Below are 115,278 nucleotides of genomic sequence, written 5' to 3'. Positions count from 1 at the left end.
CAAAGTGGTGACCTCGATGTCCAGGCCGCGAAGCTGCCGCGCCACCGCGCCGAGCACCGCGCTCGCCCAGCGAAGGCTTCGAAGAGAGCCAGTGATGGTGCTGCTGGATAGAGGGGCTCTTGGAGGGGCTCTCGGAGGGGCTGAGACAAAACCGCCCCATCGCTCCAAAAACACTGCGTGATTTCTCATAGCGTGCTTACATTGTTCTCATACCGCATTCGATGGTGTGACCCCCTGGCTCTGGGCTAGACGACTAGACGCCCCCCCCCCTTTCCCCATAAAGAGTCGTGGGAGTTTGGTGGCCGCCATGCGAGCCGCCATGCGGCGCCCCGCGCGGCCCTGCCGCCCTGGCCGGGGCCGCCGTCTGGGAGTGGAGTGTCTTCGGTCGCCTTAATTTGTAACCCTCGCGGCCGGCCCGCCTGCCGCGCCCGCGGGTGCCCATCCGGTTTTGCAGCGCAGTGCCCGAGGCAGTGCCACAGTGCCGTGGCACGGTGCAAGTTGACTGTCGGGTCGCTACAACACGTTGTGCTTGCACCGGCCGGACTAATTGCCACACCTTGCAGTGCTTCGCACTGTCCGACGATGAAGTTGCAAACTGTACCCCAGGAGTTCCTCAACACTCGGGTGTCCTTTTAAGGGGGCTCATACATGTTAAAAGCACTTTTTTTAAAAAAAAAATTTGATGTAGACGGATTAAGATTTACAATTTCTGTGTTAAATCCTTTTAGATAATTGAGTAAGCTTCATTTTGGCTTAGGGAAATGACTTTGGACATTTTTTGAGATTTATCGAAACGTTAAAATTTTGCTTCTCGTAAGATTGTTTCATACTTGCTCAGATCTGTGGGAAAATCAGGGACTCACCCCAGTAGTGTCATAGAATTGACTAGAATGGCTTATATCTGCAATAGTTTTCAAGAAAAAAAAAAAAACAATTTTGTTGAAAAATTGTTTAAAAATTGATAAAAATGTTTTTATTTTTTTTTTTGAAAACTATTGCAGATATAAAGCCATTCTAGTCAATTCTATGACACTACTGGGATGAGTCTCCCTGATTTTTTCCCCACACGATCGCCGCAGGTCCCCGCAAACAGGAGTGTCTTCGGTCGCCCAAATTTTAAACCCCCCTTCGACTAACTCCCCAAAAGTGTCCCATCCTTTCACCAATGCCCCACAGTGAAGCTGCACTCAATTATTTCCCAAAAGGCTTGCAACGCCGAAATTGCCAAACCTTCAGTCCGCACTGTCCCAATTTTTTTTTAAAAAGGAGTTTAACATGTTGGTCCCTTTTAAACCCCGTCGGTGTGGTGCCCGGTCCACGGTGGTGTCCCTGTCCCTCGTTGGGACTTCCCCGGCCTCTCTCCTCGTCTCTCTCATCGTTTAAGTGATTATTTCCGAGCGCCGTATAAGCTAATATTTTTTGCCTTGAACGATGGCGGGTCCCTTCACTTTGGCAGTGCGCGGAGTGCAAGTTGGTGCCAGTGGGGAAAAGGGAGGGGGGCCGCAAAAGCTGCTCGGAACACTTGCAGCAAGAGGAGTTGAGTTTGTTTCAGTCCGCGCACACATTGTTTCCGAATGGGGGGAGCGGGGCTGACCCCGCCGAGTCAAGTCGATTCGGGTGTGCTGGCGGCCCGGCCCGGCCCCGGCCCGGCGGACTGATTCCGAGACACGGCGCCCCGTCCCTCACGCACCCGCGGACCGCCCCGCGCCTCCTGCAGGGGTGCGAGCGAGACGGAGCGACGAGCACCAGACCACGCGACAGCGCGGGGATAGTGTGGAAAATTCGAAGCGGGCCTACGTGCCGTGCTTTCGGATGCTTCCGGCGGGGCGCGGCCGTAAGCTGCATGCAGCCCATCGAGTTGTTGCTGCTGCTCCTGTTGTTGTTGTTGTTTGCTGCTGCTGCTGCGGTTGAATGTAGCGGGTAATTCCGCCATTCCGCGCGGACCGGCTAAACGGTCGCGGAAACCAACCTAGTGTAGCGACCGTGGAGGCTATGCCTTGGCTATGCCTCACTACTTCGCGTGCTCGGCGTGCTGCGCGTCGGACTTCGGGGTACTTATTAAGCGAGGGTCAAGCAGGGGACGACGCAGACACCGACGGCCGGACGACGGGCGGCAGACGGCGAGCGTGTGACACGCGGCACGCCGGCACGCGGTGTGCCTCTCACCGGATCTCGAGCAGTCAGTCACGCGTCGCGTTGCGCGCCGTGGTTTCAATCCCACTTCTGCACACTGATTCCGCGAGTCGGTTTCGTCTCTCTCTCTCTCTCTCTCTCTCTCTCTCTCTCTCTCTCTCTCTCTCTCTCTCTCTCTCTCTCTCTCTCTCTCTCTCTCTCTCTCTCTCTCTCTCTCCGCACCTAGACGCGACGCCCCACAGTGGGCCAGAAGACCGGTGGAGGCGGCCAAAACTCCAGACGCGTTTCGAGCTCCAGAGTCGCTAAATGGGACTCGAATCGAACGTGTGACTCCACCAATGGATTCCTCGTTCGAAGAGCAATCCATTGGTAGGGTCACACGTTCAGTTCGAGTCCCATTTAGCGCCTCTGGAGCTCAAAACGCGTCTGGAGTTTTGGCCGCCTCCACCGGTCTTCTGGCCCACTGTGCGCCCCGTGAGCGCGACAGAGACGGAGCGACGAAAACGACTCTGCTGATTGGCAGATCGCTGGAGCCGTGTGGCTGCCTGGCGGTCCTGGCGGCTGCATGCTGTGCGTACTGCGAGGCGTGGGGTGCGATGGCTGTGCGGCGCCGTGCGGCGGTCGCGGCTCCGAGACTTCGAGGCCATCGGCGCGCGGCCCGGCGGCCCGGCCGTGGGCACTGGGCAGGCGGGGCGGCTCGAGGTGCACGCACTTGACAGTAGTTCGGAGAATAAACTGGTTTGCCCGCTATGATTTTATACGCGTCAGGAGTTTTACTTGGAGCGCGCGATCGGTGGGCAGGGTGCCCGCGTGGCCACGCCCCCCTGCGGGCCCTGCGGGACGCCCCTCGAGTGCGACAGAGACAGAGCGACGAGGCGACCCTGGCACCGGGCGCCACACTGCAAGGACACGGGGTCGGTGGCGGCTAGTCGAGGCTCGCGGCGCGCCTGCAGGCAGGCAACCCAGAAACTGGTTCGCGTGCTGGCCGTGCTGGCCGTGCTAGCCATGATCTACATGCACACGGGGAGCGGTAATACGGTAATACGACCGGCCGGTGGCCGTGGGACGCACCAGTCGCCCGAGTAAGAAGAGTTGTTTATTTGCGCTAAATGAGGCGCGCTTTTTCATTTATTTATTTTTACTTGCCTAAAATCTAATGAGTACATATTTTAGTCGGGGTGGCCAAGTTCTGCCGAGCCCAAACCCCCCTTCTGCTTGATGCAAACTGCACTCTCAAAACCTTACAAACTATTTTCAGCCTGGCAAAGAAACGTACCTTGCCACTCATAATAAAGTATTTTGAGCTTACAAAGAAAATTATTCGTAATTTATGAACTATTCTTTGTAGAGCAAACTAAAAAGTATGCAACTTGCGTGGGCTCAAAATACTTTGTAAGGTTTTAAGCGAGTTGAGATGAAACTGTCAGTCCGAAAGTCTCTTATTTTTTACTTCCTTTTTTTTCGCACCGAAGGGTTCGGTCGGTTAATCTCTTTGGGCACGTGCATGGTGACACAGACCGGAAATCACAGACTCGGGCGAAGAGAGGGGCGATGACGGTGACGATGACTGCGATCTTGATGACGCGGGTGGCGGCGGCCGGCGCGGCTAGGAAAGCAGCGACCTGGCCAGCTTGAAGGCGCCGAACGACAGGGCGACGACGTAGTACACCAACGTCATGTAGAACAGGGCGACGCAGGTCCGGTGGATCACGTGTTGCCTGACGCACACAAAGAAAACAGGTCAGCCGGCTCGCGACTGATTTGCCGGACGGAGACACTTGCGCGTGTGTGAGTGAGTGAGTGTGAGACTGTGTGAGGATGAGTGGGAGAACCTTCGCGTCAACCTTCCGTGGAAGTGAACGTTCAATTTTCTGAACTGTTGGCGGTGAAAGTTTAGTCTGTTGGGTCGAGTCTCAGTCTCTTTCCCCCCTCACACACACTCACTTAAAAAATAACCTTGCACACTCTAAATGTCGCACGGTGCACGGCTGCACCAACATTTCATGGTGGAAATTTTCTCCAAGATACCAAAAATTCGACAAAATGTCTAAAAGGTACAAAGAATTTTCAAAGTTAAGTTACAGAGTCAACTGCCATAATATATGTATAATGTTCAGCATAATATGGAGAATCTGCACGTAAGACTTTCACACACTAAATGTCTTATGTACTTTATTGTCCATAGCTATGGCCGTTTTGGTGCATACAGAACTTATGTACAAATTTGTACATAACTTCAGTTTGCACAAATACGGCCATAGTTATGGACATATAGTCCATAAGCATTTAGTGCGCAGAGTGTACAACGACAAATATCTAAAACAAAACTTTCTTTCTGTAAATTAGGGAATCAGATGTCAGAAAACCGAGAGCTAATTGCCGTTTCCCATTGGGTCGTGACGAAACTGCAAATTTGCAATTCGCTCGTCCCGTGCAAAGATTGGGCCGCGTGGCGGGCGATCCATTAGGCGGCACAATCTCCATACGACACTACTACTACTGCAACACTGCGAGGCCAGCTGTCTGAATCCGAGAGTCGTTGTGGTCGCTCTGTCCCCCACGGGTGCGAGAGAGACAGAGCGACTCTCAGTCTGCTGTCCGCACCGACTGCCTCACTCTGATTTGCTTACACCTTGAGGCGGCTTCGGCAGTACCTGAGGGATCCGGGCGACTTTGAGGCAGTGCGGTGCGTCCCAGTGCCCATGACGGCAGTCTCTACGTACACTGATACACTACTGAAGCGTAACTGTGCGCTTCGTTCAAGCAAACAACAAACTCTTAAAGAGTTTACGCTTGAAATCAAGCTAGAAGTAATCTCCCATGAACTTAGATAAGCAGGAGCGGCGAGGGGGCAACCACTCGAGAAATCATGTGTCCCCTGGCCTGTCACCGTAGACTCGGGAAATCCGAAATCTTTCCCCTAAAAGGCCAAAACCAGGCAGATTTTAGGCTTAAAAATGGACGAAATCCTTAGAAATCTCTTGTCTTCAGAAATCTTGTGTCCCCAAACATCCTACGTGGTTGCCCCTTCGAGGAGAGGAGCGGAACGGAGAACTTCCCTTTGAAACCGAGCGTAACAACCACTAGAAAGGCGTACGAGTACGCTTCAGTTCCACCGTCTTCGCTTCGATTGACTTACACGGCGAGGCGCCTTCGGCAGTACTTGAGGGTGCCGGGCGACTCCTTCAGGCAGTACGTCCTGGTGCCCATGATGGCCTTCTCGATGTAGGCCTCCTTGTCGACGGGCAGCACGTTGTTGAGGAAGAAGGTCTGCTTGTCCTCGTCGTTGAGGCTCGGCCACAGGTTGATGTAGCCATTCTTGTTCTCGAACTTCCACTCGCGCATCGTGAAGAAGGCCAGCAGGTCGTGGCCGGAGCGGATCTTCTTCTGGACGCGCACCATGCTGCAACCGGGAGGAAGCCTTCAAGTGTATGCGGAGCTATGCGGAGGGGCGGCCGACCGGAAAGCTCCGGCCGGCAAGCGCGGCCAAGCGCCGGCCAGAAACTTGCACATTTTAAGTGATTTCGGTGCCCCGGTCTAGGCCGGGGCCTTGGCCTTGGAAAGGCCCGCACATTCGCGGCAAAAAACCAACAAAAGAACAGATGTGCTAATCTAGCCGACGCGAGCGTTGCACAACGGCACTCACAATCGCTTCTGGCCGAGCAGGAAGAGCAGGGCGTCGATGAAGTAGGCGGGGATGACCTGGAAGAAGAGCACGATGAGCTGGTGCGACCACCAGCTGGTGCGGATGGCGCCGTCCGGGTACCACAGCGCCCACTCGAAGGGGCACTTGTGCAGCACGCGCTTGCCGATCTCCAGGATCTCGCCCCAGGTCGTCTCCATGACGGGGCCGCAGCAGGCGTTGAACACCGGCACTTCGGGGAGGATGCGGGGCCTGGGGCGTGGAGGCACCGTCAGACCAGGCTCACGCACAGTGGGCCAGAAGACCGGTGGAGGCGGCCAAAACTCTAGACGCGTTTTGAGCTCCAGAGTCGCTGAATGGGACTCGAACCGAACGTGTGACCCCACCAATGGAGTCCTCGTTCGGAGAGCAATCCATTGGTGGGGTCACACGATCGGTTCGAGTCCTGCTTAGCGACTCTGGGGCTCAAAACGCGTCTGGAGTTTTGGCCGCCTCCACCGGTCTTCTGGCTCACTGTGGCACACTGATAGAAAAGATGCTGTTAATTAACAGCATATATCCTGTTAAGTTTTTTAGCAACACTTGTTGTCGAAGAACGGCATATTGTTGGACACTGAGTCGTTATTCAACAGCAGTGTTGTAAAAAGGGATGATGGCTCTCTGTATCTCATCTCTGACAATAAGTTGTTGTGTAACAGAATTACCATTTCCAAATGGCACCAACCTGTTCATAAACAACACTTTTCTGTTTTCAAACAAAGAAGTTGTTATACATTTACAAAAAAAATGTCGAGGGTCCTAATTGTCTTATCCAATACTAGCAGTCATTCAGAAACGCTCTTTTCTGTTTACAAACAGCACTGTTCTTCAACGCGGTCTCTCTGTTATTCACAAAAAGGAAATAGGAGTTTCCTGACGGCTCAAACAAGACATTTGTTTTGTAACAGTTCGTGCAGTTCTTGGACAGTTCACCGCTGTTTAAAAATTGGAAGTGTTGCTAAAAAACTTTACAACACAAATGCTGTTCAGAAACAACAGAATTTATTTTGACATAGTTGGAGTTTGATTTGAGCCGTGAGCTGCAAAATGCTCCGGCAAATCTTCAATTGAATGGTGTTGTTTTTAAATGACAGGATACCGTTCCAAAACAGCATATATCATTAATTTTACAAACAAGATGTTCTGTTTTTTCCAGCATTGGAAATCGACTATATCTGTTGTTTTCTCCAATGATGAAACTTGCTGTTTCCTAACAGCATTTGTGCTGTTTTAAGTTCCGATGACACGTGCTGCTTAAAAGCAAGTCACTCGTTGGTAAATGTGCTGTTTTCCTACAGTTTCTTGGCCGGTACTCACTGCTGGCTGCGGAGGTAGGTGGCGGCCATGATGGCGTTGATGCAGACGTCGGCGGGGAAGACCTCGGCGTTGATGGAGCCGTTGCACATCATGGAGCGCAGCACGCCCTTGCCCGCCGCCGCCAAGACCCCCATGGGCCCGTTGAGCGTATCCACCCAGCCGGGGATCGGGTCCTTGTACGTGGGGATCACTGCGGACGGGAAACGAAACGGGGGCCTTCAGGCACCAGTGCGCAGGGTGGCAACACTAGAAAAAAAGGGACAGAAAAAACAACGATTGACTCACCGATGGCGGGCCTGATGACGAGCAGGGGCAGCTCGTTCTTGTACTCGTCCACCATGGACTCGGCCAGCGCCTTGGTGTACGTGTAGCAGTTGGGGTGCGGCCCGTACAGGCTGATGCAAAAATAAGGAGGAACGTGAGAGACGCGCGCCGAGCGATGCAGCGGCTTGCCAACTTTTGGCGAGGCGTTGCACAGTGGGCCAGAAGACCGGTCGAGGCGGACAAAACTCTAGACGCGTTTTGAGCTGCAGAGTCGCTAAATGGGACTCGAACCGAACGTGTGACCCCACCAATGGATTGCTCTCCGAACGAGGAATCCATTGGCGGGGTCACACGTCCGGTTCGAGTCCTGTTTAGCGACTCGGCAGCTCAAAACGCGTCTGGAGTTTTGGCCGCCTCCACCGGTCTTCTGGCCCACTGTGCTACGGTGCACTACGTACGTCTTGGCCATGGACTCCACCACCTCGTCGTCCATGATCTCGCAGATCTCCAGCAGGCGGTGCGGGTTGTAGGGCGCGGGGTACAGCCGCTCGTGCAGGACCTCCTCGCCGCACTGGCAGAACGTGGTGGACGTGTACTCCAGCGCCTGCAAACAGGGGCAAACAAGGGCCGCGCCGGTGAGACTCGAACCCGGGACCAGCGGCCCCGCGTGCCGCGGCTATACCCATTGCGCTACGCTCGGCGCTACGTACGACGAGGTTGTTGATGCGCTTGCAGAACTCGAGCATGTTCTTGGTGCCGCCCACGTTCTCGCGCACGGCCGTCCGCAGCGGCACGGTCCAGTTGAGCGCGGCCGCCAGGTGGAAGACGACGGACACCTTGTCCTGCACCAGGCGCTGGTCCGCCTCGCTCAGGCCCATGTTGACCTGCGTCGTCTCGCCGGCCAGGGCGTGGATCTTGTCGAAGGCGTTGGGGTTGGCCTTGAGCAGGGGCCCAAACACCTGCACGTATGGGCGCGTGGAATAAGCCAGGTCACTTTTTAAAAAAAGACTCGTTAAAGTGCGCCATGCAGACTTCCTCACGCGACGTTGGAAAAGTACACAGGATCGGGAAGCTGCGAGTGTGCATGTGTGTGTTTGCACACGTGTGTATGTTTACGTGTGTGTGCGAGGGGGCAGCCCAGCTGGAGGGCCTGGAGGGGGAGATGGCTATCTGGAGGGAGTCCTGGACCCAGGAGTCCCAGGAGTCCATTTAGAGGCTTGATTGGCACCGAGCCGAAGCGCGCGCGCCTTTGCGTATCTTTCACCGAGATTCACATAGGCTAGTTACTACACGCGATGTTACGCCAGTCATAGCGGAGGCAGCGCGCCGCGGCGTGGAGCGGCGTGGAGCGCAGGAATCTTAGTTTAAAGGTGGCCAACTCGTGGGCCGCTCGATAGGCCTACTTTTACACACGGATTACTCGCTTTCGCTGCATTGCGCACCTCGAGCGTTTATCCCCGACGGCCGACCGTGACCCGACGACGCCACACTTACAAAAATTAAATAATTTTCACAAAATAATAAAAAAAAAAGTTGATCAAGAACGATGCCCCCTTTCTCTTTCCCTCTGGCTGGTGCCCCGTGACAGTCCCTTCGGACGGAGACATCAGTGAGTCCGACTGCAAGGCGTGGAGAATGGCTAATGACAGATGGACACATTCTCCACGAGTTTCATGGTTCGAATACTACCCGCCCAAACTTTTTGTTCGCGATCTTGTTTTTTTTTTCGCGCTTTTTACGTATTTGCACAACAGTTACATTGTGTGTGTGCGCGCGCGTGCGTGCGTGCGTGTGCGTGTGTTTTTTTTTGTTTTTTTGTTTTTAAGGGCGGCTTACCGGCAGGTGGCGCAGGTCCTTGATGCGGTCGTTGGGCTCCTGGCCGCGCTTGGGCCGCACCACCACGAAGACGGTGGCGACGTCGGGGCAGCTGCGCAGGATCTTCTCGACGAGGACCTTCCCCATGAAGCCCGTGGCCCCCGTCACCAGGACGTGGCGCCCGGCGAAGAAGGCGGGGATGCCCGGCATGCCCTGGCCCGACCTGGAGCCAAGACCTACCTGGTGAGGCGCTGTCTCTCTCTCTCTCTCTCTCTCTCTCTCTCTCTCTCTCTCTCTCTCTCTCTCTCTCTCTCTCTCTCTCTCTCTCTCTCTCTCCGTATTTTGGCAACGTCAGACTGTGATCCGCTTCGCGTCAGCAAAAGATAAAAAGACAACAATGATCCGCCCATTCAGGGATACTAAATCGATCGAGAATCCAAGCTACGTGGCTGCTAAAAAACAACAAAAACCGCCAAACCAGTACGATACGCTACAGGTTAGTGTGCCGAAACTCGGCCAGCTGAAAGTACACAGCCACTTGGCTTTTAAATACATTGTCATAATTATAGCTTTCCCACGATGTAATTAAAATATAGTAAATTTTTTTGAAACAGTGAATACAAAATGCAGTGAGTGGCAATAAATACTAATCTGACTGTGTTTTCTTCTTTACTTTGGAAGACGCCTCCGAAAACGGAACTTGTGTGCGTTCCTCTCGATCGGTTCGACTCTTCGAGAGCGGTAAGCGCGTCTCGTTTGCTAGTACAGTTCCTAGTCTCGTTCGAGGCCTCGTTCACCGAACCAGCCCGAGTCTAAAGAGTGTGGCAGAGAGGCGGACTGTCGAACGCAAACTTCAAAATACAAACATCATTTAACATCTCGCGGCGCTCTAATGTATTGAGCGGCCTTGAGACTGCCCGCGCGCGGTGCGCCGCGGTGCGCGGGCGCCAACCCGGTTCATGCCGAGCGTCGAGTCACTGGCACCCGCTCCAGGACCTCCAGGACCTCCAGGACCCCCAGGGAATCCAGGCACTCCAGGACCTCCAGGACCTCCAGGACCTCCAGGACCTCCAGGACCTCCAGGACCTCCAGGACCTCCAGGCACTCCAGGCACTCCAGGACCTCCAGGACCTTCAGGACCTCCAGGACCTCCAGGACCTCCAAGACCTCCACCAGGACCTCCAGGACCTCCAGGACCTCCACCAGGACCTCCAGGACCTCCAGGACCTCCACCAGGACCTCCAGGACCTCCAGGACCTCCAGGACCTCCAGGACCTCCAGGACCTCCAAGACCTCCAAGACCTCCACCAGGACCTCCAGGACCTCCAGGACCTCCAGGACCTCCAGGACCTTCAGGACCTTCAGGACTTCCAGGACCTCCGGGACCTCCAGGGAATCCAGGCACTCCAGCACTCCAGGCATCACCGGCCAGCGAATGTGCGTACGATACCTCTGTGAGTCACACCGGGCCGGGCGGTCACCTTCACTGACCGCGCTGAACACTCCCTCCTCACCAGATTAATTATTGTTTACTTGGGGCACTCTTTTGGTCAAGCGTATTCAAGCTTGAGCTTGGAAGCTGCGAAGCCACGGGCTTAGGGCAACGTACCCCGTTTAAAAATATGTAGAAAATAAATAGAGCAGGTTGGGGGGCTCGTCGCCGAGGCCGTCACTGTTCACGAGTTTTCGGCTGGCTGCAATCAGAGGATGCCGACCGTGCCTTTTGGCGCAGCTAGCCCGAGTTGGCCTCCAAAAATGCAAAAATGCCTTCCTACCGCGGGGAAATAGACCGGACCCGCCCACGCAAAGTGTGGCTCGGCACGGCGCGTCCTCCCCGTCTAGTTCCAGAGCACGTTTAAAACTTTATAAAGTATTTAGAGCATTTTTGTAATATACAGTAAATTTAGTTTTTTTTACGAAGAATTCGTTCGTAAACAGTTATGCTCAAAATACGGCCCGCCTTCCTCTTTCACGCAGTCCGGACTGACTACATAGTTGACCGACCGCCCCACAGTGTGCCAGAAGACCGGTGAAGCGGCCAAAACTCTTGACGCGTTTTGAGCCGTTTTGAGCTCCAGAGTCGCTGAATGGGACTCGAACCGACCGCGTGACCCCACCAATGGATTCCTCGTTCGGAGAGCAATCCATTGGTGGGGTCACACGCTCGGTTCGAGTCCTTTTCAGCGACTCTGAAGCTCAAAACGCGTCTAGAGTTTTGGCCGCTCCACCGGTCTCCTGGCTTCTGTCCCACTGTGCGCCCCACATCTCCGAAGTGACAAGGTATCCTCCGATCCGGCGGGAATTCCCCGAAGCAAGTCGCCACGCACTACGGCACCGCCGCGGTCTTGGGATCGTCGCGGTGCTGGAGCACAGCGAGACCCACCTGCTGTCCATTTCGATCGCGAGGGTTCGACGGCGGGGCGCTCGGCGGGGCGCGGCTGGCGAGAGTGAGAGACTGAGACTGAGCGCCGACGCGGGCTGCCCGCGCTCCAAACCTCCGGGCGCTGGGCGCCTGGGCGCTTGCTCCAGGACGGACGGACGGCCGACGGCGGGGACGGCGGGGACGGCGGTGCGCCCCTACTCGCCGCCGTCAGACCGACGCGCCGTCAGACCGACGCGCCGCCACGCGCCGCACGCCACGCCAGCCACCGCCCATCACCAGACTCCTGTCTCTCCCGCACCTGGGGACGCCCCGTGAGTGCGAGAGAGACAGAGCGACGCGAAAGACTCTCGGAATGAGTCTAGGCCGCACACTCCAAACCTGTTCCCGCCAAAAATTAGGCCTCGCGGGGCCGGCGCCGCGACGCGCTAACCCCGTGGCCGCGGCCGCGACGGCCAAGGACGCGGACGGCCGGGACGCGGGGCATCCTTCCGCCAGGGCGGCCCGGCCTTGGCCGCCGCCACCGTCATCCACCTCCTCCTCGCGGCGGTGCGCCCAGATTGATTGCGTAGGATCGCTTCGCCGCTCTGGGGCGCCCCGTTTCGGTGCGAGAGAGACAGAGCGGCGAAACCGACCCGCGGGGCTTGTCCTCGGCGCGGACGGCCAAGTTCGCCGCTTGCCGCTCGCCAAACAAATCGCGACAAACGACCCAAATAACGCCATGCAAACGAGGGCCAATGGATTCACGGCAGCGCGCCGTCTCCGTCTCTGTCTCTCTTCATCGCGGCCCGCGACGCCGACGAGCGTTTCCGAGTCGGGTGAAACCGATAATGGGGATCGGGGACTAGTAGGGTTCGGGCGGCAACAACGGGATGGCCACACCGTCGAGGCGCGTGGAGTGGAGGCGGTGGACACACTGTACAGGGCACAACAAACTCTCACTTGCTTGCAAAAGCTTTCACAAAATGGAACAGGAAATGGGCAACCGAGTACGTCCACCGGTTTCCGCCCGACGACGAAGCCTCTGTTGTTGTTTACTCCGAAGTCCTTCTGGCAGAGTACCCAGCCCGGGCCGGGCCATGCCATGCCCGGGCCATAGGGGCTTTTGGGCGCGCGTTCGGCCAGGTCGTTCACTCCAGGGCAGAGCCGCCGACTGGTGACCTGATGGAGGAGGGGGAGGGGGGGGGGCGTTTTTCCGCTGCCGGGTGGAGGACTACGTCGCGCCTTTGCTGGAAATGCTCGCCGGCGGCGCCCCAGAGGTCAACTTTCAAGGGACTACGCGTGAACACCCGCCCCGCCCCGCCCCGCCCCGCCACTCGGTGTTACGTCACGTTTACATTAGCAGACGACAAGCTGGCAAACAACTACTACCAACCTTCGAAAACAATAGACCCATGCCATACGGTTTTTTTGGACTTTTTTCGGCGAAATTTATTAGCCGGAGCAATGCATGATGGCACTCCGAGACACTGAGCATGACGCGAAGCGTTAGACGGAGTAATGAGAAGAGATAGAGAGAGGGGGACCGCTTTGAAGCGAGGCTGTCTGGCGACGTGCGCCATACGTGACGTCATTTTCGGTTTTCGGCACGCAGAATACCGCACAGGAGTAAACGGACTGTTTTCTTTCTAAAATCTCCGTTATTTTTTCTAATTTTTGTTTATTTTTGTAAATTTTTGCACAGGAAATGTCTTACGGTGAAAGGCTGCACCAACATATTATGGTGGAGATTTTCTCCATAATACCAACGAAATTCGTCAAAATATCTGTGAGGTACAGTGAATTCTCCATGGTATGTTACGAAGTCAGCTGCACCACCATAATATGGAACATTTTCACCATAACATGGAGAATCTTCACTGTAGAACATTTAGAGTGTGTTGGTTAGGTGAACGGGTCTGGGTCAGGAAAACTATGCCGGGTTCGCACAGCATGCTGCCTGGGTCTTGCGCTCGCGCGCCCTCGCCGTCACCGCAGAGCTCCGCGGCTCCGCGGCCGCCGAAGCAGGTTTGAAACCGAGTCGTTGACACCGAGTCCACGCCTCCACGCCGCGCCGTCAGACGGGCCATATCATATTCCTGTGCTAATAACCCGGCTCGAATACCAGAGTCTTGCCATAATTCTTGCTGGTATCTTTTTTTTTACATTTTATATTTTTTTGGTGTGTGTGTGTGTGTAGGTGTGAGAGCGCGCGCGCGCGCGTGTGTGTGTGTGTGTGTGTGTGAGCGTGTGTGTGTGTGTGTGTGTGTGTGTGTGTGTGTGTGGAGCGTGTGTGTGTGAGCGTGTGTGTGTGTGAGCGTGTGTGTGTGTGAGCGTGTGTGTGTGTGTAAGTGAGTGTGCGTGTGTGTGTTTGTTTCCTTTTGTTTACATATTGAGTATTGGCCACTACATTCTACGCCGCTACCCACGCGACCCCGTCCACGTGCGCGGCTGCGCCATGGGCTGCGCCATGGGCTGCGCCATGGGCTGCGCGCGCCACTCCCGCCGCGCGGCCGAAGCGGTAACGTGTGTGACGAGTTGGGATTCCATTCACAAACTGGGTGCAGAACAATGCAAATTAAAGTGCAGTTTCGAACCCATGCAAGGGAGATCGCGCGCGTGTACCCACGCGGCCACCGGCAAAAAACAAAGAAACGACGTGTGGAACTGCGTCGTTGTCGGGCTGTTTGTGTTTTTTTGCAGTTTTTGTGACGTTGCGCGCGGTGCGAGTCCGGTGCGAGTGCAGTGCGATACGAGCTGGAGCGCCTGCCTTTTGCAGTGCAGGCGAGCATGTGTCGGGCCCGAAATGGCATACGATCATGTGTGGTCTAGCCCTTAACGGTAATGGTAATGTGAGGTAGGCAGCCGCCCATGGTCAGCGCGGTGGTGCCCAGCCGGCGGCCTACTCCGCGCTCGGCGGGCGCTCGGCCGGGAGAGCGCTTGCTTGCCTTGCTTGCCTTGCTTGCCTTGCTTGCTCGCGTCCTGCTGTCGCGGCGTCGCGCGATGGCACCGTGGACAGTGCACCGGCAGGCGGCAGGCCAGCGCCCCCGGGGCGACGCGGACGCAAATCGAAGCGCATCCGTTCTTGAGTTGTTGCCCGCTGGACGGGCAGGCGGCAGACTGATTCCGAGAGTCGCTTTCGTCGCTTTGTCTCTCTCGCGCTTATACGGGACGTCCCATGAGTGCGAGAGAGACAAAGCGACGAAACCGACTCTCGGGATCAGTCCGCTGGGCAGGCCGGCAAGAAAGGCGGGTGTGCGGCCCGTGGCGGCCTGTGGCCTGCGGGCCGTTGCAGTGCAGGTGAACGGTCTCCGTGTCACCGAACTGCATCCCAGGATGAGTCGCGTGGCGCGTGGCGCGCGGTGGGGCCTGGTCCGCGGGGCGGGGCGGGCGGGCGGGGCGGGGGGCGGCCGTTGGCAGCAATGACTCCCACGCGGAAGGGGCATCGACGCCGTGGTCCACGCCCGCGGGGACGCCGACCGCACCGCGCCAGGAAAGGGCCGCCCTTGGATCGGCGGGGGCGTGGCGGGGCGTGGCGGGGCGTGGCGGGACACGGCGGGGCACGGCTCGGTGACAGTTTCCATAAGAATGGTTGGGCCCCGCCCCACCAAGCAGTGCAACCAGTGCAGCCTCCGGAGCACCGCGACGACGACCAGGACTGCGCGTCCGCCGGGAAGTGCGACGAAAGTGAATAGCAGTGCGATCAGTGAACAGTGTGTCCGCGAGCTGTGCGACGGCGTCCACGGATACAATGGATACAGTGCACCTCCTCATCGCGGTGCTCCTGGCCGCCAGGAGCGCGGCCGCCTTCCAGAACTGTGAGTCCGACAGTCCGACGCGGATGCCGAGGGGCGCACAGTGGGCCAGAAGACCGGTGGAGGCGGCCAAAACTCCTGACGCGTTTTGAGCTCCAGAGTCGCTAAATAGGACTCGAACCGAACGTGTGACCCCACCAATGGATTGCTCTCCGAACGAGGAATCCATTGGTGGGGTCACACGTTCGGTCCGAGTCCCGTTCAGGGACTCTCGAGCTCAAAACGCGTCTAGAGTTTTGGCCGCCTCCACCGGTCTTCTGGCCCACTGTGGGGCGGCCGCGACGGCGTTGCAGGGCGGCGCGGGCGGCGCGCTAACTCTCGACGGCGTGCTTGCAGACGCGGACGTTGCCTGCGGCTACCAGTGGGGCCGCGTGTCGGGCAGGGTGTCCAGGGCCCGGGCGGCCACCAGGATCGTCGGCGGCAGCACCGCCCTACGCGGCGAGTTCCCCTGGCTCGTCTCCATCACCAGGGGCGGCGGCCACTTCTGCGGCGGCAGCCTCGTCAGCAAGCGCTGGGTGCTCACGGCGGCGCACTGCCTGTGCAGGTGAGCGTAACTGGGGCGAGCGTGACGTCAACGGCCGGGGTTCGAATACGGCCAGCAGCGTCGCTTTTCCAGAACTATTATTTTAATGTTTTCGCTGAACGGAAGGGGGGTTTGCCCGCGGGTTTTGAGTGGGCCGCCAACCAGTCATGGGTATTTGGCTGTGTTCGGCGTGGTTCCGGCAGCTCGCTGGGCGCGCGGTCGTCTCTGCTTGTCTTCCTTTGTCTCTCCTTGTCTTTCCTTGCCCAACGGCGCCGCGTGGGGCGCAGGGCGCCTGCCCGCATGGCAGTGGCAGCCGCAGCGACGGCGTAGACGGGCAAGGTCGGGGACGGGGCGTGAGGGGCGGGGAGAGGGGGCACCTGCGCAGCAATCTGGCGGCTATTTCCTACTGAAAGACGCACTTGTCGGCGTTCCCCAGCGGCAGCAGCGAGCCCCTGCGCCCCGAGCAGGTCCGCGTGTCCGTGGGCCAGCACGACCTGCGCGAGCGCGAGGCGAGCACGGTGGGCGTCGCCAGGCTGCTGATGCACCCGGGCTACGAGTGCTCGCACTTCGTCCACGACGTGGCCCTCATGAAGCTGTCCGAGGACGTGCAGTGGGGCGACACGGCCTGGCCGGCCTGCCTGCCGTCCGCCACCGGCACCAAGGACCACTCCAGCTTCTCGGACCGCGAGGCCACGGCGGCGGGCTGGGGCTGGACCAACGAGAACTCCAACAAGGGTGGGTGAGGTGCAGGCCGGGCGCCGCCAGCGGGATGTGTCTGTGAAAATGCGTGAGTAGTGCTTCCCTCGGCCGCAGGCGGCCGCGCCGACGTCCTGCAGAAGGTGCAGCTGCGCGTGCTGGACAACGGCCAGTGCCGCGACTGGTACAAGTCCCAGGGCAAGAAGACCAAGATCCGCGACACGCAGATCTGCGCCGGCTTCGAGTCCGGCGGCCGCGACTCCTGCTGGGTGAGCCATGCGGTCCCGGACGGCGGCCCCGTGCGCCCCGCGCCCCTCGCGACGGCTTTCCAGCGTCTGGCCCTCGTCGTGCTTGTCCTGTTGCAGGCGGACAGCGGCGGGCCCCTCATGGTGTCGGACGCGACGGACGGCGGCCGCGTCACCGTGGTGGGCGTCGTGTCCACGGGCATCGGCTGCGCGCGCCCCAAGCTGCCCGGCCTCTACACGCGCCTCAGCGACTACGTGCCCTGGATCGAGGACCAGATCCGGGACTCCGCCCACTAGTGCCTCGGACTAGCCCTTCGGTCCGCCCTCGCTCATCGCAACCCATCTAGTCCGACTAGTCACTTTGTTTTTCTACTTTTGGAACGTACCTGACTGCGGGAGCGCGTCTCCCGGCCTTTATTTTGTTTCCTGTTTTGAATAAGAATATTGTTGATTATTTATGTAAAATGTTGTTGTAACGACGAGCTGTTTTTAAGGCGTTAAGTATTAAATATAGAGCATTTTTGAATGTTTTAAGAAGTAGTAAAAGACATCCAATCATTTTAAATTTGCAGGATTGTTTAATTCACATTTAAGTAACAGAACAAGTATGAGGAAAACATGTGATGAAACGATGGGTGGTCTATGACCATCTAGCATCCCAGTCCGTAGCATCAATGGATGCTGAGAGAACATGACAAGAACTATTCCTCACATTGAGTTTCCCTTCCTGCTCACAACAAAGTAAAATGACTGAAACAATGATGCACAGCATCTTGTTACTTGAACAACAAAAACACTGGGAAATCTTGGCAGCACCACACATACGCATATAAATAATTATGAATGAACATTTAACAAACCAAGGGTCTGGTTTAATTACAGCTTTGGCAGATAAGATCAAAATCCCCTTCTCCCTCAAAACGGGAGTTGCCTCTTTTTTTACATATAATGAGAAGGGGCTGCTCAAAGACCTCATTTCGTTAAGCTGCCTTACAGGCAAAACTGAACAGCATACTAAATACAATAATTGTTCTGGCACTAATATTAAAATTGCCCTCATTGATTCAGAATAAGTAAAGTACGCAACACAACTATAACTATGCACCAGAGAAATTAGAACACAGCAACATAATTGGACACCTCACATGTCAATGCTCCGCAAAAATGCAAAATTCAGGCACCTTAAGAAAAATTATTTTTAACAAATTCTGAACAATAAATCGTTTTTTTTAACATCTAAGTGAAAATACCACAGTGAATACAATATTTAATAATGGCACAGGAATTGAAGCCTCTTCTTTAAAAATAAATATTGTTACAACATTGGAACCTAATAAAGAGATCCAGAATACACTACTAATTATTTCAGAAAGTGGTAAACACAAATCAAAAAGATCAAAACTTTATAAGATCTGATCATTCTTAGAGGATTTACACTACAATCACATACAATGATATGGTATAAAAGAAAATAGAGTCACGCAGTTGTAGAACATGGTTAAATTATTTTATAGAAAGCAGTAAAGACATATCAAAGTCTTTCATGAGCAAAGCTGATAAATTTATGAAACAACCATCTGGTTTGTCAGTGAAAACTAAATGAGCTGCATCTTGAGCAACACAGAATACCCTCATAGTCAATTTTGGGATAACATTTACTTATACAGTACATTCTTCAAAAGAAGTTAAAAAAATAGCACATTTCCTCACTGATAAAATAGTTGCCCAGTAAAAACACTTTGAGAGATCCATTCATCCACAGGCTATACCTGTCAGGTAAAAGTAAAATTCTTAGACAGATTAGAAAAATAATAATAGAGATTGACTTCCTAATTAGATTTTAGGATAGCAGTGTGGCATTCAAATTTGAACATGGTAGCAGATTGAAGGTTTAAATACTAAATGGTTTACAGAACAAACCTCTAGAGGTGGAACACTAAAGGTGAAACAGAAGAGATGAGAATCTTAGACACTTAACTGTCTCAAAAAAATCTTTGGTTACATATTCTATGTAAAAACAGGTAACACCTAAATCAGGTCAGCTGAATGCATTATTCATAACCCTATAGAACAATCTTTGGTAAGCAATGTGAAATGCATTCCCTGAAAGTAAGTTGACCAATTCTCATTGACTAAGTAATTGCAAAACGACTGAGCACCATGTGCTTCCATAGCAAGTTTCTCACAGCAAAACCAACAAAGTAACCACAGTCCATATGAAGCTGAAAATAGGTAAGTCAAACTCAGCTACCTATGTTAATCCTGGTCCTATTCATCACATCACAAGCCTCTTTTATGCTTTAAGGTACTTCACAACTGCATCACAATGCACCTTTCCCACTAACCAAAAGAATAATACCACAGGAACATAACGAGGGGTCTCTTCAAAGAGACCTCAATCATACTCCTGGTAAGCCTCTGCTCCTGTGAAGATGACGTCGACCCATATCCGCATGGCTTCAGGGGATGGAGCCATCAGATGATAGGACCGCTGCAGCGTTTTCACCACAAATACGCAGTTGGGATTGGTTTGCTTGTGACCATTTAAATGGTCTACGTACACCTCAGCAATGGACTGAAAAGAAAAAAACGAGTCATGAAAACAAAACAAAAAATTTAAATCAAAACTCACAAAACCCAAGGGTAGTAAAATTTCCACACTCGAGGGCGGTATTCGTTTTATCGCCTTTCCAAAAGAGGTACATATTCGTTTTACCGCCGATTGAAGGCGGTAAATTACCACCTTCCACAGTTTTATCGCCTTGAATGTTCCGTTTGGAGGGAAATTTAAGGCGGTACAGCGGTGAAAGGTGGTAATTTTACCGCCTTCAATGGGCTGTAATTTTTGTACCACACTTGGAAGACGGTAAAACGAATACCGCCTTCGTAAGACCATGAGTACCGCCTTTGGATTTTGGGTGAAGGGGCACAATCGAGGGCACAATTGATAACGCACGAAAGTCTCACCTGGAAGTGGATGCCTCCTCTGGCTCGGGTGTCCCGCCTGCTCTTGTAGTAGGACAGCGTGCGGGAGCTGCGGTCGAAGACGAACCACCTCTTCTGCCAGTTCTTGAAGCGCGAGGAGGCCTTGTGCAGCACGCCGCGGCAGGAGGTGCGGTCGATGGTCAGGAAGTGGCAGACGTCGACGGCGTGGCCCGCGGACTCGACGTGGTGCCGCAGGTCCAGGTCCTCGGTGCGGATGGGCAGGTAGCGCGTCAGGGGCCGTTGTTGCTGAGCACAGGCATGGCGTCGTTAGGCTCTCCGGCCGGTGAGTTGAAACAAGGCGAAGCAAGCAAGCAGGGGGTGGCACAGTGGGCCAGAAGACCGGTGGAGGCGGCCAAAACTCTAGACGCCTTTTGAGCTCCAGAGTCGCTAAATGGGACGCGAACCGAACGTGTGACCCCACCAATGGATTGCTCTTCGAACGAGGAATCCAATGGTGGGGTCACACGTTCGGTTCGAGTCCCATTTAGCGACTCTGGAGCTCAAAACGCGTCTGGAGTTTTGGCCGCCTCCACCGGCTTCTGGCCCACTGGGCAACGGCCTAGGGAGCGCGTGAAGCCATGCTCGAGCGAGGTGCAGGAGTTACTTATTTTGCTTTGATTGTAAGATCTAGGTCGTTGATTGCAAAACGCTTTGCACAGATCAAAAAAGAGCGCAAAATTTGGGGTGCATTGGGCCTAGAAGACTGCCCGGTACTTCCAATTCAACCGAACACAAAGGCGGAAACCTTTACATCAACATGGCACATACGAGGTTTTTTCCAAAATTTTATGATTTTTCGTGTTTTTTGGTGTTTTCACAGCACCTTAATATTAGGTAAGGTGGGAGTATTGAGAAGGGCAATTAGCCTAATGTACCCTAAATTTCAAGCCCTTTCTATCGGTGCAAAGGGTTTTGAAAAAACAGTCTAGTTTTCATAATCTCGAAGAAGTGCGCAACCTCTTCACTGACGGCGCGAGCATCGCTTCACGCTCTCCCTAGGCCGTTGCACACTCCCAATATCCTACTGAGCTTTTTCTTCGTAATATGAACAAAAAGCCTAGTATTATGACAGCGCAGCGAAGGTAGTAATTTATGGTGAAGAGTTCTCAGTAACTAATGACCACTTTCTTCATATTACGAACAAATTTCTATGTATTATGACAAATTTGTGTCGTAAAGTACTGAGAATTTGCTTAGTATTATGACTGCACGGCATTTCTCAGTAGGAAATTGGGGGTGCACAGTGGGCCAGAAGACCGGTGGAGGCGGCCAAAACTCTAGACACGTTTTGAGGTCCAGAGTCGCTAAACAGGACTCGGACCGAACGTGTGACCCCACCAATGGATTGCCCTTCGAACGAGGAATCCATTGGTGGGATCACACGTTCGGTCCGAGTCCCATTTAGCGACTTCAGAGCTCAAAACGCGTCTAGAGTTTGGGCAGCCTCCACCGGTCTTCTGGCCCACTGTGCGTTGCCACCCTCTGAAGCAAGGCAACCGCACTCACCCTCGGGGCGGAGCCTCGCTGGCGGCTGCGGTGCCCGCCGAGCTCTCGAAGCTCGTCCTCGCCGTGCAGGTCGGGCACCCGGCCGTCCTCCGAGCCGGACTTGGACGCGATGGTGGAGGGCGGCCCGCCGCGGAAGGACACGTGGGCCGCCACCGAGCCGGGGCAGCCAGGGCCAGCCCCGCCGGCCACTCCCTGCGAGAGAAAGAGAGAGAAGACGCCTTAGTACAGCCGTGCGCAACCTTGGGATCGCGGAAAAGTACTTGGTGCCTGGGGTCTTGTTGGTCACGTTTTATTTTCTTTTGGATAAAATTATTCATCGGCCTGTCACAAAGCGGGGGCACTAGACATGGAGGCATTGACATGGGCGATCCCTAAGGCCCGGGTCAATTTCTTCGGGCCACGTTTTTCGCGTCTCTGTTTGTGGCTTTAATTGAGAAATGCTGGAGACTAGCGGAAAGCCAGAAATTCGGCACCTTGGAGCCTCTAGCGCCTGCGAGGTAGGCCAGCCAGCGGGTCCGCAACGCAACGCAGCGCAGACGGTGGCCTACCTCGCCCCTGTGAAGACGACAGGGGCAACGTAGGCCACCGTCTCCACGGCGGTGTGTTGCGGGCCGGGTGGGTGGCCTACCTGGCAGGCGCTACATGCCCGGGACCGGGCTGTGTGCGCACTGTTAGAGGCTTGCGAGGGGTTTGCCTTGCCGTGCCACCCGAAGCGGGAGTCATCGACTGTCAAATGTAGACACACGCAAGGCGCCAGGCACGAGAAAAGACAACTCTGCGGTGGCCGGCAAAGTCAACTGTTGCCGCGTTGCGACGCGTTGACGGGGAGGAGCAGGTGGACTTGCAGGGTGGGGGGAAGTGGCGTGCATTTCCCCATTCCCCTGTCACCATTCACCAACTCGCGCGTCGTCCGGTCCGCGTCGCCGCAGCGCCGCGCAGCGCCGCGGAGGGACAGGCGGACGGGCACGGCCGTGCCAAACTGGGTGCAAACAGCAACCAGCAGTCTGCCGTCTGATTCCGAACACTGCTTCGTCGCTCTGTCTCTCTCGCACCCCGACGGACCGCCCCATGAGTGCGAGAGCGACGAAAGCAGTGCTCGGAATCAGACGGCTGGCTCCGAGAGTCTCTCGCTCAGGGGGCGTCCTGTATAGTGCGAGAGAGACAGCGCGACGAAAAGTGTCTGCAGCGCGCGTCATCCGGCGGGGCCACGCGCGAAGCCTGCCGAGCGAGCAAGCGAAGCAAGGCACCCCGGCGGACGTGCTGCGAGAGTCGTCCGCAGCACTTGCGGCTCAGTGCAAGACCAAGGAGGAGCAGACAGCTTGCACGACCACGCGGTGACGCTTGCACCTTGCAGTGCGGCGGGCAGCGCACAGTGGGCCAGAAGACCGGTGGAGGCGGCCAAAACTCTAGACGCGTTTTGAGCTCCAGAGTCGCTAAATGGTACTCGAACCGAACGTGTGACCCCACCAATGGATTCCTCGTTCGGAGAGCAATCCGTTGGTGGGGTCACACGTTCGGTTTGAGTCTCATTTAGCGACTCTGGAGCTCAAAACGCGTCTAGAGTTTTGGCCGCCTCCACCGGTCTTCTGGCCCACTGTGCAGCGTGTCCGAGGGCAGTTGCAGGCTGACTCGTCGCGGTCTCTCTCGCTCTCACGGGCGTCCGGCATGGCACCGCAGGGGTGCGAGAGAGACAGAGCGACGAGGCGCGGCGCGGAGTCGCCCCGCAGGCCATCAAGTACGCGGGATTGCTCCTGTCAGACCGGGAGCCGGGCGCGAACTGTAAACCAGTGGCCCACAATAGCGGAGGTGCATACAGCATACAGCGGAGTCGGCGGAGTCGGAGGCCAGACAACAGATATATATCCGTTGAAGCGAGAGGACAAGGGATGGAAATAGTCGCAAGCCGCGAGCCCCACCCCCTCGTATGTCACCACGAAGCGTTCAATGAAACGGACACACACACACGCGCCTTCTTTTGATGCTTATAAGACAGAAAGCCCCCGCCCACTCCCCCGTAATTAAGCCTTAAACACCGGCTAGATCTACTGACGTAAATAAACCCGACGAGCAAAGTCGGACCACCTGCCGTACTACTGCGGACGCCAAGAAACAGGCGGAACGTCAAAGTGAGCGCCTTTTCTTGTCCAAGGGGACGGCCTGGTCTGGACTCGGGACGCAGGACTCACATCGAGCTGCGGCATGGAGCGCGGACGCTGCTCGGCGGCCCTGGTGCCGCCCCTGGACCGCACCAGGTTCATCCACAGGGACATGGCGGCGGCCCGGCCCGCCAGTCGCGGTCCGCGACGTCCGCGACGACGCGGTCGCGACGCCGTCGAGCACCTGACTCCTGACTTACGGCGCCGGCTGCCGCCACCGCTTCCTGGCCGCGGCGCCGCGTCGCCGCCGCCCTCGCCGGCTGGGCCGGGGGCAGCCGGGGGTCGTATTGGCACCGAACGCGAGAGGGACGCCGACGACGACGCTCGAATAACTAATGAGCAGGCGCGTCTGGACGAGCCGACGCGCCGGGGCGGCGGCGCCCTTTGCGAGGCTTTCGCCAAGCTTTATTCGAGCTAAGCCCAGCTTACACCGAGCTTAAGCCAACTTCTGGGCGCGACCGGCGGCGGCGGCCGACGCGGTACCGTCGCGGTGCTGCCTCGGCGGACCCGCGGCACGGCGGCACGGCTCACTGACGCGGTCTACGGCCAGCAGGGGGACGGACGCCGCGACGCAGGACGCCGCGGACAGGTGGACGGGGCGGACGGACGGACAGACAGACAGACAGACAGACAGACAGACAGGCGAGCAGCGGGGAAGGACCGACCGGCGAGGCGGAGGGTCCGCCTAGAGATGCCAAAGTTTGAGCGGGAAAAATAAACCGAATCGAATCGGCCGCCAGTATGTTTAGTTTCAAGGACGTCGCCTCGGCGGAAACGCGAGAGAGAAATGGGAACGGCGACCCCACGAGCACGTCAAGTGGGCTGCCGTCGAGAGGACGGCGACGCCGGCGGCGACGCCGGCGGCGACGCGGACTAATGCAGTTCGAGACATCGAAGATCGAAGCACGACGAGGGGGGCGGTGCGGGGCTGCGGTCAAAGCAACACTCGGGGCACAAAGAAGCCTTGTCTAGCCGAGCGGAGAACGCCTCTCGCGAAAGCAGGATACACTGCCAATTAGAGGCGCCTGAATTCAAAGTTCAAAGCAGTGCTGCAGTGCACCCAGTCAGTCTAGATTGGCGAGTGATTAGTGAGGAAGTTTCTCTGGTCGCGGTGCCGCGGTGGTGCCCCCGTACAGTGGGCCAGAAGACCGGTGGAGGCGGCCAAAACTCGAGACGCGTTTTGAGCTCCAGAGTCGCTAAATGGGACTCGAACCGAACATGTGACCCCACCACCAATGGATTGCTCTCCGAACGAGGAATCCATTGGTGGGGTCACACGTACGTTTCGAGTCCCATTTAGAGACTCTGGAGCTCAAAACGCGTCTATTGTTTTGACCGCCTTCACCGGTCTTCCGGCCCACTGTGCCCCGCCCCGCGAGCCCCGCCCGCACACGCGGAGGCAGGCAACCCAACTGCCACCAGCACCGCACGGCGCGCGCTAGGCGCCATCTCTCGGCGGCGGACTCAAGCTCAGGGCCTGGCCGGGCATACGCCCCGCTCGGAGTCACTCCCACTCAATTCGGTCGGGGGACTCGCTTCGCGTAGCTTCGCGGGCCGCTGTGTCGGCCATTAGCAGGCAGACTCACCCGCGCCTCGATGGCGGAAGGCAGCGTGTCAGCGGGGAAGTACCTGCAACAAGCACGGCGTTGGTGAGGGGCTCGACGGAGCACAAAGGATTTGCCAGAAGGCCGGTGGAGGCGGCCAAAATTCTAGACGCGTTTTGAGCTCCAGAGTCGCTAAATGGGACTAAAAGAGAACGTGTGACCCCAGCAATGGATTGCTCTCCGAACGAGGAATCCGTTGGTGGGGTCACACGTACGTTCGGTTCGAGTCCCATTTAGCGACTCTGGAGCTCAAAACGCGTCTAGAATTTTGGCCACCTGCGCTGTTCTTCTGGCCCATTGGGCGCGGGTTCGCGGTCCGGCGGGTACTCACTGGAAGCCGTCCTGGTGGCCGTCGTTGCCGTGGAGCTGGTACCGAGAGTCGCCCGCCAGCGCCTGCGTGGAGGCCCCCTCGGCGCCCCGCGACGAACTCTCGCCGCCGTAGGACGGCTGGTGGTGGCCGCTGTAGAAGGACGACTCGAGCGAGGTGAGGCCGGGCGTGGAGGACATGCGCTCGCTGGACGCGTCCGTCAGGGTGAGGTCCAGGTCGCACAGCGAGGCGGACAGCAGCTTGGCCTGCGGCTCGCCGTCGTTGGCGCCCAGCGAGGTGGCGCCCTGCCTCTTCAGCTCCTCGATGCGCGCGTCCAGGACGTCCAGCTGGGACTGGCCCTGGAGAAGAATTAATTCAAAAAAAGTTATGAATTAATTTCAAAGTGCAAAGCTGGGAACTGGAAGTGCCGCGGCCTGCCCCACCTCCTCGAGCCGCTGCAGGTACGCCAGCTTCTGCTCGGTGAAGCCCTCGGCCTGCACGGCGTCGGCGCCCTCGTTGTCGACCCAGGACTCGAGCTGGCACATCTGGGCGTCGTACTCGTCGTACTTCTTGACGGCCTCGGCCAGCTCCTTGCTGAGCTCCTCCTTCTTGGCCAGCCACACCGACTCCTCCTCCAGGTACTTGAACTCGAGGTCCTCGTAGAGCTTCTTCTCCGAGTCCAGGACGTCGGCCTGCTGGTAGATCTTGTCGCGGAGCTCGTTGCGCTCGGCGTCGTCCTGGCAGCGCCGCAGTTGGTCGCGCAGCTCCTCGAGCGCGGCCTCGGCGGCCTCCACGGACAGCGAGAAGACGCGCTGCTGCTGGTTGCGGTCGTCCTGCCACAGGTTGATCTCGCGCTGGCACTTGTCGGCGCGCTCGCGGAGGCTGGCGATGCGCGCCTGCAGTGTGCGCGCCTTGTCGCGCTTGGACTGCAGCTCGGCGCGGATGAAGGCCTGCTCCATGGACGCGTCGCGCTCCGCGTCCTCCTGCTGCGTCTCGATCTCGCTGAGGCGCGTCTTGAGCACCGTCATGGCGGACATGATCTTGAGGCGCTCCTTCTGCACGAACTCGAGCTCCAGGCTCAGGGCCACCACCTTCTCGCCGGCCGCGTCCGCGCGGGCCTCGGGCTTGCCGGCCTCGGGCTTGGCGGCCTCGGGCTTGGCGGCGGTGCTGACGGGCTGCTCGCGGGGCGTGGACGTGGTCATGCCCGGCCGCGGCCGGGTCTTGGGCGTGTGCTGGCTCTGCTTGTACAGCTCCGGGTGCTTCTCGATCACCTCGTTGGTGATGTCCCTGAGACGCCGGAAACGATTCGTCACTTACACAAACTCCTGACAGAAACACTCACTTTGGTTTAAAGTTTTGAACGTACTGGGGGAAGGAGAAGGCCTCCTTGGCGGGCAGCACGGTGCGGATGCCGCGCCGCGGGCTGGACGGCGAGATGGGGCTGCCGTTGAGCAGGTGCGCCGCCAGGTCGCCGGGGTTCACGTTCTCGTAGCCGAGTACCGCGCCGTGCACCGCGCCGTGGTGGACGGCGTTATCGGGCCTGCGGACCAGAATCCAGTTTCAGCCTAACGCAAACTGCACTACAGGCAAACTCTTAAGAAACACACCTGGTCCTGAAATTTTGGATGGGGAAGGAGAAGGATCGGACGGCATGCAGGTCGGATGCCGAGCGCGCTGAATGGATGGATGGATGGATGGGGATGGATGGATGGATGGATGGATGGATGGATGGATGGATGGATGGATGGATGGATGGATGGATGGATGGATGGATGGATGGATGGATGGATGGATGGATGGATGGATGGATGGATGAGATGATGATGGAGGATGGATGGATGGATGGATGGATGATGGATGGATGGATGGATGGATGGATGGATGGATGGATGGATGGATGGATGGATGGATGGATGGATGGATGGATGGATGGATGGAGGATGGATGGATGGATGGATGGATGGATGGATGGATGGATGGATGGATGGATGGATGGATGGATGGATGGATGGGGAGATGGATGGATGGATGGATGGATGGATGGATGGATGGATGGATGGATGGATGGATGGGATGGATGGATGGATGGATGGATGGATGATGGATGGATGATGGATGGATGGATGGATGGATGGATGGATGGATGGATGGATGGATGGATGGATGGATGGGATGGATGGATGGATGGATGGATGGATGGATGGATGGATGGATGGATGGATGGATGGATGGATGGATGGATGGATGGATGGATGGATGGATGGATGGATGGATGGATGGATGGATGGATGGATGGATGGATGGATGGATGGATGGATGGATGGATGGATGGATGGATGGATGGATGGATGGATGGATGGATGGATGGATGGATGGATGGATGGATGGATGGATGGATGGATGGATGGATGGATGGATGGATGGATGGATGGATGGATGGATGGATGGATGGATGGATGGATGGATGGATGGATGGATGGATGGATGGATGGATGGATGGATGGATGGATGGATGGATGGATGGATGGATGATGGATGGATGGATGGATGGGAGGATGATGGATGGATGGATGGATGGATGGATGGATGGATGGTGGATGGATGGATGGATGGATGGATGGATGGATGGATGGATGGATGGATGAGGATGGATGGATGGATGGAGGATGGATGGATGGATGGATGGATGGATGGATGGATGGATGGATGGATGGATGGATGGATGGATGGATGGATGGATGGATGGATGGATGGATGGATGGATGGATGGATGGATGAAACGGGTGGATGGGATGGGATGAGTGGGATCGGATGTAGAGCTAGAAGCGGTAGCAAGACCGCTTAAAAATCCGAATAAAGTTACCTTGAGTTTCCTGACGAGTGTAAATCGTCGGAGGACGAATGCAGCCTCCTCGGCGACAGGACGGGAGACTCCAGGCCGCACTTGTCTCTGGGCAGCGAGCCGTTTGTTTTGATCCTAGAACTGAACGGTGTCCTTGTCAGTATACACACAACGACCACTCCAGTCCGCGAGGTGCAGGAACAAACTACGAGTGTGGCGTACCTCTTCTGGTGTGGCTTCGGCGCGGCCACCTCGGCGGACTGCAGTCTGTCGCACAGCTGGAAGATGTCGTTGCGCCTCTTCTGCTCGGAGAGGTTCTCGTGCTGCTCCAGCACGCGCTCGATGAACGCCTGCGACAAAATCAGTCGTGAATCGTCCACACTGCCAAGCAACGTTGGCATAGGAGATGGCAAAATTTGCGCACGACGCTCCAGTATCGATAGGGTTGCCCGGCGCATCGTAGACAATTTTCGCCTGCTTTATATGGCAACACTGCTGTCGGGGCTTCCCGGCGGCCGAGTCCCCTTCAGGCCTACCACAGTGGGCCAGATGACCGTGCAGGCGGCCAAAATTCTAGACGCGTTTTGAGCTCCAGAGTCGCTAAATGGGACTCGAACCGACCGTGTGACCCCACCAATGGCTTGCTCTCCGCACGAGGAATCCATTGGTGGGGTCACACGTTCGGTTCGAGTCCTGTTTAGCGACTCTGGAGCTCAAAACGCGTCTAGAATTTTGGCCGCCTCCGCCGGTTTCTGGCCCACTGTGCCTACCTTCTTCCTCTTGAGGTGCAGCTCGCTCTGCCTCAGGTCGTCGAGGACGGACGCGCTGCTCAGGCTGCCGTTGGAGCAGTACAAGTTCTGCTGCGAGGGGAAGGCCTCGGTGGGGCTCTCGGGCGAGGTGTCCGAGAGCGGGGCCGTCACTGCGGGGGCACGGGGAAACTTCGTTAGTACATCGACACATTTCGCTCCAATTTTGTGGGTGATTAGGTTATGGTTCTACACGCGCGGCGACCGGGCGGGGCGGGCCCATGAGTCGGCGCGCCGGCTGATTATTCACAATCCGCGCTGACGAGGACGAGGAGCACGTAACATGTGCACGGCGAGTCACACGCGCCGTCGCACAGTGGGCCAGAAGACCGGTGGAGGCGGCCAAAACTCCAGACGCGTTTTGACCTCCAGAGTCGCTAAACAGGCCTCGAATCGAACGTGTGATCCCACCAATGGATTCCTCGGTCGGAGAGCAATCCATTGGTGGGGTCACACGTTCGGTTCGAGGCCTGTTTAGCCACTCTGGAGCTCGAAACGCGTCTAGAGTTTTGGCCGCCTGCACGGTCATCTGGCCCACTGTGCGTCGGCCGCGTCGGGACGGCGACCGACGTGACGGCATCTCTGTCTGTCCTGTCCGCCCTGTCGGCCGATCCGAAAAACGTGTCCGCCTCACCTGGCGACGCGTAGCTGGGGGCGCCGTTGAGCTGCAGCGAGTTGGGCGGCGTGGGGCGCGGCCCGGGCCGCTCCGAGGACGGCGGGCTGAAGCTGGGTGCGGGGTAGTTGACGCCGCCGTTGAGGCCGCCGTTGAGGCCGCCGTTGACGCCGCCGTTGAGGCCGCCGTTGAGGCCGCCGTTGACGCCGCCGTTGACGCCGCCGTTGAGGCCGCCGTTGAGGCCGCCGTTGAGGCCGCCGTTGAGGCCGCCGTTGAGGCCGCCGTTGAGGCCGCCGTTGAGGCCGCCGTTGAGGCCACCGTTGAGGCCGCCGTTGAGGCCGCCGTTGAGGCCGCCGTTGAGGCCGCGGGCCCCGGTCGCCAGAGAACCGTCCCGCCGCAGCGAAGACGCGCACTGCCACGCCGAGAGGGGCGTCTCCTGCGGCCAAAAACTCGCATCAGACAAGCCTGACAAGCCGGCTCGCTTCTCGGAAGCGGCAGAGAATAGCGCGGCGCGGAGCAAGCGCGGATCGCGGATCCAAACCTGACCCCTAGATACTCTACAAACTGAAGTGTGTACTCACTCAGTATGCATCTACAGATGCATACCCGCAAGTGCACACCTACAGATGCATACTTAGCTGAGTACACATCTACAGATGCGTACTTGGCTGAGTACACACCTACAGATGCATACCTAAGCTCTCCAAGTATGCATCTGTAGACGTGTACTCAGCTGAGTATGCATCTGTAGACGTGTACTCAGCTGAGTATGCATCTGTAGATGCATACTGAGTATCTGTAGATGCATACTGAGTATCTGTAGATGCATACTGAGTATCTGTAGATGCATACTGAGTATCTGTAGATGCATACTGAGTATCTGTAGATGCATACTGAGTATCTGTAGATGCATACTGAGTATCTGTAGATGCATACTGCGTACACACTTCAGTTTGTAGAGTACAGCCGCCTGAAAGGTGGGCCGAAAGCAGCACTTCGCCCCAGAGCGAAGGTGCAAAGTGCTGCTTTGCCCCCCTCAGGCCCCCCTCAGGCCGCCTCTGGACCCGCCTCTGGATTGTGCACGCACCTTGGGCGCCTTGGGGCGACGCAGCGACCGGTAGTCCGCCACGTTGAGGCTGCTGGTCCTGCTGGCCGGCGCGGGGTGCTCGTTGAGGAAGTTCATGGACTCGACGGCCTCGAAGGCGCGCTGCAGCACGCCGTCGGCGTCGTCCCTCCAGCTGGCCGCGCGCAGGGCGTCGTGCTGGGCGGCGGGGCCCAGGGCGGGGCCCAGCGCAGGGCCCAGGGCCAGGCCCCAGCTAGCGTCCCGCTCGGCCATCTGAAATCGGGCAGACCAATCCATGAGTACTTGGCGCTGGCGGAGGACGGCGTCTCGGCGTCCGTCGGACGGGCTGCCGAAAGCCAAAGCCCAGCCGAATACAAACAGACACCGGAAGTGACCGGCCGGCTGCGCCTGCCGGCCACAACAACGACGGCGCACAGTGGGCCAGAAGACCGGTGGAGGCGGCCAAAACTCTAGACGCGTTTTGAGCTCACCACGTTTTGAGCTCACGTGTGACCCCACCAATGGATTCCTCGTTCGGAGAGCAATCCATTGGTGGGGTCACACGTTCGGTTCGAGTCCCATTTAGCGACTCTGGAGCTCAAAACGCGTCTTGAGTTTTGGCCGCCGCCACCGGTCTTCTGGCCCACTGTGCGGGGCCGCCTTGCCGTGCCGTGCGCCGCGCCGAGCGCCCGAGGGAAGCGGGGTAGGCAAACCCGCTCGCCAGCCGCGCGCCCCGGCTGCCTACCTGCGTGTCGTCAGGCGGCAGCTGTCGCCTTGCCGCCAGCTCTGCCCAGCCTCTCCAAGCAGGCCGTCGGGAGCAACGACGTTACCAGTGTACCCTCGGCGTACCCTGCGCACGTGTTAGTGTGTGTGTGTGTGTGTGTGTGTGCGTGCGCGTGTGTGTACCTGCGGCCTGATAGCGGCTTATCGCTGATAAGCACCGCAGCCGCATTCTCCGCGATGACGGCCTGGTCGGCCTGGACGGCCGACGCGACACGGCCAGCCACGGCCACCCACGAGCCGCACAGTGCACAGTCTAGTAGAGCACTTACAGTATACAAGCCGCGGCACACGCACACACTCGAGTGCCGGCCTTCATTTCGCAATACTTTCACGCTCTGAGAATTTTTGCGATAACACTGCGCTAATTAACGCATTCAAATTTCGCTATAACCTTTTTTCATTTCATTTTTATAGCAGGGATAACGCGAAACATCGCAAAAACTGTTTTCATTACGCAAAACGCAAACAGTGGAAATTGCAACAGTCTGAATGACAAGTGAGGCGAAGGAGATTTCGGCCAGCGCGCAATGCAATGTGTTGCATCTCGCCGCGTCCCGCCGTCTGGCGGCCGAGTCCAGGGCGGCGGCGGCAGCGGCACCAAGGCGTGGTGGTGGAGGAGGTGGACGCACGCAGCGCGCGGCGCGAGGCGTCCAGCGAGCCGTGTATGGTGTAAGGCTCCCGATAAAGGTCATCGTCTGTGTGTGTGTGTGTGTGTGTGTCTGAGAGTGTGTGTGTGTGTGTGTGTCTGTGTGTGTGTATGTGTGTGTGTGAGTGTGTAAGTCCGTGTCGTTGCGGGTCGCGCGCGCCAGAGCCAACTGAAGTAGCCGCCGTGCCCTAGTGGGCCCCCAGTGGGCAGTGGGCCGCCCCTGCCACATCTGCCACATGAACGACGCTGCCCGCAGATTGATTCCGAGAGTCGTTTTCGTCGCTCTGACTCTCTCGCACCCATAGGGAACGCCCCATGAGTGCGAGAGAGACAGGGCGACGAAAACGACGCTCGGAATCAATCTGCCGTAATCGTTCTGCTGCAACGCGGCGCACAGTGGGCCAGAAGACCGGCGGAGGCGGCCAGAACTCTAGACGCGTTGTGAGCTCCAGAGTCACTAAATGGGACTCGAAGCGAGCGTGTGACCCCACCAATGGATTCCTCGTTTGGAGAGCAATCCATTGGTGGGGTCACACGTTCGGTTCGAGTCCCATTTAGCGACTCTGGAGCTCAAAACGCGTCTAGGGTTTTGTCCGCCTTCACCGGTCTTCTGGCCCACTGTGCGGCGCGATGCTGCAGTTGCAGTGGCTGGCGGTGCTGGCGGTGGTGGCGGTGCTACGGCGCGTGCTCCATTCACAGCTTCACAGCGATCGGCGCAGCAAAGCAAAGCGGCGAGCAGCTGGTGCCGGCCGCCCCTGGCTGCCCTCGGCTGCCCCACCGTCCCGTGCGGACACACAAAGGCAGCGGCCGAGTTTGCCAGTTTTACACCGGCGAGACGCACACATCGCACACAGGACGCCGGCAGCAGGACGCCGGGGCGGCCGGGGCGTGGCGGTCAGTCACTACTATGCGCAGAGTTGGCGAGCGAGCAGCGGGCCCCGCCCCGCCCCGCCTCGCCTCAGCCCGCCCCGCCTCACCCCACCCCGCTCCCACGCGAATCATCGACACCGACGTGGGCTAGCTAATAACTAGACGACGCAACGCCAACAAGCCGCTGACTCGGACTGCAGCCTGGTGGCTCTCGGTCGACGGCTAAGACGCGCGGCGGCCCGCCAAAAATCGAATCGAAATAAACAGAAACCGGGAAAACAGCATGAAAACAACAACAACAACAACAACAACAAGCGCGTGGTGTCATTGCGTCGTCGTCGTCGTCCGCGGCGGCGCACCGCGTGGCGGCCAACGGAAGCGTTCCCCGAAACGCGACCGCGCGACCCGCACCGCGCGAATCGAGGTGACGCCAACAAGGAGGAGGAGGAGGAGGGGGAGGAGAGGGGGAGGAGGAGGGGGAGGTGAGGGAGGAGAGGGAGGAGAGGAAGGAGAGGGAGGAGAGGGAGGAGAGGAGGAGGAGAGGGAGGAGAGGGAGGAGGAGAGGGAGGAGGAGAGGGAAGGAGAGGGAGGAGAGGGAGGAGAGGGAGGAGGAGAGGGAGGAGAGGGAGGAGGAGAGAGGGAGGAGGAGAGGGAAGGAGAGGGAGGAGAGGGAGGAGGAGAGGGAGGAGAGGGAGGAGGAGAGGGAGGAGGAGAGGGAAGGAGAGGGAGGAGAGGGAGGAGGAGAGGGAGGAGAGGGAGGAGAGGGAGGCGGAGAGGGAGGGAGGAGAGGGAGAAGGAGAGGGAGGAGGAGAGGGAAGGAGAGGGAGGAGAGGGAGGAGAGGGAGGAGAGGGAGGAGAGGGAGGAGAGGGAGGAGAGGGAGGAGAGGGAGGAGGGGGAGGAGGGGGAGGAGGGGGAGGAGGGGGAGGAGGAGGGGGAGGAGGAGGAAGAGGAGACCGCCCACAGCCACACACGCGGTGCAGCGCGACTAGCGCGACCGGACAAAGGAGAAAGTCGAAAGAGACGAATAGAAAGACGAAAGAATGCAGACAAAAGAGCAAAGGCCAATGAAAGGACGGGGCATATTTGGAGCGGCACGCTGCTGGCGTGCTGGCTTGCGGGTCGCGCGAGCGATACTACGCCCCGCCGGGGAATGACCAGAGCCTATAGGTGGGGAAGGTCCTCGCCGAAAAAACAATATAAATCCATTTTTCTGGTCGATTTTTAACATTTCGGGACCGTCAACGGACTGGCTTGTTAGAGCCTCGCTCGCAGCCAAGCGTGTCCAGCCCACGGGAACAAACAACAACAACAACACGGCGCGGGCGAACAAAAACAAAAACATTTAAAAAGGGTCAACCTGACGGTCAGCCTGGCCGGGCCCATCAAATCCATCGACGTATCGGCATCACATTCACATCGGGCGCGGCGCGTGGGCCGGACACGCACAACTAGACGCACACACTCACACACACACGCACACACATACACACACACACACACACACACACAGAGACACGCCCAAACATCTCCGGCGCGCCACAACGCCACTGTGGCGCGGCGGATGGGCGGTGCTCGCGGTGCTGCACTGCACTGCGCACACAGTGTGCCGATCGGTCCGGGGAAGTCCCTGGGACGTCCTCGGCCTGCTTCACGCCCTCCACGCCCTGCCGGCCCTGCCGGCCCTGCCCCGCCCCGTGCCCGGCACCGCGCCATGTGGCAGCAGGGTCCCTTCCAGTCCCTTCCCCGAGGCCCGAGGTCCCCGTCAACGAGCCAAATAAGCCGCGCAGCCTCTCAAGAATGGAATAGGGAAAGAGGGGAGGGGGCAGAGGGAGTGCATGCGGGTGGCTGCGGCCCCGCGCCGCCCCGCGCCGCGCCTGCGCACGTTTAGCGTTCCGACCGGCCCGGCCGGCCCGGCTGGCCCGGCCTCTCCGTACTCCAACACGTATGCGGCACGTCCTTGGGCACGAAGGGCCGGCGCACGCAGCGCACGCTTGGCGCGCCCTGCAGCAAGGGCCCCTGGTGCCGAAGGGCTCAAGGGCCACGAGATTCCTCGGCGCGTCGGACCACCGTGCGCGGCGCGGGTCGGCAAGCGTCGGAAATTGAACATTTCTTACGCCTGCACTGCAACTCCGACTGCAGCGGCCGAGAGCGGCGTGGACGTGCATCAGCCCGTCATCGCCACGGCCGCGTCCGGCCGCCCCGCGTGGACTCGGCAGCGCCGGCCGGCGGCCTCGCGCGAAGCACGTGCGAGTTCGAGCAAGCCGACGACGCCGAGTCGCCCAAACAGACCGCCACCTTGGATCAGGGGGTCGCGCACAGTGGGCCAGAAGACCGGTGGAGGCGGCCAAAACTCCAGACGCGTTTTGAGCTCCAGAGTCGCTGAGCAGGCCTCGAACCGAACGTGTAACCCCACCAATGGATTCCTCATTCGGAGAGCAATCCATTGGTGGGGTCACACGTTCGGTTCGAGTCCCATTTAGCGACTCTGGAGCTCAAAACGCGTCTGGAGTTTTGGCCGCCTCCACCGGTCTTCTGGCCCACTGTGTCACGCCGCGCTGGCCGCGATGGCCGCCTCGCGTGTAGCGCACGTCCTCGTCGAGCACCACGCCGTCGGCACGCCGTCGGCGACCCGAGAACCGCGGCACCGCCGCACCGCCGCAACTCTGTTGAATGAATACGCGCCGCGTGTCACACGAACGGCCGGCACGCCGATTCCGAACGAAGTGGCGCTGTCTCCCTCGCACTCACGGGGCGCGGGGCGTCCCGTACGGGTGGGAGCGAGACAGAGCGCCGCTAACGCTCGGCTTTAATTCCGCCGGCAGTGTACAGGCAATCGTATTGCGATGCAGCACTGCGTGTGGACACAACGGGTCGCTCGGCGCTCGCCGAGTACACCGTCAAGAAGAAGGCGCTTAATTAGATAACCCTCGCCGCCGTGGCCGACCGGAAATACTTGGAAGCGACGCGACGAGGCCGTTGAGACCGCCGAAGAAGAAGTGCACACGTAGCAGACTTTAAAAACGCCTGACTTCACAAGACGCGTCGCCGCGAGATCGTCTCGTCTCCCGAGAGGATGGCGACGAGGAGCTTCGCCGCGCCGCCGCCGCCCAGTGGGCCAGAAGGCCGGTGGAGGCGGCCAAAACTCTAGACGCGTTTTGAGCTCTAAAGTCGCTAAATGGGACTCGATCTGAGCGTCTGACCCCACCAATGGATTGCTCTCCGAACGAGGAATCCATTGGTGGGGTCACACGCTCAGTTCGAGTCCCATTTAGCGACTCTGGAGCTCAAAACGCGTCTAGAGTTTTGGCCGCCTCCACCGGCTTCTGGCCCACTGTGCGCTGATGGGAAAGACAGAGACCGTCACGACCCCTTGACGGCGCTCGCGGCGCTGCTGCCGTCGCTCAGTCGCTCATGGCGGCCTGGCGACCCCATGTGTTGCCGCACTCATGGCCGTCGCATGTGGGAACCTTGCGATAGGTCGGGAAGGGTCGCCGGGCCGTCGCCCGGGACGGGGTGGGGCTTGACTTGCCGGCGGGGTGAGGCAGTACGAACGCCCTTACGGTGCGCCTTCCTCGTCGCTCTGTCTCTCTCGCGCCTATACGGCACGCCCCATGAGTCTGAGAGAGACGGAGCGACGAAAACGACTCTCTGCATCAGTCTGCAGCAACCGTCTGATTCCGAACACTGGTTCGTCGCTCTGTCTCTCTCGCACCCCTACGGACCGCCCCACGAGTGCGAGAGAGACAGCGACGAAAGCAGTGCTCGGAATCAGACGGCAGCCAGCGCGGGGCTGGAGCCGGGCGCACTGCACTAAAAATAGTCCCCGGGGCAGCCGGGGGCACTGCGGAGCGTCTAAACAGAAAAGGGGCGGCCTGGAGGACGCGACGACGGCGTCCTCGACGTCCTCGGCGTCGGCGCGGTCCGCGTCGTGCATTAGTGGCGCGGTGGCGCGTGCCGAGCCGGCAAACATTGGAGCCGCGAGCCGCGCCTTGTCACACCTCTCGGGGAACAGCTCGCCCCGCTCGCCGAGGAGAAGCGAGAAAAAGCGGGGCGGCCTTGGAGGAGAGCGACTGAGTGACGTGACGTCACGGACGTCGCCACGCGCCGGCACACCGGGAAATGCGCTCATTGGCTGGACGGCCAGGCTCTACATTGGACCAGGTTTCGTCGTTTATTTGTGGCTGAGCTTGATCCTTGATTCCCAGTCGGCGGCGCGATGCGGGCGCGAAAAGGAGGTGGAAAGCTAAAAGGCGGGCGGGAGGCGGCGGGGATCGAACCCGCGCCCTGACTGGCAGACGCCGAGATCCTAATTACAGGCACAGGCCGCTCGGCCCGCCAACACCCCGGGGCGCTGGGGCGGCCGAGGCAGTCCACAGACAGGCAGGCATTCCCCTTCGCGCCCCTTCGCCCCCCGCCGCCCCACTCCACCCTTCAACTCTCCGCCTCCGCCGGCACCTCCACGCCCCACCCCGCCACTTGACACCTCGGCCACTAAATCGGCAATTGTCAAGCACTCGCCACCTCACCCCTGTCTAATTGGCTCTTCACACCTGACCTCACACTCGTCCAATTAAAACAATCTCACACTTTGCGCGCTGCGCGCGCCTACACCCTCGGTCTCACACCTTGGCACGCGCCGCCCCGCGCCGCCCTTGCCGCCGTGCCACCCCCGGCACGGCACCCCTTGCCCGCTGCCTGCCGCTGCCCGGGCCCGCCCCACAGTGGGCCAGAAGCCGGTGGAGGCGGCCAAAACTCTAGACGCATTTTGAGATCCAGAGTCGCTAAATGGGACTCGAACCGAACGTGTGACCCCACCAATGGATTCCTCGTTCGGAGAGCAATCCATTGGTGGGGTCACACGTTCGGTTCGAGTCCCATTTAGCGACTCTGGAGCTCAAAACGCGTTTAGAGTTTTGGCCGCCTCCACCGGCTTCTGGCCCACTGTGCGCCCTCCTCCCTCCCGCCCCTCTACGCCTCCTTGGCACCTGGGCGCGGTGCGCGGCGAGTGCGCAGTGCAGCACAGAACACAAGGGGCACTGTTCTAAGCCTTCCCCGCACGTCGCACATCGCGTCACACGGGCCGCCTTGTCTGTCACTTACCTCGCGATTCGGCTGACTGTCGCGTCCTTTTCACTCCATCCACGGCGGGACACGCCACTGGCGGCACTTCCCCGAAGACGGCGAGGGGCGTACCGTGGGGCGTGCCGTGGGGCGTGCCGTGGGGCGTACCGTGGGGCGTACCGTGGGGCGTACCGTGGGGCGTGCCGTGGGGCGTACCGTGGGGCGTACCGTGGGGCGTACCGTGGGGCGTGCCGTGGGGCGTACCGTCGCGCTGCCCCGCGGGGGGCCCTGCGCGGTCCGCGGCCCGCGACAGCCGCGACGCTGTCTCTGTTTCGGTTTCACTGGGGGCCGTTGGCTCTAGCGCCGACGTGCCTGGGCTGCGCCCCGGGGACTCCTGAAGCCGCAGCTGCTGCTCCCAGCCCGCACATCCTGGCTGCGGGCTGGCTGCCGGACTGCCAGCTCGGGCCGGGCGGCGCGCGGTGCGGCTGGCTCGGCTCCCACTATACTCGTCCCAGCGTAACCTTTCCGAAAGTAGCCCCTCGTCCGTCTTTTCCCCAAATCGGCGCATTTTATTTCACAATCCTCAGGAAATAAGTATTGATTCTAAAAATAAAGGCGATTCCGGCAGACAAAAATGTGTGGGGCTTTCACTGATATAAGCAGTTATTATTGAATCTCTTTCAGTTGCTCAAAGATAATCTAAAAAGTCGGGAGCTCGGTCGGGAGGAGAAGCCGCCCTCGCGCACACAATCCGGGATATCTAAAGAAGAAGGCAAAGTTTCGCAAAATAAGGCGATTCCGGCAGACAAAAATGGTGGGGCTTTCACTGATATAGCAGTTATTTTTGAATCTCTTTCACTTGCTCAAGATAATCAAATTTGGGAGCTCGGTCTAGGGGGAGAAGCCAGCCTTGTGCACTCAAATCAAATTCTGAATAATAAGGCACAATTTCGAAAGACAAGGGCCAGCTGGGCATACAACAACGTCTTAGGTTTAGAGAAATGCAAGCTGTCATTATGATATCTCTTTCAGTACTCTCTTAGTGCAAAAGAGGGTCCGAGAGACCGGTGTTTTGAGGGGCTCGGACCGGCGCGTCGTCTGCCCGCGGAAATGCAGAACCCGGAATGCTTAGTGATTACGTCTGAGATTGTTCGTATTTTTTCAACGTTGTTTACTTATACGATTTATTACGATCGCAACGGTCTAGAATTGATTATTAGTTTTTAAAAATCCTATTACCTGCGGGACTATTTTCTGTTCTCTGGCTACTGGCGGAGTGATTTGGAAAGGTTACGCTGGGACGAGTATAGTTGGCCTCGGCCAGGCGCGCCCTGCCTGCTGCTCCGCTCGTCGCGGTCCGGCTCGGCTCGGCCCGTGAGGCCGTGACCGGTCCTGGCTGCGTCCTGCTCGTCGGCCCGGCTCGGCTCGGCGGGCTGCCGCGGTGCGGCTGGCGCGGCTGCTCGACTCGTCACTCGCTCCCCCCAGCAGCTGCCTTACCGGGCCGCCATGGCCGACACCAAGACCCCCGCGAGCCACAATCACTTGACAGCCGACGCCGATTTCAGCGCGCGAGTCGCGGATGCAGGCGCCGGCCAGTGGAGCCTTCGATCAAGGCGCAGGCCTTAATCGCCGTTCAAATTTGGACGCATGCAACACGGTGTAAACAAAGCGCGAGCGCACGGACAACTGACTGGCGCTCTCCGCCTTCTCGCAAGCTTTGCGGACCCGCGGACCGCGCGCTTTCGCGCCGAGATGACTCCCGGAAGTGAAGAATAGCGGCAAAAATTCAAAAGGAACATTTTGATTTGATACAATTTCATGGACTCTTTTTCTAGCTCCCAGACAGTTCCACTTTTCTGAAATTTAAAAAAAAACTGTTTGCTTTCATTCTTAAAATTGTTTTTTCTAAATTTTTGTACGTTTGCCTAATTTTTTTGCCATTTTACATTAAATAAAGTGTAAGGAAGTGGGTATGACCAATCATAGGCATTAAGGTGTTGTGGATGGATTTATTGTTTGTGCATCGAGAAAATACATTTTTTCCAAAATATTGGTTAACCACCTCCACCACCCAGTTCATCCTCATACTGTTTGCGGAAGCAGTCACCAACAGGGAAGAAGTCCCAACACCTTTGCTGATACATGTTCCACACATACGTTTCTTGACCTGTATACTCAGTATCCGGTTTGTTGATCAAGTGCATAAGGAAGAACCTGGAAATCATAGAGCAATATAATAAGTACACCTTAAAAACAAAAAGAAACTACTTATTTTTAATGAGCGATGCTTACATGTAATTAGCCAAGTTGTGTTCTTGTTGAACGTGTGTGTCAAACCCATGAGGTACTTTATCAAAGTAATCTTTGCCAATACCACAAATAAAGCAGTTTGACTCCATGTTTTCTTTGACGCTGTCCAGCTGATCACGCAGCTCACCAAAGGCATCAATGATCAAACCTGAAGATGAACATTTGTTCAGTTTTAGGCTCTTTATATTTTTAAATCAAAGCGCACAAGAAGCCAAAATATTTAATTACCCTGAATGATAGCCAGCAAAATAACAATGACAAAGAAGAAGAAGGTGATATCAAACATAATTCTGTAAACTTCATAATCATCGCCATCTGGCTCCTCAATTTCATCACCAATACCACCACCAGCTCTGACACCTTTGTACAGATGGAATACGAAACACTGAAACAAAGAAGATGAAATTTTAGGGTGAGAATTACCTAAGCAAGAAAAGAAAGAGAAATGTATATTATGTATTTACCGTAGCCATGTCATGACATTTTTTATCAACTTCGTCATCTTCTTCTTGAACATAGAATTTTCTGAAGAAGTTGAAAGCTATCACAGTATAAATGTATACAATAATTGTAAGAAGCATGACAGTGAGCACCAATTGTTTTCCATTGTGTGTGACGGATTGCAAAATGGTGCGGAGGGTCTTGAATCCAACAGCCACATCCAGCAAGTGAGCAGCAAAGAAGAAATTGTTGAAGTTGCCCAGGATGGAGAAAGTAAAATACCACAAGCTGTAAAGGAATGACTGAAAAAGAGAGAAAGAATTAATTTCTAATTTAAATGAACTTAACCGTATAAAACATAGTCTTTAAAATACACACATTGTCGGTGATGGTGACACCTGCTTTCCAAACTTGGTACCGCCAATCAAAATTAAAGAGGCTGGAAAAAAATTATGTTAATTATTTTTGGGTTCTCTTTTAACAACAACAAATAAAAGCACATACAGTAATTTATACTTACAAATGAATTATGCCACTTCCAGTTTCATCTTCCTGAGCACTAAATGAAGTTTTCTCCATTCCAAGCAAATTGCTGATGGAATCAAAGTCATAAGTTTCACTGTACTTTTGCCTTACTTTCTTCTTTACAAACTTGTCCCAGTAATTCACAGGGAAGGACCTGAAAACAAATTATTCTATAGTATAAAACAAAACTTAATTAACAACCAGATGTACTGAAACCAAACAACTTACTTTGCGGATATGACTAGTTTGTCCCAATGAGACTTGATGTCATCGTCATCAGGCTGTTCCGCAATGAACAAGCCATCAAACTCCAATCGTCTTGCAATTTCCTTTTCACGCTTGAATATGGCCAAAGGAACCTTAAGACAGACAACAGGTGCAGAAAATATTTACAAACCGTTCAAATAATTAATTTTCATGAAAAAAATTTTTTTTGATCAAAGTTGTTCTTACCTTGAGGTGGTAGTACGCAATGAGCATGGCAAGGGACACCAATGAATGCAGAGCAGCGGCGAGCCTCATTACATGGGCCATGTAGAAGAAGTCCTCACTGACGTGCACAAACTCGAGAGGGTCATCTTCCTCCTCTCCGCTTCCCCCATCTTCCTCAGATCCTTCTCCGCCTCCACCTCCGCCTCCGCCTCCAATCACAGCGGCAATGCCTCCTCCAGAGCCTGAGCCAGAGCCAGAACCGGACAGTTCAGAAATGAGACTGTCCATTCCGCTACCACTGCCATCGTCTGCCCCACTACCAGAGCCATCCTCATCCTCTCCCATTGTTGTCACCTTTAAAGCATAAAAACCATGGCTTTTAATTCATATTATTGACTTCTTGTGGGCACATAAAGAAACACTTTCCTTACCTTGTAGAACAGCAACATAAAATTGATGCAGAAGGCCAGAACAAGAGCAACATATTTCAAATTGTAGAAGTTTCGAGCCAGGAAGCTGACAATTCTGTTAGTGTAGCTGTTAAAGTCCATCTGGGAAAGAGCGGATGGCTCAACCACTGCCTCCTGTTTGTTCTCCGCTTCCACAGCAGCCATGACAGCCTGTTGTTGTGCAGCCACTTCTGCAGTTGCTGCTGCCTCTTTCCTTGCCGCATCACCACTGAACACAAACAAGATTTTTCATTGACAGAACACTCAATAGAACCGATAAATCAGTAAGAAACTAACACTTACCCCAGCAGATCAGCCAATGTCATTGCCACTTCCTCAGGATTTTCTGCTGTGCTCATGCGATGTTCTCCGTCCGTCTCAGTCGGACCAGAATCCTCTCCAGAGGGCGGAATGCTGTCAGCCTTGGCTCCAGCCTCACCGTCGTGTGTTATGGCAAGCTGGCCATGAATGGGTAGGGGCGGTGCTGGAGACTCCTCCTTGGAAGGCAGTGCTGGCAGGACTCGCAAAGGACCAAGTTTCTCCTCTTCCTTCACTTCAACGACCACCTCCTCCGTTTGGGGTCCTCGCATCAATGCCATCAACATACGAGCAAAGTACCTGTTTAAAAAAAAGCAAATTTGTTTGAATAAAAAGTCTAAGAATAAAGTGCTGAAGCTATTTCATTCACTTTACCTGAGAACGCAATATACACCGTATCCAGAATAGTAGAAAGCATAGTAGATGGACTTGAAGAAACCAATGACCACCTCCGAGAAACTCATGTGACTCAAATGGCTGATCTGAGTCTTGATATTTGTCGGAGACAACATGGCAAAGAAGAGATAGATACCGTCACGCACCACGCCAAAACCGCGCCGGAAAGGATCCTTAGCGTTCCTGAGGGTCATCAAAAGACGTTTTTTCACAAACATGTACACAAACATTAATTAGAAGTGGAAAATCTCTATGATTACAACTCACCGTTCTTCATCTTCATCTGCCATGTAACTATAAGCGGCCTTGCGAGCTTTACCACTGCCTGGGCCACCGCCATCATCCACAGCCATCAATCCACTAGCATGCTGCATTTCAAAAATAGCATCCTCACAAAAATTAACAAACGCCTCCAGCTTCTCCTTGTCACCTCCCTCAGTGACGATTGAGTAGAAGAAAGCTCGTTTGGATTCCTTGATCTGAGGCTTCTCCCATTGCTCTATATTTGATTCCTTGATTTCAAAGTAAACTCTTTCAATTCTCTTGCTTCCACCCATAATTTCAATACGGCCCAAGAAAGGTTCAAAGTAGTTCAGTACACTGCCTGCAGTTTCCAAGAAACGGGCAAGTCTGCAAGAAAAGGACAGTTTCCATTCATTTCAGTGAGCTATTTTTATTTTTTTAAGCAAGACTGTGTTTAAAATATATTGTGCCTACCTTGGTTCATTAGGCATGTGTTCAGATAAGTTGGTGAGAAGAACAGCAAGGTTGAAACCAATTTCTTTAGCAGGCTCATGGAAGCGGTCGGTAAATGCTACATAGTCAATTTTACCATCATGGTTGGTATCACAACAGGCCAGTAAAAAGTCGATCTCCTCCCTAAAAAAACACAAACAATTTTTTTTTTAAATTATTAACAAGGCGCATTGTGTGACCAGATTAGAGAATTCCCTGATACCTACGGAGTGTAACTTTTGCCTTGTTCCATTTTCTCCTTGAAATCCTTTGGTAAAACCCAGCCTTCATTGTTGGGATCTATTTCCTAAGGGATTCAAAAGTTTCAAAAGTCAGAAAATGGCATATTAAAAAAACAATGCAGCAAATATAAGAACCCTATAAATATAAAAGTTCTTAGTGAACTCCTTACCATAAAGCTAGCTGAGGATGTCAGATCTTTCAATTTAAGGAACATGTCAAAGTATTTCAGGATAAGCTGGAAAAAAGGAGACAAATAAATGGAAGTGTCCCACAAGGGGAAACAAATAATGCAAATAACACAAGTACACCACGCACCTCAACATTTGATGCTGATTCTACTAGGGTGTCCACCATCTGTTTACCGATAGTACCATTCACAACATTTCCTTCAAGCATAGATAACATCATAGTAATCATGTCTTTCTGAAGGTTCAACAATTCTTTCAACAGGTCAACCTGACTTGAATGTTTGGAAAGCTTGTCTTGCATGTGAGAGAAGAGGAAAAGGAAACCACCAACTGCATCCCACAATCTGCAAAAATAATCGCCCCCAGAGACAGTGAAATTTAATGAACAGGAAAGGTACACTGAAGTGTATTTGTTTGTCAAAGGAAAAATAAAAATCACCTTGAATGTGCCAGAGCTTGCTGATTCTGAGGGCAGGGACCTTGAATAACTTCAGATAATGTGTTGAAAACTTGACTGGCAACTCCTATTGCTTTGAAGAAGTTTGCTTTGCCCGCTGTATCAATAAGCTCTTTACTAGAGTAGTGCCAGTAGAAGTCCATGATGGATTCTTGAAGACGCAGTAGATAATCGACAGTGCAAATGACAACGTTGACAGTTGTCGTATTACCAGCTTGAGTACGCAGGTAGTTTTGCCACTCCAAGTTGTGACCTTCACAAGTCAGTTGAATGAAACGGAAAAGTGTGCAAGTGAATTCAGCATCATGCATGTTCTTCTCTCCCGCAGCTCCCTCAGATCCAACACCAAGACCTTCTGCCTTTGTGTTTCTTTCAAATGCATCAAGGTCCAGAACACTACAAGAGTTCATTAGTCCAGCAATGGAGGTGAAGAAACCAACATCCTTCTTTTCCTTCAAGTGGTTCAACATTCCCATCTGAATCTCAATGTTACCTCCTCTTAGCACAGAAATTCCAAGTTGAAGCGTAATGTGCACCATTTCACTGGGCACACCTTTTGAGGCCGAAATATGAAGCAGCACCATCTCAGCCACTCCTCGGTTGGCCAGCCGAGCCTGGTGGAAGAGCAACTTCTGCTTCTCCATTTCTTGTTCGTGGATGGATGCTCCACCTTCCTCGCCTTCACCACCACCACCACCCTCCTCCTCCTCGTCACCACCACCCTCTTCCTCTTCTTCACCGCAGGACTTGGCCACAATGTTAGCATACGACATGTACAAGGGATCTTCTTGGAGCGCTCCGCTCCTCTCTGTCATTGCACCACGACAGAAATTCATCACCAGCTGGGTGAGTGGATCAGGTTTGCCCTGGTCCTCTTCCTTGTCCAGCTTCTTCATTTCCGCATCTTCAAATGACTGAGTCAAATCCTCAATCATGATCTCCTGGCCCACATTCTCATCCTGCAGCCACAGCTCACAGAACGAACGAATGAAGATGTTAATGGACCGATGCCTGGGCAGGGAATGCAGAGAGGTTTGCCTGAAACAGGCTATGACAGCCCTTTTCCTTGATGCTGACACCATGGAGCGGTATGTGCCCTTGCTCTGCTGTTGTGGATGATCAATCATGTGCAGCCCAAAGAGAACTTTAGCCATTGCCACAATTCTATCTACAAGTTCATCGGCTTGCGTACCCTTTATTTCGCTTGCAACATTATCTCTCTTTTGGCCCAGCTGGGAGTATAGGTAATGTTGCCAAGACATTTCATCACCTGGATCAATTTTGTCAGGTAAGGTCAATTGCATCTTGGCAAACTCCTGTATGTCATACTCGGGCAACCTCTTAAGGTAACGATCTTTACAATGTTGCACCAGCTCCTGTTCTCTGCCAGCAAACAAGTTGAGACCAACAGGTAGGAGCCTCTTCAAGCAAGCCACCATCAAGCTGGCTGCGATTTCCTTGTCTTTGTCTCTCTTCTTGTCCCTGTGTTTCTTTTTCTTCTTTCCTCCGCCTCCTCCACCACCTGACAGGGCAGTTGAATCTGGTACAACAGCATTTCTGCGAGTGGCTGCAGGCATAATAAGGACCATATTATCAATTTCATTGACAGAGATGAAGTTCTGTTCTTCACGAAGGAAGTATTGAGACTTGGACCAAATGTTGAAGATATCAGCAACATAGTTGTACAATTCCTCAGCTTCTGGAATGTTGTGCTTCATCCAATGATTACGTTGTAAATCTACGTATTTTATGAGAAGAGGGTAAAAGGCATAAATATCACGAACTAAAAGTTGCCAATCTTCCTGGATCTGAGCCTCAATTTGTGAGGTGTCATCAGTAGATGACTTAATAAAACCTCGCAATGATTCCTCTTTGTGGAACATTGTGTCTGTTCGCTTCTTGACAGCTGCAGCCAATGGTAAGAAGGGGTCTTTGAGAAGCTCTTCTGAAGAATTAATGATGATTTGTTGAGTGTAAGCAGCTATTCCTATCATCCATGGAGCATGTTCATTTCCAACGTTTTTCTTAATGAGCTTTAAAACATTCTTGAGAAGCTGATTCATATGTTCACTTGTCACCATAGTGACATGATTCCCTTCAGCAGGACTCACATTATCAGGCCCCTGAGACCACCAAACTGGCAGGTATGAACACAGCATGGGCAGAATGACATCGATGACATGTGGAGCATCATTGTATGTCTTTTCAGAGTCCGCAAATGCATCTACTTCACCAAGAATGGTCTCTAGTGTTGGCATGCTATTTTCCATCCGGGCCATGATGTCTTGAGCTTCAAGGGAGTGATCTGCTATACGATTCAGAAGAGAAAATTGATTATGCTTGTTCAAATGTGGTTCGAGGAAAGCAACTGGGAACGTAGATGAGAATGCTCCTAGGCAAGTTCCAATCGCAGGTCGGTGCCTTTCAATCTCAGTCTTCAAATATTTACGGTCATGTGTAAGATTGGCATCGATTCCAAGTGTGTACAAACTGCTCAGAACTTTGTATGATGCAACCATAATTTCATCCACTGAAATAGAAATATATAGATCAGATACATATTAAAATATATTTTGTTTAGTTTCGTCTAAGTTAAAATATATGAACCTACATAAAAGATCACTGCCGTATTCATTTGCCGCAAGGTGATCAAACATTGAAGTAAGGATTGGCAAAACTACATCATTCACATAGAATAGTGATGTGGACGTCTTTAGGTGAGTACCTCTCAAATGACTGTAGCGTCCCTGAAACAGAAAGTATCCTATTAAATTAATGTTCAACAAGAATTAGCAATAAATACTATAAAGGTGTCTCACCTCTTGAAGATTAGTAATTGTATGGCTTAAATCATCAGCAACGCTATTGAAGAAGGTGAGCATTGAGGTACGAATAAACTCTGGACAGTTCTTGACCAGGGACCTGAAAAAAATGGAAATACATGAAGATGTTTCCATAACAGATACAATCAAATGAAATCCACTCCAGGGAAAGGGTATATAGCTTTTACTAACTTGGCATCAATACCCTTCACGAGGACTTGTAAACAGCGCACTGCAATCCTCACATCAGGCCCAAACGCTGCCAGACGAACTCTCAGAAGACTGGCTAATTTACAGAAGAGGCTGGAAAAAAAAAAGCAAACTCTATTACTATACATCAAGACGCAAAACATAGCTGTGGTATTCAGGAATTTGTGTTGCTGCACATAATGAGAATTACTCATACATACCTAGCTACCATTTCCTTCTCTTTTAGGGATGCTGCCCCAATGTTGTTGGAGGCAGTTGGAACTGCAATAAAATAGTTGCGGTTTGTGCTGAAGTATTTCTCAACTAATGGTAGTACAACCTGGTAATTAGAAAAATGACATGCATTTTAAAACAAAATTAAAGTTTGCAATGACAAACAAATAAATACAGTATAAGCTCGATTTAGCGTTGCCCGATATAACGTTATCCCGCTTATAGCGGCCCAAATGCGTTGCCCCAATGCGGAAAACTCCATTAAGCGGCCGCCGCATATAACGTATCCCGCATATAGCGTTGGAAATTTTAAGCATCTGTCACAAACGCTATATCAAGCTTATACTGTAAGAAAAAAAAAAGACACCTTAGAGAAAAATTTAATATCACGGCCAGTTGTTTTGAAAGAGCATCTTCGGCTAAAGATTGAAGAGGGCTTGAGCAGTTTCATATTGATTGTGGCACGGTCCATGTATGCAACAAGTTTCTCCAGAAGGTTGTAAGCAAACCGCAGCTCTCCTGTGGAAACAGCAGCTGCCTGTTCTTGTTGCTCTTGCGCTGTTCCTCTTGACGGTCTACAAGAGAAAAAAAAGAAAACAAAGAAACAGTTGACTTTATCATTTTCATTGACTATTATTTAGCAAATGCTTCTCAGAAAAAGTTCCTGACCTGTGCAATTTGTACCCTTGGTACTGAAGATATTTCAAAAACTCCTGGGACCTTTCACGGTCCTTTTTCTTCTCCTTATCAGTGAGAAGATCATATGGAACCAGCTGAGAATGTATGGCTCCACCTGTCATTGAGAGATGAAATTAAAATTTATCCTACCAAGCTAACTTTACAACAGACTCTCTATGCCCTAAAAAAGAATTAAAAACACATACCACATGTAACAAGTTCCTCTTTCTTCTTTTTGGCCCAAATATCATGGGCATTCTCTGCAAGGCGCTCAGCCATGTTTTGCATCTCTCTGCTGAGTGTAAGATTTGTCATGTCAACGGGGTGTGGGTGGTAGTTGAAAGGTGTAGCCGAGTCCATCATCTGTAAAAGTGAAAGAAGGAACGACGCAGGAATACTTAGAAGCTCAAATGAAAGTCACATATGAAGCAAGCACTTAATTGCTCTGGAGAAAGAGACTTGAAAAAGCGGTTTTGTAAAAATTTGCAAATTGGGGTAAAAAATGAAACTCACATCACCACCTACCGGATTACCCTTGCTATGCCGTCTTACTGAGTTTCGAGTATTCATAGGCATGTCCACTTCAGAATGTTCAACATTCCAACCAATTGCAAGAAGTGCTTTCAGGGATTCCCTCACTGGCTCTTTGTAACGTTCTTTTTCCTAAAATACACGCACCAAGTTAAAATTGACAACTGCCCTTGTAAATCTGACGCACACATAAATCACATGGCTTGCAGACATTATTATTTAAATTTTTGCTTTTAAATATGTACTTACATAATCATTTAGCATATTGTATGGCTTCAGCCGAGGGTGAGATTTATTGCTGTCAGAGCGTTGCTCACCATACACCCAGCCCCCTTCAAGCTTTCGACTGGCCCAGGCATCATGGTAGTGTTCAGAAAATTTCTGAACAATAGTGTTAAGATCGTTGTTAAGGGCAACACTGTGAGACAAAAACATTTTAAAGGCACAAGCTACTACAGTAAACAGTTTGTAATGCAGTAACAGAAAATGAACCTTGAGGTGTTGATAGGCTGTGGGTTGTAGGGCCCATCAGTTGGGCTGGAGGCTGGAGAGTTTTTGCCATAGAACTCATCATCATAGTTCTTTGACAGAGAATAATCAGGAGGTAGAGAACAACCAATTGCAGTTAAACATGGTAAGGCTTTCCCAAACAACTCAGGATCATAATCCTGCAATGGACCAAAAAAACATATGTAAAAAAGAAGAAAATAATTTAAATTATGTGCATTGTAAAGCAAGATTTATAACCATCTTGGAAAGAGAATCAAAGATGTTGCTGAAAAGCATCATAGTCAATCTTTTTTCTTCATCACTGGAGGCACCCATGGATGTGGACCCATAATACTTTGCACATCGATCAAAGTGGAGGGTCAAAAGCTGCAACCAAATTTTATTATAATTAATAATTTGAAGTTGGTGAAAAACTATCACATTGACAATAAATCTTAAAATGCATATAAATTACCCTGAGAGCTACAGTTGTGTACTCTGAAAGATTTGCAACATCAACAGTTAGTTTTCTGAGAAGTTTCAGAAGCATACTTGGTTGCATTTGGCTGCGGATAATAATAATAGTTTAGAGAGACCAGTATTTTCAATTGTATCAGATCGAAAATAAAAAAAATACTATAAAATTTACCTTGTCAATGCCACAAGGAAATCTGACACAGCTTCACGCTGTCCTTTTGTAAGCATACGGTTCTTAGACAACCTGTACACTGTATGCAAAGTAGCATCCAACAGACTGGCATAATTGTCAGCTTCAGCATAGAACGCAGAATGTTTAATAAGCAAGGGCAACACAGAATTTCCAATGTAACGGTTCATAGCCAAGGCCATATCAGATTCCAAATTATCACTCTGTTGAATACAAAAATCTCTTATTAATGATGATGTTTAGAAGGGTCACTTCTTTCAATTTATAGGAAAGAAATTTTCATACCCTGTCAAGCATGGTGGCACAGCGTAAATCTGGTAAAAATGCCTCCTCTAACAGTCGGAAGAACAATTCCTGAGTTTCAATTCCATACACACGTTCCAAAAAGAGAACAATACTTTGCTTGTTTCCAGGAATAAGGCCACTGGGCATATCACTCTTTGGCCGTTCTTCACCCTGAGCAGGGCTTTGCAGGGTGAAGCGCAAAGATAGAACACCCTGAAGGTCCTCCAATGGCACCAGAGATCTCAGGATAGCTCGAGCTCGAAGTGATTCATTCTTACCCTGAAAATGAACAAAGTGGGTGCTGTTCAATTTCAAGACAGTAGCTACAATTTACAGAGCATTGCACAATACAAACCAAAGCAATGACAGATGTATCTGGAGCACATCTTCCCAAAAGATCCACCAAAGTACAATAAAAGTTGAGGATAGCAGAGCCAGTATCAATATAGTCCTCATCTTCCTCACTTTCTGGCATTGGGTGATCCAATTCACCGTTTGCATCCCCAGCATTGTTTACACCACCTCCACTTTCCAAATGCTTGCGTCTTTCTGCTATACGCTCTGACATCTGAAATAAAAATTAGTGTCAAAGCTACCACATTACTATCAATCAAAATAGGAACATAGAGAGAATGAAATTTTTATCACCTTGTTTGCATCCACAATAGCCCTCAGGAGGCCTTCGCCCTCTCCACGCAAAGCTGGACCCAAGCATTCAGGACGGCGAATAAGAAGACGAATTACCAGGTTGGCATTCTCCTCCACACTTTCACCTGTCATAACAAAATTAAAAATAAATAATGGCATGTAATGCATTTATGACATAATGTCACAAAACTGGATTAAATCAGTCAATCACCTACCATTAACCCAAACACAAAACCGAAGGAAATCCAAGTATCTCTCCCCCTCTACCGGGTCCCATCCAAGGTCAGGGTAGCCTTTTTCAACCAATTCAGAGTTTGATTGCAAACCGCAACGAGACAAGTAAACCGCTATTTTTTCCAAATAATGTTCTCTGTGATGACAAGAAAATTTTCTATGAAGCATTTTTTGAACTAAAATGCGGTCACAAAAATACCACTAACGTAATTCACTAGATACCTCAATGCCAAAGCTAACTCAGTGTTTTCCATCAATGATGAGTATGCTACGTCAAGAGGTGTAGACCCTCTCAATGATGGTCTGGAGAGAAGAATATTGGAGTTTTCAAGGAGGAAGTTGAGATGATCAAACATTGCCTTTTGATTTTGACGAGATGTGCGACAGAAATAGCAGAGGAATCGACAGCATGCTACAACCATTTCATGAGATGTGTCCTGAAAAATTATTATTATTAGATATAGATAAAAGCATTGGAGGGGGGGGGAGTTATCTTTTCTCTACTTACCTTTTCTTTTACAGGAGCTTCTCCTTCTGCTTGACCTTGACCAACAGCCTGAGGCGCATCTGACTGCGCCTGAGCTCGCCGGCCAAGAGTATTTATCATTACAGCCATTACGTTTTCGTGAATTCGAAGCACTCTGATCAAATCTGGATGCTGGAAGAAGGTGGCATTGTTAACTAGTTTCCTGCAAACAGAGAGAACACACTCAAGAATTATTGAAACAGCTGAAAATGCATGCAGTTTGCAGGGAGCTAAACTCACCACAAGCGTTCTCGCATGAGTTCTTCCTCTTCCTGTGACATCTGCACAGGGAGAAGGGCCCGAACTTGTCCTAGACAAACCCACATGTCTGCTACATCGTCTCTGGTTTTAGTATTGATGACATAGGTCTTCTGCAGAGCACGTATAAGCTCACCAACAGTATCATACTGTCTCACTAGCAAGCTGAAAATAAACATTCAAAGTAATATATAGTTCTACATTTCCTGATCATTCATAATTTTTACCTCTTTTAGTCACATACCTAAACATTTCTCTGACAAGCTTCGGTGTTTCAATTTGTGATTCCTCTGCCCATGATACAATAGTTTTAATTAAAACCTTACGGAATATTTCTGAAAACATTTTAAAAATAAATGAGCTCTTCTCACTTGAAATGAACTACCATATTTGATCAACATGCAAGAAGACAAACCTTCTGGGGTCTTTTTCTCAGGTTCAGGTTCTGGTGGCTTCTCTTCTTCTAGTTCTTTGACAGCATTGATCAAATTGTAAAGCTTCTTTATGGGACCAGTCTTCTGTGCATCTGGATTTTCTTCCTGAAAAATATGACATAATAATAATATAATAAAAGTTGAGTCTTCCTCACTAAACAATCACTCAGAACCCAAAACACTCACCTCCACAACCTCAGGCTCTTGTAAAGCTTTCAAAGATACATGGTTCATCAAATTAGCATGGAAGTCATTCAAACGTACTCGTAACTCATCACCACATGAGCAATTTTCTTGGTCACCCTCTTCTAAGGTTTTGAAACACAAAATAGCATTCATCTGTAAAAGACATTTCAAATTATGTTCGAACTTTGCATGTATACACTTTTGGTATGAAGCTGAGGCATTACCTGTTCTTTAGGAGGACAGCGGAACTCTCTTGTCTTTTTAGCAGCAACAGCGGAGGGAAGATCTGATTGCTTAATCTCATTGTAACGGCGCAGTTGATCCTGTCAATTTCAATAATACTAAGTAAGATTGATTTAAATATCTCAAAGGAAGACCCAAAATTTACTTACACCCTGCAAGTCCCCAACAAAGTCATGACTGAATGCTATGATAGATTCAACCCTGTGACGAAGCTGAATATCACAGAGATGATGCAACAGGTAGCACATCTGAAGCTTTGCTCCCTCAGCCATCTTCATATGAAGTAGACCTTTGCGATGTTCATCTTTTCCCTCTATAGAGATAAAGCAAATCAGGAATTACACCAAGTTGCACACAGAAAAATACAGAAAAGAGGAACGACAACATACCTTTATCAAAGGCTGGATCCCAAGTTTCAGGATTCACCATGATCAAAAGTTTTTCTACATCAACATCAGTCAAAACACCAACAAGAAGAAGACGATCTACCAGTTTCAAAATGGGTCTGATAAACAAACAAACAAAAAATGAGATTTAGACCAATTTAACTGATGTGAATGAATATAAATAAAATTTGATAACTATCAAAATGATAACAGGAAGAACGTTATACATACAGAAACAAATTCTCGTTGCTGCCTCCAACAGGATCCCGATTATGTACCTGATTTATTTCCACAGCTTCATGTAAAGCCAGCATAATATAATTGCGAACCACATCCAGAGGGAAATAGGGACTGTACAAAGTACGAATGTTGTCCAATGACTCTGACGCTTCCCTGCAGAAGAAAGCATCCATTTCAATAAAATCCTCATGACTCTTAAAATGCTAGATGTGATACTGCACTAACTAAATTAAAAAATAAAGATTTGTATTTTCTGTAAAGTGAAAGCTAATTAAATCAGGCACACAATTTTATTGTTTTTAATGCAGCACACTCCAAAAATGCACATGATCATCCACAGAATGCACCAATCATTAAAGTGTATTTTTTAAATTCATTCTTGAATTTGTATGTAAGAACATAGTGTTTCCAGTGTAAGAGGTGTAAAAAAAAAATAAAAAGACTAATGTTGTCTCTGTCAGTGTTACCAGCTTGCATGAATTAGTTTGATAAATGTTTGAATGGCAAAAGGCGAGCAATTACTTTGTTGTGACATGAACTTGCTTCAAAACCCACAGAAAATAGCATAAACAAGATTGGAATCCAGAAAGTACAAACACTCAGCAAAAATACCCCCAGACAAACTGATAAGAGTTTTCTGGGACAGATTTAACTCGTAATTAAAGGTAGATGAGAAAAAAGAACCAATTATTACAAAAAAAGAAAAAAAGATAGGAAAACTTTGTGTCCCACTCACACTACAGGGATAGGGTTATTCTTCGGATCAAAACCGTTGCCAGGAGCACTGCTGTCCATTCCCCTGAAAAGACATTGGAGACAGAAGAATACATAATCTATGAACTAAAAGCAAAGCTGTCATGCATAGCCATGACAATAAAGCATCTTCTAAGTTACACAAAATTTGCAAAGGGAACAAGAGGCTTTGAAAAATTGGACAGAAAAAGGGAGCAGCCTGCTATTTAAAAAGAAATCCATAAAAGTTCAAGTTATGTGGATAATGAACAAGAAACAATAACTGAAATAGAAGGTGCGAATGGGTTTACTTACGCTATGTCAGTCATCTTCATCTGTGGTTGAATCGATTGTGTGTCAAGAGATCTCAAAGAATGGCACATATCCGGATCCTCATACAGGGTCTTAAGCTCTGGTCCCAGAGGAATAACATATTCATTCTTGCAAACTTCCCTGCAGGAAACAAATGACAAAGCTACAGGAAAGATAAGGAAACAGAGGAAAAATGTAATGGACAAGAACTTACATTGTTGTAGCATGACTCTCCAGATGCAGTGCAATTAGGAGGTCATAGAAGCCCTGTCTCAAAGGACCAGACATAAACTCGGAACGTATTGCGTATAGGAGCTGTTTCTGGTCAACGTGCTGACACAATGTGTGTGCTGCTCGGTAATTTGATTGATAGCATAGTGCAGCATACAAGGTCAAAGTATGAGCATGGAAACTGAAAATTATGAAAGACAATTATCACACTGAATTTTAACGAGCAGGACAAAGATATGGTATTTCACACAAACCTAAGAAGTCTATCCATTTCAATTAGCTCCAAAACATCAATGCATCGATCTTCTTCGGGTATATGCAATGCTAACATAGAAATGGGATCTTCACACAACATAGACCACCCACGAACATCTGACAGTTTTAGAGCATGTACTTGCAAAGACTGATTAGGAACACGAGCCCACTGGTGGGGCTTCAAACATTGGACTTTCAATCTAGGAGGGAACTGGAAAATGAAACAGACAAACACCATTGCAAAGTTGCCTGAAGAACAGAATGTGAGAGATAAGATTGTAAATCAGTACCTGTGGGATCACATGTCTATCAGAGTTCTGAAGAACAGCTGCAGACAATGGAAGAGTGGTAGATGTTCTTCCCAGCTCAATTTGCAAGATTTCTTTACTTGTTGCTTCAACAAATATTGCGGGGAATAATTTGGTCTCTGGTTCCATCTGTTACAAGAAAAAGAACATTACTAAAAATTATAAGAATATTAATATTAGGTGATGAAATAATACTAGGTACCTTGTAGCGATATGAAGTTTCCTTGCCCTCACAAGTGAATGTTATGTAACCTGTAGCAGTATCCACTGAACATCCAACAACCATTCCTTGAGAGGCCCCTTTGCCTGAAGCATCTTGAGTTACCTCATTGTACAACTCATCAGCCCGGACCATGTAACAACTCTGACGCTCAACTCTGAAAGCAAGATGGAGGCATGCTATTAAAACCGCAGGTAAAGGGTGTAATTGAATCAAATAAAAATTATGTATATTAGTCTTACTTTTCAAGAAGTCTGTCATAATCATCACAGACATGAACTTCAGCCTTGCGAACACGGCTTTGGTTAAAGTCCTTGCTATGCAAATGAAATTGGGTGGTCACCCACCCAACAAACACATGAGTGGGATCCTGACCAGGAAAGATCCTAATACCATAGTAATATTCATTGATAAGTTTGAGGCAATCTGCATCATAGATCTCATTTCCAATAGCCTCTATCCCTGTAGCAGGAGTAACTGACATGATTTTGGGTCCACGCTCTTGAACAGGAGGAACCACCTTCAGATCAGTCTGTGAAGAAAAATCCACGATAAATAAACTAATCAATTTTCAGAAGTTCAAGAGAATTTCCTGCAAGCTTACTGTAGACACTCTAACTTGGGGATTGGTGCGAGCCAAGTTCGTGGCCGGTCCACTTCGGCCAGGGGGCTGCAGTCGGTCTCCTGAGGACAGAGGCTCAGGAGTTTTGGCTTTCTTCAGACGGTCCCCACTCTTGTCTCGTTTCTTGAACAATCTAATCAGATTTTGTAGCAAAAAAATTAACTCGTCTCATTTCATAAAAATCATTGCCATGCCTCAAAATTGATACTCACCTGAAGGGAGAGCGTCCTCTTTTTTTCTTATCCGCATCAGCGTCCTTACCATCAAATCTATTAAGATCTATTTCACTTGTTGAGTGTTGCATTTTGCCTGATCAAATTGGTTATGAATAGATTAATTGCAGAAAATAATGTCCAGAATAAATTAACTTAACAAAATGACTTACTACCAGTCTCCAATGTGTCAAAGCCGTTGGTACGAGACAGAGAGCCCTTCCTTGGTGGCCTAGTAGGCAACCGTTTTAACTTGCTTGTTGTTGGTGGAGAGTTGTCAGGTCTTCCCATTTCATCATGTTCTGCAGCATCCTCTGAATACCCTCTTTGTAAACCTAAAGAGAGTAAAAAATTGACAACACAAGGTAAGTTATGAAGTCAAAGGAATGCATGAAACAAAATAATAGTACTACCTTTGATGTCACTCAGAGAGAATCCAGATTTCATAATTTGTTCAAGATGTGCTGGGGTTGTCTGCTCTGTTTCAGTTAGGAGACGGTGTTGTCTTACTTTGATTTCCTGCCAGCGTCTTATTTTCTCACTCTCACTGGAAGAAAAGGAGAATGGAGATTATTTACTACATTGTCACAAGATACAGTTTTATTAATATTAAAGGACAATTCTTACTCAATAAAAGAGCTCTGACAAATAACAGGCAGACACAAGCGAAGAAATTCCCAGTTTGCCTTTTCCATTGTTTCAAAAGTATTGTGACTTATTTTGAGGCAAGGTGGTGTGTCAGATCCTGCAGGTATTCTGGTGACGTCAATCTTTGAATCTACTATATCATCAGTATTTTCAAAGATAGGCTGGTCTTTTGTGTACCAATATGTTACAGGTCTAGTCATATTTCTAAACAAACCAAAAAAACAAAACAGAAATTATACATTTAGATGATGACACATAATTACATTAGCTGAGTAATATACAACATCCTTAAATTTCTACTTACACACAGAAAGGTTCATATCCCTCTTGAAGTCCACAAGTTGTGAAGAATTTTAAAGAGTCCACATCCTGGCCATATATGAGTTTTGCCTTCTGCCCTACACCCAGTGTGCATGCAGGAACAAATCCATCTCCTTGCACATCGCCAAATGTTGTTTCTCCTCCCAGAGCATCCATCAAAAGCTCACCGTTCAAAGAGAAGCCTAAAGTGAGTGGTACAAGAAATGTTTTAGCTCCTTTCCTTAAGTATAGGAATAAAATTAAGAGGGTAAGTCGGACAAAATACCACAAAAAAGATAAATTAGAAGTACCTAGATAAATTAATTGGAACCACACTTGTTATTTTCCATTCAGTCATCTTATCTAAAAAGCGACAAAGAAATTGTTAAATGTTAAACAAAGCACACAAACACAATGTTTTAAACAGGAGCAAAAAAGCCTTACACTAGTTAAAAAGACACAATCTTTAATAAAATGTTCAAGTTTGGACAGCTGCAAAATATTTCATGAGACCATGAGTCACATGGTAAAACGAAAGCATCTAAACAATTCCTAGATATGGGAAATATCCAGAAGGAAGAAAAGAAATATGTTACAGATGTTCAGATGGAAAAGTCAAGGACAATACAGGAAAACATGGGAGTCTAATCCCATGTTGAGGAAAGCAAGCAGCAAGCAAGTCACAGAGACAGCGACAGCACTTACTGATGGTACGATCAATGAGATCAAGGAACACCCCAACCACGTCCCCAACTTGCCACTGGCGGCCAAACGACTCTGCCATTCCACTATAAACTTTCTCCTCCTTCAAGCAGAAGAATCAAGCAAGAATTTTTAGTGGGGAGTTATCACCATCATTGCTGTCGAGGTAAGCAAGGTCTGCCCATCAGTCTGTATGGGTGGGCTCCTAGCAAAGCCTTCGCTTCGACTGTCAGGTGGAGTACTATTTGTCTAGTAACTACAAATAAATTACCAAACCCACTTTGTGTGATCAAATTGAAGTACCTTAATTAATTTAAACAAAACCCTGATCTTTCTGATGGAACATCAATGCCTACGATTGTTAATCAGCTCCCAGCTGATCAAAAGAAGAAAAAAAATTAGAATAATTTTGAAAATTGGCCATGTTTGTTAAAAATTACCTGACAATAGAAAACAGGTGCACACAAAAACAAAGAAGGGACGGGTCACAAATTGCCAAATGCACCATGGAAAAACGGGGACAGTACACAAGTGAATTACTGTGGGAACGGCAGGCTCCGAGCAGGGAAGAGGACCAAGCTCACTACACAGTGCATCATAGACTACTGGCTACATCTCCAAGGAAGATGAGCATAGAAATGCTATGTGAGCACTGTGTAGAAACAAACAACTAGAGACAGTTGTTAAACTGGTGAGAAAACTTGACAAAGTCAGAAAGTGACTCAGGCACTTACAGATTGTATTATCATACAAGTCTAGGAAGCAGCCCACAATGTCCCCAACGTTGGGCCTCCTACCAAATGGTTCACTTAATCCCATGTGCCTCTTCATAGCCTGGATCCACCACAGTTAACATGTAAGTGATTTTAATACAGTGTCGAACAAAATAAAAAGTATGAGACAGGGAAAAAACAATGAATGGGAAAAAATTACCGCAATGATCATAAAGTGATCTAAATACGCTGTAAGAAGAAGCATTTAAATTTTTTGATGTAGGAAACACCCAGCTTTGTTTCATTCTAAACCCTGTTTCTATCTAATACATCTGTTCTCTCACATTTCCCAACACATCATCTAACAAAATATGATCAAACAGTACAGTCTGTTAAGTTAAATTAGATGCATAAATTTCAGTTTCCTTACATTGTATCCATCGAAAGCCCATGTGTATTCATCACTTCCCAACATGCAGCCAGGGTTGCAATCAGCACGGGCCCAGCCAACCCTCATGGGACCAGCTGTCAGGATTTCAAACTCAAAGTACCTGTGTTGAATTGCAAAGGTAAAATGTATCTTCATTTATATAAAAGATAAACCATTTGCTCATATCATTGGAGTATTCCTTACCATTTTCCTGTGTTCACAGCATAATTTCTCTGCACTCTGTAAGTTCTGAAGGATGCCTGCAGGCTACGGCCAGCCTCGGCCATCAGGGCTGAAGAAACAATGAAAATAAATAACGGTAAAAATCTTTCTCAACAGAGAAAATAAGAGAAAAGAATCATCCACAAAATTACAAACCCTCATGAGCCTCTCCAGTTGGTGGATCAAGAACATATCCATAGACAAGAAGAGTCCTGACAGTTTCACTTGCAGTATCCCTAAACAAGGCACAGAGAAAATGAACAAAATCTTGTGTGATCTTTTTCTGAACCAGAAGTGTTACAAAGAAATAAACTCACCTGTTGGCCTTCTTGATTGCTTCATCTACTTTGCCATATGGCACAAGATGTGGGCTCCGAAGCATTTCTGAGTCCTCATTGAGACCATAAGTCCATCCCTGTTGGATGCGTTCCTTGGCCCACAAATTATGAGTATTTTCTGCAAGGTGATCTACCAGCTCCTCGAGTTTTGGTGTTAAAGTAATGGCTGTCAGGTCTAAGGGTGCAGGCTTGTACCCATTTGACTGCAAAAACGGCTCATTTGGTAACCTGACAGTTTTTATTCGAGCAGGAGGCTTATCCATCGTAATGTGATATCCAAGAGCCATAATAGTCCTAAAAAAACAACAATTAAATGAGGTATAAAAGAATAATTGATGGACAGGCTGAAGATGTAACAGGATTCTGAAAGACATAAAGATTTTACTTACTTGAGAGTTTGGACAGCTAGCTGAGAATCATAGCGCTTTTCTGCTGGGGGCAACTGAGCAAACTGTACAAGGCAGGGGTGAATGTGACGAATGTCATCACGTCTTTCTCCAAAAGACCACCCTGCTTCTATTTTGTTCATAGCCCACATTTCGTGGATGTTTTCAGCTAATTTGTCTCGGATGCTCTCAATATAATTTGGAAGTGTAATCTAAATAGGATTTTTGAAAGTATGGTTAATTTACATGGTCATGAACTTTTTTTTTTTTTTTTTTTTGCTAATAGGAGGGAGGGTAGTTACCATAGAAGTATCAACAGGGGTTGGAACAAAAGCAGTGTCATCTTCAATAAGCCAGGGACCAGCCAAAACACTCTTATTAAGGTTTCCAAAATAAAAGCAAGGATCAAGTGACAACTGCTGCTGAGGCAGTAAGCTTTCCACTAGTGGTGAGAAATCATCTTCTGGTGGAGCGTACTTGAGACGCCCATGATCGCCACCAAGTAGGAACCGGCAGCTGCAATGTAGGAGTCAATTAAAGGATGTAATTCACAAGATCTTTTTTTTTTCCCAATCAAAAAATGCTATGGTCAGATCCAGATGGATTGTTACCTGAGTTTAGAAGAGCAGCTCATCACAGGAAAGAACATTCCATCCAAATTAAAATTGCGGAATGATCCTGGTACTCTCATACCATTGAAGGTAAAGCTAATGATAGGAATAGATAGGTCCAGCATACAGCCAATGACATCTCCTTTCCGAATATAAGGTTCTGAAGCGCCAGCTATGACTAAAGTTTTCCGTCCACCTTGACAAAGATAATTATTATGTATTAATGCCTTGCACTTCATTTATACAAACATTGTAAAACCCTAAAAATATCACACCTGACCAAAGGTTGGCTCCATCAAAGCCAAAAGAGTACAAGTCATCTCCCACACCATTGCCACCCCATTTCTCTCCACCACCAGGATATGGAACATATCTACAATATAAAGTTCAAACAAAATAATCAACAATTTAGTTTCAAATACTACAACAGGGGAAGAAATTTTAAATGCTCACCCAGCAGTATTAGCCCAGCCAATACGAAGATGAGGCATCATATGAGTTGTTTGTTCAATGTGATCCATTGTGACTTCAAAATACCACTTCTGGTACACAGCTGAATTTTCTACTCGTCCCACAAATATGTTGGGTCGAATGCTAAAGACATGTCAAAGTTATAGCCAGCTTGAAATTGTTACACTCCCGCAACCATATTTGTACACGTGCTATCCTTACCTTGCAACATGATCAACAAGTTGAGTTTGCAGCAAAAGATTTTTCCCAGGCAATAGGTAGTCACAAATATTGTTCTGTGAGGATCTTACAGCAACACCATTACCAACACAAAGGGAACAAAGTACATCCAAAACTTTGGGGTCCCTTCCGTGCTTCTCAAGTAGTGAAATAATAACTTTGATGTGTTCATCCTGCAACAATGGAACATGTATTACATGGTTGGACTTAGCAGGAAAAAATTACAATAAATTCTATTGAAGCCACACCCTCATCATGTTTAGAGCCTCTGGAGAATCTATCAGCACACAGTGCAACACATCTAACATTCCTGTGCCCTCACTTGAAGCTTGAGACCCCAGACGACTGAATAACCAATTTAATCGGTTTGAGTTAGCAAATTGGGCACAATTGGTGTGGTTGCCTTTAATAATGGCCGCTGTAAAGGAGAAACCAAAGTTATTCATGAATTCAAAATCCTACAAATCTCATAGAACAACAAGAGGTTTGGGTGGTATGCGAAAGTTTCCAATGAGCTGGATACTGACCGAGCAGCTGATACAAATATGCTGAGATTATATCGAAACTGTGCCCAGACTCATCACGAGCCAAGGCAACTAGGAAACCTTGTGATGTAATAACATTAATTTTATCAATCGCTTCCAGGATTAAATTCAAAATGCCTTCCTCTTGGAATAAGTCTTGACGGTTTCTCAATGCACGAAGTCGATTCTGTTTCTCTTCATGCTCTGTAAATAAGCAAACAAATTCCAGTTTAAATGCTGAGCTATTGTCATGAGATACAGGGTGTTGGACAAAAATCTTTACCCATGTCCTCTTCAGGCTGGGCAAAGTAGTTGATGAGATCTTCAAGGCACATGACCATTTCGCTAAGATTAACCGACTGGCAGAAAACTGAGTGCCTTCGATTCATTTGAAGAGTCTCCAGTCCTCTGTAACACAAAAAATTTTGGCTCAAATTATGGAACTAAGACTACGGTCGTGTTCACATTTTAAATGATGGCAACTGTGCAAAATCATCAAAACAATTTAGTCCTAACCCAGAAACACACAACAGCCATATTTCTAAACTGACTCTGCCAGCAGCAACAAAGGTTAACAGCCTAACCCAACGAGCACGAACGTATCTAAACTCCGTCTGCGACTCAAAAAATGCCATTTTGACCCAATAACAAACGCAAATCACACTAGTTTCGAGAAAATCACCGTAAACAAAGGCTCCTGTTTGTTTACTTTCGCTCGTGGCTTCGCGCGTACGGACCGGAAATAGATTTGAAAATTGTAAAGCGCACCGCCCTTTCACCGCTGTCGTCAACTGTTTTCCCATAAGGCGGGAAATTCAAAGCGCGACACTGCTCGGTCCGGCGTGGCGTCGCCGTGCCGCACAGTGGGCCAGAAGACCGGCGGAGGTGGCCAAAACTCTAGCCGCGTTTTGAGCTCCAGAGTCGCTAAACAGGACGCGACCCGAACGTATGACCCCACCATTGGATTCCTCGTTGGGAGAGCAATCCATGGCCGCCTGCGCCGGTCTTCTGGCCCACTGTGTGCCGGCGCGTTCGTGGCCAGGGCCGGCACGAGCAAGCAGCACTTACACGATGAACTGCGTGAAGAGCGAGGAGCACTTTCGAATGACTCGGGCCGTGCGCGACTCCTCTTCCTGAGAGCGGCTGAAGTCCAGCCCGTCGTCCATCTTGCCCTCCTCGTGCAGCACGGCCTGCTTCTCCTCCACCTTGCCCACGCCCTTCTTCTTCGTCTCGTACGCCTGCAAGTTCGGGTGTCCGTTTAAGCACAGTTCGCTACCCACTGCCAAGGAGAGAAGTCTGACGGGCAGGCTGAGGTCGGCAACCCCTGGTAGCTGACGCCTACCTTGTAGGTGAGCCAGAGCCCCGTCTCGGAGTGCTGCAGCAGCACCGTGCTGTCGCCGTACTTGATGATGGGCGCGCCGATCACCTCCAAGTCCTTGTCCTCCAGCACCACCTTCTGGTCGTCCTTCTCCTGCCGCAGGCAGAACGTGGACGACGCGGTGGTCGCCTCGTCGCTGCAAGAGGGAAGGCCATCGGATTTATTTCGTCGCTCTGTCTCTTTCGCACATGTGCGGGGCGCCCCGTGAGTGCGAGAGAGGCAGACTCTAGGGCTCTGACACCCGCCCGGGTTGCACCGGGTCCGCGGGTAGACCCGGGTACCCGGGTATGCGGGTAAAACCCGAGGAACCGGGTCCCGGGTCTGCGGGTTTGCCCGGAGCTTTGGATCCGCCGCCCTGGCAGTAGGCAACACGGCCCACTGGAGCGCACTGCGTGTTGCCTTCTGCCAGGGCGGTTGCTCCAAGGTTTACCCGCATACCCGGGTACCCGGGCGACCCGGGTACTTGCGGTCCGGGTTTTTAAGAGCTCTAGCAGACTCACCGCTGCACCAGGTAGAGCTCGTTGCTGTCGTTGACGCCCAGGTAGCGGCCCGTCGTGATGTGCCGGATGCGCATGGGGTGGTACCAGTTGATGAAGCCGCCCGCCCACTTGGTCCGCGCCAGCTCCAGCCGCCACAGCGAGCGCGCCTGGCTCATCACGCTGCCGCCCTCGTACACCACGATGCTGGACAGGGAGCGCGTTTACAACCAAGTCGAACAAAGACCTTGCCGAAGGGCCGAGTGCAGCCGAGCGGTTCAGAAGAACGGTTTGTCGCTCCGTCTCCCTCGCACCCGTCTGGAGAGACCCATGAGTGCGAGAGAGACGGACTCCTCTGAATCGCCCGGCCGGCCCGGCACACGTACTTCTGCCCCTGCGCCTCCGTCCAGCCCGAAGGTATCGTCAGGCACTCGTCGCCTCCGTGGAAGAACCGCAGGACGTCGCCGCCGAACACGTAGCCTGTGGGCAGAGAGGGCGAGTGAGAGCGCAAGAGGAGGGGGTAACGACTTCGGGAATCCGGCTGGCAGCAAATTGGTAATCCGTAATCCGGATGACCCGAAATTTTGAGATAATCTGGGGTTATCCGAGAAAATTTTGAGGTAATCCGGGGTAATCCTGCTAAATCCAGGAACGTTTTTGTTGTAATCCGGAGGTAATCCGGGGGTAATCCGGGGTAATCCTGCTAAATCCAGGAACGTTTTTGTTGTAATCCGGAGGTAATCCGGGGGTAATCCGGGGTAATCCTGCTAAATCCAGGAACGTTTTTGTTGTAATCCGGAGGTAATCCGGGGGTAATCCGGGGTAATCCGTAATCCCGACTCGGAATTTACCAGTCGTTGTCCCTCGGCGCGAGAGGAAGCGCGAGCGCCGAGGGTTGCTGCTGAGGTCCTGGAGGCCGAAGGACCAGGAAGGACTTACCCACATACTTCATGCGGCTGATGCCCGTGCCGTAGGGCTGCACCGACCAGTGCGTCACGTGGAAGGACGCGTTCACCACGGACAAGTCGTTCTCCTTGGTGGTGTGCTGCAACAAGGAGGAGAGGAGTGAGCACCGATCAGAGAGAATATCACGCCCAAGTTGTCCACTAGTGTGACAAAATTTTCCGTAGCAGCGATGCCGCAAAGTTGATCAAAACGGCGACAAACGGCTAGAAATGTCGGGTTTGGCCGTGCACTGAGAATCCAAACGCTATGAGAATAGCGTCAATTGGTGCAATGCAAAAGCATTGCACATGAAGTGCAATACCTCCCCATTCCCATGCATTAGCATAGGGCCTTTTCGGGAAGCATTGCACGTAAGGTGCAATATGGCTATGGCATTGCACGTATGGTGCGATATCTCAGCTGCATTGTACCATACGTGCTATACTCATAGCGTTTGGAATTTCAGTGTGCGGGCCGTGCTTACCAGGTAGCGCTCGGTGGCCACGGACACCAGGATGAGGTCGTCGCCGACGCGCACCTTCTCGCCCTCCGACCGCTGCTTGGAGGCGGGGTGCACGGTCCACCAGCACGCCTCGCCCTGCGAGTGCTCCTGGAGACCCACGTCGAAGGACAGCTTGTCGTTGGACGAGCTGGTGGAGAGGCAGGCGAGGTACTGCGCGAAAAAGAATCACATTCATTTAAATTTGAGCAACAAAAAGATAATAAAACGAAAAAAAAGTGATGTAAAGACTGTGGGTACCATGTCGCTGTTCTGGTGTCGTAGTAAGATGGCGTTACCGTACAGCAGAGTCCTGTGCCCGGAACCCGTGCCTTTGCCCTGCAAACAAACAGCAAGTCAGGAGCCGAGAACGGGGCGGAGGCGGCTCTGGTTAGGCGGAAGGAGTCTCGCGGCTATTGGCCCACAGAGGAACGGGAATTCCCTCGGGAAGCCCATGCCCAAGTTTTTACTACCAATTTCGAATTCGAATTCATCTCAAGAGAAACAAAAAGGCCAGGGCTTTGCAAGTCTAGCTTCGGAAACACCGTGGCCGTTAAAAAGTAAATTTAAAAAAAAAAAAAAAATACACGGGACGGGCCAAAAATGTGAGACCGCGTAGAGAAGGTGCAGCAGTCAAATTAGCAAAACAGAAGAGGACAGTTCCGAAAATGAGGCGCCATAGACATTTCCATCAGCTGAAATGAGTGAAACTTTTTTGTATTAATGGAAGTTGCATTCAGACAGTCTCTTAGGATAAATTAGGTGGAGCCTTCTACAATACGCAGCAAGCAAAGACGTTTTAGCGCATCTACGTGTGCAAGTACCCGAAGCAGTACGAGTTAACAACATTTTTGCTATTCGGCCATTTTTAAACTTTGTCGAAAACGGGAAACCCAGAATCAACTGGAACGATCCGAAACTATGCATTTGCTATCGACTGCAAACCTCTAAAGTCGTCGAATGTGCATACTATAATGCAGTCAACATCATAAACACCATAGTATTAGTACTAACTACTCGTGCAAACGACTAAAGCTTGCGCAACAGATTTTAGAAGGCCGTTCAGTGGAACTAAAATATATGGAGTGTACGGTACCAAAAATACAAGGCGTACTTACTACCCTGACGTGTCCCTGAAAACAAACGAGATGTTAATAGTAAAACAGGGTAACTAACCAGGGCGCAGAGTCAATTCACCGCCAAGCGACACAACAACAACAAAAACGAAAACAAGGAACTTGAATCGCGTATCAAACGAAAACAAAAGGAAACGAACAAAGATCCGCCGAAATGGCGGATGGTTAACGGGAAGTAGCGGGGACCGGCGGGGACGGCCCCAAGAGGCGTGGGGCGCTTGAGGCGCTTGTGGTGGCAGTGCAGTGGCGCTTCGCCCAGTGGAGCAACTTTGCCACCAGCACGCTCGCTCTGTCTCTCTCGCACTCATGGAGTGTGTCGGAAGGGTGCGAGAGAGACAGAGCGAGGAGTGCTGGTGGCGGAACCATTCGACTTGACAGGTAGAGCGCCCGGCAAGCAGGCCAGCCCGCCAGGCACGCGTGTCTGGCAACCGAAGGGGTGCCTACCTCGCAGGCGCTCTCCCGGCCGCAGCGCCCTACACTACACACTGTGGGCCAGAAGCCGGCGGAGGCGGACAAAACTCTAGACGCGTTTTGAGATCCAGAGTCGCTAAATGGGACTCGAACCGAACGTGTGACCCCACCAATGGATTCCTCGTTCGGAGAGCAATCCATTGCTGGGGTCACACGTTCGGTTCGAGTCCCATTTAGAGACTCTGGAGCTCAAAACGCGTCTAGAGTTTTGTCCGCCTTCACCGGCTTCTGGCCCACTGTGCTACACCTCTCTGAGTAGTCATACTCAGTAAGACGGCCAGACGGCACTTCTCACACGCACAGGGGCGACAGAGATGCTCAAGGGTGGTGTTTGAGGAGCCCCCCGCCAGCCCGGGCCCCGTCAACGAGGCGAGGCGGCGCCGGGCGGCGCTAGGCCAGTAAACAGGAACACACACCGGTACTCACCGAGTCGGAGCCGGCGGCCGTCACCAACTCCTGCAGCGCGCGCACCGACAGCGCCTGCTCGATCACGAACACGCACTGGGACAGGTCCGGCGGGATGTTCTGTCGGAAGAAGGGTGGTTAGAGCACGCCAGGGTGCGCGGGGGCAGAGCAGGGTCCTGCCAAGCGATTCAGAAGAGTCCCGTCTCTGTCGCTCTCATGGCGTGAGGGTGCGAGAGAGACAGACCGCTCTTCAGGGTCGCTCGGCAGGCGAAGCTACGCACCTTGTCGGCGATGTTCTCCAGGTAGCAGTGCCGGTTGCCGAAGCCCTCGGCCGCCAGGCACACGCGCTCGCCCGTCGCCGTGCAGCTGAGGCACACCATGTCCTCCTGCGGGCCGGAGCAAGCACATTCCGGGCCGGTTAGGGACGATTACGTGAAGGGGAGTGTTACGTCGGCGGCGACAACACCGGGGTCGCCGTCGTGGACGTGGTCGTGGACGCGGACGACGGCGCTGCCCGGGCCGGGCGCCGCCCGCACACCGGCTGGCTATTTTTATTTTGGGACACGCGACAACGACAAACCGCGCCGCTCTCCTCATTTGCTCGATTCGCGCGCGGACCGCGCGGCCAGCATTGTACCAGCATTGTACCGCCGCCGTTGGCTCCGCTGCCGCATCCGGGCGGCATCCGGGATCGTCACGGCCTTCCACAGGGTCACTAGGGCGGCCTGCCCGGTGTGGCGGCAGGCCTGCCCGTCGGCCGCGCCAGCAGTGACAGACAGCAGCAGTGACACGCTGGTGGCGGCGGTGTCCCGGGGCTGTTTTACTCTCCATGTCCACGTTTACGATTCACTAAATTAACTGAGCGCTCCAGTATTTACTTTTGTTACTTTTTGAAACGTGTTAAAAACTAGTTCTGCTACGTTACTCTCGCGCTTGTGTGTGCGCGCGTGCGCGTACGTGTGTGCAAGTGTGTGTGATGCGTGGCCAGACGGCTGAGATTTTGGGCGCGTTGACACAGGCGTCGCTTTCGCTATCGCCGTCTTATCTGCCGCCGCTCGTTTGGCATCGCCTGTTTAATCAAAGAGAGGAGCGAGAAGTGTCCTCGCGGTGCTGGTTACGCGCGTTTCTTCCGCCGCGTGGCGCTTGGCGGCGCCCTGTTCCGGGGGTTGGGGAAAAAGGGGGGGGGGGACGTCGCACAGTGGGCCAGAAGACCGGCGCAGGCGGCCTAAACTCCAGACGCGATTTGAGCTCCAGAGTCGCTAAATGGGTCTCGAACCGAACGTGTGATCCCACCAATGGATTCCTCGTTCGGAGAGCAATCCATTGGTGGGGTCACACGTTCGGTTCAAGTCACATTTAGCGACTCTGGAGCTCAAAACGCGTCTGGAGTTTCGGCCGCCTGCGTTGGTCTTCTGGCCCACTGTGCGTCGGTGTCGGTCCGACTCGCCCGACTGGCCTACCGTGCGGAGGAACGAGACGTCATCTTGCTCCGAGCCTCCCTCGTTGTCCGCCATGTCGATGCCGGGGGTGGCCCCGGCGGGGGCGGGGCCGGGGGCGGGACCGGGGCGCTACACTGCAAGTCCCTGCGGGGGCGGGGAACTGCAGCGGCGGCGGGGTCCGCGCCCGATGATCGGTGTCCGGGCGGTCCGGGTGGCGTCGGCGCGGATGGGCTCGGCGATGACCCCGTCCGTCCCGGCGCAGGGGCGGACCCAAACTGCTCGCCGCGGGCCGCATGGGGGCCGAGGGGGCGCGGGGCGGCGGGGGGCGAGAGCCTGCGAACAGGAATAGCCACCAGCGTGCCCCGCTACCCCTCGCACTCACGCAGTGGTCTGGTTCCGGACGGTGCTCTCGTCGCCCCGTCTCCCTCGCACTCATCGTGCGCCCCGCAGGGGTGCGAGGGAGGCAGAGTGGCCAAAGCGCTGTTCGGAACTGGCCCTCTGGGCCGCTCCACGCCGCCGCCTAGCCCGCGCCTATCGCCTGGGAAAGCGGGCGGATGACCACGCCAGTGCACTGTATGGGTGTCTCGCCGTCGCCAAGGTGCTCCGGCCCGGAAGCGACTGTCGCCATCGCAATGAGAGAGAAAGAGAGACGTTGGCAAGCTTTATTGAGCAGTCTCAGGTTTCGATGACCAGCGGCACGTGTTCCTTGTAGTGGGCGGGCGCGTGCTCGTCGTACAGGCGCCTGACGGCGTCCACGAAGCTGGCGTGCAGGGCTGCCACCTGCTGGCGCGAGGGGCTGCGCGTCGCCGTGACCTCGATGGGGGCGCCGACTGCCGCGGCATGCCGGCATGGAACGGGTTACTCGAGGCGGACCGTGGACGGCGTGGACGCTCCCCGCGGTCCACAGAGGGGGTCAAGGGCAGATCCAGAGACGGGTTCAGGGGGGCGATGTCGCAAAAGTTGCCTACCTACAGGGGCTAAGTGCGACTAGTTGCCTACCATTCAGGCGGCTCACAGTGGGCCAGAAGACCGGCGGAACGGCCAAAATTATAGACGCGTTTTGAGCAACAGAGTCGCTAAATGGAACTCGAACCGAACGTCTGACCCCACCAATGGGTTGCTCTCCGAACGAGGAATCCATTGGTGGGGTCACACGTTCGGTTCGAGTCCCATTTAGCGACTCTGTAGGTCAAAACGCGTCTCGAATTTTGGCCGCTCCACCGGTCTTCTGGCCCACTGTCCGGCTTCGCCGCCTTCAGGGCAGGGCAACGCCCCCATAGACCCCCCCCCCCTGGATCCGCCCCTGAAGGGGGTACCTACCCACGACCGTGATGGGCACCCGCCGGGGCATGACGCCCACGTAGTCCTGCAGGACGCCGCGACCCATCGGCAGGACGGCGCGCCACCCCGTCGCGCTGTGCAGCCACTCCATGGCGTCGGGCAGCAGCATGCGGTAGCCCCTGTTCTCCCCCAGGACCACCACCGGCACGAGCGACGCCCTGCACCGGTACGGAGAAGGACTTTGCAGGGCTGGACCTTGACACTGCTGGAGACTGATTCAGGGAGCCTTTTCATCGCTCTGTCACTCTCGCACTCGTAGGGCGTCCCGTATAGGCATGAGAGAGACAGAGCGACGACAACGACTCTCTGAATCAGTCTATGACGGCAGCCTCACCCCTCGGCCAGGGCGACGCGGCAGAAGCCCCTGCGCTGGAGGCAGAAGACATTGGTGTCGCCGCGCGTCCGGAACACCTCCTGGACGGCCCCCGTCATCAAGAGCACGGCCTTGCCGGGGAGGCGCAGGGCGTGGCGCAGGCTGCGCTCCGAGCAGGAGATGAAGCCTGCCGGCGAAGTCGCTTCATGTCAGAAACTGGAATCTAGTGTCTTGCGTCGCGTGCTGCCTACCGCAGGGTCCTGGAACAAAAACTAGGCTACCCTAGAGAGTCCTTGAACGACTCGAGCCTACCCAAGGCGAGCGCCACCTCGCGCAGCACGGGCAGCAGGAAGAAGGCGGGCTTGGTGGCGACGAGCACGTCCAGGCCGGGGAAGGCCACCGGCACCTGCCCGCCGGGGAGGGCCGCCGCCAGCTGCTCGCTGAAGAGGGCGGGCAGCATGGCAGTCACCTGCAAGGCGGGCACGAAGGCGTGCGGGTGCCAGCTCAGGAGGTAGCTCTTGCGCGGGTCCATTCGCGCGCCGGCCGCCACCACGACCCTCAGCGGGCAGTACTCCAGCAGGCCGCGGCCCCACCACGTGTCTGCCTGCCGGCCCAGCCAGCCACGCAGGCGCCTGCAGGAAGGAGGATTAGGCGGCTGCGACCAAATCCGCGGACCCAGGACGCCCAGGACGCCCAGACGCACAGTGGGCCAGAAGACCGGTGGACGCGGCCAAAACTCTGGAGGCGTTTTGAGCTCCAGAGTCGCTAAACGGAACTCGAACCGATCGTGTGACCCCACCAATGGATTCCTCGTTCGGAGCGCAATCCATTGGTGGGGTCACACGTTCGGTTCGAGTCCCATTTAGCGACTCTGGAGCTCAAAACGCGTCTCGAGTTTTGGCCGCCTCCACCGGTCTTCTGCTGGCCCACTGTGGGACGTCGACGCGCACCTTCTGGCCCTGGCTCCACCGGTGTTGCACGTGTCCCAGTCGTAGGCCGTCCAGGCGGCCGCCAAGGCGAGCGGCCACCACGACCAGCGGCACAGCGCCGCCACCACCAGCAGCGGCACCAGCCACAGCGCGCACAAGAGCGCGGCGTACATCGCCATGGCCAGCACGCTCAGCGCGTCCCGGGTCGCCGCCATGCCGTCCTGGACTCGTCCGAGGACTCTCACTGCTCCGACCGCGCGCGGTCCGCGGCCCTTGGATCGTCCTCGACGTGCTCCTCGACCTCGCCGGCGGGCCTTGATAAAAAGTCATCGCCCCAGGGTTCAAACGGTTCAACCCGAGCCCCGAGCACCTGTGTCATCAGTTCGCTTTTTTGCCCCCGTCGTGCCTGTCTGCGCTGCGGCCCGCTGCCGGAGCATTGGCTGGGTGTTTAATCTGGGTGTGCCAGCGGCCAGAGCCTGAGCCCTAGTCAGTCGCGCTGCTGCCAGTCAACGCATCTCGTTAATTCATCCCATCTTTTCCGACATTTGTAGCCCTTGGGGAGACTTTAAGGCGACTCCCCGTCATTCCCCGTGTACCCCCCCCCCCGGGCCCCCGCCCCCCCTCCCGGTCGCTCGCGAAAGAAGAAGAAGGCGCTGGTGGCGACGACGGTGTCGCCATCTGGTGAGTCGACGTGGCAGTAGTTTGCGTTCGTCTGCGCTGCGGCCCGTTGTTGGCTGCCGCAAGAAAACTAGAAACAGAACCTGCCGCTGTCAAAACTCTTGGGATAGAAGTTGCGTTTTCAATGGATATCAGCTTTGAAGGCTAATGCTCTGGTTATAAGTGTTGCAGACCTCCCGCGCCCAGCTTGTCAGAGTTCAAAAATGACGAACTTGTATATCTTGGCTTTGGTCTGCTTGTTTTGGGGAGTGAGAGGAGATGAACACAACCATCAAGTAAGTTATTGGTTAGAATACGGTTTACGTTGCAAAAAGTATCAGTATGTGCAAAGAAGCCTCGAGCCACGTCAAAATCAACGAATGGCATTGGCAGTTATGGCCTTGACACGGCACTTGAGCGTAGACTTCGTGTTTTATGCGTTATTTACTCAAAGAAATGAATGAGACTTTTCCTAGCAACTCAACCTAAATTACAATTTATGGCATAATCTTTACTCCATAAAATATTTGTATAGCTGTACTGGCCTTTATTTTATTTCGGAATTTAATTTTTGATTTACCTACTGATAAAACTTATTTTGTGTTGTGTCGTTGGTTTGTGTTGAACTAATGCAATTATCGGTATATTCACTGTCCTATTTTAAAAATTATGAAAAGTATTTGTGTTTTGTTTGTTTGTTTCTTGCTCATTGGATCTTCAGTCTTTTATACCAATTTGAACTGAGTTTTGCTCAATGTTTCTTTTAATTATATCAGGATGGAAAACTCTTCTTTACAGTACTTTCCAAAATAGTCTCACAGTAACTTTGATTTCATTCAATATCTGAAACTATACCTGTGTACGACTTTTACTCTGCATTGTGAGAACCCTTATCTTTGTCTATAATCCCTGTGCCAACACTTTGTTTACTACTGTCCTACACTTTCTCTATCTTTTTGGTTTAAAAATAAGCTGCTCACACACCTCTTACAAAATTTTCACCCCTTTTTTGTAGTATGAAGACAATGATGAAGTAGTTCTCTGGATGAATACTGTTGGCCCTTATCACAACCGCCAAGAGACCTATGGGTACTTCACTTTACCATTCTGCACTGGGCGTAAAGACTCCATCAGCCATTACCATGAAACCATTGGAGAAGCTCTGCAGGGGGTTGAGCTGGAATTCAGTGGTCTTAAGATGGAATTCAAAGGCAAGAATGCATTTTCAGAGACAAATATTGGATGTAGCAGCTTTCCTGTGCTTATTTTTATATTTATTGGTAAATGTTACAGCTGATATTTCAAGAACTACGTATTGTGAACTAGAGCTGAATGAAGAAAAATACAAGCAATTTGTTTATGCTGTCAAAAACCAGTATTGGTACCAGATGTACATAGATGACCTTCCAATATGGGGTGAGTATTGCCAGAATTTGTCCATCTCTTTTGATGAGCCTAAATTAAGCATGGTACCATCATTATTTTATTGCAGGCATTGTTGGTGAAGCTGAAGAAAAAGATGGCACTACCAATTATTACATTTGGACACACAAGAGGTTTGATGTGGGTTATAATGGAAAACAGATTGTCGATGTCAACTTGACCAAAGAAATCAAGCATAAACTTACACCAGATGCTGTCATTCCCTTCACATATGAAGTCAATTGGAAGCCATCAAGTACTCTGTTTGAAAACCGGTTTGACAAATACTTGGATCCTAACTTCTTCCAGCACAGAGTATGTTTTATGACATTATCTTAAAAAATGTCTTGGTTTGATAATGTGAGTCTAAATATTTGTGTTAATTTTGCAGATTCACTGGTTCAGCATTTTCAACAGCTTTATGATGGTTATTTTCCTTGTTGGACTGGTGTCAATGATTTTGATGAGAACTTTGCGCAAGGATTATGCCCGCTACAGCAAAGATGAGGAAATGGATGATATGGTAATAATGATAGCACCACTGATGAAATTTACTTTTATTTTCTGAATCTTTGTAGTTGACCTGTTACTCCTTTTGCCCTGCAGGAGCGTGATTTGGGAGACGAGTATGGATGGAAGCAAGTCCACGGTGATGTTTTCCGACCACCTTCTCATCCACTGTTCTTTTCGGCTTTAATTGGTACTGGTTACCAGGTGACCGTTGTTACCACCTGCGTCATTGTGTTCGCAATTCTTGGTGAACTGTATACTGAGTAAGTGCTCTTGATCTGAAATTATACAAAAAGCCATTAAGCCACTAAAACCATAATTATTCTTATTACTGTTATTATTATTAATAACCTGTCCTGTTTTGTTTTTCTTGCCAGGCGAGGATCGATGCTGAGCACTGCTATATTTGTTTATGCTGCTTCATCCCCTGTCAATGGATACTTTGGAGGTTCCCTGTATGCTAGATTTGGCGGTCGAACATGGATTAGGCAGATGTTGGTCTCAGCATCTCTGCTCCCAGTTCTTGTCTGTGGCACAGCATTCTTTATCAACTTCATTGCAATTTACTATCATGCGTCTCGTGCTATTCCATTTGGAACAATGGTGCGTTGAATTTTCTCCTAAGTAATGTCGTCTTTTATGTCTTACTTCATACAGTTGTTGATTTCTAATGGTGTTTGTGCTCCAGGTTGCAGTGACATGCATTTGTCTGTTTGTTATTTTGCCTTTAACTCTGGTGGGCACAGTCCTTGGACGGAACTTGAATGGGCAGCCAGACTTTCCCTGCAGAATTAATGCAGTCCCTCGGCCCATTCCAGAAAAGAAATGGTTCATGGAACCTCTGGTCATTATTACACTTGGTGGAGTGCTTCCATTTGGTTCAATTTTCATTGAAATGTGAGTGCTTTGCTCCTAACTTTATCGTGTTCCTAGAATTATTATGTTTAGTTACATGTCCCCATTTCCTTTTTAACATGTTATTTACTAAACTGAATTGAATTGTTACAGGTATTTCATCTTTACTTCATTCTGGGCCTACAAGATATACTATGTGTATGGATTTATGCTCCTTGTTTTCCTTATTTTAACGGTTGTCACTGTGTGTGTAACAATTGTGTGCACTTACTTCCTGTTAAATGCAGAAGACTACAGATGGTGAGTGCCTTTGCCAAGTCACTCATTTAATATGTGTTCAGGTTCATGACTTAAGCTATTTTTTAATTTATTTTAGGCAATGGACAAGTTTTATGGCTGCTGCCTCCACATCTGGATATGTCTATCTCTATTCCTTTTATTATTTCTTCTTTAAAACCAAGTAAGTTCATGAGAATAAATGCATGTTGTAAACATTACTGCAGTAGAATTTCCCTTAACATTTTTTTCCCTCTTTCTCTGTTTAGGATGTATGGACTGTTTCAGACAGCCTTTTACTTTGGTTACATGGCATTGTTCAGTGCAATGCTAGGAATTCTTTGTGGGACTGTGGGCTATATTGGAACCAGTGTATTTGTTCGTAAAATATACTCAACTGTGAAAATCGACTAAATACTGCTGCCCATGTGTCATGTTATGGACTGTGTGCTAATTTGTACTGTGAAGACAGGTTATGGGAAAGGACTGATGAAGAAACTTAGATCCTGTATGTTAGAGGAACTAGATTTTAGGGGAATGGATATCAGCAAATAGAAAAGATTGGCAATGCAAATGCAGTTACTGTATGTGGAATTTTATGATACATCAGATTTAGAGTTCCTCTTTAAGAACCTATTTTAACAATTAAAATCATATGAAATAGAGAAGTTTTAGGTATATCTTTAAACTTGTGAATATTCTTGTGTGCTCTTAAAATTTAAGATGTTATCACAAAAAAGACTCTGTAGGTTTTTAACTTAAGAGGAAGATATGCTGACTTTTTTAAAAAAATATGCAAGTGGTGTTTGAGAGGAGTTGTATATTGATTGTACATTGTTAACTTAAACATTATGAACCATCACAAGAACTTTTGTTGAATGTGTGAATATTTTGATCTGTCTTTTTAGTGACAGATGTGACAATGAAGCATTTCAAGTTGATGTAATGGAGCTATTGTCTCTCATCAGAATGATGACATTGCTGTCCATACTTTAGTTGATGAGGGTTTCCTAGTGGTAGCAATGTAGGCTTCTTCTGATGAATTGATTAATAATGTGTTCATGTGCCTCCCTCAAATATGATGTTCTTCCATTTATTAATTTATGGGTTCTAAATTGCTTACTGAAATAACAGGGGGTTGAAAGGAAAAGTAGAGATCCTTTTTTTTCCGCATAAGTCCTGCTCCTTGTTTGGTTGAGTGGCCCATAAATCAAATGCCCATGCAAGGAATATGTGTACCCTTCTCATAAGTTCCAAATCTTTCTTTGTCTTAATCTTGGCTTCATTTTTTAAAGTTTCAATCTTAAAACGATTTGATTGTTTATTTTACATTTTGCAATGGAGGTTCTATTGTGTTAAGTGATTTTCAAAAATTTGACTTCTTAAGAAAAGACTTATGTATTCCATAACCCGTTCAAGGTTTATTCGCATGTAGCAATATGCTACTTTCTTACTGTGATTTAACTGATGTGTATATTGTGCTTGCTCGTCTAAAAGATGTCTAAAAGATAATTCTCCTGTTTGCACAAAATATACAAGTTGTATGTTTTAAGAGCCATGATTTGAGTAGTGGCATTATACCACATGTTAGTAGGTTTGCACTGTTAGATGTATATTAGTATGTGAAGAGCAGGCAATTTATGTAAACAAGCTCTTAACCAACAGAATTTGCACATTACAGTAGTCCATGTAGCACAGTTTTCTTTTTGTTTTTGTTTTTTTCTTGTCTGAAATCTTGTCTTAACTAAAGCAAAGTTGTGCAAAGTATCTTTGTTAGCAATGTTGAATACAACTTGTCGAACCCTATAATGATTGTAGCTGAACTTACAGAGAGCTGATTATATTTGCCCTTAATTGTTCAAAGGAACTTGTGTACAGTATTTCTTTGTATTTTTTATTGTCTTATTGTTATGTAAGTGCAGAAAAACCAACAAGTCAGAATTGAAAAAAAAAAATTAAATTTTCTGCTCTCTTAGGGATTGTAAAAAGTAAGCTCTACCCATTACTTTATTAAAATTAATTATTATCTGAGGCATGTTTTCTGGAACATCCTCAACCTCGCTGTATTGACTGGCCTTCAGCAAGCTAAAGTTTTGTATGAATGAGCAAAAACATTTTTAAGAAAATACTTTGAAGGGAGGAAAACAAAGAACTTTGTGTCACTTCATTTGCACAAAGGAAGAAAATGTGTAAGTGTGTTATGAATTTTATAATTAGTTCATTTTTCCACATGTCCCACCAGAGTGCTAGAAATGCAACCTTTATTCTTCTGACAGGGCGTTTTTAGTCCCTCATGTGTAGCCATACTGCTTAACGTTTATTTGGATGCATTCCCAATGTGCTAGATGGGTTTTAGCCATTTTTGTTGGAGCTGTTTTGGAGTTATTACTCCTGTAAATTAAATCAACTTTCTTCTTCCTCTTCTAGTCCTTAATTATCAAAAGCTATCATTGTCACATGCCAAACATAACTGATAAGGCTTTGCACTCTCCCTGGTTCTAAAGCACTAGGCACTCTGCCTCACTCAACAACAGAGAAGTGTGCTTCTTTTAAAGTTAGATTTGTGGGAACAGAAGATTAGTATGAAAATATGGTTCTCAGAATTGGTGTATGTGAGTGTGTTTGTGTGTGAGGGTGAATACTGATAATGAGTAGCGTTACATAGAGGAAATTATTTGGTGATATTTCCATAGTTAGTCTCACAGTTTTGTTGTTGTCCTCTTATGGTAGTTGTTGCATATGGATTTAAGTGTGACTTTCTTAACTACTGTCTTTTTGTTGTCATTTAATTTAATTAAATGTGTCTTTATGTATAAGAGGAACCACTTTTTTCCCTTATGAAAACACAAGGATGAGGATGGTGAAATGAGTATCTAGCACAGAAGCATTTGAAAAGATCCTTCTTTAATAACCATTATTAACTATTTTGTAACAAATACCTTACATGAGACTAGATTAGGAAAAGCATAAATAACAACACATGGAGTGAAACCTATCTAATGTATCTCATTCAGTTGCCTTTCAAGATTAGATTCCATAGCAGCATAATCAGCAGGAAAGTTAATTTCAAGTTTTTCAAGGAACTATTGGAATATCCTGCATCATGCAGCAAGAACTTGACCCGTTATTGGGCTGCTTGCCGACCCAGTAGACCTCAGTTACGAGTTTATTTTATAAATTAGAAACGTCGCTCAGGGCGTCCAGCCGGGTTCCCCCTTTTTCGGCAGGGACCGGTACACGGAGAGGTACGCACTGATCCGGTGCACTCTGAGCCTCTGCGCGTAGTCCAGCAGCAAATCCTGCACATCCAGAATGAGAGGGACGAATGAACACAAACGACAGTCCGGGAAGTAATTCAAGTGTAGACAAGATCGCCTGGGTACCTGCGCTTTGGCGGCCTGCCCGTCCTCGGCGCCCGGCGTGCCGCCCGGCGTGGGCCCCAGCCTGGCCAGCACCAGGTACTTGAAGAGCTGCATGTGTTCGGGCTCCACCCGCCGGTACAGTGAGATTCGCTCCAGGCCGAGGATGTCCGGCAGGAACAGGTAGATGTGCCTCGCGCCGGTCCAGTCCTTCCAGGTCTCCTCCAGCACCTGGAACGAAAGACACTGACCAGTCAAACACCTGGAGCGACCTGGGGTGTTCCCTCTCCAGTGGCGTGCGCAAAAGGGGGGAGGAGGGGTCAGGGGGTCATGACCCCTCCATTTGGCCACTAGACAGCCGCCTGGAAGGTAGGCAAATTGCGTCACTTTCCCCCTGTAAGTAGGCAAAAAAGCATGGCTTGACCCCCCTCTTTCAAAATTTCTGCGCACGCCACTGTCCCTCTCACCAAGCAGCCAGGCTCAGGCTGGCCGGCTGGCCATGTTCACGTTGCCGACACGTACCTGGCTGAAGCTCTCCTCCACGGACTTGAACCCCAGCAGCAGGTAGTCCCTGGGCGGTCCAGGCAAGTCGAAGGGCGGCGCCGAGATTTCGGCGCCCTCAGGGGCGATGCAGCGCACCTCCTGGTAGGACCCTGAGGCAAAACAAGTTCCAGGTTCAAACAGTTGAAACGCCAGCGGCGTCGAGCCGCAGCGCCTCTCCTCGAGTAGGAAGGTCTGCCTAGCTGGGTCTGCGAGTGCCGGCTGCCCAATGGGATGCCTACCCTCCCGGCGCTAGGCAGCGCTGGGCGAGGCCCGTGGTTTAAGCGCTCACCTTGATATAGGACGTAGTCGGGGCCCAGGGCGTCCTCGCCGAGGAGGTGTCCGGAGTCCAAGTATCTCTGGAAGAGCGCACCGCCGTCGCAGACGTGCACCACGGGGAACAGCACTGCAAGCACACGGAGGAGGCCGTCAAGCACCACAGTCTGTCCACGCACGCAGTACGATTGGACGCGCAAGCCGCAAACGCCCCGGCAGGAGGGAGTGCGACTGTCCCGTTGCCAGGGCAACCGCGGGGGCAGGACCAGGGTGGACCAGGGCGGTTCAGACGACGCATGGGGCCCGTCGGGGCCATGGTTCGCACCCCAGCTCCCCCCAGCCATGACGGCGACCCCCCGAGGGCGCGAACCGGGCGCCCTGGGGCGGGCACGGCGCTGGGGGCGGCGCTGGGGGCGGGCCCCGCGGACAAGCAGCCGATGGGCGTGAAGCGCGTCACCAGGCCGGCCGCCCCCGCCGCCCCCGCCACCATCCCCGGCAGCCGCAGCGTCCGCGTGCGGCGGGTCACGCATGCCGCGCAGGTACAGCGACACCACCATGTTGCACTACCTCGCAAGTAAACTGCGCAGGACCGTTCTCAAGTTGGCTGGCCGGGCCGCAGCCACAGGCCGAGTCTGTGCAGCACGCCCAGCACGCCCCACCGCGACGGAAGCCCTCCCTGCCCAACGCGGCGGTCCCGCGGCCCGCCCCGGCCGCCCCGGCCCGGATCAAGGTCCCGACGGTGCTGCAGAACTTCCTCTCCAGCAGGACGGACCTCGTCCTGGTGACGCCCACGCCGTCGTCCACGTCGTCGCCGCAGCGGTCCGCCAGCCTGATCGGCGGCAGCCGCGCGAGGTACGAGGGAAGGCCCAGTCCGAAGCCGTTTCCTCCCCATTCTCGCACAGTGGTTGAGTGCAGTCAAGGGGAACTGGTGCACAGTGGGTCAGAAGACCGGTGGAGGCGGCCAAAACTCTAGACGCGTTTTGAACTGCAGAGTCGCTGAATGGGACTCGAACCGAGCGTGTGACCCCACCAATGGATTGCTCTCCGAATGAGGAATCCATTGGTGGGGTCACATGTTTGGTTCGAGTCCCATTCAGCGACTCTGCAGCTCAAAACGTGTCTAGAGTTTTGCCCGCCTCCACCGGTCTTCTGGCCCACTGTGTGGTGGCGCTTGGCGCTGTGTGCAGCACGTCCACGCACCGCTCGCTGGGCGCCGCGCTGGCTGCCTCGCCCTCGCCCGCTCCACTGGGCAACGCTCTGCGGCGGGCGAGTGTTAGCGCCCCGGGGCTGCCTGCGCTGTCGCCCCTGTCGCCGCGCGCCAACAAGCTGCAGCTCGTCCTGGGCGGCGGGGTGCCGACCAAGGGCCCCGACTCGTACGACCCGCTGGACTTCCCCGAGGTCCTGCTGCCCCTGCCGGGGTCCCCGCGGCCTCGCGCCATCCGCGCCGCGTCGAGCCCCAAGCGGCTCATCGGCCCGCAAAAGGTGAAGGCACGCGAACAGCGCCGACACCAAACGTGGCTCTGCAAAGTGCGTGGCGTGCAACGCGTTCTTGACGGTCTTGATGGTCTTGACGCGCAGAAACGGCTGCCGATCAAGGCGTTCCCCGTCTACGTGCCCGCGTCCGTCGCGTCCACCGCATCCACCTCGTCCCCGGCCGTGCGCACGCCGGCGTCCGCCTCGTCCGAGGCGGAGGTGCTGCCCCCCGCGTCGGCGCCAACGCCCGCCGCGGTCGCGGTCCAGGCGCAGGAGTCGCCGGACAAGGCCGCGCCGCGGTGAAGACACCCACGCCATCGTTCACCTCCGTGGCAGTGCAGACGGACGGGAGCGGCGCGCTGCGGGACGCGGAGCAGCAATGGACGGCACAGGATCACCACCACGGTCTTGACGACGCCCCGGAGGTCCGTACAAAAATCGTGGCACGCCTTCCAGTGCAGCACGTGAACATCGCCGTGTTGTGGGCCCACAGACCCAAGTGGGCCAGGACGGTCCTGGCGACGACGCAGAGGAGCAAGGGGCCACCGGCAGCACCACCAGCACCGCGGCGCAGGAAATGGAGGACGCCGCGGGAGGTTTCGTTGGCCGCGGACACCCCCGGGGACTGGCTCGGCCGGGACTCGTCCTCGTTGAGCGCGCTGCCGCCGCCAGGGGCAAGTCACGGGGTGGGCCCTGGCGGCCTGGGGCTGCTCGTCAAGGAGGCGGCGGCGACGGGCGCGGCGGCGTCCATCATCCTGGCGCCGAGCTACCGCAACGAGCGGACCATTTCCACCTTCGGGCTCGCGTCGCCGTCCGCGCCGCGACGAGGCGTCCGCCGGGGAGGTGTCCGTCGCCGCCCAGTCTGACGGCGCGCTGGTCAAGAAGGCCCCCGCCCTGCCCAACTTGAGGGACTTGAGGGCGTCACCTCGCGCCAGTGCGCCGGCCGCCATCGTCACCACCGACGAGGCCGCCACCACCATCGTCACCACCGACGAGGCCGCCACCGCCATCGTCACCACCGACGAGGCCGCCACCGCCATCGTCACCACCGACGAGGCCGCCACCACCATCGTCACCACCGACGAGGCCGCCACCGCCATCGTCACCACCGACGAGGCCGCCATCGCCATCGCCGCCGCGGAGGCCGTGTCCACCACGGAGGCCACCGTAGTCGTCCCTGCCTGCGCCACGCCCGTCGCGCCTCCCCGGGACGGCGGCGAGCTCAAAGCCCTCGAGGCCGCCGTCGTCGCCGCGCGGTGAGTCGCCAGACGACGGGCACGACGGGGAGGCCGAGGGGGAGGCCGCGCAGGCCGGAAGCTGGGAGGCCATTTCGGTCGCGTTAGGCGGGAGAGCCACACTCAGACGAGCCTCATTCCCTTCCCAGGGCGGACTTCGGCGACGCGGACCTGTGCGCGTTGACGGGGTGCGACACGTGGGACTCGGACGCCGACGAGGACGAGCCCCAGACGGCCGCGCCGAACAGCACATCGCCGCAGCTGGTGCGGCACCCCGCCGCGGAGGACGCCATGGTGCGGCTTTTCCCCGCAGCAAACATCAAACCAGCCAGCACACTAGAAAACGTGCATTTAAACCTTGTTTTGTGGTGCCGCAGCTCGACTACACAGTGGAGCTGCCGACCTTTCCCGTGGGGATGGGAGTGAGTGGACGCCACAGCGGACCCGTAACGCCTGCGCTGCGGCGGGTAGGCCGCGCGCGCACACGAGTGCGAGCGGGTTGCCTACCCGCATCAGTGCCATTACCATTACCATTACCATTAAGGGCCCGACCACACGTGATCGTATGCCATTTCGGGCCCGACACATGCCCGCCTGGCGGCGTCGGCGCTTAGTGTCGGGTTGGAGAAAACCAAAGGTTTCCCCTCTGCGACGCAGATGGAGCCCTGGCTCGACATGAACGTGGCGGTCGGAGTGGCGGTGCCCTTCAGCCCCAAGAGGCCCCTGAACCGCTACACCCTGCACTCGGCGGGCGGCGAGGCCCCGAGCAACCGGCGCAGAGGCCGCGGAGCGCCGCTGCTGGGCTGGCCTAGTGGGCCGGACACGGGGGACGCCGGTGGTGGGCTGGAGGGCTTCAGCCCGCAGGGCAGCGAGCCGTCGGTAGGGCCGTGGTTCAAATACCCACTAGGAACCATTTTTTTCACTTCTGAGAATGAGACGCTATTTGAGTACTCGTGGGTGCAGCTGTCTAGTTGCGTGGCCGAAGACGGCTCGGCGAGCAGGGACGCGGGCTCGGACTCGAGCGAGTCCACCTCGGCCGAGGGGGAGGCCAGGGCGGCGAGCGACCTCGGCGACGGCCTGGGCTACGGCGGCAGCGAAGAGCTCATGTGGTCGGTCCGGTACGGGTTGCTGCACTTCGTGCACTTGCTGCAGGGCCTCGGCCAGGACACACTCTACCTGTCTCTCTCCCTCTGCAGGCCGAGGCCGGAAGTGGCCGTCCTTGAAGCGGTGACGCAGGCCGTGCATCAGAGCCGCCCCCGCCAGCGGCTGCGGTCGCGGTCGCGATCCCGGCCGAGGCCAAACACCCCCACGGCCTCGCCGCGCGTAGCGCCGCGCCGTGCCCCGCGGACAAGGCCGAGGCCCAGCAGGCTGTGGGTGACGGTGCCGGCGGCGCTGCTGCTGACGGGCGCCGCCGCCCTCACCTTGTGGCTCTCCGAGCTCGGCGTTTACGGCCTCGGCGTCCACGGCCTCCGCCGGCCGTGAGGCGCAGGCAGCCCAGCGGGATGTTCGATTCCCCACGGCCGCGGCTTCCAAATCTTCACTGCCGCCTCGACCGCCAAAGCCGCTCCTACTTCACGCGATGCAACAGCGAGGCCACGGCCTTGGCCACGGCCAGGGCGCCGACGGGCAGGCGAACGTCGCTCCGCAGAATCGGCCAGGGTCCGCGTCACAGCGAGTCGGCCTGTCCTACTCACCTCCCTTCTCCAGGGTGGCCAGCGCGGCGCCGGCCGCCATGCCGGGGGCCTTCTCCATGGCGCGGCGCAGGCCCTGCTGCTGCTCCTTGTAGGTGAGCTTGGCCTGGCGGGCGGGCAGCGCGAAGGAGAAGAGGGCCAGGGCGCCGTGCGCCGGCGTCACGCTGCGCGCCCCGGGCCCCGGCGAGCTGGAGCTCGAGCCGCCCAGCGAGCTGCAGGGGCTGGGGCTGCCCGACCCTCCCGTCGAGCCATCTGGAACAGTGCCAATTGATTAAATGTCAGTCGCCTCCGGCAGAGTATCGCCACGCTCGCTGTCACCACACCGTTGTAACCACTCTGCATAAGTTTAAGTTTTTATTTTCATTTTATTTTTATCGTTATAAATTGTGTTTTCTATTTTAAGCTGGTCGCTCTAGCCGTTAACGGGACGTGCCACCCGGGAGTCCGGGAGCACGCTTGCCGTGCAGGTACACCAGTACACCACAGCCCTCCTGGCCGGCGGCTGTCGGCGCCTCACGCTCGAGTCATTCAGGATTCCGGACACACGCGCGCGTGCCTTGTCGCCCGGGGCGAGCCGCTATAAAAACTTGAGGTGCTTCACGGCAAGGACGAGGTGGACGAGGCTCCGGTCGCGCGCTGCGACAGCGACAGCCTGCCAGCGCCACCGGGGTCGAGCTGCCTTTACGCAACGGCGGCGGCGGCCGCGTTCGAGGTTCGAGACTGCGGGACTTCGAGACGGCGAGCGCGGCGTGCGCGGTGACGCGCGGGTTCGGAACGCCTCGCTGCAGGCCAGGGCGCGGCCTCCCAGACGGGCCCGACGGGCAGGTCGCCGAGGGTCACGGCCTGATGGAGGAGCCGCGGCGAAGCTGTTGCCCGCGCGCGGTGTGCGTGCGTGCGTGCGTGCGTGCCTGTGTGTGTGTGTGTGTGTGTGTGTGTGTGTGTCTGTCTGTCTGTCTGTCTGTCTGTCTGTCTGTCTTTCTCTCTTTCTCTCTCTTTCTCTCTCTTTCTCTCTCTCTCTCTCTCTCTCTCTCTCTCTCTCTCTCTCTCTCTCTCTCTCTCTCTCTCTCTCTCTCTCTCTCTCTCTCTGTGTGCGCGTGTGTGTGTGTGTGCGTGTGTGATTGGTTCGGGCTGTACAATTAGCGGAAGACGAGGAGATGCAGCAGTCGCACAAACACGCACGCACTCACACACATGCACATCACGAATCGTCCGCTTGCTGATTGCAGCTCTCTGGTCGGTTTGTCGGTTTATTGGTTTACGGGTCCGAAACTGGTTTGCCCGTGCGGACTCGGCCGAGTGAGTGGTTGACTACGCTTCACTTGGCGGCGCTTGGCGGGGATTCCTCTTCGTGTCTTCGAGGCGCGTGCGTTAATGGAGTGCACTGCCGCCAACCGCCGCCAGCAGCCAGGACCAGCGACTCGGAGTCGCGTATTACTCCAAGCCTCGCCAGTGTTGCCACTACAGTTCCCACGGTGCACCAGCGTCAATAAACCGCATTAAGTCCGCAGTGTGTTTTTAGAACTGACGCAGGAGCGTCCTTCGCAGTGCTGGAGCTCCACGAGTAAAACAGTCGATCCCGATCCCGGTTTTCTAGTTGGTTCAGTCAAAGTTGGCGGGCCGGCGAGCCTTTCCTATGCAGGTCTATTCCTTGTGACATTATGCGTGTGGCAAACAGTCCCCAACTCAGCAAACTGAAGTGTGTACATAGCACACTCTTATTAGAGCATGCCTCCAAGTACACTCTTATTAACAGCATACTTGCTAGGCACACGCTAAAATAGAGTGTGCCTGGCAAGTACACGCTAAATAAGTGTGTACCTTGCAAGTACACACTAAAATATACTCGATTAGTCCTATCTAAAAGCATGGGCCAGTTTAAGTGTACTTGCCAGGTACACTCTTATTTAGCGTGTACATGCAATGTACACACTTATTTAGCGTGTGCCTAGCAAGTATGCTGTAAATAAGTGTGTACTTGGAAGCATGCTCTAATAAGAGTGTACTATGTACACACTTCAGTTTGCAGAGAAGATGCGCCGGAACCTGCACCTTACAAAGGGATCGAACACTTATAATGACCGGAACGAGCGCAGTTAGCACTCAGACAATGAGACCCCCTGAAAAGGTTTTCTTTGGTCCTAGTCCCGCCAACTTTGACTGAACCAACTGTACCACCTGGTGAAACCTCTGACGTGTTAGAGCGGGCGAGTACTTTTCGGAATGCCTGCTGGGTTCCGGCCGTTCCGGCAGCCCCCCGGCAGGCACGCTCCACGCCGGGGGAGCCGAGCCTGACCTCATCTAAGGCCGAATGACGTCACCTCTTCGGAGCGCGCTTCGATTTCAGATCGCCGACTCGATTTCCTTGTAGCGTAGATCGACGCGTTTGAAACACGCTAAGCGACGCGCACGGCACGCGAGAACGGCCGGCGTTATAGTCGGATCCCCAACAGCTTTGCGCAGCTCTGTCTGTCTGTCTGTCTGTCTCTGTCTCTGTCTGTCTGTCTCTCTCTCTCTCTCTCTCTCTCTCTCTCTCTCTCTCTCTCTCTCTCTCTCTCTCTCTCTCTCTCTCTCTCTCTCTCTCTCTCTCTCTCTCTCTCTCTCTCTCTCTCTCTCTCTCTCTCTCTCTCTCTCTCTCTCTCTCTTGAACTCTTGAACTCTCTCTTGAACTCTCTCTCTCGAACTCCAGAGCGTGGTATTACCGAATTAGGCCCTTTTTCCAGTGTGTGGGAATGAACGGCGGGAGGGCACACATCCACACATGAATGGCGTTGTGCGGGTTACGAGAAAGCCCCTCCGAAACCACCGGCCGGCGGTGCGGCTGCGCTGCAGATGGCGGCTCGGCGGCCCTGCAGGGCCTTCCCTCTGTCCCGACATGTGCTCGCGGTTGATCGGGCCTCTAGGGCCGCCAGGGCCGCCAGGCCCGCCCAGCGATACAAGTCTATTTCGGCGGCCCTGCTTCGCTGCTCCGCTCCAGCCACATGGCCTTTGCCTGGCTTTCGGGCGCCGCTCTGGCTTTCTAGGCCGCGTGCAGTGTGTTGTCGGCCGCGCATGTGGGGGGCGTGCGGCGTGCAAGCCGTTGCACACACACACACACACACACACACGTGCATCTGGGCTTGGCGGCTCCGCCCGCGCGGCGCACGGTCGGTGCACGCTCTTTTGTCAAGAGAGGATGACTGTGTGGGGAGAGCGGAGGGCGGCCTCCTCCGACCGCAGCGGACCGCAGAGTCGCAAGTCGCGCCAAAGAGTGAGTGAGTGAGCGAGTGAGTGCAGGCGTGCCGAGGCGTGCGTCCGAATGCTAAGTGGGCTCGCGGGGCCAAAGCCAAAGCGCACTCCGCCATGGCCAAGTGCCGCGTCGGAACCCAGAAACTGCAAACGGTCCGGGAAGAACGTCTCGCGTTCGGCCAGAACGAGTGTAATACAGGCCGAGCGCTTTTCGAAGGGAGGTCCAAAGGCCCACCGAAGATGCCATCTCGACAGGCGCGGCGCGGCGGCAGTTTCTCATGCCGCGGGGGCGTTGCGGTGCTGGCGGTGCACAGTGGGCCAGAAGAGCGGTGGAGGTGGCCAAAACTCTAGACGCGTTTTGAGCTCCAGAGTCGCTAAACGGGACTCGAGTCGAACGTGTGACCCCACCAATGGATTGCTCTCCGAATGAGGAATCCATTGATGGGGCTACACGTCCGGTTCAAGCCCTGTTTAGCGACTTTGCAGCTCAAAACGAGTCTAGAGTTTCGGTCGCCTCCACCGCTCTTCTGGCCCACTGTGCGGTGCTGGCGGGGCGGGCGATTCCCAAGGATCGCCGTCTCTGTCGCACTCGTGGGGCCGTAGGGCGTACGCAACGACGGCGCGGCGCCGGGCGGTGCCTCTCCTCGAGCACGGCGAGCACGGCGATGATGGCGATGATTGTCCGGCCGGGCGACGCGATAATTGGCCGGCAGCGCGTCGTCATGGCAACGCCGGCGGCCCCCGCGCACCGGGCAGCACCGGGACGCCGGGACGCCGGGACAATCAGACGCAGGCGAGGCAGGCAAGGCGATTCTGCCACTCTGCCGCGCGGTCCAACGTCCACCTCCAACGCTCAACGCCCAAGGAGGAAGAAAAACCGCCAAGCCGGGCAAACAAAACGCTCGGGGCGCGGGCCTAAAGCACGGCGTCGACGGGGACGCGCTGCACAGTGGGTCAGAAGGCCGGCGCCGCCGGCGGCCAAAACTCTAGACGCGTTTTGAGCTCCAGAGTCGCTAAATGGGACTCGAGCCGGGCGTGTGACCCCACCAATGGATTCCTCGTTCGGAGAGCAATCCATTGGTGGGGTCACTCGGTCGGCTCGAGTCGTTTTCAGCGACTCTGGAGCTCAAAACGCGTCTGGAATTTTGGCCGCCTCCACCGGCCTTCTGGCCCACTGTGCGTCGCGCCGCGACGTATGCTTTCGACCCCGTGGCTGCAGGCTGTTTCCGTCTCTCTCGCATCAGTACTCAGTGAGCGCGACAGAGACAGAGCGGCAAACGATTTGCAAGTGCGCGCGTGTGTGTGCGCGCGCCGCCGCCGTTCTGCTGCCGCTGGAGATCGTCATCAGAAACTCAAACACGGACGCCGTCAGCACAAATTTCGACCGCGTCCTGCTGCTGCGCCGCGCGCGTTTTAGTCAGGTGGTGGCGTGGAAAAAAGACACACACACACACACACACACACACAAACGTGTCGCAACGCCCCTTAACGACGTCGTCGAGTGTGCACCACCGCCGCCGCTCGAACGCATAGCGCAGATGCCATCAGGCGGCGGCGCTCGGCGCGCTGCTCAGCCCTTGACATTGAAACGACGCGTGCAAACTGCCGGCGGGGCCGGCGGCCACGAACGGCGGCCAGAGGGTCTCGTTGTCCAACTCGCCTTCCGCGCGGCCTTCCGCCTCGCCTTCCGGCCCGGCGAGATCCCCGTCGAGATCCTCGTCGAGATCTCGAGATGACGACGCAACGCGACGCCCGCTGCCGCATAAAAGTGACTACATTCTAAAGCGACTCGCCACGGCGCGGCTCCACTTCCCTGACGGCTGATTCCGCACGTCGTCGCTCTCTCTCTCTCTCTCTCTCTCTCTCATCTCTCTCTCTTCTCTCTCTCTCTCTCCTCTCTCTCTCTCTCCTCTCCCTCTCTCTCTCTCTCTCTCTCTCTCTCTCTCTCTCTCTCTCTCTCTCTCTCTCTCTCTCTCTCTCTCTCTCTCTCTCTCTCTCTCTCTCTCTCTCTCTCTCTCTCTCTCTCTCTCTCTCCTCCTGAGGAGCTCTCACCTGCTCCTCTCCGTTTCGAGTGCGACGAGAGCACTCTACGAGAGGGAGAGAGCAGAGAGAGAGAGAGAGGAGAGAGAGAGGAAGAGAGAGAGAGAGGAGAGAGAGAGAGAAGGAGAAGAGGAGAGAGGAGAGGAGGAGAGAGAGAGAGACGGGAGGAGAGAGAGAGAGAGAGGGACAGAGACAGAGAGAACGAAGGAGGCGCGGTCGGCAGACGCAGAGGTGCCGCAGCGCACGGCGCCGACGTGATAATACTAAAAGTCAACAGTCCACTCCAGGTGACTCCAGGTCTGCCAGGTGTCGTCATGTCCGTTTCTGGACAGAATGATCCCTTCGCAAATTTTGCTATCTTCCGATTTGATTCCGGGTGAATTTCGGCTAAGTTCCTGCTAAAGCGAATGAATCACCATTGGACTTCGACTAGATTTTGTTCGGATTTCGGTCGAAGTCCGTTCGGATTCCGGTCGGAGTCCGTTCGGATTCCGGTCGAAGTCCGTTCGGATTCCGGTCGAAGTCCGTTCGGATTCCGGTCGGAGTCCGTTCGGATTCCGGTCGAAGTCCGTTTGAATTTCCGGTCGAAGTCCGTTTGGATTCCGGAAGGATCCTGCTGAAATCCCGAACTCCGGTCGGATTCCAGCGAGATTCCGAACCAAGTCGGCGTGCAGCGGCAACGCGTGCTGGAGACCGCTGGAGAGCGTAGGTGCGGCGCTCCAGGATAGACTCGGGCTAAAACGCCTCCAGCGCGCTGTTTGCCGTGCTTTACTTCACGGCGTGGCGCGGCGCGGCGAGGCATGCAAATTGCCATCCTCGGAGCAATAATAGTGGCAAGGACACGCCTCGGCGCGGCCCCGCCCCGCCGCACAGCACTGTGTTCGGAGGAGGGGGGAATGGGGGGGGGGTCATCCAAATATTTGCAAGTGAGGATGACACATGCCCCTGACGGCTGTGGTGTGGGCTGTGGTGTTCACACGCCGCGGAGTGGAGTGGAGTGGAGTTGTCCGGGAAGAGGATTCGCGTTGATTCCGCCTCTGTCAGAGATGCGCACGCTCGACTGCTGGAGTAATCTCGGAGGAAAGGTAGGCAAAAAGTGCTACTTTGACCCCCCCCCCCTTTATCCGCGCCTGGATTCGCGGCTAGCGTGCGCATCTTTGACAGAGAGGGTCCCTAATTCCGCCTGGTCCTTCCTCGCCTCGTCGGCGGGGTGACGTGAGACGTGACTTACGGCCACCGGTTCGCGGCGCGGACGGTTGCGGACTGCGGATGCGGGCGACGCGACGCGACGCGTTTCGGGAGGCCAAATCGGCGGTAAATCGTACGGCACGCCGCCGTCGTCGCCGCGACCGCTGGTTTAAAAGGGGTCTCCGCTTCCTCCGAACCGAGCACCGCGTCGGCGCGTCGGCGATGGAAGGAGGATGCGGTCGGCGCGGCGCGGAGCTTCGAGGTGGTCCTTGAGTCTCTGCCGGTGGCCCCACCGACGCCGGCCCGGCCGCCACGCCGCCACGCCCCGGGCCAAGCTTCACACACGCCAACGTGACGGCTTGGCAGCCAGGACAGCCTGGAGCGCCGCGATCTGCGAGTCCCGGACTCCAGGCTCGACCGCTGGAACGAACCCTGGAACGCACAGTGGGCCAGAAGACCGGCGCAGTGGCCAAAACTCTAGACGCGTTTTGAGCTCCAGAGTCGCTAAACAGGACTCAAAGCGAATGTGTGACCCCACCAATGGATTCCTCGTTCGGAGAGCAATCCATTGATGGGGTCACGCGAACGTTTCGAGTGCTATTTAGCGACTCTGGAGCTCAAAACGCGTCTGGAGTTTTGGCCGCTGCGCCCGTCTTCTGGCCCACTGTGGAACGCCCTTCGCGGCCGGGAGAGGAGAATAAAAGAAAACACCTCATTGGCGCCGATCGTGCGCGGTGGAGCAGCAGCCGGCAGCGCTCTCGTCGCTCTGTCTCTCTCGCACTCACGGGGCGTCCCGAAGGGGTGCGAGAGAGACAAAGCACTGCCCCGAAACCAGCCCGCTGGTCGTGTGCGTCGTGTAAACGCCATGCCATTGTCCGCCGCGCCGTGCAGCTTCGGTAATCAACACCGCTGCGCTTTCGTCGCTCCGTCTCTCTCGCACTGCTCGCAGCCCTGCGGAGCGCCCCGCGAGTGCGAGAGAGACAGAGCGGCTTTCGGCAAACGGCGCGAGGCGAGATAAACACTAACAGTGACGCAACAACACGCCGCGGCGTGGTCCGCCACTGCCTTCGCCGTCCAGTGACATTATCGGCCGGCATCTCATTAACTCGGATTAACTCGCCGGGCGTCTCGGATTAGGGATCAGGATCGGGCGGCCGCTGTCTCTCTCGCACCGCCTGCCCATGGCCTGCCGACGCCGTGCTCGCCCCATCCGTCACAGATGTCGCGCTGCCGCCGCGCTGCCGCCGCGGGGGCCCTAGGACCCTGCCCGTCGAAGGGCCCACCGACGTCCGGTAGGGCTGCGACGCCGCGACGCGCACCGCATGTCGAACAAGCGGGAAATGGTGGAAGTGAGAGGAAAAGGACGCCCCCCCCCGCCCCCAGCCCCCACCCCCGGGGCGTCACGACTGGCCTGCGGCTCGTAGGTCGGCGGCGGCGTGAAGGGAAGTCCAAAACTCTCCAATCTAGCGTGAAAAGTCGGATCCGTCTGCAAAAGCACTGAAAAACCAAACGTGGTCTAGACCGCACCAACTGGTGTGGTCAAATGGATGCCATTTTGACCCCACCTGTTGGTGTGGTCTAGACCACGTTTGGTGCGTTTGGTGTGGTCTAGACCGCACCAAACGTGGCCAAACGTGGTCTAGACCGCACCATACGTGGCCAAACGTGGTCTAGACCACACCAACTGATGTGGTCAAAATGGCATCCATCTGACCACACCAGTGGTGCGGTCTGGACCACGTTTGGTTTTTCAGTGAGGACCCCCCCGCGTCGGTTCTTTAAAAACAATTAAGAGAGCCGATGCCACCGGCATTCGAATCACCTCACGGGGGGCTGGCGGAAACCACGAGTAGCGCGGTAATCAAGCCCGACGCGGCGACCGCCTTGCAGGCCGCCTTCCAGGCCGCCGGGCGCCCTGTCACTTGCATTGGCCACGCGTCGCTCCCATCGCGAACACGCATCCACGGCCCGGCCGGCCGGCCGACTGGCGCCGACTGGCCGACGGTGAGTCAGGGTGGCCGCCGCCTCCGGGCTCTTGCATCCTGCGGACTGATGCCGAAGGATCACCTCGTCGCTCTGTCTCTCTCGCACTCGTGGGGCGTCCCGTAGCGCAGTAGGCCAGAAGGCCGGCGGAGGCGGTCAAAACCCCGGACGCGTTTTGAGCTCCAGAGTCGCTAAATGGGACTCGAACCGAACGTGTGACCCCACCAATGGATTGCTCTCCGAACGAGGAGCCCATTGGTGGGGTCTCACGTTCGGTTCGAGTCCTATTTAGCGACTCTGGAGCTCAAAACGCGTCTACAGTTTTGGCCGCCACCGGTCTTCTGGCCCACTGTGCGTAGGGGTGCGAGAGAGACATAGCGACGAAACGGTCCTCGCGGAATCAGTCAGCCGCCCGGCCACCGCGAAGCCGACACAGCAGCCGCGCGGCTCGACGAGTTTATTGCAACTCATTTCTGAAAATACGGTACTAATAAATCCGTCACAGGCCGGAACGTGGTCTCGGTGCGCGCCGAGACAGATTTAGATAATTTTTCCGTCGCGGTTCAAATACCCTTGGAGGGCCAGCCCGCCGGCCGCGGCGCGGCAAACACACTAGAAAACGGGTTGGCGCGCCGCGCCACTATCTAATCGATGCTGCCAATAATCGTGGCAGACAAGGGACTCGTTGACTCAGCGGGACGCTCGTCATGGCGTCATCGAGGGGGCGGGGACGTCCTCCAGGACGACGCACATTGGGCCAGAAGGCCGGTGGAGGCGGCCAAAATTCTAGACGCGTTTTGAGCTCCAGAGTCTCTAAATGAGACTCGAACCGAACGTGTGACCCCACCAATGGATTGCTCTCCAGACGAGGAATCCATTGGTGGGGTCACACGTTCAGTTTGAATCCTGTTTAGTGACTTTAGAGCTCAAAACGCGTCTAGAATTTTGGCCACCTGCATCGGCCTTCTGGCCCACTGTGTGGCGTGAGGCGGGGCGCATGCCACACATCGAGCTTGCTTTTAAATGAATTAGTTGTTGCTTTTTTTGTTTTTAGCAGTGCAGTGCCTTGGGTGGTGCTGATGGCACCGCGCTGCAAGGCTGCACACCGCGCACTTCCCTTCCTTTCCGTCCAAACGGTACAACGCCCCGGCAGCAGCCAAGGCAGCAGCCCCGCCCGCCGCCCGAGGCATCCAGGTCGCCGCGGTTGGCACAGCGCAGCGACTTTCCGAGTCGGCCGATAGTCGACACTTTGTCGCAAAGGCTACGCATGATTTGGGCGCACCCTGCGTGCAGCTCAGTGTCATCGTTCATTTGTTGACGCTCCACAGTGGGCCAGAAGACCGCAGGCGGCCAAAACTCTAGACGCGTTTTGAGCTCCAGAGTCGCTAAACAGGCCTCGAACCGAACGTGTGACCCCACCAATGGATTCCTCGTTCGGAGAGCAATCCATTGGTGGGGTCACACGTTCGGTTCGAGTCCTGTTCAGTGACTCTGGAGCTCAAAACGCGTCTTGAGTTTTGGCCGCCTCCACCGTTCTTCTGGCCCACTGTGCTCTCACCGAAATTTCCACCCGCACAATCGACGTTCCGGTACTTGTGAAAAGCGACTCAGAGTGAAAGGTCCTCGGACTTACAGTTGAATCCGTATCGGTACATGGCAGTGCCGTCTCAATCCATGGCGCCCGGAGCTCGGTCAGTCTCGCGGCGGTGGCAGCGCATCTCCGGGGCGAACGGCACCTGCGCGACGCGGCAGGCAGACGGGCAGGGCGTTCACCGCGCGGACGCTATCGCGGCCACCATGGGGTGCGCTGGCACGGCGGGCACGGCGGGCACCACGGCGACGGGGTGGGGCACCGCGAGGGGCGTGTCGCGCCGTCCTAGGCACCAAGCGGCGCGCGCACCACGGGTACCCTGAGCGAGCGGCAAGACGCGCGGTGAGTACCAGGCAGGCAGCGCGGCGGCCGCGAGTACCGTCGAGCAGCGCGTCCGGGGGCAGACTGAAGACTGAGTGAGTGGGGCCGGCCCCGCGGCCACGGCGGCCACGCGGTGGGGCTGCCGGCGGAGGGGGCGGGCACGGCGGCGGGGCAGGAGCACAGTGGGCCAGAAGACCGGTGGAGGCGGCCAAAACTCTGGACGCGTTTTGAGCTCCAGAGTCGCTAAATGGGACTCGAACCGAACGTGTGACCCCACCAATGGATTGGTCTTCGAACGAGCAATCCATTGGTGGGATCACGCGTTCGGTTCGAGGCCTGTTTAGCGACTCTGGAGCTCAAAACGCGTCTAGAGTTTTGGCCGCCTACACCGTCTTCTGGCCCACTGTGCGGTCCGGCGGGGCCTCCAAGTCCGCGCCGCAGCGCCGCACGTCTCCAGGTGACACAGCGACGCTTGTCTGGCGGCGCGTCACTGGCTGCCGTCTAATTGTTGCCCCAGGACGGCCTCCTCCTCACAGTGGGCCAGAAGACCGGTGGAGGCGGCCAAAACAGACCTTTCCGGGCTAAGCTTCTTGTACAATAACCCAATCTTTCGAGGGGTGACCCACTGTCAAATTTTATGTACAATGATTGTGTGAGTGTGCAAGAATGTGCAAGATTTCTGGCGTTTTTGCCACACATGTTGCCTACTTACAGGCGTTTTTGCCACCTGAATGTGGAATGTGGTCAAATTTTGTACAATGAATGTGTGAAGCTGTTCCCCCCTCGCAATCTTTGCGCCGCCACACTGTAAGACCCAACCTATTTGCAGCGAAATGGCATTAAACTCGTTGTTGTTGATACTCCAGTAGACACCGAGTTCAATTCCGTTTCGCCACAAATGAGCTGGATCTTAAAGTGTGGCGGCGCAAAGATCCGAGTGTACTGAACAAGTTGCTTAGCCCGGAAAGGTCTACTCTAGACGCGTTTTGAGCTCCACAGTCGGTAAACAGGACTCGAACCGAAACGTGTGACCCCACTGGATTCCTCGTTCGGAGAGCAATCCATTGGTGGGGTCGCACGTTCGGTTCGAGTCCCATTTAGCGACTCTGGAGCTCAAAACGCGTCCAGAGTTTTGGCCGCCTCCACCGGTCTTCTGGCCCACTGTGGACCGCCGGCCGGAGAACGCGGCGTTTGACCAGCGGCGTGTCACGGAGGATCGAAGGATCCTTGGCGCCGGCACTGTTAGCGAGTCCCGGGTAATTGCCCGGCCTGCCACAAGGAGCGCAGTGTGTCGCGGGTTCAAACAACCTCAAAATTTGGAAAAGGAAAAAAGAAACGAGCTTGTTTTACTTTTACGAGTAGAAAAGAAAGTAAAGCCAAACGCGCGCGATGGGGACGCCCTGTTTTGTCGCGGGTCGCGGCCCCGCGGCGTCACCGGAAGTCGCGAGGGAGGGTCCCGGCAAAGACAAACGGGTTCAAAAGCGGCGCGGCGTGGCACGGCACGGCAAGACGCGTGCCGTCGCGACGCCACGCGTGCGTTCAGGTGCGGCGACGCGTGGCGTGGCGTGGCGTGGCCTGACGGAGGAGAGAAATAGATTAAGCCTTCATCGTGTAGTCTGTTTTGAGCGAGCCGCGTCCGACCGCCGCTGCAGCGCGTGGCCGTGGCGGGGCCACTGAAAGAAATGGCCAGGCAAACGAGGGGAAACATGGCGCGAGCAAAGCAACTTTGAACTTTACCGCCAGGAGACTTCCCTGCGCAGCACAATCGAGACTCATTGTCCCAGCCGCAGCCAGCTGGTGCTCCATTCACTGATGAATGCAGTGCCGAAAGTGAAACGGTCCTTCGCCTGCCATTAGGTCCCGGCGTGGGTGCGGCGGTGCGGTGTCAGGCAAGGGGGACGCTTGAATAAGTCATTGCGTCCTAGCGGCGACACGTCAGCCTGCGTCCGCCTCGATGGCCTTGATCGCTTCCACGCCACTGCTCCGGCGAACCGCTCGGTGTCGCGGGCAGGCAGCCCTGTCAGACGGAACTGCGATGCGAACTCTCCGACAGGGCGGCGAGCCCCCTTACGGTGACTGGGTATAGCCCTTAATGGTAATGGTAATGGGTAGACAGTGCCGTCAGACACGGCTGCGTCCTGGACGGCCTGCCCGCCAGGCGGCGTGGCCCCTTACGGTGGCTGGGTAGGCAGGCCTGTCAGACACGGCTGCGTCCTGGACGGCCTGCCCGCCAGGCGGCGTGGCCCCTTACGGTGGCTGGGTAGGCAGGCCTGTCAGACACGGCTGCGTCCTGGACGGCCTGCCCGCCAGGCGGCGTGGCCCCTTACGGTGGCTGGGTAGGCAGGCCTGTCAGACACGGCTGCGTCCTGGACGGCCTGCCCGCCAGGCGGCGTGGCCCCTTACGGTGGCTGGGTAGGCAGGCCTGTCAGACACGGCTGCGTCCTGGACGGCCTGCCCGCCAGGCGGCCAGGCCCCTTACGGTGGCGTGGCCACACTGCACTAACGGCCTCACATATGGCTGCAGTGCCGTGGCGCCGGCCCGGCCGGGAGTCGAACTCGGACAGACCGGCTGGCCAGTGCGTCGGCGCGGCGGGACAGTGACCTTGGCGACCGCGTCGGTCGGTGCCGCGCTGACCGCGTTGGGGAAGGACAAGGACTGGGCGGCGCAGGCTGCTCAGGCTCCGCTCGCTGGCTGTGCTGTTCTCACCTGAGGGCAGCCGGCGCACCTGTCGGCGGCTCGTCACCTCGGACACGACGTGCTCCGTGTAGCGCTGGCCGCGCCGCGGCCCCGGCAGCACCGCCATCGCGCCGCTGTGGGTCTTGGCGTCCTCGGGGATCAGTGGCCGCAGCGCGCGCTCCGGGCCTGCACTGTACAGGTTGCTGGCGACGCTGCTGCCGACGCTGGTGGCGGCTCGGCGTGCAGACTGCGGGACTGCTTGTCGGCGACTGGCGAGCTGGTTGGCGGTCGCGAACCGCGGCACTTCCATACGAGTCTTGTTGGCGAGGACCGCTCTGGCGTGGGCCCGACGGCTCGGCGGCCCGACGCCGGGGCGAGGGTGGGCGTTCAGCCTCCAAGCGACCTCATCCCGACACGGTGGCAGCGATGCGGAGAGCGAGAGAGAGAGAGAGAGAGAGAGAGGGGGGGGAGCCCCACCCTGAACGCATTATCCGAAGGTTCGGTTACCCCAGGCCGACTTCGGCCGGGCACCCGGGCACATGGGCGTTACTGTCAGTAAAAAAAAGTTTGGGTACGGGCCCTGAGTGCAGCATTTAGGTTTACTAATGTTTGATAGCTGAAGCAAAATGACAAAAATTGTCTGAGCGAACTGTTAACAATGTCATTTTATTCATCTATTTGCATGGGTACCACCACACTTAACAAAACATAGACTCTATACTTAGATGAACAAACACCTTTGTCAGGTATAACTAAATAAAATTCTTATATTGATTACATGTTTTGATTTCATTTATAATAAAGTGATTATTATACTAATGATTAATTATATTAACCTTTACAATTGATACTAACATAAATAAAATAAACAAACAATAAAAACCAAAACAAGACCGACTACATCAGTCGGAGTGAACCTCCGCGCGCGCGCACACACACACCGGCTCACGCACCCACATCCTCACAAGGCGCACAGATGTTGGCATTTCCCTGCAAACAAGAATGAACCCCAGCGAGCCAGCCGCCGATAAGCAGCTCCAGTTTACATCTCTTTGTTCCCTCACACTGCGCGCCCAGGCTCGGCCAGGCTGCATCAAAATTCATTTCTCTATTTAAAACAGCAGCAGCCTCGCTTTGGCCAATGAAACTAATAACGTGCATAAATCTAAATCACAGCATAACTACTAAATAAAATAAAACGGGTTAGCACTTGTAACTGATTAAAACACTGGTCAAATAATTGACTGATAAAAATAGCGATCGTCTCTTACTTCAAAGGCGCCCTTGAAGGCACTCTGGCACTTGTCTTTTCACGGCGCGACCAGGCCCAACTCCAAGTCCCAGTTGTTGGCGACCACGAGGTCCTGCAGCTCCGACATCTGCGTCTCCGAGACGTCCCACTCCCTGAGGTCGTAGAGCGCGCGCAGCTTGGGGCAGCCCAGCATGAGGGCGTACACGGTGTCCATGGTGAGGTCGCACGGGCACGCCATGTAGAAGCTGGCCAGCTCGAGCAGCGGGTTCTGCCCCATGACCCTCCTCATGACGGCGTCCGTCCAGGCGGGCGCCGCGTCCCCGGTCATGCCCGGCGTCACCGACACCTTGCTGAGGGCGGTGGCGTGCACCAGCACGTACTCCAGCAGCGGCCCCGGCCCCGAGTACAGGTGGAACTCCTGCAGCTGCCGGAAGGGCGCCTGCCGCGCCGGGTGCACGGGCACGGGCTGCGGCTGCGGCCCGGAGCACCACATGGCCAGCTTGAGGACGCGCAGCGCGGGGCACTGGCGGCCCAGCTCCACGGCGTCGGCCACGGTCAGGGCGTGGTCCATCATGTCCAGGTGGCTGAGGTTGGCGTGGAGGTGCAGCGGCACCCGGGTGGCGTGGTCGCGCAGGCCCGCCCAGCTGACGCGCAGGCGCTCCACGGCGGCGGGCAGGTGCACGCCGGTGGGGTCGGGCACGACGAGGACGTCGGTCAGCGCCACGGACTCCAGCCGGGGGCACAGCGCGGCCTCCTCCTCGTCCGGGGCGTGGTCGCTGTCCCACTCGACGAGGGAGAGCAGCGTCGGGGGCCTCGCCGCGGCGCGCACCACGGCGCCCAGCGAGGGGCAGCTACCGATGCGCTGCAGCGCGGGCAGCTTGCTCAGCAGGTGCTCGTAGGCGTTTTCCGAGACGCGGCAGCCCGTCAGCAGCAGCACCCGGAGCCGCGGGCAGCCCGATGCCAGCGCCACCACGCCGCGGTCCGAGAGGTGCGTCGACTCGGACGCGTCCAGCTGCTCCAGCGAGGGGCAGTGCTGGCCCAGCGCCACGGCCATGGCGTCGGAGCACAGCCAGGGCGCGCGCACCGTCACCAAGTGCCGCAGCGTGGACAGCGCCGCCACCGCCACGTCCACGCTCGTGTGCACGTGCATGCTGTTGGTCAGCGTGAGGTCCCGGAGCATCGGCAGCGCCTGGGCAGAACACAGCACTTAGAAGCCGCCGCGCGTCCGCCCTCCCGCCCACAGTGGGCCAGAAACCGGCGGAGGCGGCCAAAATTCGAGACGTGTTTTGAGCTCCAGAGTCGCTGCGTGTGACCATGGTGTCGTTCGGAGAGCAATCCGTTGGTGGGGTACCAACGGATTGCTCTCCGAACGAGGACTCCATTGGTGGGGTCACACGCTCGGTTCGAGTCCCATTTAGTGACTCTGGAGCTGAAAACGCGTCTCGAATTTTGGCCGCCTCCGCCGGTTTCTGGCCTATTGTGCGGCCTCGGGCCGATTGTTGGACGCCTACCTGGATGTGGCGCAGCAGCGCCTGCCGCAGGGGGTAGCTCTCGGCAGTGGGCAGGGCGAAGCGCCGCGTGCTGGGCGGCAGCAGGGCGGTGAGCAGCTTCTCCAGGGCGCGGCGCGCGGGGTGATTGTTGCGGTAGTTGAGGAACACGTCCATGCTGCGCAGCGCCGCCGCCAGGACGCCGCCGGCGACGCTCTCGGGCAGCGAGCACATGGCGTCGGCAAGCCAGCGCAGTCGCCGCTCGTGCCGCTGGGAGCTCGTGGACATGACGAGCCTGATCTAGAGGGTGGGATAGGGGAAGGTCAGGGGCGGGCCAGGGAGGGGGCCCCTTGGGGGGGCTTCCAAGTGAGGGGGAAGGTGGGCCCGCTGGAGTCGGGGCTCCGGGGGAGGCACGGCCAAAGGCATGTGCAGCAGAGATCGCGCTAAAATTCAACGACCCAACCCTTTTACAGTGCACCAAGCCCTTGCGGACGTTTCAGTTCGCCGCTATGCACTAACGAGACCCACAAACGCAGACGTGTTCAAAAACGTCGCCATTAAGAGAAGGTTGAGATTGCTTACTGGGGAACCACTCGAATTTTTCTGGGAACTATTCAAAGGGTCCACTAAGGCACAGAGCACGGTGCTCGCCCAGCACTGAATTGATTCGGGTGTAGAGGTGAGGGAAGGGTAGAAAACACAATCCGTTAGTCCAGGGCTCGCCACGGGCATCAAGCAACATCCAGCAAGCGGATTCCGAGAGTCGTTTTCGACGCCCCGTCTCTCTCGCACCTATGTGTAGCGGCCCATGGGTGAGAGAGAGAGAGAGAGAAACAGCGAGCGACGAAAACAACTCTCGGAGTCGGCGGCACATACGCACTACGTACCTGGTAGGTGATGAGGCGCGTGGACGCGCGGAGGGCGGCTTCCTTCAAACTTGGGGGTTGCTTTCGGGGAGGCATTTCCACTTCGCTTCCGTTCCTGTGCTCCGCTGGGCGATGGAGTGGCGTCCCTTCGTGCTTATCGGCGACTACAGTGGACTACAGCCCCTGGCGGCGTCGCGTGGTGTTGTCCTGCTGCCTTCCCTCACGGCGCTGCGCCTTCGGTTTGTTGTCGCGGTGCGATTGTCCGGCCGCGATCCTAGTTCATTGTTGCCGCGCCGTTTACAGGTGGTTGTCGTCTGCTGCGCGTAAACAAACGGGAAAAGTAGTGCCAACCTAGGCCCTGCACTGTCGGTGCTTATCTTCGGCCACTGCTCCGTTTCTTCGGGCGATATCAGTGGTGCAGCGGATAAAACGATCGCTATTCATGCTTTGCTAAAGTTTTTCAATTCATGAAAGGCTCCTTTCTAAGCACAATAATTCGAGTTATTGTAGTGGATGCTTACTTTGTTTCTGTTCCGTTCTGCCGATAATCGAAAATGGCTGCCCCTTGGGATAAAGAAACGTTGTGTCAAGCGATAAAAGAGGATCCTGCGTTTTGTACAAGTTGTCCGAGTGTTTCGGCTGGTGCGTACTATGACTCTGTAAACGGATATATTTTTGGGAAAGTGAAACCAACGTTTGCCAGTCAATTTGTGTCTGGCCTGGGCACCCCATGCAGAGGCACTCAGGCCCAGCAAGTACATTTCATGAATCAAGTCATTTTTCTTTATTTACTTGCTTCAAATGTTGGCTTTTCTCTGTTCACTTTAAATTATTTCGTCTCTTTCATGTACCGTTCCATAGTCACACTGACACCCTGTCATTTGAATGGGAAATGTCAACATCGCCAGCCTAGCCCCACAAGGTTTCGGAATCCATTTTTGGTTAATGTAAACTTACATTATTTTTGTTGATTTCAGAAATCCTCGCTCGTCGTCTGCCGCTTGTCAAGCTTGTTGAGTTTCTCAAGGACCTCCTCACTGACCCAGAGCCTTCACAACGGGCGCAGGGTATTCTTGTCCTGTCGTCTGCTCTAAGAGACTTACCTGCAGACTTTTTGCGAGAAGATGAAGTGCGTTTCATCATTGAGTTCTTTTGTGATCGACTCAAGGATCATCATGATGTCATTCCAGCCGCCTTAAAAGGAATCTTGACTATTGTAAGACCAATTGTTCCACACCTGTGCCTGGAGAAAATGCTCTTGGAACTTAAATCTAATTTGTAACTCTGTCCTCCTATGTGTCCCAGATCTCTATGAAAAATTTCCCCAAAGAACTCCCTTCACAAATATTAAGCACATTGATGTTGAACATAACATGTCAGTCGCAGCGTCAAGAAGATAGACGAACCATATATCGTATCTTGGATGCTTTAGTGGTGCCACACTATGAAGGTATGTCTGATTCTTCATAGTATGCACATATTTACAATCATTATTATTATCATTATGTCCCTATCTCATTCTTTGTTCTAGATCTTAAATGCATGGGGCCTGATCTTGTTTATCACATTATTACTTCAATTGATGGGGAGCGAGATCCTCGTAATTTGAATTACCTATTTTCTATGTTGCCCGCTATATTGAGAACAGTGTCATTGGGTCACTTGACTGAAGATTTCTTTGAAGTGATGGCTTGCTATTTCCCTGTAGATTTTCAACCTGTAAGTTTTAGCATTTATCTGTAATCTTTTTGTTCCAATGTGTTCAAGACTAAACATTTTATCATTTTTCTCTGATAATCAGGCAGCTGCAGATCCCAATCAAATCTCGAGGGAAAAACTGGCATTTGGACTTTCAGAATGCCTCACAGCTATTCCAGAGTTTTGTGAATTTTCCATTCCCTTGCTGCTAGAAAAGTTGGATTCATCATTGCGTTTAGCTAAACTGGACTCTTTACAATTACTTGTGAGATACATAATAATTTAAAATGATTGTTAGCCCATTATTGGGAATTACAAATCTATGAATCGTTGTGGTATCTCCTCTGATTTTAGATGAAAGGCTGTGTAGTTTTCCATCCCAATGACCTAGCAGTTCATTTAATACCCATCTGGATGAGCTTGAGCCGTGAGGTACTTAATGGTCTAGACTCCGAAGTTAAGACAGCTGCCAGGGAAGCACTTACCATACTTCTCCGCAACCTCGCTGAATTGCCTTCAGATGTGGCAGGGCAGCTCAGTCCTATGAGACAACTGCTTGGTGATGTGATCTCTGCGTCAGTTTCTGCATTGGGTCAAGTGCAGACTGCGTTGTTCATGCCCTCGCTAGAGCTTCTACTTGCTGCAGCCAAGTCTTGCCGAGAGGCTTGTCAACATGTTCTTACGACGGTTAGTCCTCATGAACTTACTTGGGAAACTAACTTAGCCGAGGAGTATTAGTAATTATGTTTATGATTTATCGTAACAATTCAGGTTTTCCCCTTATTTATTGACAACTTCAAAGGAAAGACAGAAGTAGGTGATAAGACTGTGTACCTTTGCACCATGTCAAGATTTCTTGCTGTTTGCAAAGAATTAAAAGTAACTCCAGAAAGTATGTATTAAAACCTTGTCCTCAAACTATTTTTTAATAATAAGTTTTTGATTTATAAAAATGTTTGTTTTTGTTTTAATTTTAGGAATCCCAGACATATCGGTTCAATGGTCTAGCATCGTTCAATTGTTCTTTCAAGCAGCTAAACATGATAACCCCACTTTGCGCAAAGAAGCCTTGGTTGGTCTCACCATTTTAGGTTCTACCCTGAATGAAGTTGAGAGTAAAAACCTGTTCAACTTGCTATGTGAAATGGTTGATGGAGAAAATTCTAAAGAAGTTCGGTGAGAAAATTTTCTGATGAATGGATTTTATTTATTCGTGAGATAAGAGGACCTCTTATATTTATTCTTTTCATTTTTCATTTAATTTCAGAGATCATTGCACACTCTGCCTAAAAGAGATGGCTTCTTTCCATTCCCATGATGTCATCAAGCATGTGCTGGCTGAAAAGTTGAACATTACTGGTGTGTGTTCCACTCAGAATTTTCTGTAAAGCTGTTTATTCTTATTTCACTTTGATCAATTACAACATTCTTGCCCCACAGATGTCCAGAGAGAAGATGTTCGATTTGAAAGGCATCTTGCAATCCAATGCAGCTTGGCTGCACTTCAACCATTTTCTGAATTAATTTTACCAAATGTCATTGACTTAGTAGTCCTTTCACATGATGAACATCAAGCTGTGTGTGCATTGACCCATTTGAGGTAGGTGTAATAATTTTCATTGTGCTTTGACTCTGTTCAACTTAAAAAGACATTCTCCTTGAAACACAGGGTGCTGCTTGAAGAATCTCAGAACAGCAATAGTCACGTATTTGAGTGCTTACATAAATGTGATTTTGTGCTCCGTGTCATCAAGTGGTGGTTCTCCAGTATTGACAAAGTCAATGGACCTGGTTTTGTCAATAGTGATGCCATACTCTCAGAGATGTGTCATGTTATAAGTGCTGTCATGAGGAACCTTAATCAGAGGTAATTGATTATAAAAATATTTTTTTGAATAATTGGCAAATTGTGGTGTTATACGAAGTGATGGTTGGTTGGATAAGTCATGAATTTAAAGAAACTAAACATAATTTTCTGTTCATAGGGAGCAAACACTTGTTCATGAAAAGACAGAGCCTCTCTTCAAGTCTTCAACAAAAGATGATATCCGAGCTGTAAGACATTGTCACTGCATAAGTAGCACCGTTGATTTGTTACAATCTTCCAATTATTTTCTTATTATTATTTGTTCAGGTTGATTTGTTAGAAGCTGTCTTGGGCTATCTTCATCCTGGTGTTGTTTTAAATGAAACTCGAGTACTCTGTCCCACACTTGCATTCATAGCAATTTTTCGCTCAGAACCAAAAACAGTGGTTTCAGCCAGCCGTCTACTAGCCAGCCTTATAAACAAAATTCCTGACGGTATATTTCACCCACATATAGCATATATTTGCTCCTGATCGCTCTGTTGGTTGAGAGCAGAGTGATTCTGTCTTGCTTTTCTTAAGTGCTTTTTGTCTTTTTTTCAGAAAATTTGTTGAATGAAATTTTGGCAGATGTATCAAAACTGCAGGATGAGGTTATTGGAAAAGACAACGAACAAGCAGCAGTACAAAGTACAGCGCTCTTGGGGTGGGTTATTAAGGGTCTGGCCATGCGTGGACATAGACAGCTGGAATCTTGGATTGATAAGGTATGGTTAAAATGTCTGTTACTTGTAATGTAATTCAGTGTTGATTAAATTTTACTCCTGTCTCATGTTTTAGCTTATCAACTTGGTTGGAGATTCTCGAAATTTAATTGCATTGTCTGCTGCTGGTGCATTTGAAGTCATCATGGCAGAGTCTCCTGTCTTTCTAAACAGGGAAAGCTACTGTGTCATAAGGTAACAATCAAGATCAAGATCTGAACAGAGTATCTACTTTCCTTTATCTTACTCGTATTTTCTTTTTCAGATTGCTCTACCGCCAAAGAGTTTTTGTGGGTTCTTTGAAGCTGATAAAAACTTCCAGAATGGTTCCAATTGAACAACGAAGTCCCTACTTAATGGCTTTCACAAATCTTTTGTCTGGTGTGCCACACAATGTCTTACACCCTCATTTGAAAGAGGTTTGTAGTGCTCTTAAATTGATTTTTATTTTGTGTTTATCATTATTTGATGGATATTTTTTACCAGGTCCTGCCCATGCTCTTGGAGTCTCTCTCCCAGAAATCTGTTTTGTTACTGCAAGCTGCTCTGGACGCCCTTCGGGGTCTGTTAGTTGACGAGAATTTCAGTAATGAATTGAGGGACCAGATACAATCCATTGTGCCTCGCCTTCTACCGCTAGCAGCCAATCAAGACTCGATTGCAGTTAGAAGAATGGCACTAAACTGCATGGTTCTGTTGAGTAAATTGCCCACAGAACTGTTGTTGCCATTTAGAAATGAGGTAACTATCAAAATGCTACTTTTGCAGTGTTTCAATCACATGTTCCTTAACTCCACAGGTTGAAATGAATCTTTTCTGCTTCAGGTGATAATTGGATTGGAATCCTGCCTCAATGACCCCAAGAGATTAGTGCGGAGGGATGCTGTGGTTGCCCTGTCTCGGTGGACTATGATGGACGCTCCAAGAGGCAAATAGTCATTGTGCCACTCAATGTTTTTATGCATACTCATTCCTCAATAAAATCATCATTATTTGCTACTACTTTTGTGCTTGTGCATTTTGTTTCCAATCAATACGTGGTTTAGAAAATAATGTTCAGACTTGAAACATGTTTACAAAATTAAAATGGTTTATTCAAAATTTAAAACAGAGAGTACAAATATCACATGAGTTATCCATACATTACACGGAATGATAAAGTTAAGCAGTTGTGCCACTCACATTTATAAAAGATTAAAAAATAGTTCACATAGAAAATATACACCTACATATTTACAGAAATTCCCAATAAGAAATTTTAACATTTCAGACTAGATACAACAATCAGGTAATACTAAAATCGCATTACAATATTTTATCCTTTGGTCCAGTACTCTTATTGTGGCTAACTTCTACATTGGAACTTCTTGTACTCCACCATCCTTTGAAAGTACTTCAAGATCAGTCTTATTTTTACCAAACATAGAGGGCTCCAGAGGATCAAGGGGTTCAGAGAATGCCTCAAGCTTGGATAAATTCTGAGTCATGTTACTATCTTCCAGGACATCATCTAGAAATATACTTCAGTTGAAAAAAAAGTTCAATTCATTTAAAATTGAGAGAAAAAAACGCACTAGAACATACCTTTATCCTTATCCTCAAGCTCGCCAATAAATTCAAATCCATTTCTCTCTTTGGCCGGATCATTAGAAAGGCGGTTATCGTATTTGGATTCATCACCTGATGGAGCAAACAATGAGAAGAAAGCGTATATTTGTAATTAGTACAAGGTTCTCACATTTTGAATCGTTACCTAATGAAACAATGACATAAGTAAGAAATAATTTTCAGCACTAATAATAAAGCTGCTTCGGTCAAGTGAGTTTTCTATAATGCACTTACCCTCTGAGTCATCTGAATTACTCAGATGCCACCAAGAAAGAGAGAACATCAAAAGAATAAAGAATAAGTTTGAGCTTATTCCAACAGCGGCCGATAGGATTGGCCAATGAAACATTAGGTAACGAAGACCAGTTAAGTGGGCATGGATAAATATAGTGGCAGAGTAAAGCTCCACGAATCGAGTTTTAATTTCAACTCGCACATCAGTCACAGGCTGATTCTGAAAACCAACACATGAAAAAGTAAGTTTCAAAGAAATGCAGCATGTAACTGTGACATTAAAAGTTTTCAGTATGAGAGCTGCAAACCTGATCTTCTTCAAAGTCAGAAAAGAGCTCCACTGTCACACTTTGCTTTTCTTCAGTTTGCCCAAGCACCATTAGTGGAGACATGGTGAGGGTCATGAGCGTTTCAAGCAGAGGACTACGGTAGTGCAGCATTGCTGATCTGCAGGCCTTGTCCACCTCAACTCCACTACGAACCCTCAAACTGGCACACACCATGAACATCCCTATGACAAAGTTAGACCATTCAGTACCATAACAACTTCATTCAGAAATCCTCTGGGAGCAGTTAATATGCGATGAAGCATACCCAGGTCTTTATTCACACGTGACTCTGGCATTTCCAGTTGAACGTATATTTTGTAGGGCTGTCCTACCATAAGTAGCTGATGCCTTTTAGTGAGGCGAACATCAGCAGTGGGAAAACTGCACAGACCTTTTCCGTCCCTGCATGCCCTACAACAGACAATAGTTAATGGCTAGTCAGAGTACAGATAAAAGTTTACTATACTTATTGATACATGTGATGAATACATACTCAAATTGTACGTGGATGGGTCTGACATGTGATATTGATGGCATGTAGGCGTAGTAAAAAGCTACATAGAGGAATATTGAAACCCAAACTATCATTGCAGTGAGGAGCCCAACCAGACCACCACGGAATGACAAAAGTCGCACATTCTCCACTCCTTTTTGAACTCCATCTTCTGCTTTCTGTCTGTAATGGGCCACATTTTTACCGATGGAACCCACAAAGGGAAGGCGTCTGAATAGACGCCAAAACAATCCTATCATCATCAGTCTTGGGTAATCTATGGAAAAGCAATGAAACAAAAGAGTTAATACCACATGAAATTTAAGAGAATCCAATAAAACACATGAGCATTTCTCCAGTGTTCACACCTTACAATGAGTGACTAGTTGAACAGCGACGTTCAGACAGCTCTTGGATCGGTGGCTTGTACTTTGAATGAGGTTACAGTCCACCGTACAGCCGTGCAGCGAGGGGCGAGGACGGTCCACTTGTTGGTCCCTACGATTCGATAAGACACACACGAAAGATAAAGGGCAGGAACGGATTACTTGGTCCTTCCAGACAAAACGGGGATGCTTCTCCGCCAGCCACTGTCAATGGCCCTTCGTGACATTGGCCAGATATGATTCGCTGATCAGATCGGATGTTGTTCGACTGGGACCGCACACGCAAAGAAAGAAAAACAACAAAACAACGACAAAAACAACAAGAAGGGGTAGCGGCCCGAAGCACCGAGCCGAGCACCGCCGAGCGAAGCCGAACTAAAGGCGGCAAAATTTGAAAGTGTGGATACGCTCTCTCAAACGTGGGGTGGGGCTTAAAAGCCCGATGGATTGCTAGTCACGGCCCATCTATCGGTTATATGTTTAAATTTTTTCTAAGAAAATCTGATTGTTTAGGAAAATTGCTGAGCAGTAAACAAGTGCCGTTTTGTTTTTCAGACGGCGAGAGCCCTTAGAGCGCACGAGCCGGGCACTCGTGACCGAGTCGTCACGACCGTTGGGCAAGTCGTGAGGTCTGTCTCTCTCGCAGCGGTGCGCAACGCCTCGTGAGTGCGAGAGAGACAGAGCGACGAGGCGCTGTGCGGAAGCGGCCTGCATCCCCGTAAACAAAACTACTATCAAAAGTAGTACTGTCGTACTACCATTTCGGAGCTCTGTACATCCCAAAATGTAGTACGGAAGGAGTACCTTATAAACAAAAAAGGCATCCGAAAGAAGTACTGCCGTGCTACATTTCAGGACGTCTCTTTGGGAGCACTTCGGGACGTCGGAAACGGTAGGTCTGTAGAGGTCTTTCGGAGGTCCCCACCACCCGTCGCAGCGCCCTGCGGCCATGTAGTTCCGAAGGTGACCGCTAGAGCGCGCACCTGTGTCGTAGTTCGATGGCCTGCCGCTAGGGTGCGCCACTGTTCCGGATAGAATGTGAATGCGTATAGGAATGTGAATATGACACAGATAAAATGTTAGGAAAAAGTATTTATTCACTGACCTTTTTTAAATTTAAAAAAGAAACGATAAGATTGTCACGAACAGCAGAAAATATGGAGACAAAAAAGGTGGACAGGACTAAAAAAAAAAATTTAAAAAAGGAATCTCGGTTGGACTGAAAAGAAAATACAGCAACCATAACTGAACACCCCTTGATTAAAAATAAGCCAAAAAGACTGAAAGAAATTCAATTAGCACTGATTTCCCAGGTGTCATGCTTACTTTGCTCTGTCGCAGGAAATTCACTTTAATTTTACACTGAAGCACAGGAGTCAGTTTTTTGTTCCACATGTAATTTCAAGTGGGCAGGTTATCGTTCCAGAATCTTGGGCAACTCCAGTGGGTCAAGGTTTCCGCAAAGAGCCCATTTCTCAAGCATAAAATCAGAAGACGAACAAAATAAACACTTTGACAAAAGAGTATCAAAGTAACAGAATTTGTAGGTTAACTTACACCGGTACTTTCTGATTTGGATTGAAACACGAAATAAGCCTGCACCAGGGTTTGAAGTATTCTTCTTATTGGTGCACCTGAGAACTGAACATCTTCGTGCGTGGTTTTTTTCTTTGGAGAAATGAATTTACTATAGTTAACAGAAAAATAAATAGAAGTAAGGATCCGACGCCACAAGCACAGTGCGCGCCAAAGTGCGCCGACTGTCATCTGCACAACAGGTGAGCATCGCGTGGGCCCGAGGCGCGCTCTAGCGGACTCACTCGGAACTACATGGCCGCAGGACGCTGCGACGGGTGTGGTGGGGGACCTCCCAAAAACCTCACATAGACCCACCGTTTCGGACGTCCCGAAGTGCTCCCAAAAACCGACTCCTTTGGGACGAGCGACCAGGGCGCGCTCTGGCGGCGAACTCTGGCACCACACACTAGGTCCCCCCGCGACGTACGAGAGAGCTTCATTTGTAGTACGTTTAGGGAGGTCCCGAAGAGCTCCCAAAACCGACTTCTTCGGGACGTCCGAAAGACGTCGGATTCCAGACATGTACTAGTTTTGTTTACGGGGATGTGCCTCACGGTCTCACGGTGCGTCACGGTGGGGCACACACGCCCCTGGCACTCCCTGTCCATCCCAGTCCACCATGCACCGCGTCGACGTCAACCTCTGCCTTCTGCTGTGCGCGGCGGCCGCCCTCTGCACCGCGGTGAGATAGAGAGAGAGAGGGAATGACCGCTTCCCGCGTGGCCGGCCCGTTTTGTCTCTTTGTCTGTTTGCGGCGGGGTTTGCTGTGTGGGACGCTGTGTGAGTGTATCCGCTTGGACGAATGCTCAGGTCGCCGCCCGTCCCTTGCTGCACGCGTACATGGGGAGCCTGGACTATGGCGGCCAGCCCCCTCACTACGAAAAGATGCGCCAGGTCAGCCGAGGGATGGGGCGGGACGGGTTGGCAGGGGCGCTACCTAATTCACGGAACCAAGTTTCGGAGTGTGTGTTCGGTAGAAGAGTGTCTCACCGACGGCTTCCTCCACAGGCCTCCCTGGATGACAAGCCGCAGACAACGAAGAGCGGCCCGGCCGCCCAGAAGCACCTCCACGGCTACATGGGCAGCCTGGACTACGGCGGCCAGCCGCCGAGCTACGAGACATACGAGGGCCGCGACTTCGACTTCAGCACCTGGCCCGTGGACCGGCGCGAGGGCGCCCCCGCGCCGCTGAAACTGGTCCACCCCGGAGCCGTGCGCCCCGTGCGCCCCGCCAAGCCTGGCACTGCTGGCACTGCCGGCAGCCCCGCCAAGCCGCGGCAGGCCGAGACGAAGCCCTCGCAACAAGGCCAGTCCCAGTCCCAGTCTTCTGGCTTCGGTCTTTTCGGCACCCTGTGTGTAAAGCCATAGTCGTGCGCGGGACTGCGGGGCTCTGGTCGTGCTCGCGTGGCGTCGCTAGCGCAGCCCTGCTCGCCTGCCTTGGTGCCTTGCCGGCGCGAGCACAGCCAGAGCCCCTCAGTGGAAGACGAGGCAAAGACACTGCCTCGGATACAAATCATGACACTTGCAATCTTTTGGTCGGTCCATCACACTGCAACTGTGCCCTCCCTCCTTGCCCTCCTCCAGGTTGAAAATCGCGGCCGGCGCGACCGAAGTCGTCGGCGACGCCGTGGGTCGCGTCGAGGTCGGCGTCGGCAAGGCCGTGAGGAAGCAGGTGAAGACAGTCAGCGACTGGCTCTTCAGGTAGTTGGAGGACGCCGTCGTGCAGCGCTCACGTGCCGGGCAAGCCGGGCAAGCCGGGCAAGCCACACCACTGGCCTGTCGAGCGGTGCCGCCTCGCCGCCCTCTCGTCGCTTTTCGAAATAAACACCTCGACTTCTAGTTTGCCTTTCTTTGCCCCTCCGCGCGGTTCCCGCCCGCTCATTCCCAGTGTAGACGGCCCCGTCCTCCGCCCTTCCATCCCTTCGGAGGCTGGAGGGGGCGGGGCGGGGGCGCGGCACGCAAGGGTGCGCGGGGCGGGGCGGGGTGGGGCGGCCGGATGGTCCGGCAGGGGGCGCCACCAAGCACCACTGGGACAAGGAGACGCCCAGGCCGCGCACGCCGTGAGACCCGCAACCCCTCCGCTCCGGAATCCGCTGGACCACGGCTGCCACCACGAGTTTGAATCTTTGAATCTGGGCTCTTGCCCCGAGGTTCAATCAGCGTCGCGCCCCCTGAGTGGTTCCTCTATAGAGCCTGCGTAATGCGTGATAGTCAATCGAGCAATCGCTGGCAAACGTCGAGAGCATCTCTCAGCACAGTGGGACCTGTTTCGGGGTGCGCGCCGAGCCGGCCGAGCCCCGCGCGGTGTATTCTGGGTGGTGGGGGAAGGCAAAGGGGTGCGGCCGCCAGTTGAGGCGCGGCTCTCCACTCTCCCTCGTCTCGTCTGCGTCGAGGTGGTCGAGGGGTGGGGCGTGGGGGTGGGTAGGCCCCCGTACCCCGGCCCCAGGCCCCAGCCAGCCCCAGCCCCCCAGCAGGCCGTGCTGCCTCCGAGCAGTGCAGCGCCGTTCGATTTCCCTCTCATCCCTGCGGGCCGGCCCGCGAGTGCGAGAGAGACAGCGCGGCGAAAGCGCCTTTCGGCAGCGGCCTGTTGGTGGCTGGTCCATGCGCATGGTCCATGCCGAGCGTCGAGGCACAGCCAGGCACAGCCAGGCGGGCCCAGCGTCTCGGCCGGAGCGGCAGGGCGGCAGTGTGGTGGACCCAGGACCCCGTTGCATCGCGGCTAGGTCCCGTCGCGTCACGCGCGCTGTCACGCCACTGTCACGCGCGCCGTCACGTCCGTCGTCACGTCCGTCACGCCAGGCGCACTGGCGTCACTTGGCCGCACGCGTCAGCCTCGCCACGCGCCGCCAGCAGCCATCACGGGGGTCCGTCTGAGCCGCATCAGGTGGGTACACGCCGCGAGGGCCGCGAAGCGAGGCGAGGCCCGATCCAAACAAAAACAATGGCAGTTGGACCGCGACGCCGCGCCGCCGCGCCGCGTCGGGGATGCGTCGCCTCCTGGCCGCTGACGCGGTGTCGCGGTGTCGCGGGGTCGCGGTGTCGCGGTGTCGCGGTGCCGCGGTGTCGCGGTGTCGCGGTGTCGCGGTGTCGCGGTGTCGCGGTGTCGCGGTGTCGCGGTGTCGCGGTGTCGAGGTGTCGCGGTGTCGAGGTGTCGCGGTGTCGCGGGGCGCCGCCGACGCGCGACGACGGCCAGGGGAATGACCCCGCGGCGGCCACGTGCGTGGCGAGGCGTGCGTCCTCCCGGTCCTCCGCGCCCCGAATCAATGTTCTCTCGGCGGCCGCGCCGTCACGACAACGACGCTGTGCTTGCAGGATGAACTCGTCCCGGACGGCCCGCCGTCCCGGCAGGAAGAGAAGCACCGCCGGCCACGGCGGCCACGGCGAGGGGGACGACGGCGGCGCCAGGGCGCGGCACCGGGACTCGGCGCCCCGCCATCTCCGCGAGCGACTGCCCGCCTGGTTCAGGGACATGGTGGACGGCCACCGGTGGCGGTCGCGGCGCGCCGGCCAGACGGACATGGACGAGTCGGAGCCGCCCCAGAGCCTCATCCAGTGCCAGTACTTCCACAAGGCCATCTACGGCGGCCCCGTCGCACCCATGCTGAGCATCTGCGCACCTGACTAAAACGTAATGACAAACACGACTTGGCTTGGCACCTGCTCGAGTATTGGAGATAAGACTCATTTCGAGCACTCGTGTAAATCTTGTCAGAATGTCAGAAACCTGCCTGAAAACCTGATCAAAGTTCGCGCACTTCTGAAATCTGAAAACATCTCCTGACATCCTGTAGAACTCAAACCATCAATATCAGAGGAAGTTTTCACAATTACAGCTTTTAGAAGTGCGCGAATTTTGATCAGGATCTCAGACCTGTTTCTGACTCTCTGACAACACTGCAATTTGGATGGAAAGACTTCACGCCAAAATATGGCGAGACATTAAAGTCTCGCCAAGATTTGGTCAGACCTGAAAGTCTCGCCAAAATTTGGTCAGACAAAAAAGTCTCGCCACAAAACGGTCATACACAAAAGTCTGACCCCAAAATGGCGAGACTTTTGTGTCTGACCACGGCCTTTAGACTGTAACCGTCCGGCGCATTACGGCCTTTCGGTGGTGGTGAGACACAAAAGTCTCGCCATTTTGGGGTCAGACTTTGGTGTATGACCGTTTTGTGGCGAGACTTTTATGTCTGACCAAATTTTGGCGAGACTTACAGGTCTGACCAAATCTTGGCGAGACTTTTATGTCTTGCCTCTGGAGTGGCGAGAAGTCTGACCTTTGGATTTGTAGTGAAAATTTACACGAGTGAGGTTCCATGTTTCACGATGATGACTTTACCCCTGTCTCTGTGTTCGGCAGATTCCCACTCCGTCCCAGAGCCTCACGAAGAGACTGGCGCGGAGAGACTACAATACGCTTAAGCAAGAGAATGTATCCCTTATCTTTTGTCATTTTTGTACACAAGTCTGCAACAACTTTGTAACACGTTCGCCTAACTTCGATTCCGAAGGCATTAAACGCAAGAGACCGACCAAACTACGTGTCGTTTCTTTACCAACCCCAAAGAAAATTCCACTGTAAACGCCACGAGCTCTCTTTTTAACTTTTTTGTGAGCTGTAGAGAAAGGGTTTTGGCCGGCGCAGTACGTCACGGACGCTACCAGAGACTACAGACGCTCCTAGCGGTGCCCTAGCGGTGCCCTAGCGGTGCCCTAGCGGTGCCCTAACAGCGGTGCCCTAGCGGTGCCCTAACAGCGGTGCCCTAACAGCGGTGCCCTAGCCGTGCCCTGGCGGTGCCCTAACAGCGGTGCCCTAGCGGTCCTAGCGGTGCCCTAGCGGTGCCCTAGCGGTGCCCTAGCCGTGCCCTAGCGGTGGCTTCGGCTTCGGGCCCTTCGGGGTGCAGCACAAACTTGGGAACTACTCAAAGTTGAAACCACTTGGAGGCGGCCGCGGCCAAGGCAGCGGCCGAGAAGACCCTCCCTCCCCTGCCGCACTGCCGCACGTGCTCCAGGGTCTCGTGGTGCGTCTCCAGCACCCAGCAGACTGACTCCGAGAGTCGTTTTCGTCGTTCTGTCTCTCTCGCACTCATGGGGCGTCGCGAGTAGGTGCGAGAGGGACAGAGCGACGAGAACGACTCTCAGAAATCAGTCTGCAGGTGGACGGGCCCCACCGCGTCGTCGGGCACGTGCACGCCCCTCGCGCGAACCGCCGCCCGCGGCCCCGCGGCCCCGCGGCCCCCAATTCCAAGAGGTGTCTCGTTTCACCGCCGAGCGCGGGCCGCGCAAGGTCGGGCGGTAAGCAGGACCGCCCGCCAGGACGCCAGGACCCAGCGCCGTGAGGTCATGGTCATGAGCTGCTGTCGGAGCTCGCGCGCTCGCTGACTGCTCGCTCACTCACTCACTCTTTCACTCACTCAACGCGTTCAGTCAGGCCGATGCTATACAGTAGTTGCGGGGGTCTGCTTCTGCTCTGCGCGGGTCTGACAGTGCTGTCCCGCCGACGACAGGGGCTGGGCTGGGCCGAACCCCGCGATGCGTACGCCAGGCGCCACCCCGCCACGTTCTTTTGTTTCATTCCTAGTCGTTAAAAATCAGTGAATATCAATTCGTCGTCTTGGCGATTTCATCAACCCGTTGGCCGAATTGAGGGTACGCCGCGGGGTGTAGATGTAAGCGCCTCGTCTCCCGCCTACAGCCCATCGAACTGCGTGAGCGATTCAGAAGACTCATGCGGTGCTCCGTCTCTGTCGCACTCGGGTGGCTCTCCGTTGGGGTGCGAGGGAGATGGAGCAACGGCGGGCCTGCACGCGTGGAGCCGGCGGCGATGAGGCTGTGTGGCTGCGTGGCCGCGTCTGCGTGGTCCTGCACGGCGTCGCGGGGCGTCGCGGGGCGTCGCGGGGCGTCGCGGGTCGCGGCGTCGGGGGCGTCGCGGGCTGTCGCGGGCGTCGCGGGGCGTCGCGGGGCGTCGCGGGGCGTCGCGGGGCGTCGCGGGGCGTCGCGGGGCGTCGCGGGGCGTCCGCGGGGCGTCGCGGG

General features: G+C 53.5%; 10 protein-coding genes across 12 annotated transcripts; 4 read left to right on the top strand and 6 right to left on the bottom strand.

Annotated features, from left to right (window-relative positions):
• Positions 1-3,601: 3,601 nt before the first annotated feature.
• LOC117647320 (putative fatty acyl-CoA reductase CG5065) lies at positions 3,602-9,421 on the bottom strand. Its single transcript, XM_034389039.1, has 8 exons — positions 9,233-9,421; positions 8,107-8,355; positions 7,855-8,000; positions 7,418-7,527; positions 7,133-7,322; positions 5,780-6,028; positions 5,273-5,536; positions 3,602-3,851 (listed from the first exon to the last, which is right to left on the bottom strand). The coding sequence occupies exons 1-8, from the start codon at positions 9,419-9,421 to the stop codon at positions 3,740-3,742; spliced, it is 1,509 nt and encodes a 502-aa protein (XP_034244930.1). The 3' UTR covers positions 3,602-3,739.
• Positions 9,422-15,146: 5,725 nt separating this feature from the next.
• LOC117646960 (trypsin-1-like) lies at positions 15,147-17,229 on the top strand. Its single transcript, XM_034388368.1, has 5 exons — positions 15,147-15,388; positions 15,722-15,929; positions 16,345-16,643; positions 16,722-16,873; positions 16,970-17,229. Exons 1-5 carry the CDS (start codon positions 15,322-15,324, stop codon positions 17,144-17,146), a joined length of 903 nt encoding a protein of 300 aa, XP_034244259.1. The 5' UTR covers positions 15,147-15,321; the 3' UTR covers positions 17,147-17,229.
• Positions 17,230-17,404: 175 nt separating this feature from the next.
• Positions 17,405-38,533, bottom strand: LOC117647302 (pleckstrin homology-like domain family B member 3). The gene is made up of 13 exons (XM_034389009.1): positions 38,132-38,533; positions 30,756-31,004; positions 29,690-30,104; positions 29,020-29,168; positions 28,472-28,599; positions 28,271-28,390; positions 26,774-26,947; positions 25,851-26,694; positions 25,432-25,766; positions 25,083-25,125; positions 21,341-21,532; positions 19,817-20,080; positions 17,405-19,424 (listed from the first exon to the last, which is right to left on the bottom strand). The coding sequence occupies exons 2-13, from the start codon at positions 31,002-31,004 to the stop codon at positions 19,245-19,247; spliced, it is 3,093 nt and encodes a 1,030-aa protein (XP_034244900.1). The 5' UTR covers positions 38,132-38,533; the 3' UTR covers positions 17,405-19,244.
• Positions 38,534-40,090: 1,557 nt separating this feature from the next.
• On the bottom strand, positions 40,091-68,992 carry LOC117647578 (ryanodine receptor). Its single transcript, XM_034389404.1, has 81 exons — positions 68,863-68,992; positions 67,684-67,788; positions 67,424-67,522; positions 65,652-65,729; positions 65,376-65,564; positions 64,886-64,991; positions 64,333-64,426; positions 63,971-64,153; positions 63,435-63,606; positions 63,161-63,330; positions 62,376-62,500; positions 62,096-62,296; positions 61,817-61,986; positions 61,551-61,741; positions 61,332-61,472; positions 61,154-61,251; positions 60,879-61,074; positions 60,570-60,783; positions 60,271-60,479; positions 59,861-60,175; positions 59,700-59,779; positions 59,526-59,613; positions 59,322-59,442; positions 58,182-58,281; positions 57,481-57,679; positions 57,156-57,380; positions 56,942-57,075; positions 56,702-56,863; positions 56,529-56,625; positions 56,299-56,449; positions 55,937-56,226; positions 55,677-55,851; positions 55,457-55,603; positions 55,166-55,377; positions 54,895-55,092; positions 54,684-54,821; positions 54,373-54,435; positions 53,628-53,789; positions 53,400-53,515; positions 53,160-53,323; positions 52,992-53,090; positions 52,768-52,920; positions 52,563-52,686; positions 52,392-52,482; positions 52,130-52,312; positions 51,872-52,052; positions 51,586-51,800; positions 51,345-51,499; positions 51,130-51,254; positions 50,837-51,049; positions 50,482-50,760; positions 50,179-50,399; positions 50,005-50,095; positions 49,788-49,916; positions 49,533-49,708; positions 49,290-49,458; positions 49,023-49,172; positions 48,716-48,872; positions 48,501-48,624; positions 48,199-48,406; positions 47,819-47,937; positions 47,601-47,711; positions 47,406-47,508; positions 47,198-47,333; positions 44,569-47,116; positions 44,257-44,473; positions 44,111-44,176; positions 43,926-44,005; positions 43,681-43,842; positions 43,231-43,593; positions 42,943-43,146; positions 42,553-42,867; positions 42,232-42,478; positions 41,822-42,154; positions 41,597-41,727; positions 41,364-41,522; positions 41,222-41,282; positions 40,867-41,145; positions 40,631-40,787; positions 40,385-40,550; positions 40,091-40,306 (listed from the first exon to the last, which is right to left on the bottom strand). The coding sequence occupies exons 1-81, from the start codon at positions 68,914-68,916 to the stop codon at positions 40,147-40,149; spliced, it is 15,492 nt and encodes a 5,163-aa protein (XP_034245295.1). The 5' UTR covers positions 68,917-68,992; the 3' UTR covers positions 40,091-40,146.
• Positions 68,993-69,502: 510 nt separating this feature from the next.
• Positions 69,503-71,066, bottom strand: LOC117647301 (diacylglycerol O-acyltransferase 2B-like). Its single transcript, XM_034389008.1, has 4 exons — positions 70,808-71,066; positions 70,517-70,682; positions 70,162-70,340; positions 69,503-69,671 (listed from the first exon to the last, which is right to left on the bottom strand). Exons 1-4 carry the CDS (start codon positions 71,025-71,027, stop codon positions 69,517-69,519), a joined length of 720 nt encoding a protein of 239 aa, XP_034244899.1. The 5' UTR covers positions 71,028-71,066; the 3' UTR covers positions 69,503-69,516.
• Positions 71,067-72,111: 1,045 nt separating this feature from the next.
• Positions 72,112-77,960, top strand: LOC117647014 (transmembrane 9 superfamily member 3). The gene is made up of 11 exons (XM_034388492.1): positions 72,112-72,377; positions 73,097-73,292; positions 73,375-73,497; positions 73,574-73,818; positions 73,895-74,026; positions 74,110-74,276; positions 74,391-74,616; positions 74,702-74,910; positions 75,022-75,168; positions 75,245-75,328; positions 75,414-77,960. The coding sequence occupies exons 1-11, from the start codon at positions 72,306-72,308 to the stop codon at positions 75,556-75,558; spliced, it is 1,746 nt and encodes a 581-aa protein (XP_034244383.1). The 5' UTR covers positions 72,112-72,305; the 3' UTR covers positions 75,559-77,960.
• Positions 77,961-78,029: 69 nt separating this feature from the next.
• On the bottom strand, positions 78,030-83,777 carry LOC117647015. Its single transcript, XM_034388493.1, has 5 exons — positions 83,722-83,777; positions 79,336-79,449; positions 79,026-79,156; positions 78,528-78,734; positions 78,030-78,443 (listed from the first exon to the last, which is right to left on the bottom strand). Exons 1-5 carry the CDS (start codon positions 83,759-83,761, stop codon positions 78,336-78,338), a joined length of 600 nt encoding a protein of 199 aa, XP_034244384.1. The 5' UTR covers positions 83,762-83,777; the 3' UTR covers positions 78,030-78,335.
• Positions 83,778-100,771: 16,994 nt separating this feature from the next.
• On the top strand, positions 100,772-105,621 carry LOC117647084 (MMS19 nucleotide excision repair protein homolog). Its single transcript, XM_034388594.1, has 18 exons — positions 100,772-100,990; positions 101,326-101,564; positions 101,654-101,798; positions 101,880-102,067; positions 102,150-102,311; positions 102,401-102,733; positions 102,818-102,938; positions 103,024-103,222; positions 103,314-103,405; positions 103,487-103,646; positions 103,716-103,913; positions 104,032-104,101; positions 104,181-104,349; positions 104,457-104,620; positions 104,694-104,812; positions 104,883-105,036; positions 105,104-105,358; positions 105,443-105,621. Exons 1-18 carry the CDS (start codon positions 100,903-100,905, stop codon positions 105,551-105,553), a joined length of 2,967 nt encoding a protein of 988 aa, XP_034244485.1. The 5' UTR covers positions 100,772-100,902; the 3' UTR covers positions 105,554-105,621.
• A 64-nt stretch (positions 105,622-105,685) lies between these two features.
• On the bottom strand, positions 105,686-107,970 carry LOC117647085 (seipin). Of its 2 annotated transcripts, none has more exons than XM_034388596.1 (7): positions 107,655-107,970; positions 107,282-107,558; positions 107,054-107,199; positions 106,768-106,970; positions 106,460-106,679; positions 106,202-106,297; positions 105,686-106,127 (listed from the first exon to the last, which is right to left on the bottom strand). In XM_034388596.1, exons 2-7 carry the CDS (start codon positions 107,542-107,544, stop codon positions 105,970-105,972), a joined length of 1,086 nt encoding a protein of 361 aa, XP_034244487.1. In that variant the 5' UTR covers positions 107,545-107,558; positions 107,655-107,970; the 3' UTR covers positions 105,686-105,969. The 2 variants fall into 2 exon arrangements, with proteins under 2 accessions (XP_034244487.1, XP_034244486.1); XM_034388595.1 differs by having other exon boundaries at positions 107,650-107,969.
• Positions 107,971-109,654: 1,684 nt separating this feature from the next.
• On the top strand, positions 109,655-111,084 carry LOC117646977. Of its 2 annotated transcripts, XM_034388402.1 has the most exons (4): positions 109,655-109,927; positions 110,056-110,139; positions 110,254-110,597; positions 110,830-111,084. In XM_034388402.1, the coding sequence occupies exons 1-4, from the start codon at positions 109,865-109,867 to the stop codon at positions 110,948-110,950; spliced, it is 612 nt and encodes a 203-aa protein (XP_034244293.1). In that variant the 5' UTR covers positions 109,655-109,864; the 3' UTR covers positions 110,951-111,084. The 2 variants fall into 2 exon arrangements, with proteins under 2 accessions (XP_034244293.1, XP_034244294.1); XM_034388403.1 differs by lacking the exon at positions 110,056-110,139 and having other exon boundaries at positions 109,667-109,927.
• Positions 111,085-115,278: the final 4,194 nt, after the last annotated feature.

The sequence above is a fragment of the Thrips palmi genome, unplaced genomic scaffold (genome assembly GCF_012932325.1).
Source record: "Thrips palmi isolate BJ-2018 unplaced genomic scaffold, TpBJ-2018v1 HiC_scaffold_2, whole genome shotgun sequence".
NCBI classification, from domain to species: Eukaryota; Metazoa; Arthropoda; class Insecta; order Thysanoptera; family Thripidae; genus Thrips; species Thrips palmi.
Note: the sequence above shows the minus strand (reverse complement) of the source record. Positions and strands in the feature narration are given on the sequence as shown.

What these genes read in the sequence shown, in the direction of transcription:
- LOC117646977 (XM_034388402.1), top strand. Translation starts at nt 109,865, where the DNA reads ATGCACCGCGTCGACGTCAACCTCTGCCTTCTGCTGTGCGCGGCGGCC. An exon ending in ACTACGAAAAGATGCGCCAG is followed by an intron (nt 110,140 to 110,253) that starts GTCAGCCGAGGG and finishes CTTCCTCCACAG; the next exon opens with GCCTCCCTGGATGACAAGCC. An exon ending in TTCGGTCTTTTCGGCACCCT is followed by an intron (nt 110,598 to 110,829) that starts GTGTGTAAAGCC and finishes GCCCTCCTCCAG; the next exon opens with GTTGAAAATCGCGGCCGGCG.
- LOC117647302 (XM_034389009.1), bottom strand. Translation starts at nt 31,004, where the DNA reads ATGGCCGAGCGGGACGCTAGCTGGGGCCTGGCCCTGGGCCCTGCGCTG. An exon ending in GTCGCCCCAAGGCGCCCAAG is followed by an intron (nt 30,105 to 30,755) that starts GTGCGTGCACAA and finishes TTTTGGCCGCAG; the next exon opens with GAGACGCCCCTCTCGGCGTG. An exon ending in CTTCCGCCATCGAGGCGCGG is followed by an intron (nt 21,533 to 25,082) that starts GTGAGTCTGCCT and finishes TTTCTCTCGCAG; the next exon opens with GGAGTGGCCGGCGGGGCTGG.
- LOC117647578 (XM_034389404.1), bottom strand. Translation starts at nt 68,916, where the DNA reads ATGGCGGACAACGAGGGAGGCTCGGAGCAAGATGACGTCTCGTTCCTC. An exon ending in GGCTGGGCTAATACTGCTGG is followed by an intron (nt 61,252 to 61,331) that starts GTGAGCATTTAA and finishes TTTATATTGTAG; the next exon opens with ATATGTTCCATATCCTGGTG. An exon ending in AGCTGCTCTTCTAAACTCAG is followed by an intron (nt 60,784 to 60,878) that starts GTAACAATCCAT and finishes CCTACATTGCAG; the next exon opens with CTGCCGGTTCCTACTTGGTG.
- LOC117646960 (XM_034388368.1), top strand. Translation starts at nt 15,322, where the DNA reads ATGGATACAGTGCACCTCCTCATCGCGGTGCTCCTGGCCGCCAGGAGC. An exon ending in CGCGGCCGCCTTCCAGAACT is followed by an intron (nt 15,389 to 15,721) that starts GTGAGTCCGACA and finishes GCGTGCTTGCAG; the next exon opens with ACGCGGACGTTGCCTGCGGC. An exon ending in GCGGCCGCGACTCCTGCTGG is followed by an intron (nt 16,874 to 16,969) that starts GTGAGCCATGCG and finishes GTCCTGTTGCAG; the next exon opens with GCGGACAGCGGCGGGCCCCT.
- LOC117647301 (XM_034389008.1), bottom strand. Translation starts at nt 71,027, where the DNA reads ATGGACCCGCGCAAGAGCTACCTCCTGAGCTGGCACCCGCACGCCTTC. An exon ending in CGAGGTGGCGCTCGCCTTGG is followed by an intron (nt 70,683 to 70,807) that starts GTAGGCTCGAGT and finishes CTTCGCCGGCAG; the next exon opens with GCTTCATCTCCTGCTCGGAG. An exon ending in CGCGTCGCCCTGGCCGAGGG is followed by an intron (nt 70,341 to 70,516) that starts GTGAGGCTGCCG and finishes GTACCGGTGCAG; the next exon opens with GGCGTCGCTCGTGCCGGTGG.
- LOC117647015 (XM_034388493.1), bottom strand. Translation starts at nt 83,761, where the DNA reads ATGGCGGCCGGCGCCGCGCTGGCCACCCTGGAGAAGGGAG. An exon ending in GGCCACCCTGGAGAAGGGAG is followed by an intron (nt 79,450 to 83,721) that starts GTGAGTAGGACA and finishes GTGTGCTTGCAG; the next exon opens with TGCTGTTCCCCGTGGTGCAC. An exon ending in CGACTACGTCCTATATCAAG is followed by an intron (nt 79,157 to 79,335) that starts GTGAGCGCTTAA and finishes GTTTTGCCTCAG; the next exon opens with GGTCCTACCAGGAGGTGCGC.
- LOC117647085 (XM_034388596.1), bottom strand. Translation starts at nt 107,544, where the DNA reads ATGATGATAGGATTGTTTTGGCGTCTATTCAGACGCCTTCCCTTTGTG. An exon ending in TAATTCAGATGACTCAGAGG is followed by an intron (nt 106,298 to 106,459) that starts GTAAGTGCATTA and finishes TTGCTCCATCAG; the next exon opens with GTGATGAATCCAAATACGAT. An exon ending in GCTTGAGGATAAGGATAAAG is followed by an intron (nt 106,128 to 106,201) that starts GTATGTTCTAGT and finishes GTATATTTCTAG; the next exon opens with ATGATGTCCTGGAAGATAGT.
- LOC117647084 (XM_034388594.1), top strand. Translation starts at nt 100,903, where the DNA reads ATGGCTGCCCCTTGGGATAAAGAAACGTTGTGTCAAGCGATAAAAGAG. An exon ending in GAAAATTCTAAAGAAGTTCG is followed by an intron (nt 103,223 to 103,313) that starts GTGAGAAAATTT and finishes ATTTAATTTCAG; the next exon opens with AGATCATTGCACACTCTGCC. An exon ending in ATGAGGAACCTTAATCAGAG is followed by an intron (nt 103,914 to 104,031) that starts GTAATTGATTAT and finishes TTCTGTTCATAG; the next exon opens with GGAGCAAACACTTGTTCATG.
- LOC117647320 (XM_034389039.1), bottom strand. Translation starts at nt 9,421, where the DNA reads ATGCCGGGCATCCCCGCCTTCTTCGCCGGGCGCCACGTCCTGGTGACG. An exon ending in AGGACCTGCGCCACCTGCCG is followed by an intron (nt 8,356 to 9,232) that starts GTAAGCCGCCCT and finishes CCATACGTGCAG; the next exon opens with GTGTTTGGGCCCCTGCTCAA. An exon ending in ACCTACCTCCGCAGCCAGCA is followed by an intron (nt 6,029 to 7,132) that starts GTGAGTACCGGC and finishes TCCACGCCCCAG; the next exon opens with GCCCCGCATCCTCCCCGAAG.
- LOC117647014 (XM_034388492.1), top strand. Translation starts at nt 72,306, where the DNA reads ATGACGAACTTGTATATCTTGGCTTTGGTCTGCTTGTTTTGGGGAGTG. An exon ending in CTATTCCATTTGGAACAATG is followed by an intron (nt 74,617 to 74,701) that starts GTGCGTTGAATT and finishes TTTGTGCTCCAG; the next exon opens with GTTGCAGTGACATGCATTTG. An exon ending in GGTTCAATTTTCATTGAAAT is followed by an intron (nt 74,911 to 75,021) that starts GTGAGTGCTTTG and finishes GAATTGTTACAG; the next exon opens with GTATTTCATCTTTACTTCAT.